The sequence below is a fragment of the Vanessa cardui genome, chromosome 19 (assembly GCF_905220365.1).
Source record: "Vanessa cardui chromosome 19, ilVanCard2.1, whole genome shotgun sequence".
Taxonomy (NCBI): domain Eukaryota; kingdom Metazoa; phylum Arthropoda; class Insecta; order Lepidoptera; family Nymphalidae; genus Vanessa; species Vanessa cardui.
This window is the reverse complement of record NC_061141.1, coordinates 7621635-7765813: the sequence shown is the minus strand read 5'-3', so window position 1 is coordinate 7765813 and position 144179 is coordinate 7621635. Positions and strand designations below refer to the sequence as shown.

Genomic DNA, 144179 nt, shown 5'->3' with positions numbered 1-144179 from the left:
CCATCTTCTGTTCGCATAATCATAATTGGATAATCGTAATAATTGTCATACGATTGATATTTTTCAGCGGCGCCTTGATTGTTTTTATGTCGCTGTTATTTCTGTACCGACAATTACAGTTGTGACTTCAGGAGTTTTGAATCATTTGTTGTTTCACTTTCTAGAGCATTTTTAGGCATAATGCTAAATTTAGCGATGATTTCTCGATTAGTTGTGGTACTGAACATACATCGAAGATCAATCTTTTTCTACGTTGTCCGTGAAATAAATGTCCAGAAATTGGGGATTTTATTTAGATACTGGAAGAAGTGAACCAATCATATGATACACTTAAAACGTACACGCGAAATTATTGTATTGTACAATATTTGTTACTCCAAAAGATGTCATTTAAAAGCATGAATTGTAATTTCTAATGTACTGAAGGAAATATTTAGACTCCTTAATAGTTCCCGTTACGTAGGTAAGAAGAGGTTCTGGTGGTTCAACCAGTTGTGGTAAATACATTTTACCACTGGAGTAGCATATACCAGCAGTTTATTTAGTGTGACAATATGGGCATACTATATTCATTGAACCAATGATCACATCGGGATTCATCTTGTTATCATAACCTATATAGTAATTGAAGGCTGATTTATTGAGATTGGTTCTAGTTACTTAGTCTTTTTTAATCATTCATCATCCAGTAATTGGGCTTGTCAGGTTTATCAGTATCTCTTGATAAAGATGCTTGTTCGAAGATCTGGAACTTGATCATTTCGTTGACTAACTGTTTTGGCAGCTCTTAAAGTAGAAATTCGGATTCTATTTGTTTCTAAACGTATTTCTTGTTGGTGTGTTGTTTCCGTAGCTCTTTTGGATGACGCTACGCATATATTGTTGATATTCCGATCTTTTGTTTCTTCAATGGCATGGTGGTTTCTATTTATATAAATAAGTTGTTTTTTTTTGGTTATGTATCTTACGTTTACATTTTATACTAAAGATTCATTGATTGATTCATATACTTACCAATTATGATTATTTTTTACTCTCTTATAATCAAAACAGCTAATCACTTCTTCCCATATATGTAATTTATAATAATTATCTCATTTTAAAATGACAATTATTATTGTGGTGATTATTTTATGTTTATTGGCATATGACGGAAATTAAGTTAGTTGTTATGCTTTTTGTATAAATTTTCATTTTTTATTTCATATTTTATAATTATCGGTTGATCGGAATATAAGTGTATCGTGATACACGTAAGGGCCATCTGTTGGTTATATTTAATGATACGGATGAAATAATTACTTTCTCCATAAAACAATAGATAAACATACCAATTTTCATAATGATCGATCAAATAGTTTCTGAGTTTATCGATGACACACATACAAACACATCCTTTTGGCTATCTATATATACTTTTGTATGTATAGATAGCCTATGATTTGCGCAAGTACATGTTTTTCCTGTATGCCAAATTTTATAAAGACACACAAAAATTTCAAAAATGGTAAAAATTAAGTCCGTCAAAGAACACATCATGATAAATTACAACAAAAATAAGTGTACAGACAGACTCTAGAGATTTATATAATAGTATAGATTTAGTACTCACGTGCGATAGCTTTATTATTAGCGTATTTTATGTATAGCTTTGGTGTTTCTATACCGATTTCTATGATTTTTTTTTATGGAATAGTTAATACTGTTAACTTTTGTAATTTGGGATGATTGAGAGTGTTATAAACGTAGGAATAGACAAATATAATCAGAAAGCTTCGAACTACTAAGCTATTGGGAGTGACACGTGTTATTGAGAGTCAACCATAAAAGATAGACACAGGCTGTCATGGGATATTTTTTGTATAATTTTAAGGAGAATATTTCCGTAATACATGATTTCTGTGTAGCTTTAACCATTAAGGCTCCACATGCGACGGAAGCTCAAAATATGGGGTAACTTTCCCGTTTTTCAGACATTTCCCTTCAGTACTCTGCTCCTATGGACTTTAGCGTGATGAAAAGTATACTATAAACAGCTCAGGAGTATGAAAAATAATTGTACCAAGTTTCGTTAAAATCCGTCGAGTAGTTTTTGTTTCTATAACGGTTATATGGACAGACTGACAGACAGACAAAAATTTTACTGACTGCATTTTTGCCATCAGTATCGACCCCTGATCACCCCCTGATAGTTATTTTGGAAAAATATTTCATGTACAGAATTGACCTCTCTACAGATTTTATTATAAGTATAGATTATGTATAATATTAAATAAATAAATACATAATAAATATTGGATAATATCATATATATTTTAGATAAAGAACATGTATTATGGAAAATCGGAAGTAACGACGGTACCACAAACATCCAGACCCAAGACTATATGGAAAACTAATGATAATCTACATCGACTCGGCCGGGAATCGAACCCGCTTCCTCGGAATAACCATGAAAGCCGGGGTACACACTACTCGACCACGGATGTCGTCAAATAATTCAACAGGTGATATGTAAAAATATTTTTTACCTAAAGCCGTCATAACGTAGACAGCGAATAAAAACGTGCCGGGTAAGTTCCAGAAACGTCCAGGTTTGAGTCTGGCTCCGTCTCCGACCGCTCGTATGGTGAGTTGTCGTTCATCCTCAATGCGTCTTTCAATCGCGTAACGCCATCTTGGAGACAGAGGAGTTATCTGTGGTATAAGAACATTTTACTTAAAAATTTTAATCAAGGAACTTTAATCACGATACTCAATTTGATGTTGAGGTAGTTATACATTTGTCAATTTTATCAGATAAATCTACGTGTACAAGAATTTTAAATAGAATAGTATGTTTTATATACTGTTGCACATTGTTACTTTAGAACGACACAACTTAGATGTGGCATCGGCAAAATTCGTAAAACCGATCACATCCGAATTAAATACGCTGTTCCAAAATCCAAATTATCAATATTTATTTCTGATATGTATATTTGTAAATATATTTCTTTGTGAATGTAATCTGGACACAAACGTACGAGTAAATACTTGTAATATCGTATGACCTAATATATTCGTCAATTTGACAAGTCAATTTACATGCAGGTGCTTTCTCTGACGCGAGAATCGGTAGCGTCGAATAGCGTCGAATAGAGCGATAGGGAGCTATTGCTATTGGCTGTACAAATGGGCAGTAATCGGTTTTATTGAATTTTCCGATGCTGTACTATCTATCTGCTAGGCCATATTAATAATCAAAAAATGCTATATCATTATTTTAATTTCACAATAAAAACGCACAATGTCAATGTTAGACAGAGCCAAGCCTGAATGAGGTCATGTAACTCGTAATCACTATCACCACATATTATGAAATAAAGTAACCCGGCTGCGTTTGTCTGTCTGTATGTTCGCTACTAACTACAGAACGGATTATCATGCGGTTTTCACTAGTAGACATCGTGGATTCATAAATAATGTTTAGGCATATAATTTATTAAAGTTTTTTGAAACGACTATTGATAAACATGTAAGAAAAAAGTAAAAAAGGTAAAAATTTATAAAAAACCTAATATCCACCCGTGCGAAGCGGGATGGTCGCTAGTAAATAATAGTTATAACTTACATACAAATTAATTTATTACTTCACTCAGAAAATTAGCTTGCATGCAATTATGTTTAAGTGCGAACATGTTTTAAACGTTTCGCATTAAAAAGGCTTGTTAAATGTATAAATTTTACATAACCCATATAAGTAAGCTTGCGGAAACGAGCACAAAAAGAACGACTAAATGTTACTACTCCGCTATCAGCTGCGTTTTTGCCAGCAAGATTAAATATACCATTACAAAATTATCTCTACATTTTTTTAGATCTACGTAAGAGATATAATAGAATAAATATACAAGACCACATTTATGAACAGTGTACTTATACGTCATGTTGCTGGTCTAATATTTAAAATAAAAAAAATTTAATGTTTGACAAATATATAAGAAACACTATATTTGATGGGTTTTTGTGGGTAGGTGCCATTCACTCAGATATTTTACCGCCAAACAGCAGTACTCAGTATATCTGTGTTCCGGTTTTAAGGGAGAGTGGGCCAGTTTAACTACAGGCGCGATGGACGTAACATCTTCCCAAGATTGGCGGTGCATTGGTGATGTAAGGAATGGTTAATATTTTTTACAGCGCCATTCTCTATAGGCGTGTTATATACCATCACAGGTGCGCCTACCTATTTCAAAAACAATAACTAAAAAGAAAGACTCGCGTCAAAAACATAGTCACTGATTTCATTGTTCAATGATTTCATTGTTCTTACCTTAATCGAGTAAATAATAAATAAATACACAAATAAAACTACCCTACAATAATATTAGCAGGTAAGTAGTGAATATACTTACAAAGTTTCGTTTGCTTTTCAACACAATATGTTATAACCGTACCCGATGGTTATTCATACAGTTACTGTGTAATTAACAGAGTTTCGCTACAAACTTTAGTCATTTTAAAATGTACCAAGAGGTGCGCGTGTAACAGATAACTAATTTTGATTTCGGATACTATATCGAAAACCTTTTTGTTCGCTGGTTTGGTTGGTATTTTTTGAGTTCACCTACTCATACTGTTAAGAATATTTTAGGTCATTTTAAATTTCACTTTCTTAGGTGATGAATATCCTATAATACCGTTGCAACTATCGTAATCGTCGTATCGTCGTTAAAACTTTTAAGTTAAAAAATAAATAGTTTTCTAAAAATTTTCATCCCAAAATTCAGTCGTATAACATCAACATTTTCTTGAACGCAAAAACATATTTCTTAAACTCATTAAAATTATGTTTAATATAGCTTTCTTCCGGTGTCCCTGATGAAACCTGCACCAGCGGAGGCCTGTGATCTGGGGACATCAATAACTATCGATTGGACCACATGTAGTTTGCAAGATATGTACCTTTTTGATTGGACAAGAATAAGACAAATAATAGAATAAGTTGGGAAAAACGTGATCTAGAGTGGAGACCACATCTTGGCAAACTGAGTGTAGGACGTCCTCGGGCAAGGTGGAGTGACGACTTACGCAAGACGGCTGGCAGGAGCTGGATGCGAGTAGCCTAAGAACGATCTCAGTTGCGTGCAATTGGAGAGGTCTATGTCTTGCAGTGGACGGAAGTGGGCTGATTGATTGATTGATTGATTGATTGAAAACAAAGAATTGTCCATGGACAGTTTATAAGTTGTTGTCCCTACATAGAGTACAGGTTTTTGTAAATAAACTGCCTCAGTCAGCTTTTAATCATAAAATAACATTAATATAAAGTATTGATATTTGTCGATAGAACATTCACTTTAAGTTTACTACAGGTAAATAATTTACAGGTACAGGTAAATAAAGTAGTAAATATAACTTCGCAATTTAGTGCATAAATCTACAATCTAATTCAAAAGAGGAAACAACATAAATTCTCGTAAGTCTACATAGCGATAAACTCTAACAGAGCTTGTATTTAACTTCAGTCCTTATTTGTACAGTCATAAAGATAGTTTTTGCTCGCTCAATAACGCGCTGGAAGTTAGAGGAACCTGAAGTAGATTAATTGAAGCAGAAATCCACCGAGCAGAGATTTTATAACGTTAAACATTTTCCTGCAATTAGCCAATATTATTAACGACATTAATTGCTTTGAATAATTTAACGAATATATGTATGTGTTTTTTATAAGGTTTTGTTCAGTAAAACCGGTTAAAATAAGCATATCTTAGTACTCTTTATGTGTTAATTTTTTAATACATTTTATGTTTGTTTAGTCATTCTCATGAGATTTTTAACATGCATTTCTAGCGTACATAACACGAGTCTCTATTTCCTCAATATTATGAGAATCCTACGGAGTTGGAAATCCAACACAACATAAGAGTTCAGACGTAAACCAGGGACATTTATTGAACACCAAGATTTTTTCGAAAAAAATCTTTTTTAACTGGCTCGAATGGGCAATTTGATCCAGGACTTTGAATTAGCTACCCACTCAACTCACGAGGAATAGATGTAGGTAGCGTACGAAATATTTACTGTTCCTTACTTCGCCAATATGACACAAACCTTGAGAACTAAGATGTTATGCTTGTCGCAATCCCGATTGCAACATGATATACAAAATATTATCCCTCTGACATCGATGGCATCCTATTCCAAGGTACAGCTTTACATGTGCGTATTCTCACTGGAACGCTGACGAGTCCTTGCGATAAGTGGGTGGTATCTACGCAGAGGTGCTTGTTATAAAACCATATAAGTTTAGTATAACACGGTTTAATGATCTAAAAAAATATATTGTAAACTTTCCAAGCGAATTCTTAATACAAGGTATTCAGAATTCGCGTTAAATTACCACACTTGCTACAGTTTTGAACTAATACACTTTAGTTATTAAAAATACTTTTTGAATTCCTAACGAGTTTTACTTTGGATGCTGTACTGATAGTCTTTCCTTATAGCTATTTTTTGCGACTGAACTATTACGACATATATTTAAATAGTTAACTGGATTGGTGATTAATTTCTTAATAATTCTAATATTTCTTTCAGTCTGGTGTTTGAATAATTAAAACAAATTAAATCTTTTAACTCCTTAGACAACTTTATTTCTATTCAATTAATTAAAAAAAAATAACAAAATAATATGTACCTAGATATAGTAAAACGTTCTTTTTACATATCTGTATACGATATATTGTAGAATTTTCTAACATGGCCCTAGGAGTGTATGTGTGAGTGCCTAGGATGCTTTGTATTTATAAATATTATGAAACAATAACCCATTAGGTCGATTTTTGATCAAAGTATTTTGTATTACGTATCGTAGAAAATGTATGCGTTATTAAGTTTTATATATATATGTGTTGTTAAAACGAATAAATAAGGAATCTTTGTATTTTTAATATTATTTAAATATTATATATAATATAATATAATATTAATTTATTGGTCCGAATCATCAACATAAAGTGCACCATTAAAACGTAACATTAATGTTTTTAACATTTTTTACTAAACATTACAACATTTTGGGATTGCCAATGGATTTCGAAACATCTAATTATTAAAAAAAAATTCAACGTTTATACGAATGTAAGTACCACTGCCTATTTTTTACTGGAAGTTTTAAATCGAAGTTACATATAAAAAAATCAAAGTTTACACAGGAAACTACCAGCAATCACGTGCATTGTTTGCACAAACGTAGGATTTTGTTAAAACTTTACGTGCTATGCAAAAGTTGAGACAACTCTTACTGACCACGGTTTGATTATTTGAATTTTCAAACCGCTTAAGCATTACTTAAAACAATACAAAACATTTATTTTTTCGTGGAAACTATAACGGGTCGTTTTACGGAACGCTGTTGAATATCTCACTCTTTATATAAAGGAAACAATGTCAAATGATGGAGCCGAAACGGAAAATGCTGAAGGCAACAGATTGCGCAAATATACGTCTCTAATTCTGCGTTATATATTCATGCCGTTTGCACTTCGTGTATATTTTGACTTTAGGCTTTGAAGTAACAATGCACGTTAATTTTTGAAGATTATCACGTCTTAATGGAGATATTCGGAGGACATCTTTATATTCTTTATATTTTCAATGCATTGGAGATGTTGCTAGAATTCTTGCACTTCTACGAAAGTATGTTACGTTACCTATTTTGATTTGTATATATGTACATATTTAACTTATTATTATTGTTTCTTTTATACCTCATATCTGAGAAACAATGTGACAGCTGGTGCTACTGTGGAACAAGCGAATGAAAAAAGTATTCGTGTCTTATATCAAGTTACTTTTTTGTCCCATTTGCCGTCGAAACACTTGGAGTGGATAAGTGGTGCAAAACGCTTCATTAAAAGTATAACACCTCGCTTTATTGCCTCCACTGGTGACAGGAGGGCTGGTTCCTTTTTTGCCCAGAGGATCGGAATTGCAATTCACCGGGGAAATGCTGCTAACATTCTTGCCACCATTCCACGCGGTCATGATTTATAAAGTAACTATTTTTAATTCTTATTAAAGGACTAAATGTTAATAATTTTTATGTTCGAATAAAACTGTTTTTATTTGTAATGAATAAAATTTAACGTGTCGATGTAATTTTCTTTTTTAATAAAAAACCTTATAATACCTATTATGTAAGAACTTTTAACAATAAATTTCCAAATTGTAAATACTTTTTTCTTAGAAATCTCTAAGGTTATATTTTATTTTAAGCTCGACTAGACAAGACAAAAGTGATATACATATATTAGTTTAACAAATTTATTTTAAAGAATATATTTGTGGGATTATTATAATATTTATTTATTTATTCGATTAAAGCATCAAGTTTTATATTGCAGTCAAATGATCGTAAAAAATACTTAGTTATAACAAAAATTGTCGAATTAAATGGACATTGGAACTAAGATGTATTAACGATTCTAACCCTAACATAGTCCACCACCACCACCATGGGTACCACCTACTCTAGATATTTTACCGCTAAAAAGCAGTATTTTTGTGTTCCGGCTTGAAGGATGAGTAAGCCAGTGTAACTAGAAGAGTCTGAACATATTAATACCCAAGGTTGGTGGCGCATTGGCGATGGTGACCACTTACCATCAGGTGGCAAATATTTAAATGTTTTGTTAAATGTTTTTTTTTTGTCTATAGGTACACACACAAATGATCCAATATTTACGAAAGAAATCCTAAATATTTATTTATTTTTTTTTTAAATTTATTTGTAATTAATAATTTTTCTTCGTATCAAATTTACGGCATGCAGTGCGAAACATTTTTAAATCACGTTCGAAGTCAAAGTTTGTTAAATGTTCGCTATAGAACTGCGATCACGTAGGCTGATTGTATGGCCTACAATTTCAAAACATTTCCCCGTTTCGAATTTAAATTTCATGAGTGGGTTCATACGAAGAAACATTTATATTCGTGTTTCGATAATGTCAACCGAGATCTATTTTCAGGTTCTCAACACAAGTGAATACATTGTATTGTTTTCGAGTTAATTTGGATATTTTACATTGATACTTCAATATTTGGATAAGGTATTTTATTAAAGGACTCCTAAAAACGGTTATCAGTTAGACATGTATGATGATCCATTTGGGCTTCCAGGAATGTATGCTTAAATTCGTAAGCGTATGTTTGTCTGCAAATTTCTCATAAACTAAAAATCGTATTGGGATTATTTAAACTTATTTACGTACACTTTAACTTAGGGTACAGAGTAAGATTCATTAAAACCGATCCAGTTTAATAGATATATTATTTTATTTTTAGTTCACAAACTTTTACTAATTTTGAAGTCGGTTAATTTTTTAAATAATTGTAGTTTTATGACTGTTAAACTTTATAATGCAGTTATCTACACATAACAAGGCTTTACATTTAAAATAACAATATAGCGCTTTATAAATACCTTGTACAAGACATTTCCACTCTATTACCATCTTTGTTAAACTAAAATGTGAATTCATTAAACGCGCTTGTCTTATTAATTAAAATTTCTTTCAATAAAAAGAGACTAACAGGTTAAGCGTTCTAAGCCAATTATACATTCGTTGCTTCATTTGAAGATACAATTAACTAAGTAGAAAAAACTTATTACACCAGTCTTAAAATACTTTTTAAATACAATACTCTATATGGACGGTATGCTTTATGGAAATATACTTTATGAAAAAATTAGAGTATTAAATTTGAATGAAAAGCAGCAATTCCTAATAAAGAAAACTATAATGATGTTATATAATATACGCGTTCTACTCACGAAACTTCGAACATATTCGACAATTTTCTTGGTGGTAGGGCTTTGTGCAAGCCCGTCTGGGTAGGTACCACCCACTCATCAGTTATTCTACCGCCAAATAACAGTACTCAGTGTTATTGTGTTCCGGTTTGAAGGGTGAGTGAGCCAGTGTAACTACAGGCACAAGGGACATAACATCTTAGTTCCCAAGGTTGGTGGCACATTGACGATGTAAGGAATAGTTAATATTTCTTACAGCGTCATTGTCTATGGGTGATGGTGACAACTTTCCATCAGGGGTCCCATATACTCGTCCGCCAACCTATACCATAAAAAAAATTTGATCATCTAAAGATGTTCGTAAAATAATTATCATCAATATTGAGACAGCATGTCATGCTATTCAGCTTACTTAAGTAAATATTTTTGGTGATAAGTGCTAACGTAAAACTACCCACCAAAATTTAAAAATCATCGTTTATTCCGCCATTTGCAACAATTTGATATAGGAAGTGTATTATAACAGTGCGTATCGGCACAACCTGGGCAGATGAAAACACTTCTTTTTTTCTTTAATTATATATTATATTAACAAAGCCTTGTTTTTTTTTTTTAATTTTGTTCACAAATCGCAACTAAGTTACGTAAGAAAGACTTACATTTTCATTTAATTTATGATGAAACTTTGTCGAACATTTTTCATTTTCTTATTAAGACAAAAAATGTTTAAAATTTTCATTCGGAACGCTAGCGTCGGGCTTAATGATTTTGTTGGCGTTAGTTATTTTGAAGCAAAATACTCATGAATCAATTTTTAATCTCATTAACTTAAAATAAACTCGAGATGGGTGAGTGATTAAAAAAAGTGAGTCAGTAACAAAATGTGATGAGTTTAAATTCAGGCAGCACTTAATTGTCCTACCCTTATTTTGTGCTTATAATAAATCTCGTGCTCAGCGGACAAGATCGTGAGGACGCCACATTTATATATATGTATAAGGAGGATTGCCAATAACGGCGGACCGTTAATTTAATTTAATTACAGTTGTGTTAAGTTCAAAATAAGAATATATAAGGAGAGATACATATTTATTGTGAGAATTGGGATTATACATTACGACATAATTTTTTTTTTAAATCTAGATATTATTCAGGAAAGATATCAAAGCCTAGTTTAATATTCCAACAGAAACAGATAAAAAAGTCAGATTATTTGTTAATGTCAATCTTATATATATTGTTGAAATAAACAAGCAACATCTGAGCCAAGTCACACAATTTCCCTTAAAAAAGGGCGGGAGTTTAGCGGGGGCTGATGCATTAGATCGCGATTATGATTATTACTGTGTAATGTGATTATTGGTGGTTAATGGTGTTGTAGACTAAATGTTTTTCTTTTGTGGTAGATTGATTGTTATTTTAAAATTAAAGATAATTGTTTTGAGGTTAACTAAAATTTGTACAAATATATACTACAGGGATCCAGATTATTGTTTTTTATATAGCACTGGTTCGCAAATGTGTCGCCTGATACTATAAATTTATAGAGCATAGCCCACAGGCATGAGCGCTGTGAGAATGAGTAACCATTATTTGTGTCATCAATGAGCCTCTAACTTTGGAATCATTACATTGACTTAACCATTCCATAACTATGGGTAATCCACCACCAACCTTAGTGGTATCTTTTATGACATGTATAGCTCTCTCCCTCTCTTACACACATATACATAAGCACACAACACCCACAGGCTCATTATGGGAAAAAACCTTCTAAAGCTATGGAACATTAGCATACCCTTATTATACTTATATTATACGAGTTACATACCTTTTATATATACGTTTGTTAGGATAAACCACACAATATATTATTGTTATAAAATTCTTATGCTTACCAGGTGGCGCAGGTAAAAACTCGTAAGTGCTTTATATTAAATATTACATGAGAGTGTAAACATAAAACGAAGTTTACAAAAATTTATTTCAGTAAAATAATGTTCCCTTATCTACAATAAAAATAAAATCAAGTAAAATAACAGCCTGTAAATTTCCCACTGCTGGGATAAGGCCTCCTCTTCCATTAAGGAGAGGGTTTGGAACATATTCCACCACGCTGTTCCAATGAGGGTTGGTGGAATGCACATGTGGCATAATTTCGATGAAATTAGACACGTGCAAGTTTCCTCACGATGATTTCCTTCATCGCCGAGCACGAGATGAATTATAAAAACAAATTAAGCAAATATATACAGTGGTGCTTGCCTGGATTTGAACCCGCAATCATCAGTTAAGATGAACGCGTTCTAACCACTGGGCCATCTCAGCTCATTTTGTTTTATCTATAATGGCTGCCTTATATCCACTGCTGGGCTAAAAGTATCCTCTCCCTATAAGGAGAAGGTTAGGAGGATATTTCACCACTGATCCAACAACAACAGCCTGTAAATTCCCACTGCTGGGCTAAAGGCCCCCTCTCCCTTTAATGAGAAGGTTTGGAACATATTCCACCACGCTGTTCCAATGCGGGTTGGTGGAATACACATGTGGCAGAATTTCTATGAAATTTGTCACATGCAGGTTTCCTCACGATGTTTTCCTTCACCGCTGAGCACGAGATGAATTATAAAGACAAATTAAGCACAAGAAACAGCGGTGCTTGCCTGGGTTTGAACCCGCAATCATCGGTTAAGATGCACGCGTTCTAACCACTGGGCCATCTCTGCTCTCACTCATTCAGTGGTAGAATGCTCGCCTGCCACTGATCCAAAGCGGGTTGGATTTACACGTGGCAGAATTTCGTTGAAATTAGACATGTAGGTTTCCTTACAACGTTTTTTTTCACTGGCGAGCACGAGAAACATTATGAGAATTCAGTGCTGCTTGCCTAGGTTTGAACCCGCAGTCATCGGTATACGCGTTCTAAGTGGTTAGAACGCACGCATGTTTCACAAGCAATTATATTATCTTAATAAAATGACACGCCAATTATTTAATTTAAAAGGACCACACATTAATACGTCATAGCGAATGTTCAAACTGTGAGAAATATTTTGCATTGTATGGATTGAAATCGGACGTGAAAAATCCGAGCGAATAGGAATGCTGCAAGCAATTTAATAATCGATAGCCAGAAACACCGATGTATATTTTACAGAGCACACAGAACTGTGCTGATTTTTTGGTATTCGAAGCTTTTTCAATTACATCTATAAAGTCAGTATTCAGATATTTTACTTTGAAAACCCAATCCATCGCTTAAAACTTTTAAGCAGTAAAATTGTCTATTTCTAAATCTTATTGACTTTAGTTGCCTTTCGTTAGTAGTTTTATAATAAAAGGCTATGGATAAGTAGAATTAATAGATAATAGTTTGGTATATAGTAATTTAGTAGGTACATAAGACCAAATAATATAACCATTATATAATCTACGGACTATTCTGTAAGAAGAAATTTGAAATTCAACGCAGAAATGAAAAGATAGAATGTGACACATGACGGTGACTATTAACCATTAAAAAATAGGATACTAGTATCAATAGTTTGTAGCACCGTGAGTCGGCTGTCAATATTTCACGCGTGAGATACGAGATGAATTCTCACAGCATCGCACTCCTGACGCTATTCCTTAAATGTAGAATAAAAGTTATAGCGTTAACTTCGAATGCAGTCACTTATCGACTTCAGAAACGAAGGAATCAATTCAAATCTCAATTCGTCTGAGTATATCTATATTTAAATATATTTATTGTTTTTACATTATCTTACCTTTAATAAGGTAGTGAGAAGACTAAGAATCTTTCTTTCCAATAGTTTGAGAATGAAATAATACGAATTTATCTGAATAACGTGCTAAAAATGCAATTGTTTAAAACTTTAAATGTATTAAATGTGTGACGTCATAAATATGATCAAACTAGAACCTAAAAGACCTCACTGTCGGACTCCACAGCTGAATCTCAGTAATAAAATTTATAACAAAGTTGAAAGGCAATCCGTGGCCGTAAGGTTGGGTGATGTTCACTCTTGATTAGAATTGATGAAAGCCGTCTGCCACCTTCCCCGAATTTCATGCCGAAAATACTGTGAGAATGTTCCGTAAAGTATTTGATATATTTCATACGTAAAAAAGAAATTTAATGAAAATATTCATTACGCTTGTTTATTGTTTCCTAAAAAAATATTGCACTGGCTCGAAACCAGATTCGAAAGTGACATCAAACCAAAGAAATTTAGCGCGACTTTTCTTCAACAATTTTACTTACAACGCTTTTTCATATTAGTATCTGAAATATCGTCGAGTCGATCGTTTCATTCGCTGCATGTGTTCTCATCTTAGAATTCATTACTTTTATTATATAATTTACACAACCATAATTGTTTTTAAACACGATATTATTGCTTGTTTTCTCACAACTGAATTACTTCAAGTGAAGTATTGTTTACATTGAATAAATTAACAAGAAATCGACTTTGTTTTCAACTACCAATAATAAGGAAATAAAATCAACTGGATGAATATTCTCGACTGAAGATGGGTCTGTCATGAGTAATGGAAGCTGTTGAATTCAAAAAGGATGATAAATACATTCAACCTTCTTTATAGTACGGAAATAGAGAATGATGATTGAACTTAGTGTATAATGGTAGCCTTTCGGATTTCCACGAGTTATTTATTATGGTAACATTTTCATAGCATTTGCATAGTTAGAATGAATTTTTTTTTAAATAAATGTAAGTACTTTATTTGCGTGCAAGGTTAGATAAATAAAAAAGGTAGTATATAATTTTAAGAAATCAGGCATTGGTTTTAAGTTAAAAACCCTATATCATGCCCTTGTCACGTACATACTTGTAAGGGGAGGCTCGAGAGGTCTTGTCTCTTTGATATATGCTTATTAACCGGTGTAAAGATATATATTTTGAGGCTTTATTTAAAAATACTTGTAAGACTTTATTGGAAAAACCCCGAATTAATAATGTGAATTTTTTAAATTTATTTTATTAAGTGTTAAACATTTAATTAAAATAATTTAATTGAGTTGAAATGAATACAAATAACTTTAAATTTATATAAAAACTCATTTATGTAAATTTATTTTATTTTGTACTCTTTTTTATTTTTATTATATAATCTTTAAAAATGCAGAAGATAAAATTGTGGCTCATTTCCCATATAATTTCCCAAATATAAGTTATTTTAATTGTATTAGTAGTTTTAAGTATTACTTCTTAGCGGAAATAGTGCTGTCAACAAGTTAATCTCATACGACCTCTTTTGATTCAAAACATCTGTACTTGATTGAAGAGCGTATTTGAATACAGTAAATTTGTATATATGTATATGTATATGTATGTGTTGTATGTATGTGTATGTATTCTGTTGGAGAATTTCCTCGTAGCTCTTCATCGTCTTCATTATTACATAGCATAAAACAAAGTCGCTTACCGCTGTGTGTCCCCCCTATGTATGCTTATATCTTTAAAATGACGCAACGGATTTTGATGCGGTTTTTTAGTGGATAGAGGAAGGTTTTTATATGTAATGCGTGGACAATTTGCCAAAGAAACACTGATAATTTTTAGAGTTTCTACTGTGATGTGATTGCACCCGTGAGAAGCCGCTAGTTCTTTAATGTATAAAGATTAAGTAAAAATCGTAAAGAGCACGTACGAGTCAAATGTATAAAGTATTTACACGCTGTATTTTATCACGCTCATGGAAGTGCGAGTGACACGTCGTCTCATCTGAGATACATTAAACGTGATGTGGGTTGAAAAATCTAAGGATCATGTTCGGAAGAAACTACTAAAGTATATAAATCTAAATTGACCTTTATGTTCAAAGTAATAAGATTATAATTAAATATTATAATTAAATATGTTTTATTATCAGTGAAAATAAATAGATTTTAATGGAATAATATTTATTTTCGTAAGGATTTATTTTGAGTAGTTAATAAGGTTGTTTGCAAATTGTAACAGCGATGTTTGGCAAGAATGCCAGCATTCTACCTGTCGACATACAAATAGGTATGTAACAAATAGTTCAACGTTTGTTTCCAATGTTTATAGCTTGTGATAGTTAAGTTTAAGATAATTTATATGTCTACATAGATAGCTCTATTAAACATTAAAACAAACAGGTTAACTCTTTAGAGTTTATCTAAGTGTGCATGATTGTAACCTTTGCTTTTTAAACTGCGTAAATTCTTTTATTTTATTACACTTAGTGCCCAAAAGTGGCCGCACTTTTTTCGGTGCTTTCTTAACTTTGATAATCTATCTAGATATATTAATATTCAACGTCAAAAGTAATCAAATTTTATAATTATATTATTACAGTACGTCGCCTCGGCTTTGTTTACTTCTAACAAACATACATCCAAAAAGTTTCGCAATTGAGTTAGACAATAACAACTACATTTATAATAATTATAGTAAATAGATAAACACAGAGAGAGATAGATATATATTCTGTAACAGAGACAAAAATAGTTGTCGGGTTCGAGGCAGGATATTACATATAAATGAGTTACAGACACAACATAAATTGAATAAATTATTATATATTCATTGACAGACTTTAGACTACCCAATATAAATAATTGAAGCTCGTATTAAAACTGTATTATAGTGGAAGACATACGGTACTGTATTAGATTATACCTTTTTATAGTATCAAAGTCACTTCCCGTCGTTTCTACGCTAGCCAGCTTTAACTACACATCGGATTTCATCAATAAACTGAGTGAATTTCAACTTTTCTTCACAGATCCACGCGTGCTGGCTCGCGATGTCACCGCCTAACTGTGACATCTATCCCAACGCGCACAAAGACATTTGGGAACTCTTTACCAGCACACGTGTTCCCCTCCTCTTATAACCTGGGTGCCTTCAAACGAGGCGTGAAGAGGCATCTTGCGGGCCTGCATGGCGAGGGTGACTAGTACAGCTCATTCTTGCTGTGTGTCCTAGTCTTCTTCGCGTTTGGATTCCATTTCCACTTACCATCAGGTGGAGTTGAGTCATATGCCTAACTGGATATTATAAAAAAAAGAATCAAGAGAAAAGCCGAGAATTTCACCTTCTTAGCACGTAAAATCCAATTTTTCTTTTTATTATATCCTTACATAGTATAAAACAAAGTTGCTTTCCGCTAACTTTCTTTCCATGTGTATGGTATATATATATTATATAACTACGCAACGAATTTTGATGATATTTTTTTGAACAGAGAGTTTGATTTAAGAGGAATGTTTTTTTATGTTTAATTCGTGCTTAATATAGTACATAAAATTTATAATCTTAGAGGTTTCTAATGTGATGTCCATGGCCTGAGGGTGTTAGCGTAGAACAGAGTCATTATCCACAAATAATATACCTGCATCCGTTATGGCTTTTAACACAGCAAGACAGGTTAGTTTTCAAACTAAAATATACTACATAGCAAAGACTTACATGCAATATACATGATAATATTTTAGACTGCGTTCACACGGCAGACCATTTTGACCTTAACAATACATTTCAGCGATGAAATTGTTGTCCAGAAAGCGTCGGCGTATGTACCTATAGCCTGTTCCAATGGAAGCCAGAATAAAGCTAAACAAATCTAAGATTTAAATATTTTATGCGGTTTGTTAATAATTCAGCTATATACACTAATAATTGTTTATAAATAATATATCTTTATTTATATTACAGTTTTTATATTATATTATATTACATTTTATTCTACTTTCAAGATTCCGATCATCGAAATTCGAAACGCCATATTTTCGCAAATCCGTAGTGAATATTATAAATTAATTAAGTGCTCAACCAATTATATCGCATTAATTTACTGTCAAATTATTTCTACTGTTGGAATAAAGTATTGTAAAAGAAAACTATCTAATATTACAAATAGCGGTCCGTTTATTTCGGCGATGGCGTATGTAGATTGAGATAAAAAAAACCGAACCAGCAAAATAAACAACCTTTGAGTTCCTATAAATACGGACCTTCTGTGTATGTGCACTTAGTTGGGTTTGTATTTTATATCGCCATGACAACCAGCTCGTTCAAGAATTTCGATATTTCTTGCTCTTGAACTCACACGAGCGTTACGACGACCATCAATTCATTCAAACATATAGATAATCCTAACTTACGATTTATGTTCTCAAATCTAACTCGAGAGTATAATATTTTAGCGAAAGATTTACAGGAAACGTGAAGTTTTCTTAGATTTTTATAGAGTTTAATGCATCGCCCGTGTATAAAAAAGACATAAATAACTAAAATTGAAGTAAGAGATTATTAATTTAACATTTATTTGTTCAAGTTTAATGAGACAAGGTCATTTTTATTCCTAGAAATTCGGATATAGCCTCGGATTAGCAGCGCTATGTCCTAAGTTTGATTTTTAAGTATGAATAATAGGTTTATTCGTTTTTATGGAACCTTCGAACAGGAATATTACCTTGTAGTTTTTGTAGCAAAAAAAAGCAAGAGAGCCAAAATGGCCCAGTGGTTCGAACGCGTGCATCTTAAACGATGATTGCAGGTTCAAACCCAGACAAGCACCACTATATATGTTCTTAATTTGTGTTTATAATTCATCTCGTGCTCGGCGGTGAAGGAAAACATCGTGAGGAAACCTGCATGTGACTAATTTCATCGAAATTCTGCCACATGTTCATTCCACCAACCCGCATTCGAACAGCGTGGTGGAATATGTTCCAAACCCTTTCCTTAATGGAAGAGGATGCCTTATCCCAGAAGTGGAAAATTTATAGGCTGTTACTTTACTTTACTTTGTAGTAAAATACTAAACAAGCTAAGCTAAGCTTTGGGACATAATGGATCCGTAATATTTGTAGGATTTTTAAATTTTAAATATTTTTGAACTATTTCTCATTTTTAATATATAACGTAGACATCATTCTATATATAAAAATCCTCTTAAAGTCCTTCATGTTATGGAGTATAAAACTAAGTAGGTATTTAAAATCCATTGGACACAGTATTAAATATACGTGTCGCATCTTAGCTTTGAATATAAACTCCAAGCTCTCATATAATTTATTTTGTTTATGTAGTATTTGTTCAGCTCAGCCTTAGTATTGCTGGTAGTGACATTTTTATATATAGTATTATTGTTAGCGCTATACCAACCCTCAAATGTGTTAATGTCTCCTTGTAATTAAGTTACATCAACGCCTTTTACTACAGGCTTCATTAGTTTTAGATTATCGAAAAATTAAAAATAACTTGTGCGTTAAAACGTGGTGATGTAATTGAATGCGTTAATAAAATTTTAACAAAAAGAAAAACCGACTTCAAACAAAACAGTATTTTAAAACAAATTAAAATGCACTAAAAAGTAATAAAAATAATTGCATATTTAACATATTTTTGAGAGTCCTCCTAGGTAAAATGAAATGAAAAATATTAGACTAGACTAGAATAATAGACTTTCGAAAATGCGGCTTTAATACGTCATGCGGCATAAACTACAAGGTACCACCCTCGAATGAGTTGTAATCGACCTCAGTAAAAAAACTTTGCAAAAGAGCTATTCGTATGCTATGTCGTACATCATATGACATCACATCATATACACAAAATTTGATGAAAGACAGAAAGAAATTCTGCCCCAAATCGCACCCTAACTGTAAGCCGTTTAGGAGTTCCGTCAATACATAGTATAAAACAAAGTCGCTTTCTCTGTCCCTATATCTTTAAAACTACGCAACGGATTTTAATGCGGTTTTTTTTAATAGATAGTGTAATTCAAGGGGAAGGTTTGTGTATATAATAAATGAACAATATAGTAAAAAAACATTGACAATTTTAGAAGTTTCCAATGTGATGTCGTAAATAAACAAATTCTTTAGTATATTTAGTATCAGTATTACACCCGTGAGAAGTCGGGGCGGGTCGCTAGTTGATTATAATATTCGATTATGACAATTACATGAACATAACCACGTTCCGGAAGGTAATTCAAATATCCAAGTAACCCATAAATAAAAGATTCGACCGAGTATTGCTAACGTGCTCCTCAGAATTGTTCCGTTCCCTCCCGTTCCCTTAATTTGTCATGGATCCTGTGCTCAGAACCTTACCAAACTTTTACCAAACTACCCTTAAAGTATATCCTTTATAATAAAAAAAGAATCATCAAAATTGGTTACCGTGATTTTGAGTTATTCACCTATTTGTCGCGCATATACATAATACAAATTTAAGACTTATGTCGTTTTCATACGGATACCATCATCGGAAAAAAATAAAAAAAAAATGGGACCCCACGGGAAGCACTACCCTTCAAACAAAAAAAAAATTATCAAAATCGGTCCACCCAGTAAAAAGTTATGAGGTAACAAACATAAAAAAAAAAAATACAGACGAATTGATAACCTCCTCCTTTTTGAAGTCGGTTGAAAAGAATAACCAATGAAAGTAATGGTTCTCTTTATGATGAGTAAAGTTATTTAAAATATTTTATTGTTAATTGGTAATCTTTTACTTGGTGGTAGGGCTTTGTGCAAGCCCGTGGGTAGGTACCACCCACTCACCAGTTATTCTACCGCCAAATAACAGTACTCAGTATTGTCGTGTTCCAGTTTGAAGGGTGAGTGAGCCAGTGTAACTACAGGCACAAGGGACATAAAATCTTAGTTCCCATGGTTGGTGGCACATTGACGATGTAAGGAACCTCTTACCATCAGGTGGCCCATATGCCCATCCGCCAACTTATACCATAAAAAAATCTACATATATTAATATCATAAATGTGAAAGTAACTCAAGTAATGTGTAAGTTTGTTTGTCTGTCTGTTGCGCTTTCACGACCACACCAAGCAACCGAATCTGATGAAATTTGGTATGACGCAAATTTGAACTCCAAGAAAGAACATAGCCAACTTTTTTGTCTAACATGTGATAACCAACTTCTAAAACACGAGCGAATCCGCGGGGGATAAACAAGTTATTGTATATGTTTCATAAAAAAAACATTGTATTGTTAAGTTAAAAAGCTATTACTTCTCCTCTCGAATTTATTGGTAAGAATTTACTCTTGAAATTGTAAAATTTACCTCGTTGTCTTGTGTAATACCTAGCCACTGTGAAACAAATTAAGTTCTTTAAAATATGTAATAGAAAAATTCACATATATGTTTCTATTATCATATATTTATTCCGTTTGAGTAAAATTCATCTCGTTTGACATTCCTTAATTCAATTTTGTCAAAAGACGTGTGATGCCACGAATACATAAAGGAATTTGTAATATATAGCATATTTTTTATACCACAAAGATTTTACGTCTGAAGGTATTAGGTTGATTGATGTTGGTTCTTTGACATTTACAAAAGTTATTCTTAGTTACGAAGGTACAAGTCGCAATTAGGTACGACTTGTTCACAATTTTTTTGATGATTTGTTCATAAGTATTTAATGTATTTATTTTAGGAAGACTTACAAACAATTGTTTCATCGAATGGTAAGGTTTTATTTTCGCTAAAAGACACTGTTACTATGAGGTTCTACACCTTCTTAGGATTGTCTGATGTCTCCCACGGGATCTGATGATCTTTATTCAAAAATCACGCGTCTTATGTGCACCCTACAAAATTGACATAATATCAACTTGTAAGGTACACCCTACATATGTGACGCACATATTTATAAACATACATAGGTACATGTATACACATTATAAGAAACTGTGAAAAAAATGTGAACACGTTCACACACATCATACATCCCTACAGATTATTTTTATTAATATGAAACATTCCTATATAGTTCACGGTCAGTCCCGATGACAACAAACGGCCAATCAAACTAAATTTTCCTTTTTGATATTTGTTTTTTTTTTTATTGTAGCAATGACAAAGCACTGTCCAGCCAGTATTTTTCAATTTTCGAATCGTCGAATTTCGACCATTGAGCGACCACTATTCATATTAAGTATGCTATTGAATGCCAACTTGAATATTTTATGATTATTTAAAATTTGAATTCGAGCTTCGAATTTATTCTTACAAATTATTCTAGCGGAAATCAGAGAGAGCGTTGGCTCATTTCATTCATTTCCATGACTTAGGGAATGGAAATGATATGAATTTGTTAAGTAAAATGTGTCTGTGTGTTATCATTCATTCTTGTAAAAATATGCCTTGTTTTTGAATAAAGTTTTTTTTTTTCGTATTAACGTTCTGCTATTTGTATTTTTTAAAATAAAATTTTACCGAAACAAGATTTACTTGTTATAAAGTTTTTTTTTTATTAGTACCCGAGATGGGTACAGTACAGTAGTTAGAAAACTGTGAATCTTAACCGAAGATAGTGTATTTAGCATTAAATTTTACGTAAATTATTTATAATTACATTCGTGCTCGGTGGAATAGAAAAAAATCATCATCAACAGCATCGGAGCAGCGGGATGGTATAAGATCTAAGTCTTTTCAAAAATGTCCTTAGAAATGCCGCTTAAATGAATAAAGATATGTCACACATAAATGTAATATAAAATTGTACAATACCACACACATTACTCTGATCCCAACGTAAGTAGCGAAAGCACTTGTGTTATGGAAAATCAGAAGAATGTTTTTCCTCAAAGGCCGGCAACACACCTGCTAGCCCCCTGGCGCTGCAGATGTCCATGGGCGGTGGTAGTCACTTTCTATCTATATAGGTGATAAAAAAAAGTAACGACGGTACCACAACCACCCAGACCCAAGACAACATAGAAAACAAATGAACTTTTTCTTTATCGACTCGGCCGGGAATCGAACCGAAGACCATGAAAACCGGTGTACACAATACATGAATTTCAACTAACGCTCGAATAAGAAGATAACGTTAAAAGCTAGATATTAAAAACAGAAAAATATTTCATCTTGTATATTTTGAAGATATAAAAGATAAAAGTATTATGAGACCCACTTTGTCATATTGAAAATTGCTCTTGATTTATTGTTATGAAATCGAATACAATGATACAAAACATTTTCTTCTATTGTAAAGTGCAAATGTAATGTATTTGTCGAGTCAAACCAAGCTAAGCTATGATAAAGGTGCTTAATCACCATGCCTTTTTTTATATATAAGTCTTAGAAGTTGAAATTTACTCGTAATTGAATATTAGAGGTTAACATCTATAAATCTATCGTCTAATCTTATTTCCAAAGTATTGTTATCGATAAAACAAAAAATCGTTAATATCAACCAAATAAAAAAACCCAAGAGGTAAATTGGGAGGAGAAATAAAATAAGAAACTGTTATCTCTTTGCCAAATTGTTAAAAAAAAAAATCCGAGTAATTTTAAGGAAATCCAACATTAACACTTATCGAAATAAAAAATATATATACTTTATTCAAGTAAGCTCTTAACGGCTTTTAACGGCCCTTTCGAATCAGTCGTTTTGCTAAATTATATTAAAGATAAAGCTATCAGCTTGGAATGTAACTTCCATATTCCAGAACCGCCGAGAAAGTCATTAATCTTTCTATTCATTCAATAACATACTGATATATCCCGCCTGAAAATCAATATATACGAACATTTTTTCTCGTCTATATAATACTGTACAAGAATAAGTTGAAATTTGGTTAGGTATCTATTAATATTTAATTTTTTTTAAAGTTAATTTCCTAAATACAGAAAAAGTATTAATGTATATAATCTGTAATATTTATAACAAAGTTTTTTTCAGGCAATATGCAAATAAATCTGACCACAATAATTAGCCTTAAAAGAGGATCTGCTGAGATTAATTTCCATAAATTCCTTCCGCCTTAGCTACGCAACTCGTTTCTTGCTAAGTGGTTTGAAATAGTCGGGATGTCACAAGATGGCAGATACCAGGGATTCTTCGAGAAAACGAGGCTCTATTGAATTTCTTACCGGATAGTAGTAGACGACTCGAGCTAGTGCCTTTTAAATTTGATTTTACATTTGTTGTTTCGAACTAAAATTGGGTGGAAATGTAGTAATGAAAACTTTTATTTTTCAATTTCAAGTAATTTAGGTGAATTTTTCTGGTTTCTCGCGATTTCAGGTAAATATATTTGTACAGAGTTATGAATATATTCAAGTTAAAGGGATATACTATGATTTTGTATTCCATTTTGAGATTTATAATAACTTATTATTTTAATGAGGATAGTAATGGACAATCCATTCCATTCATCCATCCATCTTGACCAATAACGAAAAAGAGAGTCAACTACTAATATATTTTTTTATTATTTATGTCTTAACTGATAGAACATTGCCGTTCACTGTCACCTGTAATAACTGGACATAGAAATAGTAATAGTTCAGGCGCAGGATCGACGGCTAAAGCATATATATATATAAGCTTTGCTGAAATTGTTTGGAACTCGGGAATTTTGGATTTGAACCTTGGAATCCACAGCCTTAATCAAAATCAAAATATACTTTATACAAGAAAGCTTTTGTATCATCATTTGACAAAATATATTAAGTGAAGACAATTAACTAAGTAGTTACTCTTTTCAATATTTTATAGTACCGAGTCATGTTAGTTGAATACAATTATATATTTTATAAATCTTATAACAACAGCAAACAACAACAACAGCCTGTAAATTCCCACTGCTGGGCTAAAGGCCTCCTCTCCCTTTGAGGAGAAAGAAAGAGGTTTAGGAACATATTCCACCACGCTATACCAATTCGGGTTGGTGGAATACACATGTGGTAGAATTTCTATGAAATTTGTCACATGCAGGTTTCCTCACGATGTTTTCTTTCACAGCTGAGCACGAGATGAATTATAAAGATAAATTAAGCACAAGAATCAGTGGTACCTGCCTGGGTTTGAACCCGCAATCATCGGTTAAGATGCACGCGTTCTAACCACTGTCAAAATCTTATATCTAGTGACTAAATCAACGAGGCAGATTTTAATAAGTATTGATACTCTGAGGCCATATCAGATCATCTTTAACCAAGTAGACTTTTTAGTAGGCGCTTGACCGGGATAGACGCTGCTTATTATAAGTATAAAAATTAATTAGGCTTCCCGTAAAAATTGATAGGAGTCAATGAGGTCGTGGTTATTTTCGGTTTTATTGAAATAGGACGAGACAATATTGGACCAGCATTTGGCAAATTTTGTGCACTACTCCAATTAATTCTATGATAAAAGGTCAGCGATCTTACGATCCATCTTATAAGGTAAATATACCTAATTTTATCCTATTTAAATCGTACCGATTTTTTAAAGGTAATAATTTACATGTATATTTTAGTATTAAAATGTATTGGATACACTTAATTTAAACAAGACGATAAAGTTACTCAAAAATGTTTTCCATATAAAATTGACAAATTTATTTGTACTCCAAAGTTCAATGTTACTAAATAAGGAAGGCAACATTTTGTTTCCCAAGATTTATGGTGCGTTGGCGATGTAAGCAATGCTCGATGGTTACCGTTAAACATCAGCCATTTGCCTATCCGCTTAGCTATAACACAAAATATGTATTATCTAGTCAAGTGTATTCTGAACTGTATTAACCAAAGTTATTGAATAGTTGGTGAAGTAAATCGGACTAATCTTCATAAATTGATAAATGTTTTCTCTTTTACATCTAAGGATTGCTTTTAATTAAAAAAGTATAATTGGGAAATATATAATTGGGATAGATTTGATAGACGGGACATGGAGGAGACTTACGGAAAAGTCGTTGTATTCGCACAATATTCATAAAACTTTACATATTTCATACAAACTGTCAGGCCCTATTTTAGCACCTGGAGGGAAAAATAATAAACGTAGCCTTTATCCTGTTTCGATACTCAAGCTATCTGTATACCAAATTCCATCTAAATCTGTTCAGAATTTGAGGTCTGAAGAGGCAACAGATCAAGTTATATTCGCATATAGGTCTTATATGATTTGTTTTGGCTTAAGTTATATTCGCATATAGGTCTTATATGATTTGTTTTGGCTTAAGAAATCAGGTTAATTTGATTTTTTATTTGAAACATTTGAAATGCATTTTTCGTTATCGAATTAATACTCAAATTGATAGCTTCATACTTTACCTTTAATTCATTCAAACTGACGTGTATTCATATTTAATTTATTTTTTCATTACAAAAATAATCTTTAAAACAGTTACATGGTTGAGCTACGATAAAAGTCTCAATGTATTATAACACGGTTATCAAAAGCAACACAGATCAAGTACTGACTATCCTAACTAGGCTAATTAAATAACCTGTGTTAAGGATAAAGAGGCCTCTCCCCAAAAGTTGAGATGTTTAAAATACATTAGAAATATCACCTAGGTGATTCATATGTACACACGTTCTGAAGACTTATGAATATATGACTTTACTGCACAATATTTCGTTATAATATGTATTTTGGACGTAAGCGCATGTCTGCAGTGTAGGTTTAACGTAACTATTCCTGTCTCCGGAGTCACCACATTCGCTATTTGCATATTTCCTCCAGCAATTCTGACCGCTATTTGTCATAATTGGACTACTACCGTCTAAGGGAATTTTGAAGTTCACAATTCTCGTAAGTATTTACAGTTTTCGTATTTTGAATTAGGTATTTACTGTGATTACCTCGTACTATCTGATAGACGCTCGGCGTAACTTCAAGTTCAGTGGTGATTTTTATTACTATGTTTAAAAAGTTTATAAGACTATTTATACATACCATTTTACAAGTTAATAGCAAGTGTTAATCTTAAAGATTAAATGTGAAACAGATACTAATTGGTATTTATGTTATATATTTTTGGAACGATGTAAAAATTGCAGTTTAAAAAAAATATTTTACAGTTTTTAGCACATTAGAACCTATTTTTGAACTGCTTTAGAATAAGCATAATTCTAGGTAACAGATATTAAAATGCTCAGTATTATTAAGTGTATGTATCAAATAAATACGAGTTTTTGGTAATAATAAAATATTTGATATACAATAATACTAGAAACGTTGCAAGACAACCCTTATTGCTCATGGAAAGGTATTTTTTTATTTTTTATAAAATAGTTACTCATAAAATTACTTTACAGACCTTGGTAAGGTTATCGTAGTTAATTTTCTAAGAAAACGTCTAAAACTGAAGGTAATTATTATAAATTAGTAGCTTATTTATTAATTACTATTAATATTTAATAGAATAGGCTAATATTTTGATCAAAACCGAATAATGAACTAGACTTATACGTGTAATGAGATTGTGTTTTTTGGGATTGTGAAAAATATGATGTTTCTTTTTTAATTAATGTTTGAACATTGTTATTAAAAAAACAAAAAAAAACCTCCAAGAAGTCCTCAAATAGACCTCATCCAAATTCGTATTTATTACTCGAAATAACTTGGACCTCTGATTATAAACAATAACCGTATTTACGATTACGATAACGATTTAGCAATTGAATATAAAGGTCATTTATTACTTAAAAAAGGCTATATAATTACTGTGACTTTAACATGTATAAGAGCAAACTTTGACATTTGTTTAGGAGAGCAAGAAATATCGATACGTGTAAAACGAATATAAAAAATAAATCATTATATTAGATTAGCATTTTCATCAATTTTCCAAATTGACGTTTATAAGATTTCCATAATTCCTCTTACCGCCTTCGTATGAAAATTGTTATAGAAAATATACATTAGAAATAATCTTAACATTTGTAAGGAATAAAATTTTGAATCCTACTTTAAATATATTATGCAAATACACGGCATTATGGATGCATGTAAAATGGATTTACGTTTGAAAATTTTCGTTTTTAAATAAGTAAATAGACTAAATAAATATCTTGTCTACGTTCAACTATTTGCAACTCAACAAAAAGTTAGTTCGAAAACGTTCATTCTCGTTGTTTAAACACGTGAGGCACTAAAAATTCATACGAGTGCTACATTTGTTAGCTTTCACATTCGTATACATTTATTTTACTCAAGTTGTTTGTTTAATGGAAACCTCTATACTAGAATTTTGAATATACTTACATGAATATAAAAAAGTTAATATTTTATGAATGCAAAACGTAATAAGGCGGCGCAGCCATTTGTTCGGTATATGGAACCTTTAGATTAGCCTCATTTGAGCTTTTTCTTTATTGTTTTTATTTTGTAAGAAATAAAATATTTATGTTATTAGTATTGAGTACGATGAAATTTAAATGAATTATTCTTATTTTAAAACAATCACTTCTAACTTGATCAAGTTCTGATTAACAACATTAAATGCTTAAATATATACAAATATGAACTAAAACTAGTTACTGTATAAATCTTGACCGCGTGGAATGGTGGCAAGAATGCTAGCAGCATTTCCCCGTTGAATCGCGATTCCGATCCTCTGGGCAAAAAACGAACCAGCCCTCCTGTCACCAGTGGGGGCAATGAAGCGAGGTGTTATACTTTTGATGAAGCTTTTTGCACCACTACTCTTACTTATTATTAATTTTCTGATAATTTAATATTGTTATAAAATTATACAATTCATTTTTATTACAAAAAAAAAATGTATTCTTCAAATGTGTATTAATTTCCTATGAACTCATAGATAAAAGCACTTAAACAATTTTAAAAATAAAGTTAAAAATAAGTTTTAGTTGACGCGACATCTACTAATACTACTTCATCTTAAATGAATAAACTGACGCCGTCTGTCTGTTCGATAATGACTTTTATCACCCATCCCTCAATATCATCCCACTTAATCGAGAGAATATTACTTGAGTGATTAGAAAAATATACGTTGTACTCTAGATAAATACATAAACAAACCATCATATGTTATTTAATTATTTTTGTTTATAATATAGAATATGGTTGTTTACTTTACTTTATTATTCAACAATATTTGGTTTGCTTTCCAAAGTCATATAAGAGATTTTTTGGTTTAAAAAAATATAAATCTTTTTCATTAAATATCGTTAAATAAAAGATTATGTTATATACATTATTTCTGACATTCCAGTTCTGACCTCCGTCTCGCGCGGATGTCTGCCTTCAGGAAGACCGATACCCAGCTATCGCCCGCCAACGAAGCCGTAGTCGGACCCGACTACCTGCCGCCTTACCTGCTCGCCTACCTGAGCCACCGACCGACCGACCCTTGTGCGCGTAAGGGTTAATTCGCGTAAAGACTAGACTCAGTGTTTGTGCAGTTCGTGACCGGAATAAGTGTAGTGCACCGCGAAGTTCCGTGTTAAGTTCCGCAAAGCCGCTACCCGCCTGTAAGTACACTTGTTGTAAGCAATAGGTATACACCCCATTGGGCTAGGCACACATTATTTGCCACCGAAGGGCAAATTTCGATAGGGATCACACCGTAGGCACTCACCTCCCTGCCTTCACGGCAGGGAGGCAAACGTATCGTCCAGGGCCACCACGATGGACCCTGTCGACAAACTAACTAAGGAGCAGCTCCTAAAGCTGCTCCATATGCATCTCCCGGACGCCATCGAGCGTCTCAACGACATTGCCACCCTCATAGAGGACGGAAACGATGTAGGGCCCACGCCAGGAGTCGGCAGAAGCCGGTCGCCCTACCTGACGACACCTCTCGGCTCGACCATGGAGGTCGAACCCGACAGCGATGGCGGCAGGTCTCGCGCCTCGGAGTCTGACGACTCCGACGTGGTATTCTCGGAGGCGGAGAGCGACGGGTTCGAGCCTGTCCTCTCCAAATCCGCTAAACGGAAGGCTAGGGCTCCTCAAGTCCCGCCTCCACCAAAAAAACGCCCGGCCAAGGACAGCTCGAGCTCGTCCGAGGCGTCACCCAAGCGTCCGGTTAAGCGTCCCGCGACGAAACCCAAGACGCCACCCACGCGCCCCGCGGCCCCGAAATCGCCTTCAGCGACAACGAAGGTCAACGAGGCCGAGCTAAAAAATAAAAAGTCACCCGCGCGCCCCGCACCCCCGAACTCGCCTTCAGCGACACCGAAGGCCAACGAGGCCGAAATCAAAACGAAACTGCCGCCGCCTATTGTCATCCAGGACAAGGCTCAATGGCCAAGGATCTCGGGAATCCTGGGAGAACGTCGCCTTCATTACACGAAGGCAAAAAACGTACAACAGGGCATCAGAGTCCAAGTCCAGGACTCAGCGACACACCGCGCTGTTACCAAATTTCTTAGGAGTGAAAACACTCCTTTCTTTACCTACGCGCTCGAAGACGAACGTCACTTGCGCGTTGTTATTAGAGGCCTGCCAAAGGAGATCCCTGAGGCAATCATCAAGGCCAGTCTGGAGAAATCGAATCTCCCCATCCTGCCTCTCTCCCCCGAGGGAAAGAGGATTTTTAACATAAGGACAATTTGCGACCTCTCCGACTTCAAGTTGGAACCTCCGCGCAGCCGAGGCATACCTGGCCAATGCCACCGATGCCAGTCGTACGGCCACTCCGCACGCCACTGTTACGGCTACACGAAGTGCGTCAAATGCTTAGGAGAGCACCTGACGGAGGACTGCGAACGCAAGCAGCCCAACCCCGAAGACCCCCCAAGTTGCACCAACTGCGGGACCAAGGGACATCCCGCGAATTACCGCGGATGCCCCAGGGCCCCGCAAATACGCGACCCAAAGGGAAAACGGCGAACCAATAGGCGCGCCCCTAGACCGACACGAGCCCGTAAGGCACTGACGCGAGCCCCTCAGGCACCGACGCGAGCCCCTCAGGCACCGACGCGAGCCCCTCAGGCACCGACGCGAGCCCCTCAGGCACCGACGCGAGCCCCTCAGGCACCGACGCGAGCCCCTCAGGCACCGACACAGGCCCCTCAGGCAAACGCGACAGCCCCTCAGGCTACCCAACCCAGGGCCCCTCAGGCCACCAGTAAAGGTGCGTGGGATAAACCGTTGCCCATGGTCCGCAAGACCGTAGCGGCAGCCCCGCCACCACCACGTCACACCGCGCCGCGAACGGCAAACGCCCCGATCAGACAACCAACTAGGTCACGCCCGGCGGAAAGGGACGCGAACAACGTCCGCGACTTCTTCGCCATATGCAACAGCCTAGACATGGACGGCATCGACTGTTTCCTGGAAGAGTACGCAGCTAATCCAGGAAACATCGCGTACTTAATCGTTAAGTACTGGGACCTGTTCGCACAGGTCAGCGCACTCCGACACCCTTCCAATGGCCAACGCTAGGATTAAACCGCGTTCGCTAGCGTTAGTCACGTTTAACGCAAACGGGCTTATCCAACAGATCGATCTAGTTCGAGAATTCCTACGAAACCATCCCGTCGACGTCATGCTAGTGCAGGAGACGTTTCTAAAACCAAACTCGCGTAGCCCTAACGTGGCCAACTACCGCATCATAAGAAATGACCGTGACTCCGCCCGAGGCGGAGGCACGCTCATCTATTACAAAAAGTCACTGCACTGCGTGCCGCTCGACAGCCCGCCGCTCACCAACGTCGAAGCGTCAATCTGTCAAATAAGTATGACAGGCCATCAGCCCATCATACTAGCATCAGTTTACCTAAGTCCATCCAAGGACCTATTAGAGAGTGACATTAGGTCACTCCTTGCAACAGGTAGCGCGGTCATTCTGGCCGGCGACCTTAACAGTAAGAGCCCTGAATGGCACTCACGCCACACAAACCAGAGGGGCAGGAAGCTAGAACAACTAGCTCACCCCAAATCATGTAACTTCACTGTCATTGCACCAATGACACCAACCAGATTCCCTCGATCGGATAACCGAAAAGACAGGCCAGACGTACTCGACGTAGCGATCTTGAAAGGCGTAACCTTACAGTTGCGCTCAATCGAGGCACTACCAGAGTTAGATTCCGATCACCGTCCGGTACTTGTCGAACTAGGGCCCGACGACCCACTTCATTATCCCTACAAAAAGATTGTCGACTGGAATAAATTTAAACAACAGATCCAGTCCGTAGACTCACAACTTTTAAAAGACATCCCAGACAGTATTGACTCCGTCGACGTTGCGAAAGCAGCTGCGACGAACCTCACGACTCACGTACGCGACATGATAGATGAGTGCTCCAGGGAGGTTCAAGTACGCCCTAACGAGCGTTATGAGCTCCCTGTAGACCTCAAACACCTTATCACGCGGAAAAACGCAGCCACGCGAGCGCACGACGCTTTTCCATCGCAGGAAAACCGGAGAAAACTCTGGGCCCTTCAGAGGGACGTCAAAGCGCGTTTCGAGGAATTCCGTAACTACACGGACGGCGAGTACCTTGGAGAAATCACGCCATCACACACTGCGTTTTGGACGATGCCAAGATCTCTCAAAGGCTCAATGGCCACTACGACCATGCCTCCGTTAATACGACCAAATCTTCCACCCGCAACAGACGACTTGGATAAGGCCGAGTGCTTGGCCGACGCCTTAGAAAGCCAATGCTCCCCGAGCATTCACCCGGTAGACCCCGACCACCTCTTAAAGGTGGACGAGGCCGTAAATCGCATAAGCTCCGTGCCACCGATGGACGAGCCACTGACTCCGACGTCAGTCGACGAAATCGAAACGATCGTCAAAGCCCTTCAGGTTAAAAAGTCTCCCGGTGCGGACCGGATAACCAATAAAGCGATTAAAAGCTTCCCGCACCAAATCATTTCTCTCTTGGTGCTAATATTTAATGCCCTTCTGGCAGGATGCTCCTTTCCAGACCAATGGAAAGAAGCCATAGTAATAGGGATCCCAAAACCAGGGAAACCTAGGAATCAGCCCACGAGCTACCGACCCATCAGCCTATTGAGCACTCTCGGAAAAATATACGAGAGAATTCTACTAGCGCGAATCAAGGCCATCGTTCAGGCCAAACAGATCACGATACACGAGCAATTCGGCTTCAGAGCCGGACACTCGTGCGTCAACCAGGTCCACCGCTTAACGGAAGACATATTAAAAGGCTTCGCCTACAGTAAAGCTACCTCCACAGGAGCTCTATTCTTCGACGTAGCGAAAGCATTCGACAAAGTCTGGCACAATGGTTTATTATATAAACTACACTTACTAGGGCTGCCAGACAGACTCGTGCTCACCATACGAGACTACTTGACGAATCGCACCTTCCGCTACCGAGTTGAAGGAACCCTGTCCTCACCTCGCCCTATCAGGGCAGGAGTCCCTCAGGGCTCCGCGCTATCTCCCATTCTTTACTGTTTATTCACCAACGACATTCCGAAGGCCACTCCAATGGTCAACCTAGCCCTCTTCGCGGACGACACCGCACTCTATACGACCTCAACCTCGACTAAGGTCATCACAAAGAGACTCCAATCCGCAGCCAACGCACTAGGCAACTGGTTTAGGAAATGGAGAATCGAAGTTAATCCGGAAAAAAGTGTAGCAGTACACTTTAGTAGAAACCCCAGTTACATAAAATGGAATCAGGGCCAACCGGGAGACATTAAAATATTCAATAAACCGATACCGTGGAAACCGGAAGCGAAATACCTGGGGGTCACCCTAGACAGTAGACTAACTTTCAAATCTCACGTAACTAGAGTCCGAAACAAAGCAGCGTTCGTACTAGGAAGACTGTATATGATGTTATGCGGGCGGAGTAAAATGTCCCTTAGAAATAAGACGACACTATACAAAGCCTGCATTCGTCCTATCATGACCTACGCGAGCCCTGTCTTTGCTCATATCAAGGCGACGCAAATCAAAAGATTGCAGACCGTTCAAAATAGATTTCTCCGCATTGCCACGGACTCGCCGTGGTACATCCGAAATGTAGATCTCCATAAGGACTTCGACATCGATTCGATCGCGAAGCATCTCAAAATATTATCGACGGCGTATTTTGAGAGAGCTAAAGAACACAGCAATCCGCTGATTGCTCAATCGTGCCAATACACCTCTCGAAGAGGTAATATTCCGAATAGACTCAGGCGACCTATGCACGTCCTGAACGACACAGACGATAGCCTCACTATCGCAAACAAACCATTTGTAGGGAATAACACACTACACACCACACACCCACAGCGTTTCCGCCGGCGGAAACGAGGACCCAGTTATGCGACGTCTCGGAGGCGGCCGAGACGTCAGTAAATTCACTCAGTGCTAGAATCACTCCCCACCGATTTCGTTCTGAGCCGAGGTGCGATCTCATAGGAGACACCCTCAGGACGAACTTTAGTTTTAATTTAGTTTTAATTTAGAGCCCCGCGCTCAACCTCAGGGCAGGGGACATTAGTTCTCGCCCGAAAGTCAGGTGACGCTGTGAAGGCCAGTAGGGCCAACAGCAATACACAACACACAAAAAAAAAAAAAAAAAACATTATTTCTTATTTCAAATTTCGTACCACATGACATACATAGGATAGTTTTGGGTAACACGCATAAAAACAACGTTTCAATATAATTGAGTTGTCAACATTTCCAGAATGAGGTATGAAGTTAGTTCCTACAGAAAAGCACTATTTGTTTATACATGGTTATTATAATAATCATAATTTATACGAAAAACAGCATTATTGTTATATTAAGAATATCGAATTTAATACAAAAGCTTACCCTTGGTTCAAATACCAACAAAGAAATCTGAATTTTTCCATGCTATTTCCTATCCATCAACTCGTTTAAGGTCAAAAAAATGTTTAGGTAAAAATTGCGCAAACAGGAAACTACCATATTTTTAAATATAAATTTCCACAGATGCTATGTTCGTGCCTTTAGTTTAATTTATTATTTTGATTGTGTTTTCTTTATATTTGTTTGGATATTGGTAAATATCTGGCAGATATATATTTCTACGTAGTATTTACATTTGAAATTTAGAAAAAAAAGTTTTGATGACTCTTAGATAGTTTTAAACATTATCTTTCTTTCTGGAATTCGTAATAATCGAATCGAATCGTGCTTCTTTGAACATTTTTTTGTAAGTAAAAGTATTATAAAGCATTGAGCGACTCTGGTAAGATTTCAATTTTGTGTTCCAACTTCTTCTGAATATGATATTAATATTAATATTAATATTAACCTCAAATATTTAGAGTTCAACACAAATGTTGTGCATTAAGTTTTGTAATCTGTGAGCCTAATTAATTAAGTTTATGTTTATTTTATTTGTTTGAGCGTTCTGTTCTCAATGTGTGCGTATGCCCCAGCGGCCTATAAACTGTAGGTCTACAAAGTGTGCTCCTTTGAAGGTTACGCCTTTGACTTCCCTTATATACATAATTATATTCTTGGCTATGTGTTGTCAAAATATATCAACGACTTTACGGGTTATAGCAGAAGTCCAAACATTAACAAGACTAAATTATAATGTTGTTATATTGATTGTTTTGTAATGTCAGAAATCTAGCACTTATATAAGCTGATATAATATTTTTTTTCTTCTTTTTCTATAGAAAATATTTTTGTTGATTTTTTTTATGGTAAAGGTTGGCGGACGAGCATGATGGTAAGTGTAAGAAATACGCTGTAAGAAATATTAACTATTCCTTACATCGTAAATGTGCCACCAACCTCGGGAACTAAGATGTTATGTCCCTTGTGCCTGTAGATACACTGGATCACTCACCCTTCAGACCGCAACACAACAATACTGAGTACTGTTATTTGGCGGTAGAATAACTGATGAGTGGGTAGTACCTACTCAGACGGGCTTGCACAAAGCCCTACCACCAAGTAAAAGTTGATTTTTTTATTTTAATAAGACAAATTGCTTTTGTGGCAGAGAATATAACTTACATAGCCTTTACGAGTTTAAGGAATTTCCTTAAGCATGAAACATTATGCTTTGCTGTAATACACCGCTATGCAAATCCGCCTAACAGTCTACATTACTCCATAAGATATTTCCTTATAAGCTCAAATTGCGTCACGGGTATATCCCTTATATATGTTATTTTATGTTATTAATAAACATTTATAATTTAAATGATTACCTGTCTCAGTTCTGTCGCCAGATCGATTACGAGTTGATTTTGTTCCTTTTCAAATTGTGATGATACTTTTATTTCTTGCGGACCTAAAACAACAAAGTAAAGAATTGTAAAAGATTAATTTAATTACATATTTGTCTACCTATGAGGAGATTTTTTTATGTCAAGTAGATAGGTGGATTGACTCATGATCTATTAACCTTTCTTAATAACATCAACGCTTCACCAACCTTGGGAGCTAAGGTGGTATGTCCCATGTGCCTGTAGTTAGGTAGTTACACTGGCTTATTCCTGACCTTCAAACCGGTACTCAACAATACTAAGTTATATTGTACAGACTGGTTAATACAAAACCCACCAAAGGGAAGTAAAGATATCAATCATCTTATTCCATCAGGCTGTGCAAAGAGGTTTTGTGTTGTTATGATTAAGATTATTATCTAGATATCAATCTTGACTACGTCAACTTTCAAAATCAAAATATTTTCAAGGATAAAAAAACACGTAACAGGTATTGCTAGTGACCACTAAAAGACTTATGATACAGTGACTCCTGTCTATAAGCCATTATATATATCCTTTAAGTCATTATTCTTTCTCTTTTGTTTTTTTTTAAAATAGAAGATCAAATCGTGCATTATGGCAGAATAATATACTTCAATTAAAAAAATATACAAAAAAGGGCTATGCCGGTGAAAGACGAGTAGAACACCTCTTCAATTTCAATCACAGTAGGACTAAAGATGTATAAAAGAATATGACCATGAATTGATAATACCATAAGTTGAGTATTGAATCATAAAAAAATGACAATTGATTATGATTATATTTTTTTAAGAATTAAGATACATTCTTCGACATAAGGAATAAAATGAAAATGAATATTAGTTAAGTAGAATAATACTGTATTATAAGTAAAATATATTCATTGAGAAGTGTTTGTAAGCTGAGCCATTAGTAAATCCCATGTAATATGTAAATCTAAGGTCTGTTTAACTTTAATGCTCCTGCCATGGAAATAGTCTCTAGGAGTCCAATATATCAAGTCAGTACGACTATACATACTGTATATATTTTTTGGTGTATTTAGACGTACCTTCGTAGGATTGTATAACGAAAACAGCAATAATAGTCCAAAGTATCAAAAACGTGGCTAGTCCTAGTTGGCACAAACAACATCTTAATATTATCGAATATAAGTTCTCTCCGGCAACTTTTCTATCGGGATACACTCTTAACCACGTGTCCGGCATCTAAAAATACATTCAAAGATAGTTTTCTATATATAGCTATAAAGTTATATGTATGTATCTATGTACTTTATAATGCACCTTATGGTAAACAATAGTCCGATTAATATCTGTCTGTGATGATTTATTGTTATCATTATTTTTGTTCGTAAGTTTATTAATATTACTAAGACTACACGTGGCACCTTCGTTGTTGTTTAACATGTTGTTATCACTTAAAAACTTATCGCGATATGTGATTTCTTTATTGAGTGTTCTTTCAAAATCTCTAAAACTTTGCAAATCTTCAGCGTTAATTTCACTATCACAAGCACCAGGTAATAAAACTTTGTATTCTCTACTGACGTTGCGTTTGATATTTATAACGTTAGCACCGCTTTTGGTAACAACTGTTTTGACATTAAAGTCGTCGCCAAACCGTTTTATATTTCTATCAAATGTCACAGGAAATGTACTTTTCGCGTTGCAATCACGTCCATTGAAATTTGGTTTTCTATAAAGCGGTTTAACAAATTCGAAGTTGGTTTGAAATTTATTGCTCATCGATTTGTCCATAATTTTACGTTTTCTATCGTAAATCTGGAGTAAGACTGTAGTTTAATGCTTTCAGTGAATAAAGCGATAGCGTGTTGAAAACTTAAAACTATCGACTTCCTGTGTAGAGTCGAGTGTACCGGAAGCGGAACATCAAAGCACCGAACTTTTAGGGAAATGGGGTTAAGATTACCAGATTTTTCAAAAGCTGCGGAACTTTCACAATTTTATTTTCAGCTACGTGTATGAGCTTGCCAATTTTAATGTATGAAATTCGGAGATGAAAATGGAACACAGATTAATTGAACTTTTAGATTTTATATTTCACTACTAGCTACTAATCTAAATGAATTTTAAACATCTCGAAATTTGTCTTTGCTTTGCAGAAAGTATAAAAAATTACAAACCAGTATAAAACAAAGTTGACTCGTTACACAAATGAATGTGACTGCATAATAGCCCGATTGTGCGCTAATGTCCCTGTCAACTCGAGAGAACATTTATGATTCTGAAGTTAGAAGCGTTTCTAACTCCAACACTATTGTACAGAGGAATTCAACATTATTCATGTAATAATTTTGAAAACATTGTTTGTAAACGTGTACGAAATCTAGGTGATTTTACTTGCAGTTTTTGATTTTGGTATAGTTCCTCATGTCAATGTCGAGCTGGCAATGAAGTTAAAACGTAAACGCCATGTCGCTTTTCAATGAGTTCTGCCGTGCCGTTGAATGTTTTGTGGCAACAAACAACAGCTCGGAAAAAGTTAAGGGAAATATGAACCGATTCTTTTACAAAATAATATATACAAAAATAAAATATTCAAAAAATAATAAGGAAATATTTTAAAACACATTATTGGTTCTTCTCGGTAGAATCGCCTGCCGGTTTGGAAAGTAGATTCTACCGAGAAGAACCGACAAGGAACTCAGAAGTTAGTCTTATCTACCATTTTAATTAGAGTATGGCAGTGCAGTACAATTAAAACTTAATACATAAATTTACATAATTATAAGTTATTATACAATACATACAATTAAACAACTTATTTTAACGATCTAGTGCTTACGATGTCGTATCTGTGAAATTTGAAATTTCGTATAGTTTGACTTTTGAATCAGTCAGCTGAAGATGTCCAAATTGTCAGATTCGAAAATCCTGAGTGGTTTTCACGTCATGCTTTAAAACGCTTTCTCGCGCTATAAATTGTGATTTCTAAGCTAACTGAAATATTATAGTTGGAATAAAGGTTCTAAATACAAATATCTTTGTCACGTATATATTTCCTAATAATTAAAATGAGTTTTCTAGATTTGAATTTAAATATTCTCAGAAATACTACTTTGTTTTGTTTTTGCTCGCACATTGTTTTAATAATGTAGATAGAATTTCATTTTTCATCTATTAAAATATGAATATCAATACTTCATAAATATTTAAAAAAATTAGGAAGATCCATGTTATGTCGACAGTGAAACAGGAAAGAAACAAAGTTTAAATTGAGTTCGTGTGGTCTGTCACTCAGACTCGGGTTCTTGGATTACAATTTTCCGCTACAGCTAAATGCCATTTAAATACAATTGAACAAGTTAACAAATCAGTATCAACAATTAATTAAATCGACATTTGAGGTACCTTTCTCTCAATGTTAAGATAAACTAATTAGCGTAATAATACCCTAATATAAATTCATTATTTCAGTCTATTTCTCTCTTTTTAAATTAGATTTGTTTCTATTCATTTTGTATGCTATTTATATTGTTCAATAGTTATATTTCATTTTCATTATTAGTTACCAGTGAAAATGAGAACACAAATGATTCTTTTGTTTTTTATTTCATCAAATAAAGATAAAACTAAAAATGACACTAAACGGGGATTGAAGAGGTACATATTGATTTTTGACAAGAACTCTGCGCATCTCATCTGCGTCGCGACGCGCGCATTTGTCAAACTGACTTGAAAAATAAATTCATTCGTGAATTTCGATGATTATAAATGTAAATAATCGTAAAGTGTCTTTAAATTTGTTACCATTATATATATTAAGTGATAGTTGTTTTCATTTATTTTACGGAAACATTTTTCGGGCGTGCGAGTTATAGGTTATCATGAATCGTCTATTGTCTTAGTGTGTGAAGTTTGACTTGTTTTGATTGTGGAAAAATGGAATATATCAGTGCATATAAAATTATAAATATGATAGTCCTTTATATTGATTATATTACTTTCTTCAATTGTAATGCGTAAATTAATTCACCAATTCATATTATTTGTGCTTTTGAAAGTGTCATCGATGTTAATAATAAAGAAACGAAACTGCATTTTATAATAAAAATCAGATAATGATATTTCAAAATGACGACATGCATCAGAATATGTGGAGCGTACTCATATCGGCTGACAAGAAGGCATTCAACCATTCTACTCATCGCTTTATTTATCGTTATTATGACGGTAATATTTCAGCTCTATGCTTACAAACACCAAGAAATGCCAAACTTCGCTGCGAAGGTCGGCGACTTTGACTATATACCAGGGGCATTTTTAAGTGGTAACCAACCTAGCGAAAATACAAGCTACTGTCAATTTAACTACGGCCTACCGAAATTAATAGAGTGGAAAAATATTCAGCCCCTAACACCCCCAGAAGGAGGCAATAGAAGTTCTTACAGGGTAATTTATAATGCTATCCAAGGAACTGCATATGCAAACAATTCCAAGTACGATGCCCTGACGTATGCCACTCAAGCTACTCCAGAATTTCTTTACCACATTGCAGAAATAGCGAGATACTGGGATGGTCCAATAAGCTTGTCAGTTTTCGTGCCAAATTTCGATATGGACATAACAATGCAAATTATGAATCAGCTGTGCAGTTGCTATTCAGCTATGTCCAAAGTTTCTCTCCATTTGTTCTTCCCCAAACGTTATCCACCAAAAATGCGAATATCCGATTCTTATTATATAACCACAGATATTCCGACAACTGCAGCTAATATTTCAATAGAGGATTTGTTGAGAGGAAAAATGGAACGTTATAGAAAATTGAACAATCAAACAAGAGCTGAATACGTACAATGGGTGAGAAAGAAGAAAGTCGAAAGAATGATGGCTAGGATGCCTAAGAGACAGTTGTTTGTCCCACAGCTTATATTTAACGACTGTGCTGGAATCGACCTGTTCGACATACCAACATTTAGACAAGAGAATCATTTGGATTATCCAATTAATGTGGGTAGAAATATAGCAAGGAACGCATCAAGAACAAACTATTTCATAGTCTCTGATATAGAGTTGGTACCGAGCGATGGATTAGCTCCGAAATTTCTGACAATGGTTAGGAAACTTATGGGCGATAAGAAACGAGACGAGGGACGTATATTCTCTAAGACAGTCTTTGTAGTACCCTTGTTTGAAGTGGAAAGGGGTGTTGAGATACCCCGCGACAAAGACACGTAAGTTGATAAATGAATTCTCTAATGTTGAACACCTGCGGGTATATAGTATTCAATTTACACTTTGTACGTCATAAGGGAGTAGAGTTGTTATTAAGAATGAGACTTCATAGTTCATTTTCTCTGTATTTCATTTTACTCACACACTCACACTCGACTGTTTTGAAATATTTACTCGAATTGTTATTACACGGTTGTTTTTTTATATCGCTAGGAATCCTTAATTGATAATAATAATCTTATGAAGGTTCGGCGTATTTGATACCATTTGTATGAAAACAGAAAATATGAATTATAAAAAATATAAAATGTAACATGAAACTTAATTTATACTTATCTGTTATCATTTTGTTAGATATGAATTGGTGTCGTAAATTTAATGTAACTTATAAAATTTTTAAGCAGCCCATAAAATATAGCACTAAAAATGTCACGGAATATTATGTTTAAAAGATGCTTAGAAGGTTCAAGGATAAATTAGAAGATGGAATATTGAAGAGCAATCTCTTAAAGAAAACGATTATTAGACTTGATCTGTTCTTCTTTACGCTTTTATATAATTTATTAATAACTAGGTACGCGTCCAGGTGTAACACGGGTACTGAATACAACTTTTAGATTTTTTAGGTGTTTTTAGGAACAAGGTTAGTTAAATTTCTCGGCATTTGTCTCCTAAGTATAATATAAATCAACGTTTTAAAGCACCATATTTACGAATGGAATCCGCATTAAGACCCTTTGCGTAGCTCAAAAGATCTAATCGTGCATACGGCGGGAAGAGACTTTGTTTTATACTATGTTGATATATTTTGATTTTAAAATGATACATTTAATTTTTATACTTTTCAAAATTAACTGATACGAAAATGAAATTCATTTACACTCGATACTATTACGTTTAATTGGTTGCAGTGTGCATACTACACGATAGGATTCGTAGGCTTTCTGCTGGTGGATTGATTTTCCGCCACGGTAATTATGGTTGAGGCGCTCCCGTGCTTGATTGATGGATGCGCTTAGAGAACATTTCTCTTGAAGGCTCTTAGAATACCAACCAGTTGAAATGTTATTGTTTTGTTAAACACTGCCAAATTATTAAGTTTCAAAATAGTATACAACTACACTACCACTACTCACCTATACCCATAAAAATAATGAACTGAGAATAAAATCGTAGCGTGATTTGAACTTTAATTCAATTTTTTTTAAATGTTCATTTTTATGTAAAAAGTTTTGTTTATTATTTACATTTTTTGACGATACATCTAAAGCTAAGGTCGCACCTCGAAATAACACCGCGTCATTTTTATTTTCGCTTCTCTGTACCATTTGCAAACATGTGATACAGAATGTAAACATGTGTAGATATGTACACGCATTCGAATTTTAAAATTTACGTAGTCTAATAAATTTTGTTTATATGTAAACTTGACTTTGTGCTATGGATGGAGATTAAACCAAAATATCACGTAGTTCTATTTCGTAATGCGGTTTTAGACATCACTTTTATAAAACCATCGATAAAACTAATGAAATTTTACTGAACAGGTTAGTACGGTTGATAAATGAAAACCGAGCGAAATACTTCCATCAGAAGGTTTGTTCTCATTGTCAAAGATTCCCTGGACTTCAGTCTTGGCTGATACGTCCATCGCCAAGTGTTATCGAGGTAAGTAGAACTCATATTAATTGCTTTATCACGGTTTTTAAAGATACATATAAACATATTCATAACTATATTTCATTCAGTAAATCCATTGTGTTTTTTGAATATGTTGTATAAAATACTGAGTGCTCATTTCGACTGTCTGTTACTAAAATTTGCTTAAGTACCTTTCCTTACGTTAAAAAATTAACCTGTTAGTTAAGGCTTTCTATATTCAATAGTTTGAGCTTATTAGTAGCTTTGAAATGATTACTCGGGTTCCGTATGGTTTTATTGATAAAAGTAATTGATAAAATATTAAGTGGTAAATTTTATTAATATATGTTACTTCATTTATAAGTTTTTATAATTATGACATGAATGAGTAGTATTCATAATATTATTTTCATTGAGATTATATTTATTGTCATAATTTTTTTTGTAAAATGTTTAAAAAATATATAGGTATACAAAACTTTTTCCTTTATAGTGAAAATCAGATCAAAATCCGTTAAGTAATTTGTTTAAGGTATAAGAGATACAGAAAGAACCAGAAAGCGACTTTGTTTTATGCTATTTATAGATATTTAAATTAAAGATTTATTAAGAAGATAAGTGTTAATTAAATTTCCGTCAAACGGAGGATCAAAGAGTGATTAAAGGAGTAATCTCGAATTTACTCAGCACATCCGGTCCCCAGATATACTTAGACTTAAAGCGAGTAAAATGAAATGGATTTCCTCGAGTTATTTTGTAATTAATCAAATTTCCACAGAGGCGGACCTCTGCGTTCCAATCAATTTTTATTGAAGGAAAGTGACAGGACTTCCTCTAGATTAATCTATTAAAATTCGTTTTACGTCTTCGTTGTCATTAGCTTATATTGACTGCCTCGGTGGTTCAGAGGTTTTGTCGCAAAATCCGAGGTTCTTAGTTCAAAACCTACGTCGAAGCGATGAATAGTAATTTGGTCTTCATATCGCAAAATTCACAGTCTTCTGGAATCTGAAACTTGAAAGTGTATATTCTCGTGCCTCAGATAGTACGTAAAATCATTGGTCCTAGGTTGAACTCGAATGTTGACAGTGAATATAGCTGTATCGAATGTTGGCTGTTTATTCGCAGTAATGCGATAGAAGCGCAGCTGGTTCGCAGTGTGTCAGTGTGTGTGGTCAGCTCTCACAATATTCTAGACTTGATCGCTGGCAAACTAGATAATACAGTTGTAAGGCTGGAGCAATATAATATATATTGTGACAGTATTTGGTAGTGTAAAATCCATTTTTCTTGAAACGTTTCTTTTTTTTTACGTTTCAACTTACATAAAAAAAGTTGCAAGACATTAGGTAATTAATGCGGAAATGAATTTGTTTCTAACGCTTTCAGTTCTTAATTAACCAATCATCGTAAAGTTTCGTATAAATATCGCAGGTGTAAACATAACCTAACCTAACACCTGCACACCACCCACGCGAACAACATATTTAAAGTAATAACCTGTAAAGGTCACGAAAAGCAAATGGAACCTATGAATATTAGATGTAGGTATAGGAGTTAAAAGTGAATCTTTTTTTTTTCTTTTTTTATGGTATTAAATGTTACTTTGTGCCAGTATCGAGACTGGCTCACTCAGTTTTGTTGTGTTTATTGCTGTGTGGTGTTATAATATTAGATGAATAGGCGATATCTAACCAAATGCAAAAAAAAGCAAAAAGCCCTTACAACAAGTTTATAGATAAATATTAATATTTGGCCAAGTATTTTTTATTCTATTTCTATCAAACGGCTGCATTGCTTTTATAAATTCTTTTGTAAATCGTAGTATTGTATAATGATCCAAGGTTAGATTTTATTATTTGATATACTAATTACTATGTACTTTTATTGAGATTTTTTTTAGTTTCGGGAATTGTAAGTCTATTATTTTAGAATAGTCGAATAATTTTGCCTTGTGTAAGACTGAAGAAAAACCATATTTTTCAATGTCACAGCGAGAATCTTAAGAAAAATCCCTTTCAGCCAATGCTGATCGCTCGGAGGGAGTACCCTTATCACAGATGGGAACCCCTATACTTCGGTACTCAAAATGAACCTTGGTACAGTGAAGAGCTATCCTGGGAAGGGCGTCAGGATAAAATGACACAGGTATATTTTTGCCAGCGTTATTTTAGTTTCACGTTTTGTTTAAGTCAAATATTGCAGCTGTATTTTAATGAATGTATTGTTCCAGTATCAATATGTATATATTATATACAATACAATGTAACGTTGATTTAGAAACAGGACCGCTGTTGACTTGTCTAAATTTGGACACGTATATGTTATTTATATATTTTAGTTTATGTCTTATCAAATAATAATTTTGCTATGACAGCTTACAGCTTAATTTTGCTCGCAAATTTTTTTATCTTAGACGAAACAACGAACGATAAAAGTTAATGTATGTAGGTATATAATAAATTCAATACATAAATTCGTAACTGTCAACTTGTACAAAGTCTAATTTCATTAATAACATATATTTCAACGTAGTAAGAAATAGTACAAATAGAAATAGAAAATCATCGTATAAAATAAAATGTATATTTTTGACATGAATACATGACTGCCATTTTATTATTAGATGCTCGAAATGTGTCTCCAAGAGTACCGGATGGTCGTTTTGGATGGAGCCTTTCTATGTCACGCGGCGACTTCACGTAACGGATCAAGAGATCACAGAGCGGAAAGGATCAACCATCGACGTTATCAAACAATAATATCTTCCTTTAAGCAAAAGTACCAAAATATACCTAAGTGTAAATTAATGTATGGATGTTAGTCACATTTATAATAATATGAATCATAATATTTTAACGACGAATAATGACATTAAATTCACGGAACGGGTCATAATAAAATTGACTAAAAGGGTCAAACATTAAGACTGGCATCACGCTATCTACTACTTAATAATTATGTTTAAATGTGATCGAAAGCACAAAATCTTGTCTAAAACTCGTATAAGAAGCTTGTATCGTACTCTTTGTAATAACTCTTTAGGTAATAGGTCTTCATTGAACAAAGTACATCCCTAGTAGTGTTATATACCCAGGTGGATGTTATTCCGTAGTTTCATCTTTTATTCGAATTGTGATAGCTTTTTTAGCCCTAAGCGAAATGTTCCTTTTTAATTCTAAAGAGTTTATTAGGGTCGGGTCAATACAAAACGTTATATAAGTTTGCGGAGTCTATTTAAATAATTTATATTATTCAATATTTTAATTTTTAAAATAAATATTTAATTGTTGATTTTTAATAATTTTGTTGCTAAACTTAATATTAAATACATAAAAAATACGCAGTTATTTACCAGAAATTGAAATATACTACTAGATGAATATATTGAAGTCAATAAACGATAATATAATCGAAATACTGTGGATATAATATATTTATAAATGATTTTCTAATATTAACATTTTAATTATACAATAATACTATTCTATGTAAATTTAAATTCGATCAACAAATTTATTTTCAATGCTAATATTGATGTAAAATCTTCGATGTAAACAATTTGTTTACTCAGTATACCAAATAATCAGACGCAATAGATTTGATTATTTTGTAGAATTCGGTAGACTGATTATTATTATTGTATATTCTGGAATACGACCAATAATATTTATACTAACTAAGTGTCCATGCTACGGCCACCTCTTATTGTCAAGGAGGAGTTATCTCGACGTTATCTTAAAGTGGGCTGGTGGATATTCGTGGCAGAATAACATCCGTTACATGCAGCATTTCTCATGATATTTTCCATCACCGAAGTTAATTATGCACAAATAATGTTCTTGATTAATTTTAATTCTAATTAGTGAAAGTATATCTATATTTAATGGGTTGTTATAATTTATTTTCAGTGCGTCAATATCAAAGGAAGCGTCTTTATTTAGTTTCTCGTAAGAACTATGTTGGAGTCCGAACTCTATTAGAGTAAAGATTTGTCACAACTAAATTATTCGACAGAAGACAAGATATGACTATAAAGCGCTGAATTATAATTACATAGACGTACGTCATAGTTTACTGGAAGGTAATTGATGTTTGATAATGCAATGCAGTTAGTATTACCTCTTTGTTAAAAATACTTTGTACCGTATTTTAATATCTCAGTAATTTAAGCGGTAAGCGCTTTTTTATGTAATAGTTAGGCGGTCGTTCAAGACATTGGCGCTGTAAGAAATATTAAACATTCCTTACCCAATGCGCAACCAACCTTGGGAGCTAAGATGTTATGTCTTTTGTGTCCGTCACACGGGCTCATACGTCTTTAAAAACGGAACACATAGTAAAAAATTTTGCCGTTTGGTGGTAGAAAATTTGATGAACGGGTATGCGGTTCTAAGTTCCAAGTATGTCTATCGATTTCTTCCTCTGACGTCATTGTCAGCCTTCTTTTTTCGAATGTGTTTGACATTCGGAGAAAGAAGACTAAATATTCTGTATCTATAAAACAGACACAAAATTTACTAAAAAAAAGTTATATGTCCTTATATTTTTTTAATTAATTTTATATTTACTTACTTACTAATTATTTTGTATTTGAGGTGCGATTCGTTTTACTGGAATTGGAATACTGTCGTATGTGTGAACTTGTCCTTAGTATACGACGAAAAGCAAAACTACGAAACGGATAATCATGTGAAAGTAGCCTAAAATTTGACAAACAACTGTCCCATGTTTGTAAAGGACGAAACTAAAATATGGGAACGTCTTCAACGGATCGTTATTCGTAACTCAGTGACGTAAATCAATCGTAAAATATAGAATCGGGGTATTAAACTTTTGTCTTGATAATTGTCTTTTATTTTGAGGATGTGCTTTGTGACTGTATTTAAATTATATGCTTTATGTTTTGGAAAAAATATATATCGACGATGTTGCAACCAAACTATCAATAACACTGGGTTTCCCCCACTATTTTGGTTTGGTTGAGTAAAACAAATACAAAAAACATGTTACCAATATCTTCATAATTAAATTTTTCTCTTCAACTCAAATAATGAAACCTATATTTTACTGTCCCACATTAATGGCATTCTTTAAAATAGGAGAATACCCCATCGATCAGTACACGATGCGTATTTTATTACACGATATTATTTCGTCTATTAACACTGGTGCAGAGAGATAAATTATTCTTAGCTGGTATGTCACATTGTTACAAAAAGCGTATGTGCTCTTTTTTGGTATTGAACTGAAAGGCATCTAACTCATCACACCATTTCCGTCGAGGCTGGTTCGATGTCGTGGAACATTATAATTTGGCTGTAATTTTGGGCTGAGGATCATCTATTGGAACAGATATGTCCAGCATTAGTGATACAACTTTCACGGTTCCGAACATTAACTGATACTATAATATTGATTGTTGATTGTTTTAAATTTTTAGTGTGCTGTTATTTCAATGTTATATTTTTATATAATTGCATTTTAATCTAGTTTTCCATAAGCACCCTGTATCTATTTTATGTATATGTAATAAGTAAATGAGCTGTGAATTATTATTAATTTTATACTACATAACTTAATAGTGTAATTTTTAATCTTTCTTATGGAATGTATTTCGTCCTTAAAGTAATAATAAATTTAATAATTAATATAAAAAGTGGTTTCATTTTTAAATACTTTATTTATCTCAGGGTATACTATGCATATAATAATAGCCTATAAATTCTTTGTAGTTGGGCTAAAGTCTCCTTTTCTTTTTTGCTGTAAGATTATGAGCCTATTCCATCACGCTGCTCTAATGTATGTTGGTGAAATTTCAATGAAATTGCCCACATGCCTTTTTTTCCTTCACCACTGGGGTAGGTGGTGCGTTCTTACCACTGCGCCATACTCAACGCGAACTATATATAAGTAGAATATACAAATACATTAAATTGTGAATGTGGTATATGGCGAATAGAATTACCTTCCATCAAACTCTAAGTTGATTATGAGAAAATACAGTACAAATTAAAGTAAAACAAAAAACAAAATGGCGACAGCAACTTTAAGTAAGTACATGTACCAGTGTATCTATGTCACTTATGTTGGAATAATACAAAAACTCTCCTCACAATCAATACTTTATCTCTCCTGAAGTGGTTCACGATCCTTCCAATTCGCCGATTAAAGTAAGAATGACCATTTCTAGGCTTACTCCTAGTATTTAATGTTTACACGCCCCTCCTTCGAATGTAGCAACATCCGGTTTCGATCCATTTTAAAAAACAATTTAGTCAAAACCGGATGTTGACAATCAACGCAAATTGTAACAACTATTTAAATCGAATTATTTATGCTGATAATACTTTAATACATTAAAACAATAAAATATGATCATATTAAAATAAATATGCTTATATACGATAATTATGTAACTTAGTAAAAGTTAATTCATATAATTATATTGGTAGGAAACTAAAACTGTTTTATGCACTGATGAATTTTTAATAATGGAATATACAACATACACTCTTAATTTGAAATAAAATATAAAGGATATTTTATTTCAACCTACGGTTTAAAATTTTTATTTTTATCATTTGTAATACATGTGTTTTTCAATTATTTAGTAAAATATTGTAGGCATAAATTGTTCTAAATACTAATTTACTTACTGTTACAAACATTTCAGTTTAATTTTTATACTAGGTGCATTTAAGGTCATTACGCTTGACCTTGAAAGTTTCATTACCATAAAAACATTCTAGAACGAAGCAAATTAAAGTGAATGCCTTGAACCATCGTCTTGACAAACAGACAAGAGTGTTCTAATAGCTACCCAAATTATATTTTTAATTAAAAAATACATATGCTCTCATTTATTTTCGTACTAAGCTTGCTCCGTTGGTCATTTACTGAAATAAATATAAATAAACATTCAAATTAAAAATATTATTAACAAATGATAAAACAACAACGTACAACATCAGCCAGTAACTTTCCCACTGCTGGGTTAAGTTCTCCTCTCCCTTTGAGGAGAAGGTTCGGAACATATTCCACCACGCTGTTCCAATGCGGGTTGGTGGAAAACACGTGTGGCAGAATTTCATTTTGAAATTAGAACATGCAAATTTCCTCACGATGTTTTTCTACACCGCCGAGCACGAGATGAATAATAAACACAAATTAAACACATGAATATTTGGTGGTACTTGCCTGGGTTTGAACCCGCGATCATCTGTTAAAATGCACGCGTTCTAACCACTGGGCAATCAAATATTTACTACTTATGGTATATTTCCAAGAACTGGATATCGCTTTTCATATCGCTAGGCAGAATATCGTTGAGCGTTTATTAAAATAACGTATATAAAAAAAAAGCTATAATAGAAGAAGCAATACGGTTTCCTTTAGCCTTTATTGTTCCAATAGAAATGAAACGCCCACGCTGTTCAAACATGATCTACAATACAAGATCTCTTATTTACCGCCCTATACATATTTACTCCCTTCCAATAAATTTCCTTTTGTTTGTGCCTGCCTTCGCTAGTTTACTCTGTTATACGGTAATCATTTCTTTTTTTTCATTTCACTTTCTCGTTGTCAATGTTGCCTGGTAAATAAAATGTAAATTAATTATTTTACGCCATATTACCATGAGTACGTATTGATTAAAAATATATCTATTGTACCTATGGGGATTTTTTTTTATGATGAGAGGTTGGTAAATTTGGATAGCAGACAATTCAATAATTTTTGCATTTGATTTATGAAATTAGTCGTCTGATAAATGTCACAAAAATATTCTGAAATTATTATGAATATTATTCACCGCACAAATTATCTTAATATAGTTTTTAGTGCAAAACTTGATTGGTTTGTACACGGGTTAATTGATATACAATGTATGTGTTGTTAACTGTATGTTTCCCAAAAAAAAAATAAAAAATAAAAAAGTATATATTTGGACTCTTCACACCTCATTTATGTCAAATTAAAAGATCATAGTTATTTGCCTCGGCATGTTAATTGAAAGATACAAAAGGTTTAATTGAATATTCAATAGGTCTTAGTACCAAATACCAAATACTAAACAAACGTCTATTTAAAGTCTCACATTTGAAATAAAATAACATACAAGCATATTAAAAGATTAAAGGCAAACGTTTAGAAAAAACGATTATCTACTTTTTTTTTTAAATAAATTCTAGAAAAAGTTAGTGAACTGTTTGACCTCTGCTTATCTATGTATAAATATAAATGATCGATGTGTGAGTTGGTCACGACACAGGCCTGTGATGTTTACTTTACCTGAAAGCTTGTATTTGAACCTTGGATACCTTTATTAAAAGAAAACACACATATTTACGAAACATTACAGGGAAATTGAAAGATCTATTTTGATACATTTTGTGGCTAAAGTAAATATATTTATTTTATAAAGAGTAAATTATAAAGTGTTAGATATTGACTAGACTAGAATGAATATGAACAAGGATTGTGCAATAATGAATACCCAGTTATTATTATTTTAATTAAATAATATAGTTTATTGTATGTCCAAGAGGTCTTATGTAGAATATTAATCAGTTTTACCTAAGCCGGCCCAAATGATGAACAGTCTCTTATAAAGTGGCCGAATTGGACATGAAATGTTTGTAATTAATCTATAGATTTGGTTCATGCAATGACACTAACAGTGTGACGTCGAGACGACCGATACGATAATAACTCGTCGTTTCATACAATCTCTCGCATGCTAAACGACATAATTTGAAATTTGTAATGTTTCATAACAAAATTCTTATTTCTTTCACATGCACACATTTTTTTAAAAGTAGATTCTGTGACAATATAAAGTTATTTCAAATGAATTGAAACATCAAAAATGACGAAGTAATACAAAGCTTAAAATATACCTGTACTGTACTCATATAACATAATATAATAAGATTTATATTGAATATGAATATATATTATCCGTGTAGCTATGCATTTGTCATCTCGAGCGACACACATTGTATAAGAGCGTGGGAAAATAATATAATATATGAACATTAAGATCAATTTTATACACGTGAAAATGACAGTCCTTAATTATATATTTTTTTTAAATGTTATCTATTTTTACTAACAAAATGTTTCCATGACAATATTTAATAAACTGTCAACACAGCGAATAAACTGAATACGTCGTCGAGTTGAGTGGCACTTGTGACATCAGGATATTGAAGGTTCGCACCGAACCATTTAAAAAACTGGATAAAAAGTGTCATAACGTTATGAATATTGGTAGGTAAAAATAACTTTCCTCAAGTAGGCTTTTACAAGCACTTTTGAATCGTCATTTCACAAATAAGTGAAGCTACCACTGGTTCGGAAAGTAGATTTTACCGAGAAGAACCGGCAAGAAACTTAGTAGTTATTATTTCTCAACATTTAAAATATACAAAGTCATGTTAGTTGAATATAATTTTTTAAATTGATATATCCTGCTTGGAAGTAAACAGGTATTAACTCCACACTCTTTTATCATCTATAAAATCTTGTATCAAATAGTATGCCTTTTTTTACCAATGTATTCTTACAAACGATTTGAATTTACGAAACGGCAAAGTTAAAAATGTCTGCGGAATTTTATCATCAGAAAACAGAAACAGGCAGTTATTACAGTTTTATTATGAATTAATTATATTATATAAATAATTAATTATACATTTTAAACGTATGTAAAGAAAAATGATGATCAAACTTAGTTTACATTCCGAGTGGTCAAAATGGAAATCAAGTTTTTTGGAAACATATGCTAATAAAGGTTGGACTGCTAGCAAGTATGCTTTATTTTACAAGTACCAATCAGGATCTTTACTAGAATATGCGGTAAAGAAAGAAAAACTTTTATTAGAGGTAAGAAAAACAATAGATGAAGGGACTCTTATTGATATCATTGCTGCTGGGTTACCAGATTTTATAACAGACAGAATCAACAAAGACCAAATCGTAGAAACAAAAAATTTGTTTAGTGAACTTGGAAAATTAGAACATTTAGTTTCAAGAAGAAAATTTATCAAGAAGAAAGAAGATACTAAGCCAGAGAAAAAAAAATGTAGTATTTGTGAAAAATTAAATAAAGGTGTCCGCTATCATTCAGAAGATTCTTGTTGGTTTAAAACAAATTCAATTACTGAAAAAGATAAAAAGCAAATAAAGTTCATTAATAATTCAGAATTGGAATGTGAATTGCAGTGTGAAGATCCAAAAAACTAATAGTACCGCCATTGATCAAAGTGAAATTAGTACTGAATAAAAATGTTGAAGTGTCTGGAATCTATGACTCTGGATCTAATGTATCATTAATAAATTCTAAATTGTTAAAAATAAAGAATAAGGAAAGCAGTCATCGCAATAATACTAATTTAAAAACGATTAATGGCGTTAAAAAGGCAAATGGAATAATTACACTTGATATAGCAATCTTTGATGTAGAAAAAAAAATGAATGTTTTCGTAATAGACAAGGAAAATTTCGATTATGATTTTTTAGTGGGTCTTGATTGTATAAAAGAATTTTACCTAGTTCAAAACGAAAACTTAAAAATTACTCAGAAATTGCCAATAAAAAAAAGTGAAATGGTTTCCAAGGAAACAGACAAAATAGATATAGTCTCTAAGGAGATTAAATATGATAATTTAATAAACTTCAATGAAGGTATACAAAAAGAAAACTTCAAAATTTGCATAAATCATCTAGACTTTCAAAAACAGGCAGTGATTGATGAATTAATTTCTAAATATAAGTCTGTTTTTGCAAAGGACAAATATGACATAGGACAGGTAACAGGTTATGAAGCACATATTGACCTACTGATAGAAAAATATTGCTCCAAAAGACCATATCGTTGCACAATAGAAGATAAGAAGGAGATTGAAGATCAAATTGCAAAATTATTGGAAAGAAATATAATAGAAGAATCATATAGCCCATTCGCAGCGCCAGTTACATTAGCTTATAAAAGAGATGAAAACAAAAGATCAAGATTGTGCATCGACTTTCGAGACTTAAATAAAATTGTTGTGCCTCAATCACAACCATTCCCTCTTATTGAAGACCTAATACTAAAGACGAGAGATTGCAAGTTTTTCTCAACTCTGGACCTAAATTCAGCATTTTGGTCAATTCCTTTACGTGTCACAGATAGACATAAAACGGCGTTTGTGACGCAGGAGGGACACTATCAATGGACCTGTTTGCCATTTGGTTTGAAAACATCCCCAGCTATATTCCAGAGAATAATGTGTAATATAATACGGAAACACAAGCTTGGAGATTTCACAGTATGTTTCATAGATGATATTTTAATTTTTTCAGAAACTTTCACAGATCATATAAGACATTTGAAAAAACTTTTTGAAGCAATAAAAAGCGAAGGTTTAAAACTAAAATTCTCTAAATGTACATTTGCAGCAGATACAGTTAAATACTTGGGTCATATAATACAAAATAATTCAGTTAGACCACTAAAAGATAACTTAATATCAATAAAGAACTTCCCGACTCCTAAAACTCAAAAGAATGTGAGGCAATTCTTGGGGAAAATAAATTTTTATCATAAATATGTGCCGAATATAGCTATTAAATTGGAACCGTTGCATAACCTATTGAGAAAAGGACAAACTTTTGACTGGACTGATGCATGTCAGGACTCATTTAATGAAATGAAACAAATATTATGTTCTCAGCCGATATTAACAATCTTTGACCCAAACCTACCTATTAATATATACACAGATGCTAGTATATTAGGAGTAGGAGCAGTACTTAAACAACCACAAAAAAACAATGAAGAAAAACCAGTAGCATACTTTTCGAAAAAATTGACTGAAGTACAGAAAAGGAAGAAAGCTATCTATCTGTAATGCCTGGCAATTAAGGAATGTGTAAAGTATTGGCAACATCTATTGATAGGCCGGAAATTCACTGTATTTTCTGATCACAAGCCATTAGAAAATATGAATATAAGATCTAGAACAGACGAAGAATTAGGAGATCTAACATACTACTTATCACAATATGATTTCGAAATTAAATATTCGCCAGGAAGATACAATATTGAAGCTGATTGTCTAAGCAGGAACCCGGTCCTTGGACCAAATGAAAACCTAGAGGAACAGTTAAAAATAGTTAATATAATAACACTAGAAGATATTCTAAAAGATCAGGTTAACAATGACTATATACAATGCAGAAAAGACAAGTTAATGAAAAAACACAATGTTTACTACAAAAAAGTAAGGAAGAAAGAAAAAATTATCATATCAGAGGAATTTAGCATAGATTTCATGAAAAGTGTACATACAGATATGGGGCATATAGGAATTAAACAAATGCAAAGAATGATTAGCTCAGTGTATACAGCAGAAAATATGACTAAAAACATAAAAAGAATCTGTGAAAGTTGTACAGTATGCTTAAAGAATAAGTCAAGGGGACAAATTAAATATGGGTTGATGTCTCACTTGGGTCCCGCCACGAAACCTTTTCAGATATGCTCTATTGATACCATTGGCGGTTTCGGAGGTTCCAGATCAACAAAGAAATATTTACATCTTTTATTAGATCATTTCACTAGGTATGCGTATATTCTAACATCAAGTACTCAAAATGCTAATGACTTCATTAAATTAATAAGAAATTGTACAGAAAGTGAAGGTATTGAATTGATACTATCAGACCAATACCCAGGTATCAATTCTAAGGAATTTAAAAGGTTTTTGGATCAAAAAAATATTCCCATCATTTTTACAGCAGTGAATTCTCCCTTTTCAAATGGCTTAAATGAGAGATTAAATCAGACATTAGTTAATAAAATCAGGTGCAAGATAAATGAACATGACACAAAAATGGCATGGACGACTATAGCCCACAATTGTGTGCAGAAATACAATGAAACGGAGCATACTATCACTGGATATGCTCCTAAATACCTACTTTATGGTGCAGATGTTACGATTTTGCCAAATGAGTTAAAACAGAAGAAGACTGATCATGATTTAATCCAGGCTAGGAAAAAAGCTTTAGAAAATACAATCAAATCACATAATTATAACAAGACAATTTATGATAAAAATAGAAAACATATAGAGTTCAAAGTCGGTGATATTGTTTTTATAGAAAATGGAAACAAACTCAATCGAAAGAAGCTCGATGAACTGAAACTTGGACCGTACAAAATTTTAGAAAAGATTTCAAACTCAATTTACAAAATAAATACTGAACATAAGAGATCAGAGTCGAATTTTTTCCACATTTCAAAGCTAACACCAGCTCCTATCTACGATTAAAGACCGTGCAAGAAAAAACATCTCCATCTTACTTTCTTTGCGGAGGGGGGGAGATGTAAAGAAAAAGTATTTTCTTTAATTTGAATTCGTACACGTATGAACTGTCATCGAACGCATCATGACAACTAAATTTTGTTAGCTATAAAATATCGATAGAGAGTTCTTAGAAAAGTAAAGAATTTTGTAATTTAGTACAAAGACATTGTTAATAGTAACATTAAATGTCGTTTCTTTTACAGGTGCGTAAATATTATTTTTTTTTCAATGTTCAATGTTATTTTATTTTATTTTTATTAATGTGAGGTATGTAAAACTAACCATTAAATTTCCTTTTACAGAGAAACACAATTTTGTTTTATTAACCGTGTCATCCTAGAAAAAAAGAATAAAATCTTATACGTATATTTTATACTCGTACGTTCTCGTTGGTCCAGAAGAATTCTCATAACGCCAAAGATTCTGAGATTCTGGCATTAATTCAGGAAATTCTGACTCGATTATTAAACCGAGTCCGATTATTTATTATTTATTAGTTTATAAATTTTCAGTAGCAGTCCATCAGTCTTGAAGTGTTCAATCTCCAGTTAAATAAAGGCGTTGGTTCAGTAGACAGTTTTACTAAAGCGGCAATTGCAGTCTTGTAGGCTTACGAACACGTTTTCCCCAACGGTTGTCGGTTCTACGACAAATATGACCAGCCCACTGTCACTTCAGCTTACTAATCCGGTGGGCTATGTCGAAACTACGTTTGCCGCGTCTCGGCAAAAGTAGTGTAGGACGTCCTCAGGCACAGCGGAGTGACGATATACGCAAGGCGGCAGGCAGGAGCTGGATGCGAGTAGCCGGAGAGAGACCACATTGGCGTGCACTTGGCCTATGTCCAGCAGTGGATAAAAACGGGCTGATGATGATGATGATTACGATTGAAATAAATCAGTAAGTATACTTCATTATATACAAAAACTTTTAGATTAGGCTCGGTATGTGCGCGATACTAAAATTCTTATTTAACGAACGAAATAAGGACGCGAGCTAGTATTTGAACTACATATGCGTATAGAAACCCACGTTCGAGCAGGGTCTTCGAATAAGCCTTATCCAAGCAGTGTCACATTTTAAGGCTCTTACTTTTATATTCGTTTTATTACCTCGACTACAATTTCTTCGATTACATGAGATTTGATATGTTTCTCAACTTTTATCTTGTTTTATCTGAGAAATAGGTATTCTACTGAATAAATACGATAGTTTTCTCACCTCGTCATCTCAATAAAAGAAGCGGTCTCAGCTGGATTTGGCAGTTTCGGAAGTTTTGGAAATCGTTATTCAGAAGTTTTGAGTTTCAGAAACATTGCTTGATCTTTGCCTTTTGAACTTTGTTTTGGGTTCATTAATGCTAGATGGGTTGGTTAACAGAATGAAAGAAGTACTTATATAATTTAATTTTTATTTAACTATATAAATTAAAAATGTAAAAACTTTGAACATGACCCCGTCATATCGTCTGTCTTATTTCTTGTGGTAAGCTGAAATTGAATAGAAACAAAGTATTAGTTTCATTATATTATATGAAGGTCTTTGTATAGTCTTAGGTCTTTATATAGATCACGAAATTTGGGACAAATCCTGTCGTAAAAATTGATTTAAATTCTCCTACACATAGCTTTACTTATCATGTTTTCTTTCAATGCTCAGCACGAAATAAATTAGAATACAAAATAAGCGCATGATAATTATACGTTGCTTAGGTTTGAACCTGCTATTCAAATTAAGATTAACCCGGTTAAGATGTACGCGCGTTTTGGTCACCGGACCATTAATTCTATTACACAAACAAAAACAACAGCTTGTAAATTTCCCACTGCTGGGCTAACGCCTCTTTTCTCTTTGGAGGAGAAAATTTTGAATACACCACGTCGTTTTAATACGGGTTCGTGGCACACATACACATGTATATGTATGTCTACACATGTGGCAGAATTTCTTATTGAAATAAGACACATGTAGGTTTCCTCACGATGTTTTCCTTCACTGCTGAGCACGAGATGAATTATAAACACAAATTAAGCACATGAATATTCGGTGGTGCCTGCCTGGGTTTGAACCCGCAATCGATTAAGATGAACAAGTTCGAACTATTGGGGCATCCTTACGATATTTTCCGTCAATGCCGAGCAAGAGATCAATCATAAACACAAATTATCTCGCACTTATTATGACGTTTTTCAAATCATAATTTGACGTGATCATTGGCCATCTAATGTCGAATTCAACCAACTCTTACATATAAACGTTTATTAGTGGTCCATAAAACATTATGAGCTGATAAAAATACAATTTTCGTTATACACGAAAGGCCAGTAAATTATATAGATGTACCCCATATGTATGTAATGTAATAAGTACAATTGGACGATTTTTGTATAAGATCAAGTGTATTTACGAACACATGTTTCCAGAAACATCGATATTCACTAATAAGCCGCTTAACGTCAATGTAATGAAATCAGAAATCGGAAAAACAGCGCCATTTTTAATGAAACCAATTTTCCTCCATCCATATAAATATTGATAAGGTATCATTTTTGCGATTGCTAATGAAATATAAATGTCTTTCTTTATTTTTCATATTTATAATGAAAATATAGTTAAAAATACTTATGTACGGTAAGAAAAATTTCCTCATCTTAAGATCTATTTTCGTGTGCACAGTCTGAGCGATCTGCTTTACCGATAGAGAATGACATATTGATTGAATGATTTGATGTTTAGATTCAAAAGGTACTAAGAGTTTAAGACTTGATAAAGGAATGAATTTGAAAACTGACGAAGGTTTTCTTACTCTGACTGCACATATACATAGATCTGTGGAGCTATTTCGGTTCGTCGATTATAATAGCTGTTTTAATTACTCATGAAGTCTTGACCTTTCAGGCTAAATTATTGGCGTGCGTTAGTATGAGTGATACTTACAGGATGTCTTAGTGTGTGTGAGATAATTAATCTCAGAATAAAGACATGACGGAGACATCGACAAAAGGAAAATAAGATTATATTAGTAGTCCATGACTTTTTTTAACATTATGAGCGCCTGCCTGCGTGAGTCAACAGATCTGTAGTTAAAATAATATATTTAATATTTTTGATACTGTATCTGACTTTCCATAAACATAATTGATTTCAGAATACGAAATCAGAATTCGTATTGCTTTATGATTAAGAGAATAAATTAAATTACGTCACCGATTAAAAGCAAAAGGGGTTTTCGCGAATTTGATATTTGAAAAATTTATGGCTTTAAATAAACAAATATTTAAAAAATCTCTGTATCAGTGTTATTAATATGATCTTTTAAAAGATTAATTAAACATCGAGGAATATTTGGTCGTGTAGTATTTTTTTATCTTATTTTTAAAACAGATGATCCGGAAATAACCGGATACGTCTGTTCGGAGTAAAAAAGTGTGACAATCTCGAAAATACCTTTTTCGTTTTTCCCTTAAAACCAGATATAATCTTTCGGCGACAAGATAAGGATGCCACTTCGAGTATTTCTTTTGTTGGCAATGTTTGAGCTCTGTTTTATTTTGGAGCTTTAGTGCATAAACACCACAAGCCCCTTTTTTGTTCTTGTGATATTTTTGTATATGATTCGAGGAATTTCGTTCGTATTTATACTATATATATTACTGTTTATCGTTATTCAAATATGGAACAATAATTGTTTTTAAGGTAAGAAAATCTATTTGTATTGTCGTATTCTGGTATAATGAAAGCTGCCTGCCTATAAAAACATACATGCCTTTTTTTTTCGTAACTTGGCATAAACGTCTAAGAAATCCCTATTAAAGCATTCTCCATTTTATAGTTTCGTTATAGAAGTTTCAATATAAAACAAAAAACGACTTACTCACTTGGGTTGTATAAGATGGAATGGCATTTTCCTCACGGCTTCCTCCGCTATATCCAGCGGGAAAGCGAATTCAATCATATTTTCGTTTAGGCAGTCGTTATAGGAGGAAGCCAGCTGGCATCTGTCCGACATCCCTTCGATGCTATCGAGGCAGAGTCTTGAAATGCTGTTGAGTTTGCGGACCACTCGGGAATTCTTGCCATTCACGAGACCGGCTAAATGGATCAGGAGTTCACGATTTACCTGTTAATAGTATGTTTTTTATTACCGTAGTCTTTATTATTATACTTTAATTAATCAGTAATAGACGAATCACGAAAATAAGTAGATGACGTAGTTTCGATCGAGTTGTAATTACCGTTACTTCGTATGCTGATGATAATCCTATAGTATGATTATGACAGCCCCCATAAAATATGGATAACGGCCGTTCCGACTTCGTACAAACGTAATTTCATACAAACTTACAGCTTTCATTAGAAACTACCCTACATGTATCTGTATCTTAAATTATTAATATTTGTATATAAAATATAAAACGCCAAAATGTAATTTAATATAAAATGTAAAAAAAGGTACCGGCATCTGCGAGCCTGTGGATGTAGTAAATTAAATAAAAAACGAAAAAAAAAAATACCCTAAATGTAAATATTGACAAATACGAGTATATCACTGTAAGTCGCTTTTTAACAATTTATGGGTGAAAAACGAAGTCAGGTCTGACAGAATAGTGCTGGAGATATACGTACGTACGTATGTATGTAAAATTTGTCTTAATTGTTGCTTACATACATAAATGATATGACTTTCAGTACTATTTTAATAATAAGTCTCAAGCCAAATTATAATAAAGTTAATAGCATGAAACCTTCTTTATGAAAAAGGAGTTATAAACTTTAACGGCAATCGATCAAACTATGTTCATTATAATATAATAATAGCTAGTTCGTGTAAAAAACGGAGCAGACAAGTTAGGAAAAAATAAAGGGTTAAAGGACGACTTTGTGAAATATTAAAATTAGTCAAAGAAGTTAGTTACTTTGTTCATTTGAAAAGATTTCTGAACTTCATGAGTTCCCATTTTAAACGTTGAGTTCATTAATGTCACCATTTATACTGAAACCGCAATTACAATTTTCTCTAATTGCTTAAAAAAGATCTAAAACGTTTCACGACTTTACTCTTACTTCTCTACTCTATTCTATTTGTTTGTTTTATTTCGTTATTTTCTTTAAATGCCACCTAATGGTGAGTGGTCGGTCATCACAGCACAAATATTTCGAAAATATTCATCGTTATTTTAATTATCAAAGCGCTACCAAGCTTGAAAATTAATATATCATATTTCTTTTGCCTTTAGTTACACTGGCTCATCCACCCATCCAAACGAAACACAACTATTCTAAGTATTTCTGTCACGTGGAAGATTAGGATGTGGTTTCTATCTAGACTACTACCTACGTAGCCTAATTTGTAATAAGTTCGGCTAAAGTTGCCACAGGAATGAGTAGAATAACTTATAAATTTCTTTTAGAAATTTTTGTAAAAGACCCTTTGTCTATATGAGTAATACTGTAATCAAATGAACTTGCCCTTTTTTTCTTTTTCCAGTGTTAATTTATATTGTGTGTCTTCTGGTGTAAAAACAACAGCTGGCTTAAAAGACAATTTCCCAACAACAACAAAAAGTAGAGGTGTTTAAGTTATATCAAATTGAGCACAGTTTTGGAGGAGGAGGAGGAGGAGGAGGAGGGCTGGTTCGTTTTTTGCCCAGAGGATCGGAATTGCGATTCAACGGGGAAATGCTGCTAGCATTCTTGCCACCATTCCACGCGGTCAAGATTTATACAGTAACTAGTTTTAGTTCATATTTGTATATATATATTTAAGCATTTAATGTTGTTAATTCTTATGTTAATAAAGTTTCTTACCTTTCCATGATTAATAACATCACTCTGTTCCAACATGCAAGCAGCAAAACATTGCCCAGATCTGGTTATTGGGGGCGAGTTTGTGAAATACGCTCTGACGTCTTTCGGCGAAGCCCGAACTTTGATGACGCAAGACTGCGCCATTCGTACTAAAGCGTCCAAGTGTCCTTGTACCTGAAATAAAGTATTAAGTTCTCCGGTTATTGACCTCGGTGAATAATATGTATGAATACTATAAATTTGATTATTACAAAGTAACAGCCTGTACATTTCCCACTGCTGAGATAAGTCCTCCTCTTTTATTAAGGAGAGGGTTTGGAACATATTCCACCACGCTGTTCCAATGCGGGTTGGTGGAATGCACATGTGGCAGAATTTCGATGAAACACATGCAGGTTTCCTCACGATGTTTTCATTCACCGCCGAGCACGAGATCAATTATAAACACAAATTAAGCATATATATATATATATATATATATATATATATATATATATATATATATATATATATATATATACATCCTACAACCTTTTTGGCGTCATGCACGTGGTGCATCATTACCACGTCCCCAAGTTCCCCTTAATTTACTTAACATGTCTTAATGAATACTGCTTAATTTTTTGATTTCCAGGTCCTTGGGATACGTTGTTTTCCGATATAAAAAAATTCCACGATATTCGTCTTTCAGTCAGGCCCAAACACTTTTGAACCCCTAACCATGATGATACATTTAAGGTATCCTAGATATATTGATCATAATTTACCTACGGCATCGATTATTTAGCGTCCTCACAGGATGGACTGTATTTGGAAGTGCGACGTTGCCAGCTTTAGGTTTGTTGTCTCTTTCTTTTCCTATCGCTGTTCTGTTCAAACAGTTCAACGTTTATTTTCCAATATTCGTAAGGCTTATACATATACGGATGTCCGATATGTTATAATGTGTAAATACGAATCTTTTACTTTAACTTAACCCATGATTACGCCGACGACTGTTATCCAGATCTCACGGAGGATCAGCGAAAAACTTGAGCGATTTCAAATTTTTTATATTAGATTCATATTTGGTTTGCGCAAATATGATATATATATACATCCTACAACCTTTTTGGCGTCATGCACGTGGTGCATCATTACCACGTCCCCAAGTTCCCCTTAATTTACTTAACATGTCTTAATGAATACTGCTTAATTTTTTGATTTCCAGGTCCTTGGGATACGTTGTTTTCCGATATAAAAAAATTCCACGATATTCGTCTTTCAGTCAGGCCCAAACACTTTTGAACCCCTAACCATGATGATACATTTAAGGTATCCTAGATATATTGATCATAATTTACCTACGGCATCGATTATTTAGCGTCCTCACAGGATGGACTGTATTTGGAAGTGCGACGTTGCCAGCTTTAGGTTTGTTGTCTCTTTCTTTTCCTATCGCTGTTCTGTTCAAACAGTTCAACGTTTATTTTCCAATATTCGTAAGGCTTATACATATACGGATGTCCGATATGTTATAATGTGTAAATACGAATCTTTTACTTTAACTTAACCCATGATTACGCCGACGACTGTTATCCAGATCTCACGGAGGATCAGCGAAAAACTTGAGCGATTTCAAATTTTTTATATTAGATTCATATTTGGTTTGCGCAAATATGATCTCGATGTCTCTCATTTTCACTCTTAGCACAAGTGGCTCTGCCCATAAAACTTCATCGGAATAATTATGACTTCTCTATCATATTACTTTGTTGTTGCATTTGTTATCGCCTGTGTTTTATTTTTCCTGTATGTCATAAAAATCTACCTACCAAATTTTATATTTACGATAATAAAATGATAGTATTTATAATAAAATGAAATTACTGGGAAAAGTGCTTTCATTTTAAAGTTGGTAGCATACAACCACATAGTACCACCTAAAATAGTACAGTAGCTTCAAGATCACGATCTATCGGTTATTGTACAAGGTTCAATTTTGGGTCCCTTTCTATTTCTGGTATATATAAATGATCCTTTTTATGTTAAAGGTATTTGTGATATAGTGTTGTTTGCTGACGATACTTCACTGATTTTTAGGGTTGACAAAAAAAAACTGACTATGACGATGTGAACGGTGCATTATCACTGATACACAACTGATTTACAGTAAATAATTTTGTTTTGATTGCTCAAAAAACAAAATATGTAGCTTTTACCCTACCCAATGTTAGAAAGCATAATTATAAGATATCTATAAACGGTGACCGTCTTGATGTAGCCGATACTACGGTGTTCTCAGGAATAGAATTGGATTCCAAACTTTAGTGGAGTCCTCATTTATCATCCCTAACAGGAAGACTCAGCTCTGCAACATACGCGTTTAGAAAAGTTAGACAACTAACTGAGGTTGATACCGCTCGTCTAGTATATTTTGGTTTTTTTCACAGTATTTGTCATATGACATATTACTTTGAGGTAACGCTGTAGGTATTTAATCTGTCTTTATTTTACAAAAGAGAGCAATCCGGTTTATTTATAATCTTGGACCTAGATACTCTCTTCGGGATGTTTTTAAAAAAGTAGGAATACTCACTGTTGCGTCTCAGTATATTTACAACGATATTATGTATATTCACAGTAACATTGATCACTTTGATAAAATCAGTTATCATCATTGTTTGTGCACTAAAAGTAAGGATAAGCTTATAACACCAAGTTTCCTACTCCGCAAAGTCAATAAATCCTTCTTGGGGCAAGTTATCCGATTCTATAATAAAATTCGGCAGAAATTTTTAACTTTGCCATTTCGTATTTTGGTAAAAAAGGCATATTATTCGAAACAAGATTGAATAGATGATAAAAAAGCGTGGAGGTATCTGTTGACTTCCAAGCTGAATATATTCATTTAAATAATTGTATTTAATTAACATGACTTTGTATTTTTTAAGTGTTGAAAAAGAGTAACTACTGAGTTTTTTTCCGGTTCTTCTCCGTAGAATCTACTTTCCGAACCGGTGGTAGTTTCACTTAATTGTAAAATGACGATTCAAAAGTGCTTGTTAAAGCCTATTTGAATAAATTTTATTTTGATTTCTGTTTTTTTTTTTTTGATTGAGCGTCCGTATGCAGCTATTAGGCGTCCGTATAAAGCTATTGGGCGTCTGTATACAGCTATTAGGCGTCCGTATACAGCTATTGGGCGTCCGTATACAGCTATTGGGCGTCCGTATACAGCTATTGGGCGTCCGTATACAGCTATTGGGCGTCCGTATACAGCTATTGGGCGTCCGTATACAGCTATTGGGCGTCCGTATACAGCTATTGGGCGTCCGTATACAGCTATTGGGCGTCCGTATACAGCTATTGGGCGTCCGTATACAGCTATTGGGCGTCCGTATACAGCTATTGGGCGTCCGTATACAGCTATTGGGCGTCCGTATACAGCTATTGGGCGTCCGTATACAGCTATTGGGTGTCCGTATACAGCTATTGGGCGTCCGTATACAGCTATTGGGCGTCCGTATACAGCTATTGGGCGTCCGTATACAGCTATTGGGCGTCCGTATACAGCTATTTGGCCTCTGTACCAAGTTACTAAGCTTTACGCCGGTTTGTTTACACCGAATAATAAAAACTACCAATCACAGATAACAGAAGATTTAACAGTACAAATACCAATCACGATTGATATAGATGTTGTACAAACTTTCACCCCCTTTTATACCCTTAGAGGATGATTTCGTGGATGGAAACTATCCTATCTTCATACTAAATTTAATTTAAATCAGTTTATCGGATATAGACTCCCTGTACAAACTTCTACTTTCCTTTTTTATCTCGTTAGGGTATAATTTTGGAGACAAAATTATCCTATGTTCTTTTCAACAAAGTCCCCATACTAAATTTCATCTAAATCGGTTCAGCAGCTTAAGCGTATAAAGAAAGATAACAGACAGACAGACATACTTTATATTATTATTATGAATAATTAATATAAATATTAATTATTGTAATATATTTAAAAAAAACTTCCACGAAGTCCTCGGGGATTCATATATTCATTATTAATATATTTTATAAACATTAAATGACTGATGTAAAACAAACAATAATCAAGCACCGAATAGGTATTATGTAACGCGTAAGTAATGAGCGAGATGGCAACGTCGCAATTTTGGACGCCAAATACGCGAATCCGTAGTCAGGAATTCCCCTCGATATACAGTGTGCGATATACGCGCTGCGGCAGCGCCTCACCTGCGCGGTGATTTCTTCGGGAACTTTTCAATATTTTATTGCAACTATTTAGAGTGATTTTTAGCTTCCGTCGATTTTTGTACTACAGCTAGCTAGGATGAATAGGACCTCAGTGCCACCGGCCAAAAAAGTGGCGTCCGGTATACGGACGCCAAAAGCAGGTGGACGCCAGTTTAAATGTATTTTTGCCTTCAGTGGACGGCCAATTGTTTGCGGGATAAATATATATATATATATATATATATATATATATATATATATATATTTATCCCTGGCACTGAGGTCCTATTCATCCTAGCTAGCTGTAGTACAAAAATCGACGGAAGGTAAAAGTCGCTTAAAATAGTTGAAATAAAATATTGAAAAGTTCCCGAAGAAATCACCGCGCAGGTGAGGCGCTGCCGCAGCGCGTATATCGCACACAGTATATCGAGGGGAACTCCTGACTACGGATTCGCTTATTTGGCGTCCAAAATTGCGACGTTGCCGTCTCGCTCATTTCACTTACGACTTGCATAATACCTATTCGGTGCTTGATTATTGTTTGTTTTACATCAGTGTGTAGAAATAAACTGTTATTGGAACTTATTTAATGTAAATTAAATATATTAATAATGAATATATGAATTCCCGAGGACTTCGTGGAAGAAAAATTTTAAATATTTTATAATAATTAATATTTATATTCATTATTCATATTAATAACATAAAGTATGTCTTTCTGTCTGATATCTTTTCACGCTTAAACTACTGAACCGATTTAGATAAAATTTAGTATGGAGACATTGTAGAGAAGAACATAGAATATTTTGTCTCCAAAATCATACCCTAATGAGATAAAAAAGGAAAGTAGAAAGAAAGGATAGTTTCCATCCACGAAATCATCCTCTAAGGGACTAAAAGGGGGTGAAAGTTTGTACAACATCTATATCAATCGTGATTGGTATCTATACTGTTAAATATTCTGTTATCTGTGATTGGTAGTTTTTATTATTCGGTGTAAACAAACCGGCGTAAAGCTTAGTACTTTGAACAGGCGCCAAATAGCCATATATGGACGCCCAATAGCTGTATACAGACGTCTAATAGCTGTATACGGACGCAAAATACTTGTATACGGACGCAAAATAGCTGTATACGGACGCCCAATAGTTGTATACGGACGCCCAATAGCTGTATACGAACACCCAATAGCTGTATACGGACGCCCAATAGCTGTATACGGACGTCTAATAAAAAAACATAATCAAAATAAACTTTATTTAAGTACGCTTTAACAAACACTTTTGAATCGTCATTTTACAATTAAGTGAAGCTACCACCGGTTCGGAAAGTAGATTCTACCGAGAAGAACCGGCAAGAAATAGAACCGGCAAGAAGTAGTTACTCTTTTTCAACATTTAAAAAATACAAAGTCGTATTAGTTAATACAATTATATAAATTAATATATCCTGCTAGGAAGTCAACAGGTGTTACCTCCACGCTTTTTTATCATCTGTAAAATCTTGTTTCGAATAAAATGCTTTTTTTACCAATGTATTTTTTACAAACGATTTGAATTTACGAAATGGCAAAGTTAAAAATGTCTGCGGAATTTTATTATAGAATCGGATACCTTGCCCCAAGAAGAATTTATTGATATATATTTATAAGTTTATCCTTAGTTCCAGCGCACGTACAATGATGATCACTGATTTTATCAAAGTGATCAATGTAGCTGTGAATATACATAATATTGTTGTAAATATACTGTGACGGAACAGTGAGTATTCCTACTTTGTTAAAAACATCCCGAAGAGAGTCCCTAGCTCCATGATTATAAATAAACCGGATTGCTCTCTTTTGTAAAATAAAGACAGATCCAATATCTGCAGCGTTACCCCAAAGTAATATGCCATAAGACAGTGAAAATAACCAAAATATACTAGACGAGCGGTATCGGTTGCGGAGCTGAGTCTTCCTGTTAGGGATGATAAATGAGGACTCCACTGAAGTTTGGAATCCAATTCTATTCCTGAGAACACCGTAGTATCGGCTACATCGAGACGGTCACGGTGACCGTTTCAAGATATCTTATAATTATGCTTTCTAACATTGGGTAGGGTAAAAACTACACATTTTGTTTTTTGAGCATTTAAAACTAAATTATTTACTGTAAACCAATTGTGTATCTGTGATAACGCACCGTTCATGTCGTCATAGTCAGTTTTTCCTTTAAAATCTGTGAAGTATCGTCAGCAAACAACACTATATCACAAATACCTTTAACATAGAAAGGAAGATCATTTATATATACCAGAAATAGAAAGGGACCCAAAATTGAACCTTGTATGATAGCCGAGCGATAGTGATCTTGAGGCATACAGTATTATTTGAGGTAGTACTATGTGGCTGCAAGCTACCAACTATAAAATGAAAGCACTGTTCCCAGTAAATTCATTTTATTATAAGTACTATCATTTTATTATTGTAAATATAAAATTTGGTAAGTAGACTTTTATGACATACAGGAAAAATAAAACACAGGAGATAGCAAATACAACAACAAAATACTATGATAGAGAGGACATAATTATTCCGGTGAAGTTTTATGGGCAGAGCCACTTGTGCTAAGGCGAAAATGAGAGACACGATCATTTTACGCAAACCAAATATGAATCTAATTTAGAAATTTTGAAATCGCTTAAGTTTTTCGCTGATCCTCCGTGAGATGTGTATAACAGTCGTCGGCGTAATCCAGGATAGGAAGCAAAAGATTCGTATTTACATATTATAACATATTGGGCATCCGTATATGTATAAGCCTTACGAATATTGGAACAAAATAAACGTTGAATTGTTTGTACAGAACAGCGATAGGAAAAGAAAGAGACAACAAACCTAAAGCTGGCAACGTCGCACTTCCAAATATAGTCCATCCTGTGAGGACGCTAAATAATCGATGCCATAGCTAAATTATGATCAATATATCTAGGATGCCTTAAATGTATCATCATGGTTAGGGGTTCAAAAATGTTTGGGCATGACTGAAAGACGAATATCGCGGATTTACTTTTTATCGGAAAACAACGTATCCCAAGGACCTGGAAATCAAAAAACTAAGCAGTATTCATTAAGACATGTCAAGTAAAGTAAGGGGAACTTGGGGACGTCGTAATGATGCACCACGTACATGACGCCAAAAAGGTTGTAGGATGTATATATATATATATATATATATATAGTGGTGCTTGCCTGGGTTTGAACCCGCAATCATCGGTTAAGATGCACGCGTTCTAACCACTGGGCCATCTCAGCTCAGATTATTACAAATGTTATTGTAAATAAAGCTAGTTATGCACTAATGTGCATGAATATGAGATGTTGTATACTGAGATATTTATTAGGTATCTTTGATTTCCTACCTTTCTGAAATAAGTAACACTATATGTAATACTTTTATGAGATACAAAAAACAAATATATTAAAACGTATAATATAATTAATAAATAATACTTTAAAAATATTCATATTGTTCAGTTACTTTTACTGCATGCATGTTACTAATTAACGAATACAATATGTGTAATCAAACTAGTGTAAACGTAGTCAAAATTTATTTGGCATTCATTAATAGTAGTCATTAAAAGCAATATATAATTATACAAAATAAACCTATAATGTCTCTCCGTGCGTGAACAGACAGCGTATGTAAACAGTGAGAAAGTTAGCTATTGTAAATGATAATATAATTAATAAAGATAAATAATGAAAAATATTTATGACTATTATTAAGTATTTTGTAAAGAAAGCTTAAATGTTTTTTTTTTAAATAGGCGATGTAATGTCTAGAGATGTTTCACTAGTTTAATGAGTTTTGTAACCAAACTGCAAGTTGTGGATTATTATTATTTTGGAAAAAAAAATCATGAATATTGATTACGATTTAGATTAGATTTTCAATTTTTTTAATCTTTACTTAGTATAAATCAAAGTCGCTTTTTCTTTTCCCTTTGTACGCTTAAATCTTTAAAACTACGCAACGGATTTTGATGCGGTTTTTTTAATAGATAGAGTGTTTCTAGAGGAAGGTTTTTATGTATAATATATAGACAATATAGTTAAGTAACACTGATAATTTTAAAAGTTTCTAATGTGATGTCGTAAATTTCTTATATTTTTTTGCGCTTACATTGTAAACGCTGCCTGAACCCTACCAGATAGATCAAAATAATGTACTATAGAATTGTACACCTCAAAAATATCTACAAAAAAGTCCGCAATGGTATATGTCTATCTCTTAAAGATAACACACAATAAACATTTTTTTATGTTTTTTTACGAGAAATAATGGCTTATTTTCGAAGCAATTTTAAGCAATATAGCATTAATCCTTATATAATTAGGTGCCTTAAATAAATTGTGCAGTCAATATAGATCAATATTGCCCTTTACAGAATGTAATTTAATACTTTCGAAGATATTACAGTTTTAAAACGTAGGGATATAGCGGTTTGTATACATACCTATTTGTTATAACTACATACTCAGTATAAAACAAAATTGATTCTCGCTGACTTTTATTTCTATGCTTAAATCTTTAAAACTATGCAACGAATTTTGATGCGGTTTTTTGAAATAGATAGTGTGATTCATGGGGAAGGTTTGTGTATATAATACATGAGCAATATAGTAAAGAAACACTGATAACTTTAGAAGTTTGCAATTTGATATGGTAAATAAATAAATTCTGTAGTAGTATATACTAGCGACCCGACCCGTGCGAAGCCGGGGCGGGTTGCTAGTTAAAGATAAAGATATTTTGGAATTATTTAAAATAATAATTTTTCGTGTTTTATAGTTTTGTGGATCAGTTTTTCTTACAATGAAACAACAGTTCAATCCTCTAACATGTTTTCGTACCAAAATCCGTGAACTTTTTAAATCTAGGTTTAACTTGTTCGTTACTTGTTCTTGAGTTTTCGGGAAACTTTAATGTGAACGAAGAGAAAGGTAACGACAATTTCATTCCAGTTCATTAACTGTTTGAAAATCTATAAGTCTATTCTAAATGCGAAAATAACTCTACCAAAACCATTGAATCAATTTTGATAATATTTCGAATGACGGTAGTTTAAATCCCAAGGATAAGCTACTTTTTTATTAATTCACTAAACCTTTATTTTGGGTTGAATTAACATCTTCTAATATATATATGTCGCAGGTAACTAGCTTAATTAGCCATCCAATTAACCGCCTATACACTTACTGAACGGTACTGTACCATACTGGCTTGAATGACACTCAGGCACTTTATCTTCCGTTTATAGAATAGGGTGACGTGTTTAAGACTCTCTTTAAAATTGTTTAAAAAGTCTTTTCTATTTGGTTTATTCTATTTAGTTCTATTCTATTCTATTTGGTCTTCTCAGACCTCATACATAAAATTCTTTATTCCTGACTTATTGTCATAAATAAATATTGCAATTCTAACTTTTAAATTAAGTTATTTATCAAAATTCACGATATTATGGATATAGTTAACTATATATAGGCCAAACTCTACTAAAAAAAGTTTTTGAAAAATCAACAATGACACTTTTAAAACTTTTATTATTACCTTAAAATGCTTTCACAGTCGTTTTTAATGATTGGAAAGGTTTTAAACTTAGTAATTTTTTGGGTCTGTAGGCCATTAAATATTCTTTTAATCTTGTTTCTAATACTTAAAAGGATTTTTTTGTAAATATTTAAAAATCGATATTTTTTATTTAGCGCTTTGGAAAAGATTTTCATCAGTCTCAATTGATTCAAATTTGTAAAAGGGATCGAAAATGTCTTGTAGAACTTTCAACTACTTATGTTTAATGTTCATTTTCTGATTAATACTTATACCAAATAGGCCATTATTTTCGTACATAATAATAATATCTGTCACTGTTTTTCCACAGACAAAGAAAACACCTTTCGTATAACCAGCCTGCAATCCCAATAATAAGTCTGTGACTTTGGGATCGCTGCACACTTTCCATTGATGATCTTCATATTTTATTCTTTAAACTACAGTTTATTTATATATTGAAGATGGTCATTTTTACCGATTTTACATAGATTATAAAAAAAAAATATACGTCATACAAGTTGGCTCTTAAGAACACTTTTGATTCATTTAACATGACCCAATTAAATTAAAACTACTACGGCCATTACGTTTACGAAGTGCACCTATAAGTTGAACTAATTAAGAAGAAAGTTAGCGAGTTAAAACATAAATGGATAAAATATGGGAGAATAATAATAATATATATATATTAATTCGAAGAAGTAGAAATGTCTAAAGTGTGATCAATACATTTACGACGGTTAACCAATTGAAACAACAACGCACAGGACCTTTGAACATATTTCGTCTAGCTCGTTTATTGGCGGTTCCTGCAATTTACAAGGCAAATACAACTCGCCTGAACTATCTGTAGGCAACGTCGTATGTTGTTGTGATGTAGTGTACTACTAGATGGCACGAGGATTATCAATGTGTTATGATATATGTAACTATGAATATCTGAGTCTTAACTTAACATTCAATTATTTTGTGCTTTTTGTTGTTGTTCTATCATTGGCAAACCAATGTAGTGAATTTGATGAAATTTGGTTTACCAATAGATTATGCTCTGAGGAAGGATGTAGTCTTATTTTCTTTAGTCTAACTTTTATGTCGATCAACTTAAACGCGAGTGAATCTGCGAGCGATAATAACTTGATTGATACTTGATATCAAAATGACATGGAAAAAATTTAAGCATGAGAAGAATTTTAAGCAATACAAACGGATATAAACAACTGCAAATTTTATTGGAAACGCATCTTAAGGAAACTAAATTATTTTATAAAGCAACATAATATTTTTGTTTGTTTTGCGGTAAAAACAGTTGTTTGTTTACACATATATGATTTATTAAATAGTTTAGTCAAAGTTACCTTAGGATCAGTGAAGTCTACCAAGGTACCAGATATACCATGCGAATGAGCGGTGAAGGCACTCCCGATTATTGATAACAGTATTATAATCAGCATCGTTCTGGAAATAAAAACACAATCATAAATATAGTCTAGTAATATACATATATTCTCATAAGACCTTTATTGGTTCGGCATTGAAAAGAACAGTAACTCTATAAGTTACTGTTTTTCATCAATCACAATTTTATACGTAATTTTATTTAACTGACTAATTTGCGAAACGGCGCTCAATCTTATGGAAGATCGGCTAACTACGCAGAACATATTTATTACAGTCTACAAGTGTGCGTGCAAACACATACATGGGCACTCTATTTCTTTCTCCCTCATACTCAATGGGACGGCAAATTAGACACGACCAGAAAGAGTTAAATTACGAGATAAACGGCCTTAAGTGCTACTTCAAGATTTCGGTCTGCTACCGAGAATTGTGCGATGGTAATACGATAAATTTTCATTGACCCACTTGGGATCTAAACCCAGAACCTTAGAATCTGTTACCTTATATCTAAACACTAGAATAAGTGTAATATACAATTACGGATCTACAATTAAATACTATATTATTCTCGAGTCATTTAAGCTTTAATCAAAATTTATGTCAACTAAAATCGTCACTTTATACATCATATTTAAGTTTGCCAATTCAATTAATTAATTCGTAAGCCAAGAAACGTTTTATTAATATCTACGCTGTTTTCCGAAACAGTATTAAAAACTTTTAGAATAAACAAAATATTATTACAAGATTCTTAACTATAATAAAAACAACACTTTTAAAATTGGAACGTAAACAATTGTTAGAACTTTTAAATTTATTAAAAAAAAAAACAAAGTGTTTTCAACTAAGATCTGTGTAGCAATTTACAGAAACAAGATTCCACGTGGAAAATTCTATTTAATTCTAGACTCACCGTATATTCAGCTCTCGCGCCGGAGATTTCTTTGCATACACCACAAACCCCGCCAGCTGCACTTATAAAAAGCACACGAACTAATTGTCGTTGTAACAATTCTCATTGTTTAGAAAATTTACATTCATTTCACTCCTAGAGTTGGTTTACATAATGTCGCACCGACAAATTTGTTCTCCCGAGAAATGTGTCTCTTGTTTCGTAAATACAATCAATTATATATAAACTATTTACATTACAGGAATTTGTTTTTGACAACAATTTTACGAGATGGCTTAAGTACATATGTAGTTTCAGATTGGGTACACCAGTGTAACTACATGTTGTACACGCCTCTAAGTGGCATACATATTAGTATTTAAGACTTAGATGTTTCAGATTTTATTGTGAATGCTGTATATGTTATGCTGTTGGTGTATCTAAAAATAATAATAATAAATAATAAACTACAGTTACAGGCACAAAGGTACTTTAATAAAATCATCTTAATATAAAATCTTAGTTCCCAAGGATTGGTGGCGCATTGGCGATGTAAGGAATGATATTGATTTTGATATGATACTGTCAAAGAGGGGGGGGGTGGTGACCACAATCAGGTGGACCATTTTCGTTTCCATCAATATATATCATGAAGTAGTCATCTTACCAATAATATTATTGTAATTATATTTTAAAAATAATTACTGTAGAAATCTTGACAAAGATTGTTGGTATCAAGAATGTTAGCAGCATTATTCAATTCATCATTCCATGTGGTCAAGATTTTTACATTAACTATTTTTATATATATTTGAAATATTTATGGAATCAATGTTAAAAATTCTTAGGACTAACTAGATTTGAATAAAAACTAAAACTAATAGTCACATACTTTAGCCCAAGACCACTATATTAGCACAATGATACTTAGATGCTTTATTGTGTAAATCGAAATAGTCGAGAATCAACGACGAAACTGTCGTTCGAGTTAATGTGCACCGGGTTTTAAAAACCAGATAAGAATGAATACGTAACGAACTGCTACTCACTGGTTTGTTAGCATCTGTGTTATTTATACAACGGATCTTATTACTGATATACCTGGATACCTTATTTTTATAATAGTAAATGCATACAGAGTACTGATTTTGTTGTATTGATGGTTCTGTTATGTTATTATTAAGGTATAATATATTTTATTTTTACAACCTCCGTGGTCGAATAGTGTGTACACCGGTTTGGCTGGGTACGCCACTCCGAGGTCCCCGTTTCGATTCCCGGCCGAGTCAATGTAGACAAAGTTCATTATTTTTCTTTGGTGTCTTAGGTGTGGGTGTTTGTGGTACCGTCGTTGCATCTGATTTGCCATAACACGAGTGCTTTAGCTACTTACATTGGGATCAGAGTAATGTATGTCATGTTGTCCAAGATTTAATATAAAAAAAGAATTATATCGATAATAAATTGTTTTTTTTTTTTTAAATGTGTTTGTTTTTCTGTATTTTATTGCACAATACAACATAATTATTAAGCAATGTCAATGTCTTTGTATTGGATTATATCACGTTAAACTCATGTTTTGTCTCAACTGTCCGACTTTGTAATCTCCTCATTGACTACACAGGAATTATTTTAGTGGATAAGGGTACGTAATCCCAGGGTAAGAAAAGGGATCAGAGGCCAAATCAACTGTTAGTTAGTTTCGAGATACAATGATAAGGATATCGTAGAATATTCCTTGAGACCCTCTTATTAAAAATGGCGGTCAACTCTCGCATCTCAAACGGATTTACATTTACGGTCTACCTTTGAACATTTTTGTAGTAATTTATAGGACTTATTTTGTTTCGATATCATGAACAAATTATATAGAAAAATTTTGATTATAAAAAACCAATTTTTTTTATTGACCAGACTTAACAGAATAGATTAAAACGTCGAGGCGATCACGATGCATAGACAAATCATATTTTTTTTTATACCGAGGCACTTATGGGAGGTGAATCTAAATACGCAATTGATAAAATTAATTAATTATTAAGTTACTACTGACGCTGTAAATAGACAGGCTTAAGTTGCATGTTTAAGCATCTCGTTTTATGGTTATTGCTTTAATAAGTAGGACGATTTAGGTTTTTTTTGATACTTAATCAAAATGGTAATAGTTTTATATTATGTAATAAGAGCTGAGATGGCTCAGTGGTTAGAACGCGTGCATCTTAACCGATGATAGCGGGTTCAAACCCAGGCAAGCACCACTATATATATATGTGCTTAATTTTGTGTTTATAATTCATCTCGAGCTCGGCGGTGAAGGAAAACATCGTGAGGAAACCTGCATTAGGCTAATTTCATCTTCTGGCATCAATTCTGCCACATGTGCATTCCACCAACCCGCATTGAAACAGCGTGGTGGAATGTGTTCCAAACCCTCTCCTTAATGGAAGATGAGGCCTTATCCCAGCAGTGGGAAATTTACAGGCTGTTACCCTACTTTACTTTTATTGTGTAATAAAGTTTGTATTTGTTTCTCTCGATTATTTATTCTTGTTATTATTTATATCCTCTTAATACATAAATTTAGAAGATTTTCTGCAAATATTTTAACGTATATAATATAATACAGTGACGTTTAATGTTTATATGCTTACTGTCAGTATTTGGTTTAATGAAAGTGGTTTTATTTTATGTTGAAAGGTAGACATAAGAGTAAATGGCCTACCTGATGTTAAGTGGTCACCACCGCTAATTGATTATAGCGCTGTAAGAAATTTTGAGCATATATTGCCAACCGCGGCAACTAATACGTTATGTCTGAGATAGATTTGTTATTAATTAGTCATTTGTATTACGTTTTATACATATATTTCTAAATATTTAATTTAAAAAAAATTGAAATATCTGTTCTAAAAAAAAGCAAATAAATTATATAGTAATTATAATTTATTTGCTTTTAATTATAAAGATAGAATTAGAGAAATTTTCAAAAAAGTTTATTTCTTTTCTTTCAAATGCCCTAACTTTATTAAATGAGTCCGATATACATTACTAGTCAGTTACGTTAAGAAAGCATACTGGGTAGTTAGGGTTAATTCTACTATAATATGGATACATACATTTCAAAATCAAATTAACTCAACAGTTATATAAATTTTGTTAAATAGCATTAAACATTTAACAATTATACCGATTGTAATATTAAATTACATAAAGTGTCGCATGAAAAGATATACGTGACTAAGAGATAATTTGTTTATGTCAAAGGGACGGAGAAAATTTTCAATTCGCCCCGGTATTTGTGTAATGCGGGTACATTAACTTCGCACCGCGATAATTAAAACGAGCGTTATTCGTTGCATAAAAGTTGTATTGTTGTTACTTAATTACCGGATGTTTTCCCGTGTTAATAAGAACTTATAGAACATTACGTTGTTGCACTACAAATTTGTGGTCAACATATACGTAGAGGCGAGATAGCCACGTGGTTAGAACGCATGCATCTTAACCGATGATTGTGGGTTCAAACCCAGGCACCACTGAATATTCATGTGCTTAATTTGTGTTTATAATTCATCTCGTGCTCGGAAAAAGAAGGAAATTCCCGGGGTACAGAAAACCCCTCTACTCCCAGCGACTAACTCTATCTTTGATTTGTATCCAGTACCTCGAGATCTGTGACCTTATAACAAGCCAGTAGACCGACAGATTGCCTTAACCTTTACACTGGCCTTCTTATACAACAAAAAATACTAAGCATTGTTGATAAAATCTATACTTATAATAAATCTGTAGGGAGGTCAATTTTGTACATGAAATATTTTTACAAAATAACTATCAGGGGGTGATTAGGGGTCGATACTGATGGCAAAAATGCAATCAGTAAAATTTTTGTCTGTCTGTCTGTCTGTCCATATAACCGTTATAGAAATAAAAACTACTCGACGGATTTTAACGAACCTTGGTACAATTATTTTTCTTTCTCCTGAGCTGGTTATAGTATACTTTTCATCACGCTATAATCCATAGGAGTAGAGTAGTAAAGGGAAATGTCTGAAAAATGGGAGAAGGTACCCCATATTTTGAGCTTCCGTCGCGTTTTTAGTCTTAATGGTTAAAGCTACACAGAAATCATGTATTACGGAAATGTTCTCCTTAAAATTATACAATAAATATCCCATGACAGCCTATGTCTATCTTTTATGGTTGACTCACAATAACACGTATCACTCCCAATAGAGTAGTAGTTCGAAGCTTTCTGATTATATTTGTCTATGCCTACGTTTATAACACTTTCAATCATCCCAAATCACAAAAGTTAACAGTATTAACCATACCATAAAAAAAATCATAGAAATCGGTATAGAAACACCAAAGTTATACATAAAATACGCTAATAAAAAAGCTACCGCACGTGAGTATTAAATCTATACTATTATTATATATAAATCTCTAGAGTCTGTCTGTACACTTATTTTAGTCGTAATTCGTCATGTTTTCTTTGACTGACTTAATTTTAACAATTTTTGAAATTTTTGTGTGTCTGTATCTTTATAAAAATTGGCATACAGGAAAAACATATACTTGCGCAAATCATAGGCTATCTATACATACAAAAGTATATATAGATAGCCAAAAGGACGTGTTTGTATGTGTGTCATCGATAAACTCAGAAACTATTTGATCGATCATTATGAAAATTGGTATGTTTATCTATTGTTTCATGGAGGAAGTAATTATTTAATCCGTATGATTAAAAATAACCAACAGATAGAAACTCTTACGTGTATTACGATACACTTATATTCCGATCAACCAATAATTATAAAATATGAAATAAAAAATGAAAATCTATTCCAAAAGCATAACAACTAACTTAATTTCCGTCATATGCCAATAAACATAAAATAATCACAACAATAATATTTATCATTTTAAAATGAGATAATTATTGTAAATTACATATATGGGAAGAAGTGATTAGCTGTTCTGATTATAAGAAAGTAAACAATAATCATTATTGGTAAGTATATTCATAACTCCAATAACAAATGAATCTTTGAATCTTTAGTATAAAATGTAAACGTAAGACACATAACCAAAAAAACAACTTATTTATATAAATAGAAACCACCATGTCATTGAAGAAATAAAAGATCGGAATATCAACTATATATGCGTAGCGTCATCCAAAAGAGCTACGGAAACAACACGCCAACAAGAAATACGCTTAGAACAAATAGAATCCGAATTTTTATCCGAATTACTTTAAGAGCTGCCAAAACAGTTAGTTGTCTAACTGATCAAGTTCCAGATCTACGAACAAGCATCTTTATCAAGAGATACTGATAAACCTGACAAGCTCAATGGCTGGATGATGAACGATTAAAATAGACTAAGTCAAGAACTAGAACCAATCTCAATAAATCAGCCTTCAATTACTATACAGGTTATGATAAAAAGATGAATCCCGATGTGATCATCATCATCGTTCAATGAATATAGTATGCCCATATTGTCACGCTAAATAAACTGATGGTATATGCTAAACTCCACTCCACTCCACTGGTAAAATGTATTTACCACAACTGGTTGAACCACCAGATCCTCTTCTTACCTACGTTACGGGAACTATTAAGGAGTCTAAATATTTCCTTAAGTATATTAGAAATTAAAATTCATGCTTTTAAATGACATCTTTTGGAGCAACAAATATTGTACAATACAATAATTTCGCGTCTACGTTTAAAGTGTATCATATGATTGGTTAACTTCCTCCAGTATCTAAATAAAATCCCTAATTTCCGGACATTTATTTCACGGAAAACGTAGAAAAATATTGATCTTCGATGCATGTTCAGTACCACAACTAATCGAGAAATAATCGCTAAATTTAGGATTATGCCTAAAACTGCTCTAGAAAGTGAAAAAACAAATGATTCAAAGTAATTATCAATGCAGATAGAACGCAGAGCATAAAAGGCGTATTAAAGCTTCCATAGCTCCTGAAGTCACAGCTGTAATTATCGGTACAGAAATTACAAAACGAGGTATTGTTATCACTAAGCGACACAAAAACAATCAAGGTGTCGCTGAAAAATATCAATCGTATGACAATTATTACGATTATTCAATTATGATTATGCCAGCAGAAGATTGATATCATCTTGGACTGTATCAAAATAATCTCACGACTGTCTCTGTGACATCGAAGAGTTAGATTTTTATGTGTATCGTATAATGATTAGAGATAATAAATCTAACCATATTTTGACGGACGTTTGGTGTGATACAAACTTTTCTTGACTATAGAAATTTAATTAAAATTTTCATCGTACCAACTTTACATCGAGATAACACCAACAAAAACATTCTCATAAATCATATCCGTTTCCGGATTCAAAAAAAAGAAGATATGATCTTGATAAATAAGTTTATGGGTGTTATGACCAGTCTGCAGCCTATCGAGAACATCATTGACGAATATTAAATGAAATATTTTTTAAGTATTTGATTAGATCTTGCACGTTTCTTGATTATTCGTACATTCTATCAGTAAAATATTTTTTTAATTTTTCATATTGTAATTAATACAATATGAAAAATTAAAAAAATATTTTTCTACGACTAATGCGCAGCGAAGCGGGCGGGTATAGCTAGTAAACTAATAAAAAAAATCTTTTTGTTTAATAAACGCTGCTGGGATATATTGGATGCCGTGAATTTAGGTTATAATACGAGTAAAGGCATTCCAGGTAATAATCTAATCACTGCGTGAGGCCTTTATTCGCGAGAACGTTGATAATACTTTATACGACAAAACTTGTTACTAAAAGTTATGTTTATAACCGTTTATAAAGAGAATAAATACACCAATCGATCTCAATTCTCACCGTTCGTACTGAGTGCTAATATATATTGTGCTTTATTTTTTTCTGATTCCAATATCCTATATCCTGGCCACATGTTTACAGAATTGAATGTAAACAACATTAATTGTACAATCAGAGTAGGAAAACCATCGTTAGTTTTCAAATTTATTCCTTTATCAAGTCTTAATCTCTTAGTACCTTTTGAATCTAAATATCAAATCATTGCGACGCAATATATCATTCTCGATCGGTAAAGCAGATTATCGCTCATTCTGAGCAAACGGAAATAGATCTTAAGGTGACGAATCTCTTCTTACCCCGACTGTACTCTTCGAGAACAAAATACAGAGTGAAAAAATATAAAATTAACTTATTTGACTAACACTTAAAGGATAAAATGTGAATTAAATAATTTCAATAAAATTTAAAAATTTTATCTATTTTGTATTTTATTTGCTGTCTCTACTCTTAGTCGCAACAGTCTAAGGCATACTTATGACCTCTTGTAAATACAAGCGTCACTCAGGCCACTCAGCACACTAATGTAAGTCGGTAATAATTATTATTAAAGAGGTGCGCTGATCCAGGCGAACAGATCTATAATGTTTACGAGAATCTAGTAAATTGATTTGTACTTTTAATTAATCTAATAACAAGTCGAAAAACGTTATGGAAAACAGTTCATGTTTTTATTAACCGGTTCATAATAAGAGCAAGCTTCACAAAAAGTTTCAAGTGTAGATACTCTAAACGCCTATAAAACGTTCTTAACTTTGACAAATTTTGTAGGTAAAGTCATAAAAAAATTCCGGAGTCTTTTGTACAATTTTTAATATTACTAAAGCAATTACTTTCTTCCGTTCGGATATTTTTTCTAGAGAAATAATTTAAGTATCAAACAAAGTGCTGTAAATGTAGTTTTATAAATAAAGGCAGCTGGTTTGCGGCTGATTAATTTTATTTATATTAAAGATGATATGTGATTATGTTTGTCAATCAAACAAAATATGCCCCATGGATCACAGACCAACAAGGTAAAATAAAAACAATATAACTATAAAACCACTACTTGGTGGTAGGACTTAGTGCAAGCCCGTCTGGGTAGGTACCACCTACTCATCAATTATTCGACCGCCAAACAACAGTGCTCAGTATTGTTGTGTTTCGGTTGGAAGGTTGAGTGAGCCAGTGTAACTACTAGGTTGGTGGCGCATTGACGATGTTAGGATTAGTTAATATTTCTTGCAGCGTCATTGTCTATGGGTGATGGTGACCACTTACCATCAGGTGGCCCATATACTCGTCCGCCAACTTATACCATAAAAAAAAACCAACAGACTTATCAAACCTATTATTATACATTTTTTTGAATTTATTAATCGGTAAACTTAAAAAAATCTGCGGTAATTTTGATACATGTATAAAATATTCTTAAATAATGATTTGTATATTACTTTTGACATCGTTGTATTCGCGGTACATGTTGATAATAATTTGATATTTATAAAGAAATTAAAATATTTTATATATTGCAAATATCAACAGTAATTGCATAGTCCATTTGCTCAATTTTCTGTGATATTAATAAATAAACAAGAAAAACTAAAACTGAACTTTTCATTATAATAATAATAATTTAATTATTGACAGGGCTTTGTGCAAGCCCGTTTGGGTAGGTACCACCCACTCATCAGATATTCTGCCGCCAAACAACAGTACTGTTGTGTTCTACACTACATCTTAGTTCCCAAGGTTGATGGCGCATTGGCGGAAAAAGGAATGGTTAACATTCCTTTTTCCGCCAATGCGCCAATTCCGCGTTTCTTACTTATTGTTTATGGGCAGTGTGATCACTTACCATCAGGTGGCTCATATGCTCGTCCACCAACCAATGGCATAAACAAAAAAAAAGTATATATTTATTTCCAAAATCATAAACTCGGTCCCGATGTGAAGCCTAATCTGAAAAAAAAATGACAAAAGACATGAAAAAAGCTTGCGACACGTCACGGGGATTACTTGGAATCCCACAGATCCCCTCAAACTAAAGGAACACATTTATAAAACTGTCAGCAATCACGAGGTCACGTGGGGATCGGAGTCTAGGACAGCAAATATGACGAATAAAAGGCACATACATTTAGCTGAGATATAGTGGGATGTAAAACCTACACTGAATATTATCATCATTACATAGTATAAAACAAAGACGCTTACCGTTATCTGACCCTGTGTACGCTTAGATATTTAAAATTACGTACGAATTTTTATCTGTTATTTTAAATAAAGAGAATGATTCGAGAGGAAGGTTTTTGTATATATAATACATGGACAATATAGTAAAGAAACACTGATGATTTCAGAAGTTATTAATGTGATGTCGTAAATAAACAAATTCTGTAGTATGTTTAGTCGCAGTATTGCAGACGTGCGAAGCCGGGGCGGGACGCTAGTTATATATTAGAACAAGAATACGAGAATATATCTTGGGCGTTTTAAAATAATTATAATTAACAAAACATAAAGTTAATCCGCTCTTTACGTAAATAGTCTAAATTTAAAGCGGATACGGTGAAGCGCTGTTTTGTATATAATAACATTAAACATTAAAACTTTATTAAATGCGCTGTATTTTCTCGTATAAGTTTTGTATTTAGTAATAAAATTAATTACGGAATAAGCGTATAGAACGGCACAACTTAAATGTGACATCGGCAAAATTCGTAAAACCGATCACATCCGAATTAAGTACGCTCTCCCAAATTATCAATATTTATTTCTCATGTGAATATGGTCTTTACACAAACATAATAACTTATAATATCAAATGAGAAAATATATTCGTCAATTTGACACGTCGATTTACATGCACTTGCTTTCTCGGGCTGAATTGACGGGAAAATCTATAGCGACGAATAGCGTCCAATGGCGCGATAGGTGGCTATTTCTATTGGTTGTATAAATCGGAATTATTGAATTTGCCGATGCTACATCTAAGTTGTGTCGTACTATACGTCTATGTAGTTTTATAAATTCTAATGAAAGTATAATATTTTGAAAATATGAGTATTATTGAATGAAAAGGGGGAAAAAATGTCGTTCTTTATATAAAGCTTAAGTAATGATAAAATATCATTCGAAGGTTATTATGATAGTGAAAATATCACGATTCGTACTCGGTCCAGAAACGTGCTCTGTCCTACGAACGAGGGATAATATTTTTTATCTTATAAAAGTATTTCTGTGATGATAAATACGGTAAGTTTAATTTGAGGGATCCTTTTAAGATTTATTTTTATTGTTCGCGATTTATTTCCTCATAGACTTAGAATAAGGCTTTTGTAATATTCTTGAAAAGAAAGTGTTCTATGATATATGCACCTATGTAACAGCTAGACATAAAGTATCACATTTTTTTTGTTTTAAGAAAATAATATATACGAACTATTTTTTAATAAAATTTCGATTTTAATGTGACCTTGAACGTTAAGTGGTTCGTGACAAATTTTCACGTTTAAGAATCAACGTCATTGCGTAATTATATTATTTTAGTTGAGAGAGTTTTTAATGTAAAAAATTTAAAGATATTGTAAAATTATTAAATACTATTAATATTCTAATAATTTAAAATAAATAACACGATCACGTGTGCAATTATCACAGGAGATATGTTTTACAAAGAAAAGTATAAAAGAGACAAAGCATAATGAGATTTGGTCGAAAACGTGAAAACTATTCAAATAAATACCAATATTAGAATAGTCTCATGGGTCCAATCGAAGCGGAATGTCCCGAGAGAAAGAGATAAAGCTATACGCTATTACTATTTTTTAATTCAATCGATTTCTTTCATTTCATATCCATGGAAGTTGGTTGCATATGGAAGCATATGGGCCACCTGATGGTAAGTGGTCACCATAACCCATAGACAATGAAGCTGTAAGAAATATTAACTATTCTTTACATCGTCAATGTGAGACTAACCTTGGGAACTAAGACGTTATGTTCCTTGTGCCTGTAGTTACACTGGGCAACGCACCCTTCAAACCGGAACACAACAATACTGAGTACTGTTATTTGGCGGAAGAATAACTGATGAGTGGGTGGTACCTACCCAGACGAGTTAGCACAAAGCCCTACCACCAAGTGATATTTAATATTATATTGATCCAGCACTATTTTTCATTTAAATAGAGAAGCCTGTACTCTATCGACTCTATTATCGCTTTTTACGTGTGTTTGTACACATGATGGTGCACGATTTTAAAAGGCACTTTATTTTATACGGTCCTTGTTATTATATTACAAGAATAAATCACCATATAATATTCTGTTACAAACGAGCAATATCACATACAAATTGATATAAACTTATTTAATTTGACACATACATAAATACATGCTAAAGAAAATACTAATATTTTTTTCAGCTTTTACTAATGTAAGTTAGAGTTATTTTGTTAAATAATTGTTGAAGGATCACTCTTGATGTTAATTATGAATATAGAAAACGTTACAGCAATGACAATTAAAGTTACAACAATGTTCCCAGCATATTCTGCGGAGAGAGGTCAATTTCCCGCCAATTTATTCTTTTTTTTTATAATGTTGCCCCCTTAAAAAAACTGTAGCGACAACACTAGTGTATTAAAAACAAAGTTTCTTAACGAAAACACAGTTTATACATAAACGTACAGATGATTTCCTTTTCGGTGGGAAATTCTTTGATAGGAAACCCGTTGATAGAAATGCTTAGCGTTCCAGCAAAGCCGTTTCGCTCTGACGACTTGCCTGTAAACCGTGGACCACTTTGAGTCAACATGAAAGTAGACGTCACAGAAATTACAAAAAAAATGCCCTCGGATTATTTCTAATAATAGCTACCGCTACCGTTGCAACTGTTTCATTTTTCTTTGATGTAAATACGTCTTTAAACTTTTTTAATGGAAAGCAATTCAGAAAAAGTTTTGTAGTTATATACCTTTTTATCGTATACATTAAAATTTGATTTACAAAAACAAACAACCACCTGTAAATTTCCTACAGCTGGGCTAAGGCCTCCTCTACCTTTGAGGAGTAGGTTTGGAAAATATTCCAGCACGCTTATCCAATGCGGGTTACTAGAATTTCTTTGATATTAGACACATGCAGATTTCTTTATGATGTTTTTCTTCACCGCCGAACACGAGACGAATTATAAATACAAATTAAACACATGTTTATTCAGTGGTGCTTGCCTGGGTTTGTACCTGCAATCATCGGTTAAGATGCACGCGTTCTAACCACTGGGCCATCACGCCTTTTTTGTATTTACACTCGATAGCTAAATGATAAAGGATTTCATTACGTAGATTGAGGACTGTGATGCATCGCGCGTGGGGGAGAGGTGAGCCATTTAGAGATCGTTCCGCTACATCACGTCCGTATACTTTTTTTATACTCTATTCCAACTACAACAGGAAAAAAGGTAAACAAACATTCGACGGTAAATAGACGCGATATCACTGCTTGAGAGTTTGATTAATATGTGATGTTCACCATTGATTGTGAAAAACTGGTATTTCGGACGTCGACGGAACTATTATCAGAATTTCGGAAGTAAAATCAAAGTAGAAATAAGTAGTTAAGTGTAATAGTCGAGTCGAGATGGCCCAGTGGTTAGAACGCGTGCATCTTAACCGATTATTGCGGGTTAAAACCCAGGCAAGCACCGCTGATTCATGTGCTTAATTTGTCTTTGTTATTCATCTCGTGCTCAGCGGTGAAGGAAAACATCGTGAGGAAACCTGCATGTGATAAATTTCATAGAAATTCTGCCACGTGTGTATTTCACCAATCCGCATTGGAACAGCGTGGTAGAATATGTTCCAACCTTCTCCTCAAAGGGAGAGGAGGCCTTTAGCCCAGTAGTGGGAATTTACAGGCTGTTGTTGTAAGTGTAATAGTGTTGTATTATTAATAAATATTTTTAGAAACAGAAGTAGGAAGTAGGTTAACCTCTAAAACAATTATCTTTAATTTAAAATAACAATAAAACTACTACAAAAGAAAACATTTAGTCCACACCACAAATAACCGTCAATAATCACAATACACCGCAATAATTATATTCGCGATCTCAATGTGTCAGCCACGAATCTCCCGCCTTTTTTTTTAATGGAAGTTGTGTGACTTGACGCAGATGTTGCTTGTTTATTCCAACAATATATATCGATCATAAACTCTTAGTAGTGTAGAATATACCTAGCCTACCTAGTTCTAAGGATTGTTTATCTTTATTCCTACTTCCATTGACATTTTGATCCAGAAAAGCTAAGACATTTATTTGAGTTTCAATCGTAAACCTTCGTCAAGATCTATCGACTACGATTATTAAACATTAGTATAATTTGTTTTAATCATTGTATAAACACAGTTATTGAAGTAAATTATTAAAATGAAAAATGCAACAGTTTTTTCTTGTCCAAAAGCTAAATCAAATCAGAGATTATGTCCAGTTGGGAGTCTTAAGCAATAACGATGGAACACGTGAAGCGATGCCAGGAACGTGAAAGATGGATTCCGTCGAAGCGGATCAACGTTGTCGAAATTGTTTTGCATTGAAATTTTTCCAACAACGCCGGGCAATCCTTCCTGTATTCATATAACGTTCCCGAAAATCTCGATGCAATCCGTATCCCATTTGTTTCAGACTTTTCGTATCGCAGACCAATCATTAATAAAGTTCTAACAATACTATCTGTTTATTTGATTTATTTTCTGAAACCAACGTAAATCAAAGCTTGATATCATCATCATCATCATCATCATCATCATCATGATGATCATCAGCCCGTACCCGTCCACTACTGGATATAGGCCTCTCCAAGTGCACGCCACTGTGGTCTTTCTCTGGCTTCTCGCACCGTGTATCGTAGTCGGTTCCGGTAGAACATGTTCATTGAACATGACCTTGGTTTTATCCAAGTTCATCCGCAGGCCGATACGCATAGAAGAATCAGCCAGCTCGTTCAGCGTTTGTTGTAGGTCCTGCAGCGTTTCTGCCACGATGACGATGTCGTCTGCGAATCTCAAGTGAGAGATGTATTCGCCATTGATGTTAATGCCACGTCCTTTCCAGTTCGGCGTCTTGAACATATCCTCCATTGCATTAGTGAACAATTTGGGGGAAATAACGTCCCCTTAATAAGCTTGATATCACAAGCAAAATATGGGCTTTGTGCTAGCTCGTCTCGGTCATCACTCATCAGATATTCTACCTCCACACAGCTACTATTGTTATGCTCCGGTTTAAAGAGTGAGTGAGCTAGTGTAACTCATGGTACAGTGGGCATAACATCTTAGTTCTCGAGGAACGTGGCGAATTGACAATGTAAGGAATAGTTAATATTTCTTACAGCCACTAATCATCGCGTGGCCCAAAAAGCTTACAAAAAAATGTAATGTAATGTATGGAAAATATATATCAAAGTGCAATAAAACCGCCCTTGCTCTTGAATATCCAATTCCTGTTGGACTATTACAGTTTGAGCCTAACAACTGTTGCTATCAAATATTTCTTGGGGATTGATAAATTTTGCAGTCGATAAATCTGTAGTATGGAGTGTTATGCTTCTTTATAGGTCCATAATACTGCTTTTTTTAATTTGCTTAAAAATTCGAGAGTTTCTATACTGTAACCGTAATAACCCTATCTATAAGTTACAGCATCAGATCACTTCAATGATATAAAAATATTGTATTGACATTCAAATATAATCACAAGTACAGTTTTACAGCGATACGAAAATTTATTAGAATTAGTAAAAAAATTTCGTTTTAAATTCGTTACTATATTCTAGAATTTTCTAGAATTCATTTCACTTACGGTTTGTATAATTTTTACGCTATCAAAAACGAATAGAAGGGAAAATATTAAAACGAGTTATAAAATTGTACACTACATCGAATTAGCTCAATAAAGATTGTTTTCAAAAAGGAGCATATCATGCTAATAATAATAATCTATATTTAAAACATTTTCCGCTCGAATCATAAATAATATAATTTGTCTTTAAAAACATATTACAACTCTGATATATCAGTCTTCATTTTTATTGAACGATATTAGAAAATCACGTATTGAAATACGAATTTCGTTATTACAATTTGCGTAATATTGCTTTGAATAACAAAAGCGTGATGGGATATAAATTGATGCTTCAAAATCACTGTATCGTTCGGATAAACATCTATATTGTTACAAATTCGGTCTGATAGAATCATGATCATTTAATATCAGCTTCTGATGTGTGTTGACGTTGGAGACAAAATAAAAAACATCAGCTGCAACAAAAAATAAATAAACATGAATCGAATGACGTATAAAGTGACACTTGTGTTTTTTCTTATTGCGATGGCGTCGTACGCGTTCTGTCAAGAGGAAGCAACAACAATACCAGCAACAACAGGCCAGGAAGAAGAAGAAGAGGAACCCCAAAAGAAAGGCTGCTCCATTTGGTGCTGGATACAGAAGATTGCTATGTTTGTTATCTCACAACTGCTGAGCGGTAATTGATTTTCTAATAAATTTATCTTGTTGAAAAAATAACGTTTTATTTAAAAACTACGTGTAACTACCGGCACAAGGGACATACCATCTTAGTTCCCAAGGTTGGTGGCACATTGACATTGTCTATGGGTGATGGTGACCACTTACCATCAGGTGGCCCATATGCTCGTCCGCCAACCTAAAACATTAAAAAAAATATATTTCAAAATCGAAGTCAATTTAATTAAGTTATTGTTTGAATCGGAATTTCATGTTTTAAGTTTAAGAAAGTGACATTTCAATTTAATTTTGAGTCGATATCTGCTGCATCAAATTGGAATGAAGCCAAAAAGATAAATTTCAATTGAGAAATTTCATCTTAAATTGATGTAAAATCACGTTATGCCTGCTGTATTCTAAGTTGATAGGTTCTAAATGCATTATCCATACATGTATTATATATAATTTGCGTTTAATTTTTATTATTATATACATATTATTATGTTATGAGCTGAGATAGCCCAGTGGTTAGAACGCGTGCATCCTAACCGATGATTGCGGGTTCAAACCCAGGCAAGCACCACTATATACATATATGTGCTTAATTTGCGTTTATATTTCATCTCGTGCCTGGCTGTGAAGGAAAACATCGTGAGGAAAACTGCATGTGTCTAATTTCATCGAAATTCTGCCACATGTGCATTTAACCAACCCGCATTGGAACAGCGTGGTGGAGTATGTTCCCCTCTCCTTAATGGAAGAGAGGGTCTCATCCCAGCAGTGGGAAATTTACAGGCTGTTACTTTACTTTTTATACATATTATATAATATAAACAATGTGCCATTCAGATTTATTTTTACAAGATATATGGTATCGATGCGATTATTTAAAACTGTTTGGATTTCATTTTATAAAATACGTTCCTATAAATAATTCGTAGATAGATGATAGATAGATTCATCTGCTAATAACTGGTCACACTCGGCCTTAGATTTTAACAAGAAAACAAAGATTAACTGTTCTGAAAATCGACATTAAGACAAAAGTTTGGGGACTAAGATATTTTATTTCTATTGCCTGCTACACTACCCCCTCACAATAAAAACCGGAATACAAACACTTAGTGAACGTGAAAGTGAAACAGTGATGAGGTTGGTAGTCAGACACGTTTGCATAAAGCCTTACCAACTAAATTGATTACTGTGAAAGTCTGCAAAAAATTGGCCAATATTAAAATTTTCGATGAAGTAAAAATAATTTCCCGTTATACGATTTCACAAACGTCGTTCATAAGAAAATGTCAAAATGAAACCTTGTAACATTAAATATAATAATTTCATGAAAGCGAACGCTTCGACGATTTAATTTTTAAAGTTTTTCGTTAACGAACTCGTTTTTATGGCTTACGATATTTCTTACTGAATTTTATTTCGTAATATATCATACTCATATTATATATGATTGTGCAGTTTGTTCGTTTATATTCGAAATTCTAACCCGTTTGATATGGAATTTTTATATTATGATAAGTAATAGTTTTCGGACGTACGTATAGTACGACACAACTTAGATGTAGCATCGGCAAAATTCGTAAAACCGATCACATCCGAATTGAGTACGCACCAATATTTATTTCTCATGCGAATATGATCTTTGCACAAACGTAATAACTTTTAATATCATATGACCTAATATATTCGTCAATTTGACACGTCGATTTATATGCACTTGCTTTCTCTGACGCGAGAATGTATAGCGACGAGTAGCGTCGAATAACGCGATAGGGAGCTATTTCTATTGGTTGTATAAATCGGCAGTAATCGGTTTTATTTTCATTCCATTGCATTTTCCGATGCTACATCTAATTTGTGTCGTACTATATAGTGTATATTTTTACACACGACGGCTCATGTGTGTATGTGAGTTTTTTATTCCAACATATATTTTAAACTCCTGAATAGATTTGTATGTACGATCCTTAAAATCCTTAAATCACTTGCATAAATTAATAATCATATAATCAATTGATGTAGGGAAGTTGTATTTTAAATATATAATATAAATATACACACACATATTCATATATACAGGGTTATTGGTAATTCGACGTACACCCGCTAGGAGGTGATAGGGGTGACTATTTGCAATAATTTTAACCCCCGTATGCATAACCAAATGTGACTCATTTGTGAGTTATCAAGTTTTTTACCTTTTTTCAAAATTTTTCAAAAATGCTAACTTCTAACATTTTTTTTATAAAAAAATATCAATAAAAATCTATTTTTTTCTTCTGATTTATAAAAACGAATAAACACTGGATATTTGTGAATATTTAAACAATCATTATCAGCTCAAATTTAAAAATGGGAGACGGAAAATTTTATTTTTTTTCCTTAAAAATACCTTTAAAACTAAAAAAAACATTATGAAACTTTTTCTGCTTATTATTTTAAAAACATAGCCGTTTTCTTAGCTTTCCAAAAATGTATAAAAACTAGGAATTTATTTCAAAGCAGCGAAAATAAAATGACCAGAAAGGACGCTGGCGGGAATTCGTATTCGAACATGAACGAATTTGTACTGAAGGTCGCTCTTTAAAATTCAAATTATTGCAAATAGTCACCCCTATCACCTCCTAGCGGATGAACGTCGAATTACCAATAACCCTGTATGTTTATATTTCCCAAGCTTTCAATCGTGACTGTGCCCCATAATATGTGTACATTATATGTATGTTATGTGCGGGTATAACTATATATTTTTCAAATGTCATCCAAATCTTCTTTATTTATAAAAGAAGTTTAAAATGAATACAGTTACTTTTTATAAATTTATCACCCAAGAGGTTGAAATTGGGGATGAAAGTTTGTATCTAAGGCCGGCTTTTTATCAATGTTTAATATACGAAATTGGTAATTAATCTAGCGTTTATAAATAAAGTTTAGTCTTCAAACTTTCGAGGCTTCGTAAATTTTATCACTGAAGGATAAAAAAAGTTTGTCTAGTAATTAAAAAAAATATTGTATAGAAATTCGTCATGATTTATGTCTTTTTTATAAGGAAAGCTGGAATGTTCAGGCCGAGTTTGGCCTTGGCGGCAAATCTCAAGGGAGGATAGCCAGCTACGCAGAATTTACTATAGAGTGCTTAAACATAGGCACATGTTGTAGTAACATAGGTAGGTGCTGCATTTGTGTTTATGATTCATATCGTGTTCAGCGGTGAGGGAAAATATCGTGAGGAAACCTGCATGTGTCTAATTTCACTTGAATTCTGCAATATGTGTATCCACCAACCCGCATTGGAATATATGCTCCGTGATGCGTCGTGATACATGCTCCAAACCTTCATCCAAAAGGAGAGGGAGGCCTTAATCCAGCAGTGGAAAATTTAAAGGCTGTTAATGTTGACGGAGAGAATATTGGCAGTCGGAGAAACTCTGACCGATGACAAAAGTAATAATCATGAAAGAATTTAGTATTTCAAATTTGTCCATATTGAATTTTGTGTAAGGTGCAATGTCTTGACCTAATATTCCAGACCTGTAAATCCATCTCTGCGGCGTGTTCATATATATCCTGTACTATTTTCTTTATCGTGAGTCACATATTATACTAGTTCAGTTAACAACTTAACTGTTGTGTCTGCACTTTCGACGAGGAAGTTGTTAAGTTACTAGGCTAGCAGATAGTAAGAAGAGTATTTGTATTCGAAAACTAAAGTGCAAGCTCTTAATCCGATGGGACGACAATTCTCCGCGACCGAGGGATTATTTCTTCGGGTCGTAGGAACAACTTCAAAACTCAGGCTATCTCTGAAAATTTCTTAACAGATCACTTACTTCTTATTGGCCTGACTTGGGATTTAAAGCGATGATATATATATATCAACCAGGATATTAATAAATAATATTATCTTGTTCTTAGGTTCTGTATGGAACGAATTATAAATTTTATATTGATTGATTATCCAATGCCTTGTCGTATATGATAAATGTATTTATTTTCATTAGTAAGTACGTGCGTTATTTTGGTGTATTGATCAATATTATGAAAAAGGACTAGGTTGTTGGTTGTCTTATAGAATTTCTTTTTAGGAATTACAAAGTTTTAAATATGCATACCAATCAAATCAACTGCTAAAAGATATGTTTTTTTCTGTAGCAAGTAATTGATTTGAGGACTGAATGTTTAATATTCAAACATATGATATTGTCTTCTACCTATTTATGGTTTAACTTTTGACCATTATTAAAAATATTTGCGGAAAAAAAATATTGCTTGATTTTTTTTTATTGCATCCAATATCTTTGTATGCTGAACAAATAATTTAAATGCTGTTTTTTTTGCACACCAAATTTTATACTTGCTCAACATTTAATTACTTCTCATATTATAATCGGCCATTCAATAAATATTTGAAATAAATCGACGTACACCGATTTCAAGTTTTAGTAATTATCAACAAAATATTATCGAAAACTAAAAGATCGCAACTATCACTAAATTTGTTACTACTATGACAACCCAAGATGAATGTCCCTTTTTCTACTACGTCTGAAAGGTGACGTCATTTCTTTGACCACGTTCATCAGTTTATTATTATAATTCATTATTACTATACATTTATTTATATACAATTATAATTGTCTATAACCATTCTCAATAATTGGGCTATCAGACACAAATAGAGGAAATGCCTGGTCGGCTTTATTATATTAGTAAACATATGAAACGAAAGGTTAATCGACGCTAACACTAAAAAAAACAAATCGTCCGTCCGCATACAATTGTAATCGAGTTAAAAATATATTTTTAAGGTATTTTTATTTCATGAAACTGGGCTAAGTCATTAAACCATTTTGCTTGGTTGCACCGTTTTGCTGTTTTGTACGTACGTTTGCTTTTTAGCGCGGAACTTGAGGCTAAATAGTGAAATCATATTTACTGAAGTACCATTGAAATGTTGGTGTACCTATATTAGTTTTATATATTTTCAAGTTTTAGTAAAAACGTGTGCAGTTTTATTTATAGTTCCATGCTGGTGAGGTATTTCGTCAGAAAATCCAATGGATAAGCCACTTTGCACATGTATCCCAAACTATGGAATTTGTATTGTATCGACGGCCAATTTTACCAGCCAGCGATACACTGTTCATGGCCTTACTAGTTACTGATATTTAGCTGAGTTATCCCAAAAGTGCCTATACTCCATAAATGAACTTCTTTTTTACATATTCACATTAAATGTGCCGTGTTAAGGACACAAGCTGCAAATATTTTCTAAATATTTATTTTTAAATCAAATAATTGTCAAAATTACTTTAAAATTTATGAGACTATATTGCTTTGAATTGTTTTAAACGCATCGCTGCACAAATTTTATTACGCAGATAAAAATACAATTTTACAGATACCTTACATTATAATCCTATTGTTAGATTTGTTGTACTAAAACCACGTTTTATATGTAATATCAAAACAAACATTCAGGAAATCCCGCATTAATTTGTGATAAATTATAATTATCCCTTGATATATTATGCTTACTGTCGACATATTTCATTGTCAATTATACAGATACCTGTTACACGAACTTGCTTCAATATTAATAAGGAAATCATTCGACGAATCGGAATTCATTACACGAACAAGCTAAAGTTAAATGTATTTCATTTCTCAGTTTCTGAGTTTACTCAACAACTTTAGCCAATAATTAATTCTATACAGTATCATATTGCTGAAGAGTAAATAAACCTTTCTTATTTAAATTAATACAGATGACTAAATCGTTAACGACCTCTGTGGTCGAGTAGTGTGTACATCGATTTTCATGGGTACGCCATCCCGTGGTCCCGGTTTCGATTCCCGGCCTAGACGACGTAGTAAGTAGACGTAAAAAGTTTATTAGATTCTTATGTTGTCTTGGGTCTGGGTGTTTGTGGTGCCGTCGTTACTTCTGATTTTCCATAACACAAGTGATTTAGCTACTTACATAGGAATCAAAGTAATATATGTGATGTTGTCCGATATTTATTTATTAAAAATAAACATGCATTGACTAAAAAATATGGACTTAGTAATGTCTGATGATTCAAGAGACGGTTCGTTTTCCTTCAAAAGAGGGACATTTAAATGATAATCGTTTAAGAGGCCATCAGATCAAAGTTGTCTGGTATTTGTAATTTTACTAATTCTGGCAGCATTCACACCACAGAATGTCATTATAAACAAAGTTCATGGCTTTTTGTTATTAGACAATACAACTCGCCGTGTCCCTTCGTTTTAAATCTGTAATATAATGTAAGGCCATATTGTCTACATTAAATGCACAATGTATTTAGGTACTTATTGGATAACGATAAACGCTGTTTTGTTTAAAATCCCTTCGAAATTCAGTTATTTTTTCTCGTTAAAACTTGGCTATTGTGGGTTATCCTTAACAGATCGATATATACATATATATAGGGATAAACAGACGCCGGTAAGCGACTTTGTTTTATACTATGTAATTAAGTATCACTTCTATCGCGCATCCTAATACATACACGTATATTTTTTTAGTAACACTTAATATAAAAAAATTTCTTTAAAGCCAGTAGTTTGCCAGATAGCTATTTTAATATTAAGAAGGAAATAAAATAGCCAAAACTTGCTAAAAGGTTCACGAAATCTATGCCAAAAGCTGACATACAATATTCAGAATTTCATACATCTTTTGCCAAATTTTAGGTATAGGAAATACCCCTTTCTTCTTAAAACGTCCCAGATATTCTAGCAATGCGTCCGAGTTCAAAGTATCAACAACGTCGAAATCGTGTCGATATGTCGACTATTTGGTAAAACCTCTTTGACAGAATATATTAAATATTTTTTAACATAACATATATATTTAAACTTTTAAAGAAAGGCCACTGTTTTTGTTATTTTAATCATTTATTCTAAACCTAATGTAAAGTCATCGTATTGTTTTGACATCGAATTATACACATATCAAAAATTTATCTTTTATAATGGCGATTGCTATTCTTAAAGAAAAACTCAAAATGCTTTTTTTTTAATTTTTTATTAATATTAAAATAGTATTTTGTAGAGATGTGTACAATCATTAAACACTTTTGCCTTCTTACAGACGTCTTGTTTATGCTGCGTTGCTTCTGCGCTTTCAATACAGGCGCTTCCGTTATCATTCGGTACGCTTCTACCGTCGAGCTGAGCTTGTTGCACGCGTTTCCTGAAAATAATCAGTCATTACATGTACATGTGTATAGCTACGTATATAATATTATATGTAGTATACGCGCAGTTGCAGGACAAGGCTGGGAATAGCATCACTCAGTTTGTCGTCACTGCAGACAAGTCGGTCTCGTCGGTCTTACCGATTTAATTATTATTTCTCTGAAATAGCTTTAGTATGTGTTATTTTTGTTTATATATATTTCGGATGAGATAATTAAACACTTTGATTGAAATCTCTTAGTTTAGAGATTTGATTCTGGCCAGTGAGACTCATGTTACAAAAACAAGAAATATCAGCTGGCAGAAAAAGAAAGATGACGGATGGCTTATAAAAAAGATTGTAACAAACCAATATACGAATTACGAGAGTAACCTTAGCCTTAATGACGGTGTTATGACATTTGATTCAATATCATAATTTATATCACATTATTATTGCATATTATAAATATAGCAGGGGCTATTGAATTTACTTAATTATATACAATTATTATTGTAATTAATTGATCAATAATTTGTAAAACTGTAATTAATATTTTTTTTTATATAGCATGACATTTAATACTGGCATGTAACACTATTTCTTATTTTAAATATGATTGAGTTGTCATTAGAAAACAACTGGACGATAGCGGGCCATTCTAACAAAAGATAGAGAGATTGGAGCATCATTGTAATACAATAATATTATTATGGCCATCCCGAACTACTGAAATTATAGAATCCAGCTATAGTTGTATTATTCCCTGAATGTGTATGTCGATGATGATGACCCTTAACCAAACAATTCTGCCGGCTCTCCGTTATATGTATATATATAATTACTTCATAGAACAGGGCAATATGAATCAAAAGTGTTACAAAGACAAATCCATGTGAACCTATTTCAGTAATAATTACATATATGGCACGTATTATGCAAATGACTAAACACTGCATTCTATGAGTTTGTCTCTTTAAGACTGAAAGCCAACTTTGTAATATTTTAGCATATATAAACTTAGTTAACTGGCGACAAATGTTTGCGACGATAACCGTACACTACGAGAAGGATTTACTAGTAACGCTATTTCGAATATTAATTAGGGTCGTAGGTCAATAGAGGTTTAAATACTTTAATCTTATACATACAGCCAGGCCTAGGCATAGTGGATTTTAACTTGAAATATAGGATTAAATTAACGATCCAAATAATTCGTGTATTATTCCGAATATTTTTTTCATCCCATTTGCTATTGAAATACTTATATGTACTTTGGAATAGTAGTGCAAAAAACTTCATTAAAAGTTATAACATCTCGCCTTATTGCCTCAACTGGTGCTAGGTCTGGTTCGTTTTTAGCCCCGAGGAGCGGAATTGTGACTCGGTAAATGCTGCTCATAGTTTATACAGTAACTATTTTTAATTTATATTTGTTTATAATTAAGGATTTAATGTTAGTAAGTAATTATCTTATGCTACAATAAATTATTTATTTTCACATATTAATTTGATTTCCTTAGCTACTTATATTCGAATTCAAGTTGACGATTGTGACAACAATAGTAATTGAATTTAAAATACAGTATCTCCTAAACAAATATTCCTAATATATAAAAGTCACAGCCTGTAAGGCTCCACTTTGCTGGGCTTCTTGACTACTCGAAAAATCACTATCAAAAAACAGTCTTATTCATTTACGCTTGATTTTTCTTAAAAATAACAGAGACAGAAATATTTCTGTGATTTCTATTTTGAAGCACGTCGATGTATTAATTTTCTACTTACCGGTAAAGGTCTATATTAATCTGTCCATTACTGTTCATAATGCCGAGTTTCCTCAACACGCAGTATATAATACAAGGCTCGTCCGATTCCTGGAATTCGATTCGTTTGCCCTTCGGAAACATTTCGGTGAGGCACTTTTCAGCGACAATATCCGACATCTTTTCGTGTGCGTACATAACTGATATACGGGCATAACTGATGTATGTACACTGGAGCAGCAAGATCGTGAATGTCAACAATTCTGAAACAATTTTGCTTTGATATTACAAGTATTACAAAGCGTTATTCCGGCTTTTAATACACGTGAAAATTAAGTAGGTAATCTATATTATATAGATTAATATTATAAATATGAAAGGAAGTCTGCCTGTCTGTCGATCTTTCACGAGCTAACTGCTGAACCGAATAGTAATTTGATGAAATTTGGTATGAAACAAATACTTTTTTGCCTACCACGTGACAATCAACCCTTACAACGCAAGTGAAGCCGCGGGCGAATACTAGTGAAATATAAATTAAAGGGATGACGAATAGGTTTTTCGAATAACATGTAGTGTGAGATACATATACATATACTGATTCGATTCGAAATTATTGTTATGCATCTAACAAAAGTTACTAAACTACTAGTTGCATATTATGGCTATTAAGGCAGTGTCTAAATTGGATCTTTTTTTCGCTGGATAAACGCCTTTACGCGTTTTCCCCACATGGAGTGGGTGTGTATATAGGGCTCTTATAGGCCCACCTCTACGGGTCTCCAAATCCTAGGGGGTTCCGAGGGTATACAATTGGATCAAAGGCGACATAATGGATACGACAATTTTAAAATAAAATTCTACGATATATTCCGGGTAGAAATCAGTGAGTCCTTTTCTTGCATCTGCATGTTGAAAGCATCATGGGAAATTCAGTGTATTTGACAGGTTTTTAGTTTCGTACATATTTGATATGTGTAATAGGATTTGTCTTATCTTAATATTTACAAAAAAAGTCAATGTACCTATATAAATTACAAAAGTGTGTATAAACAGATTAACGCATTAATATGAAACTAAAATTAGTCAGACCATTGTCAGACATTTGTTGATGGTATAAATTATTGTTTATCATTTCGACTTCGTCTGCGTAGGTACCACCCACTCTTCAGTTATTCTACTGCGAAATAACAGTACTCAGTATTGTTGTGTTCCGGTTTGAAGTGTGATTGAGCCCGTGTAATTACCGGCACAACGGACATAACATCTTAGTTCCCAAGTTTGGTGGCACATTGACGATGTAAGGAATAGTTAATATTTCTTACAGCGTCATTGTTTATGGGTGATGGTGACCACTTACCATCAGGTGGTCCATATGGTGGTCCGTCAACCTATTCCATAAAAAAACTTATTAAATATTTTCAAATTGTAATAGTAGATTTTTGTATTAGATTTTTTCTACTACTTTCATAATACTACGTTTCTCAAAGTGATAATTTTTCCTGCATTTTGTATAAAACTCTTTAGACTCGACGTTAAGCGGATCCTCATTTCGAATATGAACGTGATGTCCAAGGTACAATTCTACGTGACAACGTTAAAAGCAATACGATTTGATATTAAAATCGGTCTCACTAGCTTGAAATCTATGTCTCATACAACGTTTAATACTTTGAGACTCATTTAGTATTCGCGGTACATTGTATATTCGTCACATGCATACACACACACACACACACACACAAACACACACACACAAATACAAACACACACACATCCACGCACGCACGCACACTTGAGCAAATCCACACTTGTATGAGAAATGTTCTTCTGTTTTACCGTTTTTTAATCATTTATATTAAAAAATATACCTTATTCAAATAGTCTCTTATATGATTTTTAAGTACATTAAAAGTAAGCTGTGATTACTCATTTTAATTAATCATATAAAACATAGATATAATTTATATAATTATCATAAACTTGATATTGTAGTGTTCGATATACACTTTGTGTGTTATATAACTACGATATATGTAGGGGTGATGAATGGATGCATCAAATTCGACTCAGTGACGTAATTCATACCCAGGGGAGCAATTCCACTAATCTATAACACACTGAGGTTCCGATACGTTCCCAATTATCTTCCAATCCAACTGTTTCTTACAATAATAAACCTTAGCTCCATCGTAACTAAGTGCAAATTCTACTAATTTTTATCAGCGATGATACTTTCTCGATTCTGCTCCCAAATTACAACTGGATCGGTATACTTGGAATACGGCTACGGTAACAATAATATTTTGATTTGATTGCGACGGAATGAAGATTTGTCAGTAGAATTGTCCCCCTGGATAATTGATGCAATCACGTTGACGTAACATACGTCAGTGATTAAATATTATTTACATTTTGTGCTATTTATATTACGTTATATAAATATGACTAATTTGAGTTTTGTTTAATCGAATTAATTTTAGTTGGAATTATTTATTGATATGAATCGTGGATTATAAAATTTTCAAATGATTAAGTTGTTTAAAATTGTCAATGTTATTAAAATAAATATGCATGTGTATTTTCGTTTAGATATAAATAAAAATTAAGAAACATTATACAATTTAATAAGACATAATATACATAATACAAATGTTATACAAAAGTGTAAAAACTGAGCTTCATCATCATTCATCCTCTTCTGAATTATTCATCCGGTTCTCTGTAAGATATTACATATAGCTGCGTGCAATCATTAAACACCTTCGCCTTTTTGCACACATCGTGATCCAGATTCATCCCGTTAATATTCTGTGCACACGTCTCCCCAACATCAGATATCAAAATCCTCGGATCGTATCTATGTATCGCCTGTACCCTCCTATAATAGTTGCGTATATTTATAACGCCATCATTTGTCATGATACCGAATTTCTTCAACACACAATGGATGATGCACGGTATGTCGTTTCTATCTATGTGAAGTGGGTATTTGTATAAATTCCGAGGGTACATTTCTGTGAGGCATTCCTTAGTGATGACGTCACTCTTCTGGTCGTGAGCGTATTGAATCGATAGAGACGGTTCCGTGTCCAAACTTTGAGAAAAGAACTTATGTTTGTAGCCATTTACTGATATTCCTACAGATATAACAGCAAGGACGAATATAACTGGAATGGATAAATTTGAACACGAAATTGTAGATATAATGTATGTACACACTTGAAATAATAAAATTACAATATTTAACTTTGTAAATAAAAATTTTAATAAGCATAATTGAAATGAAATAATTAATATGATACATCATAAGTATCAACCTAATTAAAAATATACAGTTAATTATTTCTAGAACAGTATTACTTTTCTGAAGAGCAAACTCGAAACTCAACGCAGAATATCATGAAATACATTTCAAAAATCAACATATAAAAGTTAAAATGTGTCAAGGATATACGCATCAAAATCATAAATGGTTGTTATTACATTTTGACGGCAGGATAATATGTGGTTCTTATAGATTAATTCTACTGGTCCATCAGAATTCATATAAGAAACATTATAATAGTTAAGTTTACGAGGTAAACAATAATGTTAAAGAGTTAAGTCTGACTTTCTTGGCGGTTCTGGGTAGAATCTACTTTCCGAATTGGTGATTTATTATATTCATTTAACAATGTAACATGACGATTAAAAAGTGCTTTGAGTAAAGATTTTTTTGTTTGTTACTTTTTTTTAAAGGAAGTACCCGAATAATTACTGTTCCTCGGTTTCTTTATATAATTATATTAAAAATGTTTTCCAAAGTTTTTAATAACTATCGATTTGAAGTAAGCGCGTGTTTATGAGCAAAACTTTTTATATCACGAAAGTTTTGTGAGTGAAGTCGATATTAATTTTTCGTTGCTGGAAAACGGCGAGTGATTTACATTTAAAAGGGGTTAATTAAATAAGTTACCTTTCGGTGAATTTTTATGTCCCCTTTATGCATTTACAAGTAGAGTTTGTGTTTAAAAATAAACGCGTTCGAGATAACATTACGCAGATTTATCCAGATTTATTTTTATAAATAATAACAAAAAACACGAAATTTACTAATAAAAATTAATTTAATTTGAAATTTTATTTTTTATTTTTATGGAATAGGTTGGCGGACGAGCATATCTGCCACCTGATGGTAAGTGATCACCATCACCCATAGACAATGACGCTGTAAGAAATAATAACTATTCCTTATATCGTCAATGCGCCAACCTTGGGAACTAAGATGTTATGTCCCTTGTGCCTGTAGTTACACTGGCTCACTCACCCTACAAACCGGAACACAACAATACTGCGTACTGTTTTAGCGGTAGAATATTTGATGAGTGGGTGGTACCTACCCAGGCGTGCTTGCACAAAGCCCTACCATCAAGTAAATCGAAATCGAAAGAAACTGATATGTGTAGGTACTTATTTCATCATAAAACCTTCATTAAAACATGCTGTATTCTGTTATAAGATTTATGTAAATCGGTTCATTTTTCAAAAAAAAAAAAAAAAAATACAAAAATAGCGCCATCTCATATTTACTGAGATAACATCACATGGAATATTCTAGATCGATTGTAGGTTGCTTAAACTCTATAAGCAACCTACCTGAAAAAATTAAGAACGGGTTTTAAGAAATTCCACTCCTAAGGGAGTAAAACAGAGGCTGGATGTTTGTGTCTTTTATAAATTTCGCGCGGGTAAAACCGCATGTTGAGTTAGTGTATATACATGTAAGTAAAAAAATCAAATATACCAAATAGGTACTTACTTTCCATTATTCCTTTTGATTTTAAACAATATCCAATATATTAATTACAGTTTACCAATATAGGACATAATTCCATTGGAATATTACATCACCGACTGAAAATCTCGCCATCAACCAATATTATTGTTTCCAAAATCCCATGACTTATGTTTTATATACTTGTTGGATTTTGCCAAACAATTGCCATTGTTCAAACTTTCGATAAGGATGAAAAACAATTGTACACGCAGCTGGGTAGAATATTTCACTTCTAGTTATGAAATCGTTATTGTAATTTGTATATGTATATTCATATGATACTAGTCAAACATATCGCCTTCACAAGCATATAATCTATCAATATATATAGTATAATCTACTATTCACAAAAATACTATTAACAACAAACACAATCATATTTAATAAAAATAACAGCAACATATAATAATACTTTAAACATGCAACTGAAATCAATCTTTTTATCCTCTGTCTCAACTAATATGGCCGTCGCCTGCCCGCCTGTCAGATATCTTCCGTAACGTTTCGTCGTATGTCCGGTGACGTCACTTCATTTTCGTTCAACAATAGTATAATTTTATATCAAAGAATAATTAATCATACAAAAAAACCTTGGTTTTATCTGCTTAGGAAAGTTGAATTTGTCGGACAGGCTTTTCTTTAATATAATCTTTAGTACATATAAACTATTTACTTGGTGGTAGGGCTTTGTGCTAACCCGTCTGGGTAGGTACCACCCAGTCACCAAATATTCTTCCGCCAAATAACAGTACTCAGTATTGTTGTGTTCCGGTTTGAAGGGTGAGTGAGCCAGTGTAACTACAGGTACAAGGGACATAACATCTTAGTTCCCAGGGTTGGTGGCACATTGACGATGTAAAGAATAGTTAATTTTTCTTACAGCGTCATTGCCTATGGGTAATGGTGACCACTTACCATCAGGTGGCCCATATGCTCGTCCGCCAACCTATACCATAAAAAAAAACGTTTCTCTTAAATCACGCTGATTATTAAAGAAAACTGTATCAAAATCCGTCACGTAGTTTAAAAGATCTAAGCTTACAAAAATAAGCGACCACGTTTTATACTATGTAAAGATTTATACAAACTTTATTTTAGTTATTTTCACCGTCCACAATGGCTTTAGGTAAATAGACTAGTTGTACGAATAAAATAATATTAACCATTTCATGTTTTCCGATTATGTTAGGGTAAATTAATGGTTTTATTAAATTAACCATTTTATATGATATATATAATACTATTATTCTAGAGGGAGAGGGTATTAGATGCTTGAATATTAAGAATTGATCCTCGATTTTCCATTCATACCAAATGTAATAAAATTCAATTCAATTGTGACGACCTCCGTGGTCGAGTGGTGTGTACACCGGTTTTCATGGGTACCTACGCCACTCTGAGGTCCCGGGTTCGATTCCCGGCCGAGTCGATGTAGATTACCATAAGTTTTCTGTGTTGTCTTGGGTCTGGTTGTTTGTGGTACCTTCGTTACTTCTGATTTTCCATAACACAAGTGCTTTAGCTACTTACATTGGGGTCAGAGTAATGTAGTAAGTAAAATGTAATAGATATACAAACTGTTATTTTTGCATTTATGATCTTTCACCCTTATCAATGTTTTATAATTCGCTCAGGAGCACCGCCTTGGAATACCTTCCCTTTCAACGGAATAGAAAGAAGAAATCCTTAAACCAGCAGTAAGATATTTTTAGACAATTACTTTACATTGATTTTTAGCTATACATACATAGAGAAACAGAAAATAAAACATATGTTAAATTATATATAATTAAAAAACTGTTATCATGTAGGTAATTATTGTATCGGTTTATTTTAGTATCAAATTTTATACAAAACATTTTTATATAGTAGTAGTTTTCGATATATTTCCAATATATATACCGAGAAGGAAAACTTTATTTTTATTTAATTCCTATTCCACATTATTATATTTCATTGGGTCACGTTACTAAAATAAGGACTCAATTTAAACTTAACATCAATTTACACTTTAGTTGAAGTGAAAGCGATTGCTTAATTTCATTAAAAGTTCCGAAGTTAAATACTATTTCCACGATGTAGTATATTTTAATTACTTCATTTCTGAATATGCATAGAATTAATTGAATTGCTATTGATTTCAACAAAATCAGTTATTTTTAAATCCCAAAAAGCAATGGTTATTCCATGCATCGATTCGTACCACCAAACCAATGAGTTTCCTGAATATAGAGAGTTCTCTATAGTTCTCTCTACAACAACAACAACAACAACAGCCTGTAAATTCCCACTGCTGGGCTAAAGGCCTCCTCTCTCTTTGAGGAGATGGTTTGGAACATATTCCACCACGCTGTTCCAATGCGGATTGGTGGAATACACATGTGGCAGAATTTCTATGAAATTTGTCACATGCAGGTTTCTTTACGATGTTTTCCTTCACCGCTGAGCACGAGATGAATTATAAAGAGAAATTAAGCACATGAATAAGCGGTGCTTGCCTGGGTTTGAACCCGCAATCATCAGTTAAGATGCACGCGTTCTAACCACTGGGCCATCTCGACGCGACGAGTTATCTCTATATTAATGTAAAATAAATAGTTTCGGTTATAATAATAATGTGATATAATTAATTATGACATCCTATGTCAGCATCGTAGAGGCTAGAGATAGTCGCTAACATTATCTAAATACAGCAACTAGGAAGGATCTTGATCATTGACTAATATCAAGACAACAACATCAAGTAAGTACTGTAAACTGTTTGACGACCTTCGTGGTCGAGTAGTGTGTACATCTGTTTTCATGGGTACGCCACTCCGAGGTCCCGGGTTCGATTCCCAGGCGAGTCGATGAAAAAAAGTTCATTACTTTGTCTTGGGTCTGGGTGTTTGTGGTAACATCGTTACTACTGATATTCCACAACACAAGTGCTTTAGCTACTTACATTGGGTTTAAGGTAATGTATGATGTTGTCCAATATTTATTTATTTATATTATACAATACGATACAGTAAAGCATTTGATTAGTTTGATGATGAGTTGATTTTAGAGTTACAAGATATAATTGTCGGAGCAGATGAATAAAACACATATACATAATCCAATTCTAATTATACAAACTCAGGCTTGTGTTATACTGTCGGTTTTCTGAATTTAACACTAAAGGAAATCCTGTTGACGAACCGTCGTCACAACTATTATTGTGGTCTATTTACTATGTACCTATATCATCGTCATGTACTATTCCTTTTACTGAATTTGGATTCAGGGAATTATGACTTCGTAAGCCTTCTATTTCTTTACTTAAATATTCCGAAGGAGTGTCAATCAAATCGGAACGAGATACGAGATTACATACCATATAAACTTATGAAAAAATATTGCAGACTCATAAAATCCAATCGTTTTAAAAATATATATATTATACAAACTCAATCAATACAAATTTATATTGAATTATTTGTATACGTAATTTTGTATTCGAAATGAGAAATTTCCGAGTTTTTTATCGTTCCTTCTTGTTTAATCTAGATTCAGAACTATGTTTAGTGCAATTTTGTAAAACCTCAATTCAATAGTGCTCGTAATGAAACATAAGTTTACTAACATAAGAATCAATAACATTAAATGCTTAAATATATACAAATATGAACTAAAACTAGTTAGTTAGTTGTATAAATCTTGACAACGTGGAATGGTGGTAAGAATGCTAGCAGCATTTCGCCCGTTGAATCGCAATTCTGATCCTCTGGGCAAAAAACGAACCAGCCCTCCTGTCACCAGTGGAGGCAATGAGGCGAGGTGTTATACTTTTGATGAAGCTTTTTGCTTCACTACTCCAAGGGCGAAGCGTTTCGACAGCGAATGGTCAGCTTGTTTGGGTAAAGTATATTTTGATTTGATGTGATTTATATTAATTATGATTAAATTTGATAGTTTGGTTTGACGGAGCGCGGCTTTATAACAGTGTACCCTCAAAAATATTGTCTCATTACATACTTTTAAAAAACAATTATTAGATTATTTTTTGAATAATAAGTAGATCTAATTTTCTATTTTCTTTGAGTGTATGAGGATAAGTATGATTTAATTTGAGTGTATGAGGTGGGACCAAGTTCAATGTATAAATTAAACATGATTATTGTTTTGTCTGTTGCTAGTAAATTGTTAAATTGTTCTCTATGCGTATCTACAATTATACATATATGTTATATATATAATATTAAATATAATGGCTACGACGATGGACTGTAAGTGAACATCACTTTAAATTATTGTTATCACATAAGTGACAATGTATTTCTTTGTTGATAATAAAATTCTTTAAACCTTAGTTTGTAGTTAATGAATAAAAGACTGACTATACCTTTTTGATACTACGTTTAATCGCTTAACAATTGTTGTAACGCGTATAATACAATTCTTTTTAATCGACACCATATGTCACATGATGTAGTTGTAGTTGTTCTTTGTGTTGTAGATGGACGGCCATGTTGTATATAGCAAGAAGAAGCATCAACTATACACATAGTTAAAATTAATATCATATTGTTTTTAATCATTTGATTTATATCTTGTTTCAAAAATTTCATCACTAATTTCTTGATTATCTGAAATGAAAAAAAAAAAAAAAATATTTGGATTGTCTTATATATGTATATTTTAGAAGTTCCATAGTTTTGTCATCTTCACAAATGTTAAGACATGTTCTACTAAATCAAAGAAACCGCAGAAGATGATTACGTCTGCGACATTGTCTTAATAAGGCATATACTTTAAGGCTATTAACGTTAAAGGAGTATACTAAGTGAGCTCCCATCATACACACACTTGGATTTGTCTCGTAAGTTTTGAACTCAGAACCTCGAGGTTTGCGATTTTATATCACCAGACCAACTAGTAAGTCTAGATCAGTGATTCCCAAAGTGGTAATCCCCACGGGAGACAAGATGGGGGGCTACTTAGGCGAGAATAAAAAATGGAGGTCCATAAGATGTTAATGGGTCCACAAAAATTTATCTGCTTTAATAGTAAAGAGCAAAATTGTAAGCATAGTTATATTACCTTATTATTTTTTCTTGTAATTCTATTCCTTTAATATGTAAAATTTTAGAAAATGTACTATTTTTCGTTTTTATTTTATCTATCGGAATATAGGGACAGAACTCAGAAGCGACACAATTTTTAATTTTTGGCGACTTTAAGAATTTGGCAGAAATTTAGCAGCACCGACCGTCCACCGAAACCAATAAAATTTTGAAAGTGCTACACGAAAAAAATAAGTTTGGGAACCTGGTCTAGATCAATACGCACAAGAAACATTAAAGTCTCTAAAGAGCACGTATAATACAATGACGTCGCCTAAATTCCTTAAAATAATAATAATAATAAACTAGCAGTATAATACACTATAATTATATGTATTCGCATAAACGATACATTAATGATCCTTTTTATTTCGTATGGTAAAAAAGCGAATGAGCACATTTATATAGAAACTATACGAGACTCAAGCCATTATTCGTTTATCACTCAAATGCGCTACCAATTTTGGAACTAAATCGTTTTATCCATTGTGCCCTTAATTATAGTGGATCACAATTGGCTTGAGAGTGACCTTAATTCCGAAATAGAATGAAGCATTGCTATTTGACGGTCGAATACGTAACTTTCATTATTATTTATCATGACAACAACGTATGTAATATGTACATTCAGAGTAAGAAGATCTTCGTCGGATTTCAAATTAATTCCTGTATCAAGTCTTAAACTCTTAGTACCTTTTGAATCTAAACATCAAATCATTGCGACGCAATATGTCATTCTCAATCTGTAAAGCAGATTATCGTTCATACTGAGCACGCGAAAGTAGATCTTAAGGTGACGAACCTTTTCTTAGCTTGACTGTACATATATATACATTGTACACGATTACATTTTGAAATGTATACGCCCGCGAAATTGCTTGCCAAAAAAAACAAAACTCCTTCTTTGTGTGTTTGTCCTTCAAAATAAACGTTCCAAATAGACCCTTATTCTACGCGTGCGAAACGGGTACGCGAACTCGGGTATAACAAAAGGAAACTTAAAAAGGCAGGACGCAAAAGTCGGTGGAGTAAGAAACGAATAAAAATAAAACAAAATATATACCTGAACTCTCATTGATCGTATCCCGTGACGCAGCAATAATTTCACGTTCATATTTACGTATTACGTTCCATTTTTAAAAAAAGGCATTAGAAGTGCAGCATTCGACTAAATTCGAAATTGCAATTAGTGAAACAATAAAAAATATTCCGTCTCTCACGATCTCTCTAATGAAGAATTAATTTCAAATAAAATGTAGCTCGGTTCGAATGAGCACTTAATCAATTTAACTTGCAGAACTAGAGAGAAGATTTTAATTAATTATTAATGTAGTGCCTTTAGGGTGGTGTATAATAATTTATATGTAATAAAATTTAATAAAGATGAAGTGAAAATTGGGACAAAATGATTTTTGTAACTAATATTAGCATCTTATTGCTTATAGGTTATAAATTTGGGTTCCGGAAATATTTTTTTAAGAACGCTGTCTTCTTTTTTCAAATTAAAAAATATAATGAAAGAATGAGATAAACTATTTATCCCCTAAGTGTTGGCGATTATGTGTTCTTCACTGACTTCTGTCTCGGCCAATCCCAAGGGATATCTTTCATTTTTATTAAATTACACAGAACATACTATAGTGCCCAAGTTCGGACGTAAACACAGATACACACTCTATTCTCGCACTCTCATAATCCGATGGCAAAATACAACACAACCGGAACGGTTTTAAATGGTGGTTTTACGTGCTTTACCACCCACGGGAAAATTTTTTACCCCAGTTTTATATTAATAGCCCGTAGACTAACATTATTATTGTAATTTTAATGTAAATAACTTTGAAATAAATTTTGTATTATTGCAGGTAAATCACTAGCTAAAAAGAGGAAATTTTGGCAAGGGAAATACAATAACAATCACATCAGGTATATGCTTAGTAAAGTTGTATAATGATTTTTAAAAGCAATTGCTGCATCAAATTTATCATAAAATTGAATTTAGTATTGAGTAATTAATCGATGATTTCGAGTTCAAACCCAGGCAAGCACCACTATATATATGTGCTTAAATTGTGTTTATAATTCATCTCGTGCTCGGCAGTGAAGGAAAACATCTTGAGGAAACCTGCATGTGTCTAATTTCATCGAAATTCTGCCGCAAGTGCATTCCACCAACCTGCATTGGATACTTTTTTTTATAAAAACACACCATTTTATATAGGATGATGTTCAAATTTTATACACGCAATACATGTTTCAAAAACACACACTAACTCATTTTGTTTCGTTCAGTCCTCAAATGATAAAAGTTAAAACGAACGCAACCCTGATCTTCTACCGTTTTTATATTTTCACCTATACAGCTCAGGGGTGACGTGTGAATCCTAAACTAACAAGAGATAAACCTGTTTGCTGAGCCGTCGTGTATCAAGTAGATTGGCTCTGACTTGCCGGTCCAATAACGTTAACCTTTGTAATGTTGCCAAAGATCGGGAATCGAGACAATATATTGAAAGTGACGAAATCGATACGCGTAGATACAACGAGTTACGTCTATTTTGTTTTAAACTTGACTACAGTTTCTTTAAATAAAATTTTATACATTTCTTAGTTTGGTCTTTTGTTTTTTTTTTCTTCAAATGTGTTAGAGAGTAACCCTAGCCAGATACGGTACTGTCATTTAAAAAAACAAGTAAAGTAACTGCCCGTAAATCTCCCACTGCTGGGCTGAGGCCTACTTTTCCATCGAGGTGAGGGTTTGGAACATTCCACCACGCTGTTCCAATGCGGGTTGGTGGAATGCACATGTTTTCCTTCACCGTTGAGCACGAGATGAATTATAAACATAAATGGAGCACATATATGTATATATATAGTGGTGCTTGCCTGGGTTTGAACCCGCAATCATCGGTTAAGATGTTCTAACTACTGGCCCATCTCAGCTGATCTGATCTCATCTGAGCTGTTGTCATTTGGTTCTGAATAATTGATTGATTCACATTGTTGTTGCATATTATGAATATAGCATTGCTATTGAATTTACTTTATTATATACAATTATTATTATATTTAATTGATCAATAATTTGTACAACTGTAATTAATATTATTTTATATGGCATTTAATACTGGCATATAACACTATTTCTTATTTTAAAAATGATTGAGTCATTAGAGAACAATTTGGACGATTGCGTGGCTTTGTAAAGAAAGAGAGAGATTGGAGCAAAATTTTAAAACATAATTTGAATTTGACCAAGCCCGAACTACTGAAATTACAAAAAGGTTTGTAACAAAGTGGATAGGCTTAAGAATTATCGATGCTATAAGTCCGGATTCTGTGTTCGATTTTCAAATCTACACGATTTATTTTATTTCAAACCTCCTTGGAGTTTATTTGTTGTAAGTTGTTATAGCTTATTGCTTGGAATATAAACCTTGGATTGAATTTGATTTTCCATTCAAATCAAATCAACCGAACGTAAACATACCTTATCTGAGTAGACTCTTGGGAGCACTTTGGAATCGTCATTTTACACAATGAAATTAAATTTAAAGCTTTTTTATTTCTATTGGATTAAGAATATAGATTTAAGATTTTATCTTTTGTGAAATAAACTTCGGCTTAGGCTAAGGCGTCGCTCTTGTAAAATAAAAGTAAAACTAAATAAATAAAATATTGGACAACATCACATAAATTACTCTGATCCCCATGTAAGCAGCTAAAGCACTTATGTTTTGGAGAATCTGAAGTAACGAGGGTACCACAAACAGTAAGATCCCGGACCACATAGAAAATGGATAATTTTTTTTCTCCATCGACTCGGCCTGGAATCGAACTAAGGACCTCAGAGTGGTGTACCGATGAAAAACCGATGTAGCAGACTACTCAACTACGGAGGTTGTCGGATCGGAATCATTAATATAAAATATGTGTAACAGACTACTCAACTACAGAGGTCGTCGGAACGAAATTATTAATATAAAATATTTATAAATATGATCGATGTAACAAATGATATACTCACAGTATATCTTAGACAGGACAGGACATTAAAACGCGAATCTACGGCGTATTCGATTATTGCATCTTAAATTCTATTTAAAATCTATTTCTGAGCGCGTTATAATTAGGTTTCGTTCGGACGACTTTTTAATTTCCTTTTCCAACTGACGTTTCACAGACAGACGACGAGTCAGAGGAGCGGAACGTGAGTGTATTTTAAATGTTACTTCACTACAAAATTTGCGAATTCTATTTATTTTCGACGCGGCGTTTCACACGCGACTTTACTTTAGCATTAATTTTATGGAATTTCAAGGTCATTAACCCAATATTATTATATCAGCCAGTAGTTACAAGACATGAATCTAAGTTAACGATTCTAAGCGCATGGAAAGCGTTACTGGACTCATAGAACTATATTGGTATTCATAGAAAATCCCGGGTTTAGCGGTAAAATAAATCATCGTACGGAAACCTGCGTGTAACGTGTGATGAGATTTGCTAAGCTAATATCATTGTCAATAAGTAATTTTCATATAATTCTAAACACAAATAATATATAACACAAATAATATTGAAATAAAACTAGTTATAACGGATTTGAATCGCGTATATTAGACTACCCGTAACCACGAACGCTGTAAAGTGCTCGAAACTTCGGGATGCCAAAAAAATAATTAATATACGCGATTCAAATCCGTTATAACTAGTTTTATTTCAATGTGTAATAATCGCGAAATTTTAAGACAACAAATAATATTAATGTTTCTAAAGACAATAAATGTTTAGAGCTTCTGTAAATATTATGAGACATGAAATAAGTGACCATGATCGAATAACAAACAAAAGCATTAAAAACGCTCTCCGTTATAATTTAAACACACCGACAAATTCAAATTACCTTTTATAGTTGTAGGTAATTGTGATTACCGGTAATCATTGAGAATTATTAAAGCGTACATCATTTTTGTTATCTTTCATATTTTTGTAGATAAACATCCAAACCCCGTAAGTAGTAGGTGTATTATCTGATTTATTTGGGAGTATGTTAATAAATGGTATGATACGTACATTAAAAGAATAATGACATTTTACTACAAATATATACACATTCACACACGCACACACACAAGCGCGCGCGAGCACGGACAAGCACACGCACACAAAGACGCACACACATACACCCAGGCACACGTACACGCATGTATATGCGTGTACGTGTGCCTGGGTCTATGTAAGTATATAACTTGAAATATTAAGATAGTATAATTATTCTTCGATGTTGTTCTGTCTCTGTTAATATAATTGTATATGTGTAATATTATTTAATTGATATTATTTTAATAATGTAACCCTCTGTATTTATCAGTTTAATTTAACTCAATCAAATTGTACAGTATTTATATTTCTATAAGGCTGTTAATTATTAGTTATAAACCATATTATATGTACAGTTGTTCAATAGTTACAATAATTAAAAGATTAAAAATAAATATTAAATTAAGTAGCCAAGTCAGTTATGCCTTTCATCGAAACTAACATATTATATTTTTTTAGTGTATTGTGATAATTGAGCTGAGGTGGCCCAGTGGTTAGAAGGCGTGCAACTTAACCGATGATTTCGGGTTCAAACCCAGGCAAACGCCACTATATATATATATGTGCTTAATTTGCGTTTATAATTCATCTCGTGCTCAGCGGTAAAGGAAGACAACGTGAGGAAACCCGTATGTGTCTAACTTCATCGAAATTCAGCCACATGTGCATTCCACCAACCCTCATTGGAACACCGTGGTGGAATATGTTCCAAACCCTGTGCTTAATGGGAGAGGAGGCCTTAGCCCAGCTGTGGGAAATTTACCAGGCTGTTACTTTACTACTTTTATTGTGATAATAATGGCTTAAAATCAGGGAAATGTTTTTTAGGTTTCGATTTTTTTTTAACTCTCCCAATCGTATGTAGCTTTATTAGTCGTCTAATATTTAATTCTGATTGGTTGGAATATGAAAACAGAATAAAGAATCCTTCAATAGGTATTCGAGTGCTATTCCATCCAGCCGAAATGGTATTTATTTCCCTTTACAAACATATTTCCAAGTAAACTTTGAATGAAAACATTGAAGCCATGTACCACAAATAAACGATAAGTCGTACTTACAAAGAAAGTATAAAATGTTTTTCATTATTTATTTTAGTTCTGTACAGAATCGGAATTAAAAAAAAAAAACCTTAGACTTTATTTTCAAGTGAACGAAAATGGGTTATTTTTATTTCTTGATTTGCTTTGTAAATCGAGCGTATTCTGAATTCAAATTCAAATTTTATAACTTTATACATATATACAGACAAACAACATCTTAATAGTGATTGAGAAAAGAAAAACTATCTCCGTCTTTGGACACACATACCCTGATTTGAGAACACACACCAATCTGTCAATGGTCTGAGCCGTTTTCGCCATTTACGGCCCCAATAATGTGAGACCTTTTCAAAGTGACATATTCCATTTTAAACAATGCATATATGCACTATATGTAAGTACACACAAAACCAAAGAAACAGCTTAGATATTATTTCCGTAATTTTCCTGCATAATTTCATAATATTAAAATATCCAAAGCCGAGTTTAATGTATCCAAAATGGTAAGACTACCTTCAAGTTAGGAAGCGCGAGGTCTCTTTAAACTTTAACCACAAAGACCCTTAACCACGAGGGTGCCCATGTGGCCAACGCCTTAAGCCACGTTTGACCTTGACCCGGTGAAAGAATGTGACACTGCTTACAATATATCAAGGAAATACTAAGTGAGCGATCATTTGACATCCAAGGATAAGTATTTACTCAATAGCTGCAAAAAGACAAATGACTGACAAAATACGTCAATTAAATACAAGGCTGCGTTCAGTAATATTGTTCACCGCAATACTGCTGTGCATACCAATGAGTCGAAAACGCGGTTGAATTATTTTTAGAAGCTTTTTTGTATTCTAAGAAGAAAATAATGAGTTTCACTACAAATGGAATATAAGAAATAATGTAACGTATACTCTGTTCCAACCTCAAACAAAAGACCAACATTGAGAAAATATTCATTTCTTATTCAAAATTATGACTTTATTCCATTTGGAGTTGATGCAATTGGATTACAATCTTGGAGTTGTAGAGTAAATTTTTTTTATAAAAATTGTAATATATGACATTGTGAGAACAATGACCCAAGTCATTATCACTCACAGAATTGGAATCGCGAGTCAATGGGGTTGCTGCTAGCATTCTTGCTACCGGTCTACATGGTCATCATTTGTACATTACCTATTTTTTAATATTTATTTGTAATTAACCTTTTGGAATTATTAACTGAATATAGTAAAAATATATTACTCAAACCATGTTATTGGACTTTGACAATTCCAACATATAACCAACTCTTTTTTTATATATCTTATATGGTTTTATAATATTGAATATTAAGTGTACCTGATGAAACCAAGAGTTCTGATCTTTACCGTATAATAAATAATATAAGTCAAACAGTGTATCATCCTAATTTATATTAATCATACACTATTCAGTAACTGGGTTTCTTAAATAAACAACACATCATGTGTGCTGCAACTTACATGGAAAAATAGACTTAATTTTCAAAACTATTAAGTTCAAATTGGTTCAACTGGTATAAAAGTTTTTAAAAACATCCAATGAGATATAAACTGAACTTAAGTTTCATTTTCGACCCAAACATATGTAACTAGATAGAAGTACTTATTCAATATTCCGTCGAAGAGCGAGGAAGATTGTTTGCAAGCGTTTAAGGTATTTTATTTGTCTTTGATTTGACCAAATGCACATACCAAGCTGTACTTCAATACACCGTGAAATTTTCAAGCCTCGCTGAAGGCGTTTCATTTCAAAAATATTTTTGATGAGAAAAAATATGCCATCATACCCCTTCTCCGCCGTCGCTCATAACTCTCTTATATATGTGGCGCGTATACTATCGTTGCCATATATTGGGTTGAGGAAAAAATATTTTCATTTTTTATGTCCAAAATTTAAGATTTTTATCCTCGTTTATTTCCATTTGATCATAATGTATATTATGTTCCATTTTGTAGGCAATGTCATAATCAAGTTGCTGTAAAAATTATTGTTCTTATGATCCAAAGCTTTGGAGAGACCCACCTTAATGTTTAACCTCATAAAATTTTGGAAATGCTGCATACCATATTATAGATGACTACTTCAGCAATGATGCAAATGTAACACAATATGGAGTGCTGCAGGGTAGTGTACTTGGTCCAACTCTTTTTCTAATTTATATAAATCAATTGTGTGAATTAAAACTACAAAACTGTCAAGTATTTTCTTTTGCAGATGATACAGCCTTAATATTTTATGGTTCAACGTGGGATGCGGTAAAGGCACATACTGAATCAGGGTTACAAAAAGTAACTCATTGGCTAAAAAAAAATACCTTGACACTTAATATCCAAAAAACAAAATCTATGATTTTTGGTATTAGCAGTCGATCATTACGAAAGCTAGACCACCTTAAATTTAAATTACATAATTGTGATAAAATCACCACCAATTGTAAATGTAGTTACATAGAACGGACTAAAACTATAAAATATCTTGGTGTTATACTCGATGAAACCTTGTCATGGTGCCCCCATATCAACCAACTAGCTGACCGAACTCGAAAACTTATTTATATTTTCAAAAAATTAAGACTTTTTTTTTTCCCTTACTTAAATCCATTTACTTTGCACTGGCACAATCTATATTAACCTATTGTATAACATCCTGGGGTGGAGCTCGTAAGACACATATATTGCAATTGGAAAGAGCTCAGCGGGTACTTCTCAAGGTCATGACATTTAAACCATACATGTACCCCACCTTCAACCTGTACACGGACTGTGGTGTTCTGTCTGTTCGGCAACTATACAATCTCGAGACTGTTATGTCTTTACATAAAAAACTTCCTTTCACACAAATTCAAACACGCAACAGACGCAAAGATAAGGTTTGTCCAACAATTCTTTATAAAACAAAATTTATTACTAAATGTCAATGTTACGTCGCCCCCCTGTTATATAATAAATGAAATAAGACCATTAATATTCATCCACTTAACATTTACGATTGTAAAAAAATACTCACATCATGACTTAAAACACAAGACTATAAAAAAATCGAAAACTATTTAGTAAGTAAGCTGTAAAAAAAAAATATAAAATAAAGAGATATATAAATTAAATAATAATAAAAAATAAAATAAACAAAATAAAAATGGCATTTTCCATTCTCATCATTTCTTAGTTAGTAGTTTTGTTACATTATTATTTACATTTAATATTATACATAATAATAAAAATAATAAGCCCCCCAAAGTCCAACCTTTCGTCCAGACTCGAACACCTGAGTCACGTGGGGGGCGGACACCCGCAATGAATTAACTATGCGGGTGACTAACAGGGCAATGGCAAACCCATCGATATGGAGCTAAGAAGTAAACGATCACGTATAATGCCGCTGCCCGGGGGCGATCGCCGGGGCACATCTGGAGCTGACGCTGGATGTTTCAGCCTGCGAACCGTCAGCAGTGAGGAGTTGAACAGGCGGACCCTCGCTGGGGATGAACCCGAAAATGCTACAGCCGAACTAGGAGGGTGTTTTTCACCGTCTCCATGCAATAGCCCAACCGTAACAATAACTTCAAATAACTCATCATTCAGACTTTCTCCCATGTCATCATCATCTAGTAGCATGCCTTTAGAGGATGTTGTGCAACCGACGCTTTCTGTCAATAAACCTGCACCCACCACTAATGGCCTTAAAAAGCGTAGGAAATGGAGTCCCGATATTAATAAATTTATCCTGCGCAAATATCTAGAGATTACTAAATTGGAAACTGACACAAAAGCATATCTTACACCATTGTACGAAAACTTTAGTAAAATGTATCCTGATATGAACGACGTAACTCGACAACGACTTGGTGATCAGCGGAGAGCTATAATTCAAAAAAAGTTATTACCCCAATCTACAATAGACCAAATTTACAATCAAGTCAAAACGGAATTGCAAAGTATATCATCCACAAATACTCAATCTCAGTATTCAACATTGAACATCTCTACATCAAATAACACAAACAGAAATTTAAAAACACCCACACAACAGGCACGTATGAAGTGGACGAAAGAACACAATGAGGCAATAATAAGAGCATACTACAAAATAACTCAACTAGAATCAAACATAACCGCATATAGGCAACCACTTCACCAGGCTTTTATTGACACTTTTCCACACTTAGCACATATATCGGAACAAAGAATTGCTGATCAGAGACGTCTCATTTTCACTAACAACTATGTCAGCAAGGATAAGCGCGAAGCGATTAAAGAAGAAGTTGCACAAGAATTAAATAGACATGTAAATACCCAAATTCAAAACCCAGATGTTCAAAATTGTAGTGATTCAACCTCTCAAACTATGGTACACTCAGAAACTACGCAAAGTAACAGCTACATACAAACACCTAACACACAAACTCATATAACACCTTTAGTAAATCAACGAACACAGACACAAGATACGCTCCAAATAGATAATATAGATCTAAGAAATGAGATGATGGATGGTAGTTTAGAAAAAGAATTTTTGGAGAAACTTCGAGAGACACTAGAAATGTACACAGATATAATTCCAGAAATTAGACCAAAATTACCAAGGATAAAAGAAAACAAAGAACTATACAGACTAGTCAATATATTTAACAAAAATATCTTACACAAATTTGTAAAAGATGATACAACTATTTCAGAAGTTCACACTCTAATCTACTGCACAGCAATGGTCATAAGTAAGCAAATAGGATACAAAGTACGAATAAATAATGACAGACAACATGTCACACCTGAAAAACAACCATGGCAAATTAGGTTAGAAAAAGACATAGCAGCTCTAAGAGTGGACATAGGAAGATTAAGCCAATATGTTAGAAACAATAGATCGAAGAAAATCATACGCGAAGTAACTTTAATTTTAAGTAAGAATAAAGTACATTCATCTCACGAAGGGAATAATATTACACCACAAGATGTTTTAGACACACTTAAACAAAAATTAGCGCTAAAATCACATAGACTAGCTCGTTACTTAAAGGCTCTAAAGCGGAAACAAGACAACAAACTATTTATTACTAATGAAAAAGGTTTTTACAGGCAATTAGAACATAGTGGTAGCAAAAATAATAACCTTAAAAATTCAGAAATACCGGATACAGATGACCTCAAAAACTACTGGGCCGAATTATGGGAAAAAAGTGAGTGTCATAACGAAGAAGCAAAGTGGATAAAGGAAGAGGAAAGAAAATGGGAAGGTATTGAAGAAATGGAATTTTTAGATTTAACAAGAGAAGATATTGAAACAGTAACGCGAAAAATGAAAAACTGGAAGGCTGCGGGGTTAGATGGTGTACAAAACTTTTGGTTTAAAAAACTTACTTTTCTACACGAGATACTTGCTAAAAAATGTACAGAACTGATTAAAGGAGAAGCTCAATTACCAGACTTTGTAACAAAAGGTATAACCCATATGCTACCAAAAAGCGAAGATACATCAAACCCATCTCAGTATAGACCAATTACTTGTTTGCCAACCTTATACAAACTAATTACGTCCTGCATATCCAATAAAATTAAATCGCATATAGAATCCAATAACATATTAGCAGAAGAGCAAAAAGGTTGTAGGCAGAGTCATAGGGGATGTAAGGAACAGTTAATTATTGATTCTACAATTCTAAAACAAGCACAAAAACACAGTAAAAATTTACATGTAACATACATCGACTACAAAAAAGCTTTTGACAGTGTACCACATTCTTGGTTAATTAGAGTTCTTCAAATCTATAAAGTAAACCCGACAATAATAACATTCCTGGAAGATGCCATGACCAAATGGAAAACAACTTTATCCCTTTCCAACGGGACTTCCAAAATAATCACAGATGAAATTCATATTTGTAACGGCATTTTTCAGGGTGATTCTCTCAGTCCCCTATGGTTCTGCCTTGCACTTAACCCACTTTCGCATTTACTTAACCAATCTAAAAACGGATACAAGCTATCTAACAGTACAGCAATAACGCATCTTATGTATATGGATGACATCAAGTTATATGGTAAATCAGATAATGATATGAAAGACCTCCTAACAATAACAGCGAACTTCAGTAAAGATATCCACATGACGTTTGGACTTGATAAATGCAAAACTTTACACATTCACAATGGAAAGATATTGAAAGGAGATTATAACATAAATAATGAAATAAATATTACAGCAATGGACATAAACCACACATATAAGTATCTAGGCATACAACAAAACAAATACATAAATCACACACAAATTAAAAAAGAACTTACATCAGAATATCTAAGAAGAGTCAATATCATATGTAGAAAGAAACTTAATTCTAGAAATTTGTTTAAAGCTCTCAATACTTACGCCGTTCCTATACTGACATACTCATTTGCTATAATTAAATGGACCAATACAGATATATCTCACTTACAAACTAAAACAAGAACTTCATTAACTAAACACAAATACCTCCACCCAAAATCTGCCATTGAAAGAATGACCATTAAAAGAGAGAAAGGGGGAAGAGGACTAATTGATCTAAAAATATTGTGGGAAAGCCAAATAAATAACCTGAGAATTTTTTTCTATAGCAAAACTGAGAGTCCAATACACAGAGCAGTGGTAGACATAGACGATAAAATGACACCACTAAATTTAAAAGAAAAGCACGTCACTTATAAGTTAAAGAATATCACCGAAAAGGAAAAACTAGATACATGGCGACAAAAACAGCTACATGGCAGACACATTAAAGACTTAGAACAACAACACATTGATTCACCAGCTTCAAACAAATGGCTAAAATTAGGTTACTTATTCCCAGAAACAGAAGGATTCTTGATTTCAATACAAGACCAAGTCATCAACACTAAAAATTACAGGAAACATATAATTAAAGATCCCAGCGCACTAGACGACCGATGTAGAAAATGTCACAAAAACCCAGAAACCATTCAGCACATAATAAATGCATGTCCACTTTTAACACAAAACGACTACACCCACCGACATAACCAAATCGCATATTTTATACATCAAAAACTTGCTATTAAATATAAACTGTTACCGCCAAAAGTAGAACCATACTACCAGTACACACCCAAAGCCGTTCTGGAGAGTCCCCGTTTTAGGATGTACTTTGACCGAGCTATACTAACAGACAAAACGATTTATTGCAATAGACCAGACATCACCGTAGTTGATAAAGCGAATAAAACTGCATATTTAATAGACATAGCCGTTCCAAATACCCATAATATTAATCAAACAATTGCAGATAAAATACATAAATATTCGGAACTTAAAGAAGAGATTCTTAGAATATGGAATTTGGACAAAGTTTACATCGTTCCACTGGTACTCTCCAGTACGGGAGTAATTCCTAACCATCTACACCATAGTATTAAATTACTACAACTCCCAGAAAATACATATATCACCATGCAAAAAGCTGCCATTCTAAATACATGCCGTATTGTCCGTCGTTTTCTTCAGGATGAACCTACATCGAACGTATTACCTAATTAAATGCATAAATAAGATCATTTACTTGGCTATGCCCGTAAATGATCTACAAAAATACCAGCTCTCATGCTGAGAAAAACATATATACAAAATAATAATAATAATAATAGTAAAAAAATTAGCTTAAGTTCGCACTTGCTGTAGTGTAAACGAACTTATTAGAAATAAGTCGGTAGATGAACAAAATAATTAATATATATGTTATAATTAACTGACTTCTACCGTCATCAGACTACCGTTGTATGTATACCTTTGTAACTTTATTTTCATATAATTATAATTATTTTATAACTTCATCGGAAGAGACTAGCGTCTGAGACACAGGCTCGGCCTAGTTCAGGCGCTTGTACTCATAGAATAATTATTGTACGTTCAATTTGTGATTCTTTTCTCAAGGTGTGATACATGCATTTCTTGTCATATTTATATTGTATACTAGCTTTTGCCCGCGACTTCGTCCGCGTGGAATAGTGACTTCCGGCAGAAAAGTATAGATAGCTGTGCCTGTGACTTCGTCAACGTGTAACTCCTTGTGTGTTATTAAATTAAAATGTATTGGTAATATTATTTTCATCACGTTCACATGGGGCTTAAGTACCTATAGAACCAAAATACTTTAGCGCAAAGCTTCCGGGTAAACTATATTGAAAGTTGACCCGTCCGGCACGTGAACATAAAGATTTCTAGAACTGCTAACACGGGAAAGAGCAACGTATAACTGACCATGAGAGAAACAACTGACACCGAGATCTACTCCGGCAACATGAAAAGTCTGCCCTTGAGCCTTATTAATTGTCATTGCATAACACACCGAAACTGGGAATTGCGTCCTTTTAAATTGGAATGGAAAATTATTTGGTATTAAGGGTATTCTGGGAATAAAGACGGTTTCTCCTGCACCGCAACCTGTTAAAATTTGAGCCTCGATTATATTTTGTTGCAACTGGGTTACTTTTAGGCGAGTTCCATTGCAAAGTTTTGGTGGTCTTAAATTTCGGAGTAGAATAATCGGAATGCCAATTTTTAAACAAATTTCGTGAGAAGGAAGTCCGGGCATATTTAAAGAATTTAAAAATTCTATCGGGTAATTAATAGTTTCTTGTTCATCGACCATTCTATTTATTGATCTATAAACTTTGCTTTCCCCCTGTATGTTCGACAGTATTTTGTTATTAATCTCAGTTGCCTGATCATTGCGAGGAGTTAAAATAGATTTTTCGCATAGCCAAGAATTGTCCCTATTCAATATATTTGTTACGTCACCGTAAACTGACGATATAAGATGTGATTGAGATTGCACTATACAACATAATTCAGGCGTCAGAATAAGTTTTCCTTGGTGTAGTTGTGGATAGGTACCTTCACCAATCTTTAATAATGTATCAGAAAATTGACTATCATCCGGGTTATCTCCAGTTCTCACTCGCATGTTTATAGTCAAATGCACCGACTGTATATCACGCCACAAATAAGAGCTTTTCAGGCAAGCCCTAACCTCATCAGCTCGGGTTCCCCGTGGTATTACCGGTAAGGTTTGTCGGAAATCACCACAAAATAAAACCGTGATACCGCCCATTGGTCGATCATTTTGTCTTATATCCCTTAAAGTTCTATCTACTGCTTCTACTGCTTTTCGATGGGCCATCGTACATTCATCCCATATGATTAAATTACACTCGCGTAATACCTTAGCTTTGTCACTATTTCTTGAAATACTACAGGTTGGACTTTCCGTGCAATCTAAATCAATTGGTATTTTGAACATTGTGTGAGCCGTTTTACCTCCTGGTAGCAATGTCGCAGCTATCCCGGATGAAGCTACGGCAAGATTTTACGTTGATTTCGAACATAAGCCAATATTAATTTAGTCAAAAAGGTCTTTCCAGTTCCTCCAGGTGCATCTAAAAACCATATTGTTCCCAAATTATTTTGGACACTTCTGCACACGCGATCATAAACTGAACGTTGTTCTGCAGTCATTATTGGGATACCGTTTTCTAATGTTGTCAGCAGTTCCATTAAGTTGTAGCTAATCTCTGCGGAATATTCCCTATTAGTTACTTCTCCGACTGAGGTTGGTGTTGGCAAACCATATTCACATAGTGATTTACCGCCAACTGCTGTTAACTCATCCTGAAGAGCTAATAAGCACTGATTTATGGCAAGATCACGGAAATTATCATTAGTTGTGCCTTCATCGTTGTTAGATATATTTCTAAGAAAGTCTTCTGAAAATTTGTTTTAATATTTTTCCCATAATTATACAGCATCTGACAAATTACAAAATGTGAGTAATGTTACAAATAAATTACGTAACCGTCTTGGATTATCACTAACACAGGATTCTGCTAAAGCGTCATCCCAATGCTGATCATTTTCTAGCAAATGACGCGCTTGGCAAGCTGCATGATAAGTGGGAAAAACAACATCGTCTACTTTTCTCAAATCTATAAATGAGGTTGGTCCTCGCACAGTATGTAATAATAATCGCAAATAGAAACACTCAGCGTTGTTAGGATGAACGGCGTATACTCTGCCAAGAACATGTTCTTTGAAAATACCTGACTCACCATCTACAGGCCTGCCACGGCGTCTTCGATTAAAGACACCTCGTTGCTTATCGTAGGTATAATACGATGGAACTTCCTCATATAAAAGAGATTTTGCAAAATCATCAGTTTGGCAAAGTCGAAAGAATGCTAATAAAGTTGTTTGTCTAGGGTTCTCTAACCGTTCTGTGACATTTTCGGCGTTGAAATATATACGTTGACCACCTTCAAGATGAACATCCAGATGAGTCACAGGTGGAAATCTTTCATGAATGTTGAAACTTAAGATCCGCCACACAGCTTCTGAAGAACTTATATATCTGCCTGACTGATATCTTGTAACTTCATCATGTTCATTTCTCAAAGCAAATGTAGCTTGGTCACTGCCCTTATTAATGTACTTACAAATATATTTTATTGACTCTACACTATTACACATTTCAACATTTATGTGAGCTTGAAATGCTCTGGACAACACAGGAGAATACGGAACGACCCACCTATTGTCTAAAATAACCTGTTGTCCAGATACTCGCTTTTCAACAGTGAAACCACCAGTATCTCTTGAACGGCGACGATATAATGGGTATCCATCATGTCCTGTTACAGTTTCATCCACTAAGGCTTTTGGATATCTTTTAGTGCAACGACCGTCTTGCATGCAAGGAGAATTTCCGTTAAATACACCACATGGACCATGTATCATATGAGATTTAACAATGTCGTATAACTCAGGATCTGCAATCGGACTTGGAATTTCAGCACTGATTAAACTGTCTACATCATTAGGTCGAACCTTATCTTTTAACCAAACCAGGATATGTGCGTGGGGTAAGCCGCGTTTTTGCCATTCAACACTATACATGTAACATAATACTTCTCCAAAAATGTTATCTTTGGTAAGTAGATCTATCATTGATTTTAATTTTAAATGAAAAACTCTTGCGATGATATCATGACGGTCATGCGGTGCTTGACCCTCAAGAAGCTCCCGAGTGATTTCATCCCACTTAGGATTGGTAGTTACAGTAATAAATAAGTCGGGACGTCCATATTTTCTCACGTAACAAAAAGCATCTTGAGTACGTTCGTGCATGTAGCGTGGACCACCAGTAAAAGAAGAGGGCAAAATAACTAAACGGCCCATATTCACCGTATCATTATCTTGCTGCATGGCGTCGCGAAGGTGCACGTATTCTTCAGCGCGCAGCTGCCTTTGATTAGATCGTATGTAAACTAATCTTTCGGTTTCAATTTTTGCGTACATGTCTACAATAAACTGATTGAATAAGCCACGAAAACGTTGCAAGTATACAAACCTATTCCGTCTTACTTGCAAGTGGTAACAGTAAAATTGAAGGCATGAAATCTTTTTATTATAAATAGGTGCGCCTGTACGCGGATCAGTTTGGTATAAAGCAAAATTATAACCATCTTCCCCTCGACAATATATCAAAGGATATTGCAAACTGTCGTAAGCTCTGTGGGTTTCGTAAATACGTTGCAAACGATTGTCTCTAGAACGGATAACGATATCACGCCAGTGGCGTAGCTAGGTGAGGAAGGGCCCCGGTGCATAGAAAAAGAATCGGGCCCTCATCTTTACCATCATTTTTAAACTAATAATTACTCTTTAAAATTATATATACCAAATAAAAAAATCACGTTATTTTCTAGCTTCTGAAGCTTAAGGTTTAGTTTAGAGGGCCCCCTGAACTCCGGGGCCCTGGTGCACTGCACCACCTGGCCCTACGATAGCTACGCCACTGTATCACGCCTATCACATTCCTGGTCGACCAATACCACAGCAACTTCATTCGTGGATGGAGCATTGTAACGCCCAGGGTGCTCCTGCGTTGGACGCCTATCGGCATTTATAACAATTTTATAATTGTTATCATGATCTCCAGGAAGAGCTTCTAATGCCGATTTAAAACTGCATACATACGAATTAACCTGATGCAACATGTTCTGAAGTTGTGAAATGAGTTCAGCATTTAAATTCGGGAAATATTGATTTCTTATATTCGACTGTTCGTCGTAGTCGGATACAAAATATATTTGAAGAAACTTAGGTTGGTCTTCAGGCAAAAGAGATCCTATCAAATGGTAAACTTGACCTTGTATCTTAAAAGTAGGCATGAAAGGACCTTCGGAGATTTGTTGCGCACCAAAGGATGTCATCTGAAATGCACTATTATAAGTGCGAATGTTGTCTAAAAACTGTTTAGATTGCACATGTTCCCCCAAAAGTAGTGATTTCAAAGGTTCCGGTAGGTCTTCGAATGAAGGCAAATTTATTTTGCCTCCAGAACAACAGAAACCAGCCGACTCCTTACTCCACTTTGAAGCATTACAAAAAGAACATACCACGTTCATATCGCCTATTACAGAAGATGATTTGTAATCAATTGTGAGGTTATAAGCAAACCCACTTTTATATTTGTCGGACCATGCCACCGTATTTCTAGGTTGGTCTTCTATGTATACATCTAAGTTATTAAGACTATGTCGAAATCTGTCTGCAGTAAGACGGGCCTCTCGCTGTTCGTCCGTTTCAAGAGACCGAATATTTTCGATTCTTAATCTTTCATTAGACAAACTTATTAATCGTTCTTGTCTCAAAGAATTGTAATGTTCGCGTACCGACTCTAGTCGTTGTTCATGCTCATGTTCATCTTCGAGAGATCTAATAAACTTGTCAAACGGTCTTCATATTGAGTAAAAGTTTCAGATTCTCGAGATAAAATATGACGTTCGCGGTCAGCTGTGAGACGCAATTCCCTCTCAGTGGAGGTTTCTGACTCGCGAGACAATATATGACGTTCGCGGTCAGCTGTGAGACGCAATTCCCTCTCAGTGAAGGTTTCTGACTCGCGAGACAATATATAACGTTCGCGGTCAGCTGTGAGACGCAATTCCCTCTCAGTGAAGGTTTCTGACTCGCGAGATAATGCATGCCGTTCGCGGTCAGCTGTGAGACGCAATTCCCTCTCAGTGAAGGTTTCTGACTCGCGAGATAATGCATGCCGTTCGCGGTCAGCTGTGAGACGTAATTCCCTTTCAGTAAATGTTTCAGACTCGCGAGATAAAATTTGTCGTTCGCGGTCAGCTGTGAGACGCAATTCTCGCTGTGAAGCAGTTTCAGCTGCTCGGGATAACACATGTTGTTCTCGGTCAATGGTAAGCCTCAGCTCTCGTTGAGAAAAGCTTTGAGACGCCCGTGATGTAGCTCGTCTCTCTCTGTCAGCTGCTAATCGCATCTCTCTCTCTGAAGAGTTTTCTTTGGCTCGAGAAGTTGAGGCACTAACTCTCATAGAGTTTAACCGATGTGCTCTTTCCTCTGCCGATTCTTGAGAACGCGCATTTCTCATCCTCTTAGCATCTCTCGAATTTCGAGATAAAGATGGTCTTTTTTTAGGTGGCATTGTGTATTTTCAATCAACAGTAACCAAAGCTACCTTACACTTACGAAACCTATTAATATTATATAATAACTAAATATGGTATATAATTAAACACTACTTACATATATAGTAATAATTATATGATATACTTATATAGTAATAATAATTATTATATGATAATTACGAAAATAAACTATTAATATAATTAAACACTACCACAATAACTAAAATGCGTACCTACTACTACTTCACTTATAAAGAAATAAAATAATAATATTTTTATTAATATTATTATTTTATTTCTTTATAAGTGAAGTAGTAGTTATAATTTAACTAATAATATGCTTAGACTAAAAGTCGCGCTGAAAAGCACGGTTGGTAAATAACAATTATTGTCTGTCAATAAGGTCGAACACTCTAAACGTCTATTCGCATCAACAGCCAAATATTGTATGAAGCTCGCGCGCTTTTTTTTTTGTGTGTTGTGTATTGCTGTTGGCCCTACTGGCCTTCACAGCGTCACCTGACTTTCGGGCGAGGACTAATGTCCCCTGCCCTGAGGTTGAGCGCGGGGCTCTGAATTAAAACTAAATTAAAACTAAAGTTCGTCCTGAGGGTGTCTCCTATGAGATCGCACCTCGGCTCAGAACGAAATCGGTGGGGCGCTCGCGCGCGGACCCGCCGCCTTTTTATACCTCCCGCGGCGTAGCGCGTCGAACGCGGCAACCGATACACAAAAATAATCCTTATGGCATTATTCTGTATTCACGCGCGATGACTTATAGCGTATTTCATGTATAACTTTGGTGTTTCTACACCGATTTACATGATTCTTTTTTTTTATTGAATAGGTAATAATGTGAACTTTTGTAATTAGGGATGAGTGAGAGTATTGTAAACGTAAGAGTAGACAAATATAGTCAGAAAGCGCCGAATTGCTAAGCTTCCGGAAGTTTCACGTGTTATTGTGAGTCAACTATGAAAGATAGACATATGCTGTCGAGGAATTTATTTTTATATAATAATTTAAGAACATTTGTGTCGTACATGATTTCTATGTAGCTTTAACCATTAAGGCTGCACACGCGACGGAAGCTTAAAAAATGGAGTAACTTCTCCCGTTTTCCCAATATTTCCCTTCACTGCTCTACTCCTATTGATCGTAGCGTAATGAAAAGTATACTATAACCTGCCCAGGAGTAGGAAGAATAATTGTGCCAAATTTCGTTAAAATCCGTCGAGTAGTTTTTGTTTCTATAACGAATATACAGACAGACAGACAGACAGACAGACAGACAGACAAAAATTTTACTGATTGCATTTTTGGCACCAGTAGCGATCCCTTATCATCCCTTGATAGTTTTTTTTTAAATAAATTTCATGTACAGAAATGGTCTCTCTACAGATTTATTATAAGTATAGATTGTATATGTATGTGTATTTGTAATAATGTACTATGAATTACTGGTTTCAATTAAATAAATAAATAAAATATTCGGTATTTTCCAAATTCCATTTTCAAATTTTTGAAAGTAAATGGGTACATTATGGTATATGGTGGAAGCATTAATATTTTCCATCCAACCTCTCAGTATTTGCTGATTGGCTAAAGATGTATGTGGTTTGGCGTTGTCATGATAAAAACCCTCACTGTTTATTAATTCCAGGCGTGCTTTCATGCTTGAGGCTCATCAGCTGTTGGCAATCGTAACACGAATCGACGGTAACGCCCGGCGGGTGAAGCTCATAATAAACGATGCTCTTCCAATTCCAAAACAAACACAGTAATTCCTGTTGTGAGTGAATCTGGCTATAGTCTGAGGAGTTTGACTGCCTTTTAAACATAATCTGTGTCGTAGTTAATCCATTTGCCATGTGGCCAGTGATTGATCTTTTCAAAAATGGTTCCGTTTATTTATGTCACGCAAATAAGAACACGATTCATTGTTTCTTTTAGTGTGCTTGTGTGACACTCAAATCGTTTTGGCCTTTTTGTGTATCAGGTCTTTCTCAAGTGGGCCAAAACTATTTTCCGGTCAATCCCTAACGCTTTAACTATATCGTTACTATAAATATGCCAACTCTCATCCACTTTTTCATTGCATCTCATCGCAACATTTCATTGATTTTATCTACAACAGCTGCATCTTTGCATCAAAGTACCCGGAAAAGATATTCCGAGTAGTCGGTAAAGTCGACTATCAGGCCGCATTGGCAGACGGTGTCTATTCAGCAAAGAGTGCTGTCTAACTGGTTTTACATTTTAATTGAAAACTTAAATGTTAACCAATATTTTTATTTTAGAACCAGTCTTATAGGTTTTCAAACATGAAGCACAGTTTCCTTTGAAAAAAAATACCTATGATATAAATTAATAAACCAAACAAAATATAATCTAATATCGTCAAACTAATGCTTATAGTTTGGACTTAAAAATGTAGCCAGGTTAGTTACTTTGTTTTACTCCAAGTCAAATCTACTCTTCAAATCATTTTTCACCAAGACTTTTATTTGCATGACTTCTCTCAGTTTAACCTTTAGTAAGGTTAAGCATTACTTCAGACACCTGAGCGCAACTTGAAATTATAAGCTTGTTAATCTCTTCAAATGCAATCCAATGCTTTTTTGAGATTACATTTCAGTCAACAAATTTTCAAACATAAACAGTTTTTCAGTTAGTTGTTTTTCAGATGAGCTATTAGAATAAAAACTCACTGTTCATTGTATGTAGAAATCCATCTCGCACATACGTCTTGAGCCAGCTGGTGTTCTGATTCAGTTCTTGTTGCGAATCGCAAAGTTTTGACTGAGTTTGATTACTGTGTTACCGTAGTACATATGTGCCATGGTATCACGTTTCAAAACAGTATTGATTGCCAGTTGTTCAGTACGTATAAAACAAGGGAGTACCGCTTAAAAATAGAATCCTTGCAATACTGACAGATAATATTAGAAACAAAATTTTCGTACATTTTCCGTCGAAGAAACAAGTAGTAGTAATACCTAAACAAACAATGGGAAGTGAACAAAAGAATGGGAAGTGTTCCGCCACGCTCGCAGGTAACTTTAGCGGCTTACGTGCGAATCAGCTACAGAATACCCCTGAAACCGTGATCGGCTTGGCCGATTAGTCAGATGATTTACTAACTTGATTTTTAGTTTCATTTTTCAACAGCACCTTTTTATCCGTTAAGCCTTTCTCCTTTTTCAATGATGATATCCAAAATTACTTGCTCTTGGAGAGCCTAGATTAGCTAGAACATACAGACTGAGAAAAAGACGCACAAATTTTATAAAAAAATATGTTTTGATGTATGTATACTTGTACAGTATACACATACTTATGTATTTAGTAGAAAATGGTTATTTAATATTACAGACACTTTAATTTTATTATATGTAGACACAGAAAGTATTTAGAATATGTAAATGAAAGAGACTGAATATTGTTGAAAATGTTAGGGGACAATTTGATTAGATGGGTTGATAGTTTTCACACAAAAGGTTTACGTAGCCTAGAGGGGAAAGGATTGCCTGTGTAAAATTGAATATAAATCATTCACATACATAAATTTATAAAATAGGTATATGGACGGACAAATAAGCCGCCGACCTTGGAACTAATATGATATATCCTTTTTGCCTGAGTGAGTGAGCCTTCCTACATACAATATATTAAACTGCTATATATTTCTGTTGTTATGTATTCTCGAGGAGGAAAATCTCATCCAATTGAATGTGACCACCATTGCCCTCAGTAACATTGGATTTTACAGATGCGTTTCTGAGGAGTCTAGTTGGAAATATCGTCAGTGAAATCTGGTTCCACTGTGGTTGTGTAATGTTTGACCTTAGAAATGCCACATATGAGGTAAAAATGCCTCGAAAATAGCTTAATTATTCAATGTTGTTTGTATATCTGTTGATATATGATTGAAAAAGGAACTTAAAATTTATTACGTTTCTTTTGTCTCTTGTAGCACTGGCTCACTCACCTTTTGAAGCGGAATACTTCATACAAAGTATTCCTGTTTGGCGGTGGAAAATATAATGAGTGAGTAGTGCATAAAGTATCAAGGCAACTTGGTATTGCTCAGCAGTATAACAGACTTTTTCACTGCTATAGTAAAGGCAACAATAGAAATATTAAATGGCAGTTCGAATGACGCAATTCTCTTATTCGAACGTATTTCGTAGCTCTGCAATTGCGATAAGCCCTTTGCTAGCTTATGTTCATTATTTCAGAGGATTTCGTTTTGAGTTTTGTAAATAAAAGCAAAGGTCAAAAGTAATACAAAAGATAGACGCACATATGAATAGAGCATTATTTGTACAATCGTTTATTTTAAATTTCGAACTATTTTTTATTATGTCGTCAATATAAATAATTCTTATGTAAATAAATGATTGAATGAAATGTTTTAAAATTGATGATTCGAAATTTGAAAAAATGGAACTTGTTTTTATAAATATTACAACAATGAAAATTATGCTTCATTTCGATACTTTCCAAAATAGATATTTTGAGTTTTATATTATTACTTGTTTACAACTGTTTAAAAATAAGATTTTGATAAATTTAGCTCTATGGGTGGGTAATGGAAGGGGCCGTTTTATGTATTTTTTGCTTGCTTGATTATTATATACATCACTTATATCCATCCACCGAGTCGCATTGGAGCAGAGTGGTGGAATATACTCCGAACCTACTCGTCAAAGGATGACGAGGCCTTAGCCCAGCAATGGGAAATCTACAGGCTGTTAATGTAATGTATGTAAAACTTACCCAAGTTACATTTAATTGTAAATATTGATATTTACCCTTTTCGGATTAATGAAGTTATATATTATTAAACATCGTCCATACCTCGAATACACAGATATGTTACAGAACCATCTTTATTATGTATGTAAATTAAGATAAATTTGAAATTCAAATTTTGAGCCACGATAAAAACTTTCACGTACCGACCTTTGTTTCATTATCAGCTATCGTTTTATTGGAATATATATTTTATTATGAAATATATTTTATGGTAAGTAAATTTCTTGTACTAAATTGTTGATACATTTTATATGTAAATTACTATTAGCTTTTAATATTAAAATTTACATTGTACTATCTTTGTTCAATGGATCATAATGAAAATGTATTTTTTGGCATACATACTACACAGATTATAAAACTTAATGTTTTTTTATATTTACACTGGCTGATCACTCTATCATATACTGACTTATCTTTTGAACAGTAAAGTATTACAATCTTGCATTAAAATCAAATCGCTGTTACTACCTCAGATGCGATGCTTTGCTAGAGAACCTGTAATAAGATAATTATCACATATACATGCAGTCATGCTTCAGATCTTGAATGCTAAAATCGAGCGAATTGAAAGATTGGGGGAGCAATATTAGTATTAAAATATGCACGTATATTGCAATGTTTTTGCGTCAAAGAGCTGATTAGAAACGTCGCACCGGGTAGGTTTACTTTAAAAAATATATAGGTACCCGTAGTTTTTAACCCCTAGTTTTAAAGATCTAAACATACATAGGAACAGACAGTGGGAAACGACTTAAATATATCTATATTATTATTATAAATTATAAATATTGGACAACATCACATACATTACTCCGATCCCAATGTAAGTAGCTAAAGCACTTGTGTTATGGAAAATCAGAAGTAACGACGGTACCACAAACACCCAGACCCAAGAAAACATAGAAAATTAATGAATTTTCTACATCGACTAGGCCGGGAATCGAACCCGGGACCTCGGAGTACAGTACCCATGAAAACCAGTGTACACACTACTCGAACACGGAGGTATAAGATGTTATTATAAGATATGACCTTTTAATTATAAATAAAGAAAATGATATCATATCTATTTAAACAAAATCTGTAAGGTCTCCCGACTAAAAGGTGGGACCGACCCTTAATTTGTTTTGATTAATTAAGTTCCTCACACTTCAGGAGACCCGGGGAGAAAAACTTTGAAATTAATCCAAACCCGAATTTGAATAACATAATAAAAGAGTACGAGAAGCTATTATATTATGCGTTAATGTTTTTATGCCTTAATTAAATATTATTTTCAACGGATTTCAAAGGCTTAATTAAGTTTATATGAATTACGGTATGGCTGACTAAAAGTGATTTAAAGCAGCTTAATAATATATTTCAAATAACATGTATACAATGCTAAGCAACCTGGGATAGCAATAAACAAGTTTTGTTATTAGAGATACGATCTGCAAGCGAGACCAAATCAATTATTAAAAAGAACAAATTAGATTAAGCAGAATTTATTAAAGGGGTTTCACTCAGCAATTTATAATTATAAAAAAGTTAATATTACTCAGAAAGAAAGCTTAGAGCTTTTAGCGTTACCAATGATTGTGGGTTCAAATCCATGCAAGCACGACTGAATGTCCATGTGCTTAATTTGTGTTTATAATTGATGAGATGGCCCAGTGGTTGGAACGCGTGCATCTTAACCGATGATTGCGGGTACCCAGGCAAGCACCACTATATATATGTGCTAAATTTGTGTTTAAAATTCATCTCGTGCTCGGCGGTGAAGGATAACATCGTGAGTAAACCTGCATGTGTCTAATTTCATTGAAATTCTGCCACATGTGCATTCCAGTAACCCGCATTGGAACATCGTGGTGAAATATGTTCCAAACCCTCTCTTAATGAAAGAGGAAAAGGCCTTATCCCAGCAGTGGGAAATTTACAGGCTGTTACTTTACTTTTTTTAATTGATGTTCTTGGTTCAGGAAAACATCACGAGGAAACCTAGATGTGTAAAATTTCAACGAAATTCTGCTACATGTGATTCTAGCAATCCGCACTTTCTCCTTAACAGAGTCTTAGCCCAGCAGTGCAAAATTTGCAGGCAGAACACATTATTGCATATTTATGTATGTATAATATTGCATGTTGTATAAATTTAATTGTAATTTATTTACATAAATTTGTATTTCAAAATTAATTAAGCGTAACTACTGAGCTTCGTGGCGATTAATTATTATTGTCAGAATATATAATCTGAAAATGTGGATTTTTTATGGTACATGCGGCAAACGAGCTGTACTCATCTCAAGGAAAGTGACTATCGCCCATGGACATTACCATTACCAGCGTATGCATGTGCGTTGCTGGCCATTAAGAAATGAAAGAAATAAATTTTGGACAATAAATTGCGAAGTTTTACCTAAAGCAACTTTTGAGCTGTTTGATAAATTAACAGCAGCGTTTGGATATTTTCAACTTTTCTACTGAGCAGGTTTGGAGGTTATTCCACCAAGTTATTTCATAGTGATCATTCATCTTTTTAATTCCACAGATGGTGGTAGGGCTTTGTGCAAGCCCGTCTGGGTAGGTATCACCCACTCATCAGTTATTCTACCGCCAAATAACAGTACTCAGTATTGTTGTGTTCCGGTTTGAAGGGTGAGTGAGCCAGTGTGGGCACAGGCACAAGGGACGTAACATCTTAGTTCTCAAGGTCTGTGGCACGTTGAAGATGTAAGGAATAGTTAATCAAAATCAAAAATCAAAATCAAAATAAACTTTATTCAAGTAGGCTTTTATAAGCACTTTTGAATCGTCATTTTACAATTAAGTGAAGCTACCACCGGTTCGGAAAGTAGATTCTACCGAGAAGAACCGGCAAGAAACTCAGTAGTTACTCTTTTTTAACATTTAAAAAATACAACGTCATGTTAATTAAATACAATTATTTCAATTAATGTATCCTGCTTGGAAGTCAACAGGTATTAACTCCACGCTTTTTTATCATCTACAAAATCTTGTATCGAATAGTATGCTTTTTCTACCAATGTATTTTTAACAAATGATTTGAATTTACTAAACGGCAAAGTTAAAAATTTCTGCGGAATTTTATTATAGAAACGGATACCTTGCCCCAAGAAGGATCCATTGACTTTGCGGAGTCGGAAACTTCTATTATTCTTCGGAAACTAATATTTCTTACAGCGTCATTGTCTATGGGTGATGGTGACCACTTACCATCAGGTGGCCCATATATTTGTCCACCAATCTATAACATAAAAAACACACGTGGGTTTTCTCTATATGTATTTACAAATCATAAAAGATCGGCTTTGTCTGGGTTTGATCACTTAATTGTCGATTAGAATTTCCGCGTTTTAGATGCTGAGTCATTTCAGCTCAAGATTTTTGTAGTATAATATAAGTTGAATACGCGAAAGCTGTAGGCAATGGCAAAAGGCTATATAAAACTGAAATTCAGAGCATTAACCATTTAGGGTTCAAATCGAGCAAAACAGTTATTTACAGGCTTACTGTTAAAACAGCACAAACATAAGACAGGGCGCAATACAAAGCGAAAATGCGACTAAAAAATATATATAAATTGTTCGTCTTGAGTTTAGTAGCTTGTTTATAAGATTTCGAATTTTGAATTCCTGGGTTCAAAATCCGGGTCCCGCCAGTAAAAATGTATTGCGTTTTTTATATAATAAAGGCTACCGTCTGGGTAGGTACCACCCACTCATCAGTTATTCTACCGCCAAAAAAAGAGTACTCAGTATTGTTGTGTTTCGGTTTGAAGGGTGAGTAAGCCAGTGTAACTACAGGCACAAGGGACATAGCATCTTAGTTCCCAAGGTTGGTGGCATATTGACGATGTAAGGAATAGTTAATATTTCTTATAGTGTCATTGTCTATGGGTGATGGTGACCACTTACCATCAGGTGGCCCAAATGCTCGTCCGGCAACCTATAACATAAAAAAAAAATAATAATAATAAACAAGGGCTTAGTGGAATAAGGAGACAGTTTGTTAATATAACTTTAATATACAAGATACTATGACTCTAAATTTATGTTTTGGGTTATATACAAGCTCTTACAAATGTACAAAAGGTATGTCTGAAATATTATTTCAGTTACTACAATTTAGTCATATTTATTCTATAAATAAAAAAATATGCCAGCTAAACTCAGTGTGGGTCACTTGGGATAAAAGATCAATCGTTTGATTTTTCTAAACTATACGATACAATTTCACTCCGCTGTAATCATAATCTTCTTAATTCATTAATTTGAATTTCAAATGTGGATAAACCATATTTGAAATCGAATTGAACCCATATTGTTGGTCGAGAGTTTGAATAATCTATGAGATTCATTATCAATTTGAGAAAAAGCTGTTATCAGAAGAGCTGAGATGGCCCAATATATATATATATATATGGATCATCTCGTGTTCGTGCATCGTGGCGGTGTAGGAGAATATTGTGAGGTAACCTGCATGTGTCTACTTTCATCGAAATTATGCCACGTGTGCATGCCATCAACCTGCATTGGAACAGCATTGGAACAGCGTGGTGGAATATGTTCCAAACCCTCTCCTCAATGGGAGAGGAGGCATTACATCAGCAGTGGGAAATTAACAGGCTGTTACTTTAGTTTAATGTTATCAGCTGTTTGTAAGTAAAATAATAATGGGTGATTGGTCTGTTTTAAGCTGTTCCTACACAGTTTTTAAATGGCGTGGCAGAGCAAAATATCATTGTAGAGCGGCAAATTAATTAGTGAAAGTTGTGGGTAGTATTTACAACCCACACGTGCTTTATGCAGCAAATAGTTATTATACTTTCTGTATAAAATGGAATGAAATGAAAAATATTTATATAATAAAAGGAAATTTCAACATTTCTTTCATTTGTGGTTTGCCCACGCCAGGTAATCCTGAGTTGTGGGTAGCCATTTAACATTTAATATAATTTATTAAAGGTATTTGCATAATATCAAATAAATTATATCACAGAAGTTGTAAAAAAAAGAAACGATAATCTATATATGCTTGTTATATGTCATTGTACGAACATTTGGTTTGCACTGACTGTTAATAAAAAAGTTTGATGTATTGACGTATGTACAGAATATATCATATTTCGTAATCAATATTTGTACGGCGAATGTATATTATATTTAATTATATAAAAACAATTTTAATACAAATTCACGAATTGTGGTCTTTTGTAAAATTTTCGTTTTGAATAATATATACAAATCTTGTCTAAAACATAAAATAAACACCTGTAAATCCTATCACAGGGCAAGTGTCTTATGATTTAAGGAGGAGGTTTTCAGAATAAGATACATGCATGCCAATTAATTTCACTTATATTCCATTTTATTTCTGTCTGGATTTTATCTCATTAACTTCGGACAATATCGATGAGTTTTGACACTTAACACACACAACAGATAATTCTATATTATATCAGATTTGCCAATATCCGCTGACGATTTGTCGCAAGTTTGCTCTTGACATCAAGAAATAGGGATTTTTATTTCTTTAATCTGCCACTTCGGAGCGTTTACGAGCTTAATTTAATGAGACGGTTTACGAGCCGCAGTATCGCCTTGATTTTTTACTGTCTCATTCATTTGTCGAAACTTCGTCTAATTAGATGAGGCACTCACACAAACATATATAATATTGAATATATGAATCGTATCAATTGTTATTAATAAGAAAAAAAATTTACTTACTTGGTGGTAAAATCTTTATGGTACTCTGGTATTGTTGTGTTCCGGTTTGAAGGGTGAGTGAGCCAGTGTAACTGCAGGCACAAGGGACATAACAACTTAGTTCCCAAGGTTGATGGCAAATTGATGATGTAAGGAACAGTTAATATTTCTTACAGCGTCATTGTCTATGGGTGATGGTGACTACTTACCATCAGATGGCCCATCTGCTCGTCCACCAACCTATACCATAAAAAAAAAGAAAAACATCAATCATCCCTTTTTAAATAGGAAATAAGTGTCAGTGTGTTAGATAATATTGACACACACATGTCCGCCTAAAAACTACTCTGTGCTTCAACTTCAACGTTTGATCAGCACGATTATCACGACAACACGTTTGTACGTACATGATCAGTGTTTCTCTGTGTTTCCGTATCCTGTATGATATATAAAGTTTATCTGATTGTGATGAGACTTTGCCTTGAATATATGTTACTTTAGAAATCCTGTTCCTGTTAGTATGCAATTAACACGTACACAGTTAATATGTAGGCGGCTTATTTTGTATACAAAATTGCCTTTTAATAAACAGCTAGACTGTTAATTAAAAGGCTATTTGTAGTAAAGTAGCTGCAAAGTATTTGTTACAGTATAGACGGTAAATATTAGACAGCGTTCAATGATTTATGTCACAGAATGAAAGCCACATATTAGAATAAAATAATATATGAGAATTGAAATCTTTACATAACCAATCATTATAATCAATGAATAATATTACGTATGTAATCATTACATAGTATAAAACAAAGTCGCTTATCTGTGTGTTCCTATGTATACTTAAATCTTTATATGCACACAATTTTAATGATTTTGATGCGGTTTTGAGAAGAATGTTTATATGTAGAATACATGCATATTACAGTAAAGAAATACTGATAATTTTAGAGGTCATATTTTTTGCGCTTACACTGCAAATTCTGGCTGAACTCTATGAGATAGTTTAAATAACCTACATACATCTCTATGGCAGACTTCGAAAAAGTCTGCCATAGAGATGTACGAGTATAACCCACAATAACGATTTTTTTCTCTTTATTCTTTATGAGAAGAAATGGATTATTCTCGAAATAATTTTAAGCAATCCAGTATTAATGTGTATCCAATAAAGTACCGCAAATACATTTTGCATTTCGTAGAGATTAATATGGCCCTTTGAAGCATGTACTTTGAACGAATATGATATTGCAGAATTAATTTAATTTAGCGGTTTGCATTGTCTAACAACAAAAAGCTATGAACTTTGTATATTTACTAAATGTACTACATTCTGTAGTATATATAGTGTCATTATTGCACCCGTGCAAATCCTGGGCGGGACACCAGTATTCTATACACTGTAACCGAGGGTACTGGGTACTTTATATGCCTGGTGTACATTATATTATATAATTTAGAATAAAAGATTATTATTAAAGAATAAAAAATAACATTATTCCCAGACGAGTGAGAACTTCGATATGAAAATATTCGCAGGTATTCATAGAATTATCATATAAAGTGAAAATCCGGGCACGTGTTATCCCTATTATCAACATGCGGGAAGAGATTTAAATGAATCTGACATCGGATCAGCCTCTGCGATTCTTAATGGCATTTAACTTTCTATTGAATACGCTTTTGACAATCGTGATGGATGGATCAAACAAATTGATTGATTAATACAAGAATGACGCAGACTAAGTAATGCAAATAGTTTAGGTTTGTTAAATGTTAACTTTTATTAATCTTTACGGTCTAGCTTAAGCTAAGGCATAAAAGTTAAATTAATTTGAAACTCAAAATGGAGTTTAAGTGTTGTAAGTTTCAATTATCAAGATTAAATGTTTGCGTTATAACATATTTCAACAAATTAGTATTAATCTATTATTAAAGCTAACATTTCATTTATTTTTTGTAATTATAATAATTTGACAAATAAAGCTATTTATACTATCGTACGTTTTTTATCACTTTGTATTGGTTTTTTATCTACAAAACGTTTGGCGTAAGGATTAAAGAAGATATTTAAGGTGTCTAATAATGCTTAATACATTTGTATATTATAATACTTATGCCGACAGTTTTATCTCCAACTACGCCAATAGGTTTTACGTAAACATATAAAACCAACAACTAAACATACATTCTTCTTTATTATTTATTTTATTCAAATTCTTCATTATATTTGTGTACAAATTATAATTGCCTGTGTTAATAAATAATAGATGCCGTTACGAGGCTATAAATCGCATAACTAAATATAGTGTTAAAGTTCTACAATTAGTGTTGCCATTATTAAGTGAAATTAATTCCTAAGAAAGATTACAAATAATGTTCAGGAAAGTTATACGATATAAAGTCGTATTATATATCGGTAGCGTATAGAAAAATGATTCTGTACTATGAAACAACATTGGAATCGTAAGTGGCTCTTTGAAGACACAGTAATGTCTCGTAGGATCACAGCGAAGTTTTGAAAGAGTCGACGGCTGTCGGCGTATCAAAGTTTTCCCATCTTCAACTGTATTTCAATATTTATTCGTGTTTTTTGCTTTTGAAGTTGTCGCTTCTTCAGTTTCAGGCTTTCTCTTTCAACTTACTGAAAAATGTGGTCAATAAATCATGATATTTTTATATATTTTTTGTTTGAATGTCAGTTTTTTGTTCAAAGAAATACGAATTAAGTATTTCTGTAGCGACTTTGACCACTCAAGAAAATATTAATGCTTTATAGTCTTAAAAACATGTATGATACATTTATTTGTATTAGTTAGCTGAATATAAGGTTACCTAATGAGGGTTTATTGGATGAAGTTGAAGTGAAGCGTGGAGCTTTAAAATTAATATTTAGCAACCTTATATGTGCATTAAAAACAAGATCTTCTCAAAATACAACTATCAACTTTAAAAATATAAGGTAGGTTGATGGTTGGGATATTTTGAATAACAATATCTAAACGAAAATTATTTGATATTTATTTTATACACATGTAAAAAAATATATTTATATCTTTACAAAGATACAACTTTGTGGATTACGAAATTATTCATAAATTTGCAATGATTGCTTGAAATTTCGATACGGAGCTGTTTGCGCACTACTCGACACGAAATGGCTTCATTTTCAGCAATAACATATATTCTTTGCATTGAACCACGTATGCAAACCACTTTATAAACAAAATACAAATAAAATAATACCAAATTTATTTATTCCTACAACAATTTTATGTAATCTATTTTTTTATAAACAATAGGCGATCGTCCTAGGTACAGAATTGAATTTACGACTTACATTGAAAGCAACCGTATATTATACCATTGAGATTAAAAATCACAATTAATCAATGATGCGTTTATCGGGAATTTAATCAAGATTCATAAAAGAGTCGAGATGGCCCCGTGGTTAGAACGCGTGCATCTTAACCGATGATTGCGGGTTCAAACTCAGGCAAGCACCGCTGATTCATGTGCTTAATTTGTCTTTATAATTCATTTCGTACTCGGCGGTGAAGGAAAGCATCGTGAGGAAACCTGCATGTGACATATTTCATAGAAATTCTGCAACATGTGTATTCCACCAACCCGCATTGGAACAGCGTGGTGAAATATGTTCGAAACCTTCCCCTCTAAGGGAGAGGAGGCCTTTAGCCCAGCAGTGGAATTTACAGGCTGTTGTTGTTATAAAAAAACAACATAGTCAAATTCGAAGCAAATACTATCTAGAACATATTTTATAAAATATATTTGACTAATTAGTTTTAATTACGTTACGTATTAACACTAAGCTCGCGTTATAATTTGACGTCAGCGTAGCATCATAAATTTATATCAGCTGCAGTGGCCGAAAATTGCCGATCGATGAAGCGATGGCGTGAGGTTCGGTATTCGTAACAGCTGTAGATCACTCCTATAAATATTTTATGAAGATGAATCTGATTGAAGGAAAGATAGAGCGTTGCGAATTGAGTGGCTATAATCAAAAGCATTAAATAATTTATTTTATGTATTATTTTTCAACTGATATTTTTGAACTTGACTATGAATAGGTGTGTAAGAAATTTGAATTGGATGGCTCATGTATGTCGCAGTTACTAGCCTAATTAGCCTTTTAATTAATAGACACGATAATCATAACCATTTTATTAAACGGCTTCGATTAACCAGCTTTGTGAATAGCCAATACAAGAAGTTTTCATAGCATACGGTAATTTGCTTTGCAATCTTCCAAAAATAAAGACTTCAGGTCTTCATGAAGTAAATAATAAAATAAAGTGAGTACTAAAACTAATTTAATTTAGTATAGTAGGTAAAGTATAATAAAAGCTTGTAATAAATACAATAACGATTTAAAAAAAAAAACAATCATTACTGCGCCACAATAGTAATAGACCACTGTTAAGTCAATCGATATTAAAAGATTTCCAATCTAAACATTGGATCCAATGTACTTCCAATGTGTGGCTGTAAAATTCTCAGCACGTTCACCAACAACCTTTTAAAATTTCACATGGAAATATAGTAATACCGACAGTTACCCGCAGCCGGTGCCAATGATTTATTATTTATGAAACTAGGTCAATGTTTAGAATAGAAATAAATGCTACCCAAATAGTATTTGTGTGAAGTCTAGTCAAATATTTTTCCAAATATGACATACTTTTAGATATCACGTAAAGTTTTTTAATTTTTCAGTACGATTAAGATTTTTCAATATTTTACCAGTAATATTTCATTGTTTCATTCGTTTTTTGAAGATTTAAAATTAGAACTATACATAAATAAAATTATTTAGATTTTTCTTTAAAAAATATAATGATAATGATAAATTTCATTTTGTTTAAAAGGGCAATCATTCTGACTGTGGTTCAATGTATTTTGTTTTGATGGATATTGTCCTAGAAAATACGACATGACAGACATTTAAGCTAACCGAAATTTATATACTGCATAGTTATGTGTGTGCACTTTCTTTGTAGAAATATCATAGGCAAAGTGCCAAAGATCTTTACACTATGTTAGGTACAAAAATGTAGAAATGTCCAGACTCAACAACTTCTTAACAAAAGACCTTTTAGTGATATCCAATCTAGGCAGAGTTAATAAAATAAATGTTTAAAAGACTGCACTAACCTAGGACCTCATATCTGCAGTTTGAGTTTGTGCCTTACAACCTAGCCACTCAACTATCGAGGTAGTTAATATATAAATAAAACAAAAGCTATGTTTTAATAGTATGTACCTATACGTAAAATTCTTATGAATAATAACTCGATATACGGCGAAATATAAGTAAGATTGCCTGTCTTTTTTAACTACATAATTTAAGCTACGAACGTGCTACGGTCGCTACAGTTGTAGCAGAAACCGTAGAGGACTATTAATACAGCGAAATTGTAATAAAGGTAGTTTTAAACAACATTATTGGAGATTTTTCCATTTAATACTTTATTAATTTAAAAATAACATTTTGAAGAAAAAGTTTTATAGTAATAGTCGTGGGCTATGTAGGTTTATATCATTAAATACGCTTTAGAACTTTTAGAACAAGAGATGTGTTTTAATGAACTAAATATTTGTCAAAATTTCATCTTCATTGCGGCAGTGTAAACGGGAAAGGCAGTAAACACCGGAATCGGACAAAATTCTTCTAAATATACCTTTACTTATGTTTTAAATGTAAGAGTCAGTTTGTTTATCTGTTTGTTACAATTTTGTAGTCACACTATTATGATGACATTTAGAATAAAATAAGCTTAGACCTCAAT

At 33.5% G+C, this 144179-nt stretch overlaps 4 protein-coding genes across 5 annotated transcripts in view; 1 reads left to right on the top strand and 3 right to left on the bottom strand.

Annotated features, from left to right (window-relative positions):
- Nucleotides 1-3448, bottom strand: part of LOC124537744 (potassium channel subfamily K member 9-like) — a 13503-nt gene extending 10055 nt beyond the window's left edge. The window contains exons 1-2 of the mRNA XM_047114636.1: nucleotides 3410-3448; nucleotides 2532-2697 (exon numbers count right to left, since the gene is read on the bottom strand). Of these exons, the coding sequence (XP_046970592.1) occupies nucleotides 2532-2697; nucleotides 3410-3448 (205 nt within the window). The remainder of the gene's footprint in view (nucleotides 1-2531; nucleotides 2698-3409) is intronic.
- Nucleotides 3449-39450: 36002 nt separating this feature from the next.
- On the top strand, nucleotides 39451-46677 carry LOC124537925 (beta-1,4-glucuronyltransferase 1-like). Its single transcript, XM_047114885.1, has 4 exons — nucleotides 39451-40941; nucleotides 42490-42610; nucleotides 44606-44731; nucleotides 45210-46677. The coding sequence occupies exons 1-4, from the start codon at nucleotides 39842-39844 to the stop codon at nucleotides 45405-45407; spliced, it is 1545 nt and encodes a 514-aa protein (XP_046970841.1). The 5' UTR covers nucleotides 39451-39841; the 3' UTR covers nucleotides 45408-46677.
- Nucleotides 46678-57342: 10665 nt separating this feature from the next.
- Nucleotides 57343-73998, bottom strand: LOC124537907. 2 transcript variants are annotated; one of them, XM_047114868.1, is made up of 5 exons: nucleotides 73909-73998; nucleotides 72953-73052; nucleotides 61753-61926; nucleotides 59819-60064; nucleotides 57343-57434 (listed from the first exon to the last, which is right to left on the bottom strand). In XM_047114868.1, the coding sequence occupies exons 2-4, from the start codon at nucleotides 73046-73048 to the stop codon at nucleotides 59819-59821; spliced, it is 516 nt and encodes a 171-aa protein (XP_046970824.1). In that variant the 5' UTR covers nucleotides 73049-73052; nucleotides 73909-73998; the 3' UTR covers nucleotides 57343-57434. The 2 variants fall into 2 exon arrangements, with proteins under 2 accessions (XP_046970824.1, XP_046970823.1); XM_047114867.1 differs by having other exon boundaries at nucleotides 59823-60064.
- A 22350-nt stretch (nucleotides 73999-96348) lies between these two features.
- On the bottom strand, nucleotides 96349-103191 carry LOC124538057. The gene is made up of 3 exons (XM_047115066.1): nucleotides 103073-103191; nucleotides 98294-98534; nucleotides 96349-96520 (listed from the first exon to the last, which is right to left on the bottom strand). The coding sequence occupies exons 1-3, from the start codon at nucleotides 103077-103079 to the stop codon at nucleotides 96361-96363; spliced, it is 408 nt and encodes a 135-aa protein (XP_046971022.1). The 5' UTR covers nucleotides 103080-103191; the 3' UTR covers nucleotides 96349-96360.
- Between the last annotated feature and the right edge of the window lie 40988 nt (nucleotides 103192-144179).

Excerpts from the sequence above, each read along its gene's own strand:
- LOC124537925 (XM_047114885.1), top strand. The coding sequence starts at position 39,842 with ATGACGACATGCATCAGAATATGTGGAGCGTACTCATATCGGCTGACA. Across the intron at positions 40,942-42,489 it reads ATACCCCGCGACAAAGACAC|GTTAGTACGGTTGATAAATG; the intron begins GTAAGTTGATAA and ends TTTACTGAACAG. Across the intron at positions 44,732-45,209 it reads GTCAGGATAAAATGACACAG|ATGCTCGAAATGTGTCTCCA; the intron begins GTATATTTTTGC and ends TTTTATTATTAG.
- LOC124537907 (XM_047114867.1), bottom strand. The coding sequence starts at position 73,048 with ATGCTGATTATAATACTGTTATCAATAATCGGGAGTGCCTTCACCGCT. Across the intron at positions 61,927-72,952 it reads TAGACTTCACTGATCCTAAG|GTACAAGGACACTTGGACGC; the intron begins GTAACTTTGACT and ends ACTTTATTTCAG. Across the intron at positions 57,435-59,822 it reads TTCCATCTTATACAACCCAA|CTTACCACAAGAAATAAGAC; the intron begins GTGAGTAAGTCG and ends ATTCAATTTCAG.
- LOC124538057 (XM_047115066.1), bottom strand. Across the intron at positions 96,521-98,293 it reads ATTAATATAGACCTTTACCG|GAAACGCGTGCAACAAGCTC; the intron begins GTAAGTAGAAAA and ends GATTATTTTCAG.